This window comes from Amblyomma maculatum, chromosome 1, assembly GCF_055883805.1.
Source record: "Amblyomma maculatum isolate TAMU_Amacu chromosome 1, ASM5588380v1, whole genome shotgun sequence".
NCBI lineage: Eukaryota > Metazoa > Arthropoda > Arachnida > Ixodida > Ixodidae > Amblyomma > Amblyomma maculatum.
In genome coordinates, this window is record NC_139344.1 from 253,544,408 (window position 1) to 253,688,586 (window position 144,179).

Consider the following 144,179-nt stretch of genomic DNA (forward strand, 5'->3'; position numbering starts at 1 on the left):
CCTCTTCACTGGCTGTGATGCTGCATCGTGGGCGGAAGCCGGCAAAGCAGTGATAGGAATTGGTTAATATCCATGTTGAAAATTTATAACTTTTGCTACAAATATATTCTGCAATTTAGCTCAAAGGACGGGATTACTGCACATATATTGGCCATGTTAATGTAAATTGCTTACCCGCAGAGTGAACCGCATGCAGAGGTGACGACAAGACCTGTTTCCGCTCATAGATACATGCTTCATCTATGCCAATAAACAATGAACAAGAAGCAAATCAGCAATTGCCAAATAATTCTTCAGCTGGTAGCAACATTAGAATAATAAAACTATTGTGTAAGTTGTATTATTGTTTGTGTTACATAAGTAATTATCTGATCTTTTCAATGTTACAATTATTATGTTGTTATAAATTATCAAAGAATATCATTATGTTGTATTATAAACATTATTTAACATTACAAAGCAAAATCCCTCTGCTATAGTCTTCTCTACATTGTTATGCACTTTTTCAATAATGACTATAAAACAATATAATAAAAATATACTTGAAGCAGTGGGTTGCAGAATTTTCCCCCTGTCTCTTACCGCGAATACATTTTAAACTAACAGTACTTTGCAACTAAATCTCTTAAATTCTGCCTGCAACAAAGCGCATGCACAGATATAGTATTTTGTTAGAAAGGTTTGCTTACCACCCACTCATCACTACCCCATGGGGCACCCTTTTTTTTTCTATTTACATAAACAATAAAACAGAGGGCTCCGGCTACTCATTTTCACCCACTCATATGAATCACCTGGTCTGACATTAAGCAATTAGGTTAACATATCTACATAATATCGCACAAACACAATCAGTACAGTAGCATATAAAACCAAGTACTATACAGCACCTCTTAATTATGGCCTGGTTATTATATGCTTGGCTCCATGCATGGTGTCGACGCGAGTGCACCGAGTTGTATATGTTGTTTAGTGTTGTGCAGGATCATATATATGTCACTATATGACTTGTTGGAGTCACTCTAGCTAAAAAGTGTTTAGCTGTTTGACTGGAGATGTAAATTTTCCATCTGGCAACAAAGATACATTCCAGATGGATAGGTAGTTCAATAATCGAGCCTGAAAACTATGTCATTCTGGCAGGAATATGGTTTCTAGCTGGAAAGAAGTGATTTCCCGTTCAAAAGCCCAGCTGTAATTCAAATTATTTTAATTCAATTCATCTAATTTATGCTGAACATTTCATTTATGAACTCTCGGACAAAAAGCTGCAGAGACAGTTTAGGACGAGGTAAGGGAGGCTGCGGTGACAGAATTATCAAAAGTTCAAACAGGAAGTTTCTAACAAAGAAATTCAGCCTTTTCTGAGTGCATTGCATATAAATGAAAGATGAACCAAAGTACCGCCAATATGCAACATTACTATTCCTAAAATAACATAGCAAAATGCACACGAAATTCCCATTTATAGGTTCAGTGAACAAGGTACCATGCATTGCACAGTAAAATAGAAAACACAGGTCCCTCTAGAAATATTGAACACAAAACTTTGTCACTCACACGGTTGATATTGGAAAAATACAGTTTATTTAGTAGATCCAGGACTGTACAAGTTAAAAGACTAAAGGAGGTAATTAGTTTGGCAATGCCAAATCATCCCTTTTTCACAGGTACAAAATATTAAAACAATGTTGCCCCTGATTGGGTTAATAAATTGCTGACATTTTTCGTCATCAAAGTGCAAATGATAAAAAGATGGTAATAATAAATTATAAAGAAATAATATAGATAGACAATTTGATGCTGAATGATTAGCTCTGTTGAAGTTTCACAGTACATTGCTTATGAAACAAACGGCTTTTTTTTTTCTAGAGGCAGAAGTGCACTGATGTCTTTTTTTTTAGTAGTTGCCTTCCATACCAGCATGCAATAGTTAAGGTGGGAACAGAATATGACATGGTAAACTTGATACTGAGTCTGAAAGAGGGCATACCTACAACACAGGACAGTTTTTTGGATACCTGCTCAATATGACTATCCCATGTCAGCTGACTTGAGAATATACACCTAGGATTTTATGGTGTATCACAACGTTTATTTCATGACTTCTTAATTTTAAATTGAGGCTTGGGGAAACATGTTTGTTTTTAGGTGCAAATAAAATTTCTTTGATTTTAGTTTCATCAATTTTTAGGCTGTTTATTTGGTAGTTCAAGTAGTTTTACAGTGCACACTGTTAGCCATTTCAAACATATCAAGTTTATTAGTTGAGCTAAAAAACAAACTTAAGTTGATGCATGAGATCATTTATGTATAAATTAGATTTAAGAACAGCCCAAGAATGCTGCCTTGTGGAACATAGGTGCAAATCTATCTAACTGGCTTAAGGAACAAATTTCCAGTTCATCCCAGTTGGATAACAATGGATCCCCAACTGTAATTCAACTGCGATTAACTGGAAATTTGTTCCTTAAACCAGTTAGACCGGGTTTTCACCTGGCATAGCAAATTAGAATAATATATCCATTGATGTGAATGTACCGAGTTCAGCCGGTCAGATATGATTGCAAAAGAGCATGGGCACTATAACAATCTAATTTATTAAGAGTTACATGGCATAATAAATAAAACAAAAATGCCAAAAGTGAATATGTCATCCTTAATGTTGTAACCATAGAAGGGCGGATCGACCTGCCCTTTCGAAAGCCATGCCAAGATTTTGATAAAATATTGTGCTTGACTATGCCGAGGTGGCTTAGAATAACCTTTTCAAAGCCCTTGGGAAATATTCTTTCGTCTTTTATATATGACCAAAACTTTTCCTCATTTCATGTCATTTAGAAAACTTCCAGATGAAATAAGCAACTAGAGGTTGAAAATTCTGTCTGGTAAATTCTGTAAACATGTAGTGCTAACAAATGTCAACGTCGAACTAGTGTACCACAAGAAAGTATGATACACTTACGATTCATCTGTGCGATGGCAAAGAGGGAGTTAAAGTGGCCCCAGTAAAAAAAATCATTGGAACCCCCTGGAATGTCAATCGGTACTGACGCACTCAATTTTTTTCCAATTGGAATTTTCCTTTCAAGTGGGCAGCCCAATTGGGCTCAATGGGTTCCAGTTGGAATTCATAGGAACCCACTGGAAAGTCTATTTGGAACACTTGATTCCATTTGAAAATCTCATTCCAGTTGGTTCCAATTTGATAGGTCAATTGGATCCTGCAACTACTTGTGCAAAGTAGTCTATAGAGTGCCATCTGTGCATAACTATAGTATTAATCAGTTCATATATGTTCCAAATGATTACTCGGTTAGATGAATCTTTACCAACTGGTTAGCCCACTTTATCAAACCTATTACATACAGTGAGATAATTACCATCTGAGTACAATTGGTCTGGCCAACTGCACTGGGTGTATCCATGGGAACATTTCCATATTTCACAAAGAAAACAAACACAATATTCAAAATAACAACGATCAGCAGTAAACTTCTGGAAGACAGAAAACTGGACGAGTTGGTTTGGATATATGACTATCACTAGCTTAACCTGTAAAACACAATTGTTCCTCTTACTATCGCTGCGCCTACAAAATTAAATGAAATAACTAGACTCGAATGGCAAGACCGACCCCAGCATGAGAGTAGGAAGAAGTATGCTTGCTGGGTGTATGGAATCTTGTGTTATATGCATCTGTGAAACTGTACAGTATTGCATTTCTTATGCGAGACGTATGCTTGCCTGTACTCCTTGATATCCATCAAGCATGTTTCCATGCAAATTGTAAGTCAGTCTACCTTTTGTCCCATTCGGTATGTTCCGTTGGACCCATTGTATGCAATGAGTGTGACCCATTGTATATACATACCATTGGCACATCCCATTGGACCCACTGAGTGCAATTGGTCTCACCCATTGGCTGCAATGGGTTAAGTGTCGAAAAACACCATTGGTTCCTGTTGGAAAATTAAATGGCTACAGTTGAAAATAACCAATTGGTCTTTTTTGACTGAGCTCGTATAATGCAGGCCCTGAAAGCATTGATTCAGGTTGAATAAGTACTAGTACTAGAACCCCTTTATAGTAAAGTCACTCGGACCAGCAAATTTCTTTACTATATCTGCTTATCAGAGCTGCTGATCCTAGTGGTAAAGAGTTTAAAAAACTTTGCTTTTGCAATTCTATAGGTATATTTTATTCATGGGAAGTATGTCGGCACGGCCAGACGCACTTCAAATTTTTGTCAAAAATGTATTTACTATATAAAAGTGAAAAAATTACAGTCGTCTGCGGAAGACGAACTGGGACTTGAGTTTTCCTTAAATGTAGCCGTGAGCTGTTTGCTGTAGCAAGTTCTATGCTCAATTCAGTTCAATTGGCTAGCCATAATTGGTCTGTACATCAGATGTCAGTTTATTTTCAAGGTGAAGTTAGCAAGCAGGAGATATATATGGCTTGTTTCTCTTCATTGGTACTTGAAGCAACCACAGTACCAACAGTCTTATATTTTAATTAATATTTTCCAAGTGCTGTACTGGAAGCTTCACTTTCAGAAGACTGCAAATATAAATAAAGTAATTGCAGTACTCAAAAGCAGTAGATATTACTGCTTCATGTCTCCTTATCCATAAAATGAATGAATGAATGAATGAATGAATGAATGAATGAATGAATGAATGAATGAATGAATGAATGAATGAACATTATATATTTTACACTTGACCACAACAGCTTGCAGTTGGTAATGTTCACGCCATAAACATTTGCACCTGTCTCTCCTCCCCCTCCCCCCTTTTCACCCATGACGGCAAGTGTAGGCACCACTGTGCCTATAGCTGACACAACAGTGAGTGCTGCTGAGCACTTTCAACTAGTTTTGAATTTCAACCACCTTGCACCATCTGTCCCTTCGACGGACCCTCGAAGCCTCACATACCTTAAATTCTGCATGGACAATATATATGGTTGTGACTCAGCGACCGCAGACGAAAAAGCTACCACTCTGTAGCTTGAAAGTGAGTGACCCAGTGCAAAAGCAACATAAACAACAAAATGGCATACAAGGGAGCTTGCAAACAAAGCTAACAAATTACACGGCAATATGTATATATATATATATATATATATATATATATATATATATATATATATATATAATGGAATAATAATGTTGGTGTACATCAACCATACTCACGACAAAATGCAACTTTAGTGCCCTCAGAGATGGGGAAAAGAAACCATTTACCCTGGAAGTATATTTATTTACCAATTAAATGAGGCAATGAGAACTACTTTAGCGCCTGCAGTGTCTTGCATAATTTATTCTTAAGGGTGGCAGAACCAATTTATCAGTGCATCGGGTGAAGATATATTTCTCTTTGGTTTTAATTTAGAGAGGGACACAAGAAAAGCAGCTGCTGTGGGAGAAGAGAACCTCAGATAATATACCAGCTGGTATTTAGAGAGGACATTAATGCAAATAATCTTATATTTAAGAAAACAAATCTGCTGTTATGAGCTGTATAACTGTCCCCGACAATTAATCTAATTACTTTCTTTTGAAGCATTAGTAACTTATTAATGTTAGTGCTTGATGTGGTGGCCCAGACCAAATGGCAATAGTTAAGATAAGATTCGAATATTGTGTTGTAGATTATCAACTTTAGATTTGGAGAAAATTCTGAGACATCTGCAAAGGACGCCAACATACTGTGGCACTCTCTTTGCAATGTATGTAATCTGTTCTGTTCCTTCCGTATGTGCATCAAAAATGATGCCCAACGATTTAAAGCTGTAGATAATTTCTATTCTGTTATTAATTTTTAAGGTAAATAAAATGGGCATTGATGAAGTTACTTTAAAGTATAAAAGTCAAAAGAGATGTCTTACTATTGACAATTTCAACAAGTCCATTTGACCTTAACCGTGACTGAAGAACAATGTTTCCTCTTTTTAATAGGTTACTTATATATGGACGAATCAGTAAGAAAAAGCTTTTATCATCAGCATACAAAACATATTATAACGTCGAAAGCAAGTTTATATAACTATATCATTAAGCATTAAAAAGAAACAGACCCAGAAGGCTACCCTGGGAAGCTCCACATTGTATAGCTCTTAAACTAGGCAGAATACCATCAATACAGACAGCCTGTTTACATTGACTCAGAGACGATCGAAACAGAACAAGAAGGGAGCCGCGGATGCTGTATCTTTCAAGTTTATTAAGCAATATTTTATGATTGAGGAGATCAAGTGCTTTACTAAAGTCTAAAAACATACTTAGTGTTGTATTCTTACATTCAGTACCCTGAAAAATAATTTCTTTTTGCAGCAGCAGAGCAGATTCAGTGGACCGTCGTTTGCAAAAGCCGAACTGACTGTCATTAATAGTAAGAGTGTTTTTTGAAGAGTTCTCAGTTTTTTTAACTATAACTAGAGCTTTTGAAGAATCGGATAGAATGGATATTGGTCCATAGTTAGATATTTCTTTCTTATCTCCTCCCTTAAAGATTATTGAAACCTTGGCAGACAGGAATGAACAGCTCAGAAATGATGAAGACACAATTCGTGATTCCTTTTCTTAAAGGAATATGACCAGACAAATGAGTGCTCATCTTGTCGTTTGTTGCTATATGTGTCCCTATCCATTTTTGTGTGCTGTCATCCCTTCATGCAACACAAACATGTTCAATCTACTACATTAATGAGCTTCATTTCTTGTCATATGGAACACAAAATTTGTTCTCAAATTGCTTCATATCTTCACATTAACACATTCTGGCGGTTGAGCTGACTGCTGTGTGAGCCACTATAGCATCATGGTCTTTGCTATATCAGTTGTTGGTGATGGCATGGTCCTGAAGATGCTGTCTAGTAGCTGAATGGGCACTTAATGAACATGCCTTGTTGCTTAATGAAAAAAAAAAAAAAACACTCTGAAATAGCTTCCATCCCTCTCTTATCATGTCTTCATGCAGTTTTTTTCAGTTACAAAATTTTTCACATCTAGTGGAAGTACCTCAGAATGAGGATGTGGCTACGAATACAACCAAGTTTGATTTCAAGTGAAAATCAAAGCCTTGCATGAACATGGCGTCACATTTTGCTATTTCTGTCTTTTAAAAGGCAATAAATGATAAATGCGAGTGGCAGTCAAGTGCTGCAAAACTATACACGCTGCACCTTCACTTCTTGCCACCGCTGCCTCATGCTTTCTGCTGCACAGTGCTGGGAATGTTCGCCCGTTTCTTCCCCTTAACTATTTCTTGGTACACTTTTACTTTCCTTTACTCTCTGAACGGACCGCGCCGCTTCCTTTCCAATGTTTGTAGACAGCTTTTCCTTTTTTTATCCTACGCGCTGCGTGCTTTCCCTCACGGTGCCAAGGCCTTTGTAAAGTAGGCTTCTTCTGAATACTACTAAGTCTGGTGGTAAAGCCACTTAAAAGGACACTCGGTGTTATTTTTGTCGTGAAATATATATATATATATATATATATATATATATATATATATATATATCTTTTCCTCATGATTTTAGGTAGTACGCGGGTGGCGATGTCATATCTTGGGAGTCGTCGCCGCGGCTGCAGGCCCACTTTACTATAACCGATTTTTACCAAAATTATCTTTACATAGAGGGGGGAAAAAGTACAGCTGTCTATGGAAGATGAACTGGGACTTCAGTTTCACTTTACTATATCCGAGTTTATTACAACGGGGTTCTACTGTAGTTATATGCTGCATCAAGTGGTGAACAAAGCTCAGTGTTTCTAAATGCATCCATGAGTTACCAATTAATACTATCGATATTATCATATACATTCCGTCAGAATCAGTAAAACTGTATGCTGCAGAACATGTTTGGTACAGCTAGTGAAGTGAAACTGCAGTTCCATTTTGCCACCTATAGATAACTTCAGTTTTTTTTTTTTTTTTCATTTGATGTGCGTATGTCTATATACTATCCACATGGTAAGTATAAGTATTTAAATAGCGCTCCAACCTGATGGCTCAGTGATTGGGTGCTCGACTGCTCTATTGAAGAATATGGGATCGATTCACGGCTGTGGAGACTGCTTGGAGGTGCCCATGTGCTATGCGATGTCAGTGCACAAGTGGTAAAAATTTATGAAGCCCTCCACTACAGCATGTCGCATAGCTTGAGCCGCTCTAGGATGTTAAAGCTCATCCCAGACGAAAAAAAACACTCATTTCCTGCTGGATTATGGAACCGTGTACCGAAATTATCCAACTGGAAAACTGTGATTTCCAGCTGGGAAAAAACAATTCCAGCTGGAATGACATCTATTTCCTGCTAGATTATGGAACCAGAAATCATGCATGCCCAGCTGGAATTTTGAGATTTCCAGCTGGAAAATTTACACCTCCAGTCAAGCCTCTATCTGGAATATCATTTTTTTTCCAGCTGGAAAATATGGCCGTCCAGCTAGAAATTCAGCTGGAAATGTGCTTTTCCAGTTGAAATGGGTACGTTTGAACAAAGTCTACTAGGTGTCTATTTTCATGGGGGATAACCGACCTAAACCTAGTTACTAAGGGCAATTTCAGTACACTCAAATTAATGTGCTTGATATGTGCGCCATCTTAAATGTGTGTCAAATTCAGCAGCCTATGAAAACAGCTTGTATTAAATATATGTGGGTACAATGCAGATGTTTTAAACATTAAATATCTCAGTTTCTCGAAAATGTTCAACACAGCATGCCTCTTCAGGGCATGTAAGTTTCAAGTTACATATCATTAGCATAATCGCATTCACTATACAGCTAGGACAAAGGCATCTATAGTTTTTCTCCAACTAACCCTCTCCAGTGTAAACTGCCTTATCCCTACAAGCTATCTACTTCACCAGCCCACCTGGCTATCTGGGTCCCCTTGTTACATATATCTTTTCCTGGAATTCATTCCTTTACAACTAACTGTTGGATATCTTGCCTTTGAGCTCCTGCTGGTTCACTAATCCACTAGGCTCTCTTCCTACCTTTGCTGCTGTCTTAGATTCAATTTCAAGCCTTTTTGAAGTTTCTATCTCATTAATGGTCACAAGCAAGGTATCATATACTCGATCTTGGAGGCATATCGATTACCAGCTGCTAGCCCTGATTTCAGTGGGAATATACTTGCCAGATGCACTACACTAGTATTACAATAAAGGTGCAATTCACAATAGCCCACATTATTATTTTAGATACATGAAAAGATTATCACTTAAAGTCAGGGGGGTGTCATTGTGTCTGAGAACCCTCATCAGTTTTTACGAGAGGTCTGAGACCCCCCGCACTTGAATATATCCGGTGTCCAGCACTGCACGAATATGAAGCAGGTGCATTCGTTTGGCAAAGGCCTTTATTGCCTCATCGTTGTCGTCAGCCAAAGTATCACACTTTTGCGGCAGCTCTGATCGGTCGAGACAGGATGACGTCATGGAGGTCTCGACCAATCACAGAGCACCACCACAGTATGCGCGAATGCGTGGCTTATATGGCGATATGGCAATCAATGACTGTTTACTAATCAATTAATGGCTAACTGCAAATAAATGACTTATTTCATTACTAATTACATATTAATGCCTAATTCATTCATAATTACTAATTAATGCCACACACCTGGTAAAATCAACCACACAACAGTAAATGTAGAACAACTGCAAAGATACAAGGAGCGCGATCTTGTCACTGCGCTGCCAAGCAGAATGCACTGAATAAATGCACTTGCAGAATGTGAAAGAGTAGTCAGTCGCTTTACTTGTAGCAGCACTCATCGCTACATGCGCAACAGTCGCGTAGCAGAATGCAGCACTCAGGCTTTCGCCTTTCATCACTTTAGTCGCCAAAGTGTCCTCGAATTTTATTCTTTTCAGTGGCAATCAGAGAATGCTTATGATTGTTAGAAAATTTTGCAGCAAGTTTTTGTAAGAATTATTACTTAATTTTAGTAAGAATTAGAATTTTCTAAAACCTGTGATGAAGAAAACAAAAGTTAGTCACTTTACACAGAGGCTGGAACTAATTAAGGTATTTTCACATGCCATCTCTTCGGTTTTGCCGGTTCGCACTGTGTCTTGGTACTAGCTGAGCAAATTGTCAATATGCTCACGCAATATTATTCAGATGATGCACTTGTCACCAGACAAACCAAGCTGGTAGCTCTTACAATATTTTTTGCTAATTTTCATTGCGTTCACTTGAAGTGTAAAAATTATAGCATATATATTTTTTACTTAGTTGATTTTACATTTAACGTGCAATTAAGATTGTACTTTCTATATAAAGTGCTTTAAAGAAATATTGCATATGTTACAAGTGCTGACACTTTGTTGTTTCACTATAAGCTGCTTTACATCACAGATCATCGATCATGCTGGCAGAGTGCAGGGATCACTTTTTCAGGTGCATGTCATAAAATGATCACAAAAACCTCCTTAATATATATATATATATATATATATATATATATATATATATATAATTTCTCCCATTTAAATAGAAACATGTGCAAAGGCCGCCAGCCCTTTCTCTCACCCTCTTAGTTCCTCCTCAACAATTGCGCTCAAATTTCTAGAGTCTCTCTGATAGAGCCAGACTTTAAGCACTGAAAGTAATTCATTCATTTCAAAATTACTTTTACTAAAGTGACTCATTGCTGTTTCTATACTTCATACTATGTACACCCGGTACGATGCCAAGAAAACAGTAATGACATGCAGCAAGCCTGTCCCACAGTGATGGATAAGCAAAAAAAGACAGAATTGAGTAGAACTACATGTTCAAGGCCTCAGACCTGCCCTGTGTCTCCGGATCACAACCATTCTCTAAGCAGAAGGTATACATGTAAGGCGTTGAGGGTCCATCGAAGTGACAGATGGTGCAAAATGGTAGAAGGTCAAAACTAGTTGAAAGTGTGCAGTAGCACTCACTATTGCATACTGGCTATAGGCACAGTGGCGCCTGGTTACACTTGCCATCATGGGCAAATAAGGGGTTTGGGGGAAGAGACAGGCAGAAATGTTCACGGCGTGTTTGACCACGATTGTTTTTGTTGTCATTGTCTTATATTTTTAATAGCCTGTTCTGTAGGAAAAGGGGAGGGAATAGTCTTACTGGATAGAATTTGGCAGGAAGATGAAAGAATGTGCTCTAGTGTTTGGAGAGGTTTTGTTCACAAGCTTTACTTAGTTTATATACAGATGAAATCCAGACAGTAATTAATGAGAAGGAATTTGCTCTGCGGAAGTAATGGTAATGTCATTACTTTTTGGGAGCAGTATTTAGCAATTTCATTATATTTTTAAGGCTTAGCAAGTAATTGGTAACATAATTTAATTGCTTTTGAACAGTAACTTTGCCAAATGTGCTGCCAATTTACCCCAGGATAAAAGACACCAAGTGTCTATTAGGAATAAAATAGATTAAGTCATGCCAGCTGGACTTGTGAATGTAATCAGGTAGCTCAAATGGTTTCGCTACTTCTGATTGGCACTTACTTCGGAACATTCAGTTGGAAGGCCCTGTTGAACATTCAATAAAAAAATGTTACAACTTAAACTGCTGTGTAGTTTGCATAATTTCTATAACCACATAAGTTGTGATTAAACGAAGTAACTCTGACTCCTGAAGATCTGCCACTGAATGCAAGAGGAGGGTCCAATGTGCGAGGCTAAGCCCCAACAAAGAAAAGATTGTGTCAACTCTTCGGGTATACATAGTGTTCCTATGGTCTATGTGTCATATGAATGCATGCTTGCCTGTCGCCCGCTTGGAGCTGCCATTTCAGGTCAGTGCCAGCAAAATAAGCATTAAAACTGGAAGCTTTAGCTGAACTGCCTAATTGGAATGTTCAATTTATTCAAACTGGTGTTTCGATTCTGTGCCAAAAGCATATTTAGAAATTTTGCAACTGCAAACCTCAATTGAAAATCATTTTTTTTCTTGACTGGGCCAGTGTCTCGATGAAAAACATACCATACTGCCCATATCGCAACTTTCACATAATAACAAGTCAAATGACGATGCCACTGCACTGACTTGAACAAATCTCTGAAAGATGGAAACTATAGAAGTATGGGCGGGGAGGCTCCACGAAAACTGCTGAGTTAATTCAGATACAGGGCACACTCAGTACAACTGCACCTTCCAAAAACAGGAGTTTGCATTATGTACCGTTTTTTTCTGACACAGATTGATCAGCCACACTGCTGAGCCATAATGCAAACCCAGTTCGCGGTCATACATATATAGTTTCATATAAGTACCAAAGGCAACCAAAGCAACCTCGAATATTCACCAGCTGTTGCTGCCTGCAGTTTCTTTCTGACAAGCGATATTAACCGGCCATACAGCCTGTATTTCCTGTTTCTATCAGATACGTTAAACACTGAATTATTAATTGCGAACGCGTAGCCTAGCTGACCGCAAAAAGGAATTCGGAGGTAAATAAATGCAGTGCCATAACGTACAGCCTTAGAGCTATGGAACAGAACAGTGCACCAACTGCGTATTTGAAGGCGGAATACTTTCGGCAGAACAACGAGATAAGCAGCCCACGGGGAGCCTAATTCCCTTGCGTCGAATGAAGCGCACAATGCACAGCCGAACCCGAAGCCCAGTGCGAAGCTAGAAATTGCACTACACGAGAAAAACTTCGTCTGCAACTGTACGTCACAATCAAGCGCGTCCAAACTCCGTGCTTGATTGTAGCAACCAAGCGCGGATTTCTCAAATCCCAGGAGATTAGCAAGGAGATTAGCGAGAAGGATTTGATATATAAGTACGCGAAACGCTTCGACTGAAATAGGCATGGAAATAAGCCATGAGCACAAGTATTCTAGGCACTATAGTGACTATAGCACAAGTGCGCGACCAACGCCATGACCAACGCGCCAACGCCGCCGATACCTACATAAGTTAAAATTATTAAGAAAATGAACAATAACTTATTTTAAGCCACAATTCTAAGTTATAAATTAGTATCATAAATGTTTCACTTACTGTTGCGCACATTTTTTTCTTTTGCTTAGTTTATGATGACGTAGGGTGACGTATTTTGTGCGTGGCAGCAGCGTTTACTGCTGCCACAGTGCGTGTCACTATAAAGAAAGATTATTCGACAACTCACGAGGGAGCTGCTGTTTGAGGCTAGGTCAGGGCCCCTCAGAACAAAAACGTACAGGAAAAAATTTCAGGAAGTAGATATATTATGCGCGGCGTGCGGAACTGAGGCGGAAACAACGGAACATGTTCTAAGGTGCCAAAAACTTCGTCCTGCCCTTCCCGCGGGAAAAGCGGCAGATCTGGAGAGAGCGCTGGGATTTGCTGGGGAAGATGGACGAATGGATGAGGAACGCGTTTTGATAACAAAAGAGGGGTTAGAGGATTGGTGGAAAAAGTCAAGAGAATAAAGAGAAGAAAAAAAGGGAGGGGGGCAGATACGGGCGAATTAGAAGCTAAAAATAGGGAAGAGATAAATATATTTCTTTTAATTTTTTGGCTAGGCGGCGCAAGCTGCCGTCCGATACAAAGGGCAGAGGCTCAGAGCCACTATCATCCATCCATCCATCCACCCATCCATTAAAATTTAGACGTGGTTTGAACACAAAGGTCCAAGGAACTTTCCGTATATACGGCGAAAATGCCTAGGTTTCAAGTATCCGCTGGCTTCGAGAAGGACATGTACACATTATTAAAAAAATTCGAGGACGCAAAAACTGCCCGTTTCACGGACTTCTCGAAGATGTGGAGAGAGGTGAAGTTCTCACTGATTTTCTGGTAAGTTGACACATTTGGAGATTGAAAAGATTGCTGTAGAAGGTAGTTGTTTCAACTGCCTTTTCTTTTTATTTCAGTGGGAGGAAAGATTCTCGGGAAAGTCGGTTGGTGAGTTCTCGACATGCGGGCGTTCGCTCCAGTCGTAGCGCTCGCCGGCACTACCATTTCGGTTTCACGTGTCGCCTAGACGATGGCCCGAGGACGACCTTATCCCAAATCGAGTGTCTTTGTTACTTTTTTAGTTGGTCGTGATCAGAAGTTTTTGCAGCAGGCTGAATTATGCTACTTAGTAAATGAACATCTTGTAAACGCCAGAGCAGGCATGTTTAAGATGTGAAGCAACTCCTGAAACAAATATTCAAATCAGCAGTTGGAGTGTTATGTTATTTGGTAAAACTTGTTTCCAGAGAGTCGCGATTTAGTTTGACTTTAAGATTACACTAGTGGACCTGCATTGTGAGATTTCCATGCATACCATTCGCCTCCGGTCTCGGGCATTGCCCAGGAAGCTACAAAGTCACACTAGTCTAGAGTGGTCGAGCGATGCTGCGCAGAAGTAAAGTGAAATTCTAAGGCTGGTGCCGACTTCTGCTGGTAATACCTGTAACTGGTAGCGCAGCCAGACAGTCATGACAATCCCACAGACACAAACGCATTCCTCCTAACAAAGCAGCTGCGTTAAGAGTTTGCTTAATTTGCTTCGAGGCACGCTGCTTGAGTGCTGTATGCAGTCGCGACTCTACAGTTCAAAAGGTTTAGTTCTCTCGTTGGCAGGCACATCTCATTGGTGTAGTTTGTGCTACTAGATCATGACCGAGAAGCTCGGTAGTTAGTAGAGCAGTTCAAAAGGTTTAGTTCTCTCGTTTGGCAGCCGCATCTCGTTGGTGTAGTTTGTGTTACTAGATCGTGACCGAGAAGCTCGGTCATATTAAATTTAAGTGCTTGTTCCAAAGGACAAGAGCTTCGCAAAACAGTTAGTAGAGCACCAATTCACTTCGGCCACATCTGGACTTATGAAGCTTGCCGAGGTAGATCATTTGCATACGAATTCTGCCAGTGCACTGGTATGGCTGCATATTTACTAGGCTGCATTACCTACCCTACATTTCAAAGTATGCCTTCAAGTGTTCGTGTTAATCGCACTCTGTACATTGGCCTTATGGGGTAATGGTCTAAATGAACTAAAACAGAGGCTTCAGCATTTATGCAGGCATATGTATGAGGTGTAACCTAATGATAAAACTACTGAGGATGTAACCTTCGAAAATCTAAGCAAAGTGGAAAAAAAAACAAAAACACCTGTTTCGATAATGTGCAGAGAAAATTTCTTGGTAAGGCTGTAGATACTTGCTAATGCATCTTTTTCCAGTAATGTCCTGCGCATGCGCAATGCCTCCTTGGCTGCTATTTTTTCCGGTTGTGCTAGGTGAAACTTGGGGGTTGGAGATCGCTACACATGTCTTTCCATGAACTATGTCCCTTCAGTCATAAATGTGACGAGCTGCTGCATAATATTATATGCAGTGCAGCATATTCTATGTCCTCTTCTTCTTGTGTGAGTTGCCATGGAATTTTTACGCTCAGTTCAGCAGAGATCCTGTGAATGGTGCGTTGGTGTGTAGAGACAGTCTGAATTTGTCAAAAAGGTCTGATGTCACATGGGGAGCGGCAGAATGGAAAAGTAATTAAAACAAAATGTTGGCCACAATATTGCAGCGTGGCTGAAATGTTATTCATATGCAGTAAACTTGTTACCCTGTCCCTCAGAGGACGATAAAAACATTTGAATTATCGAATGGGCCTGAAAATAAGGTTCAGTAAAGCTGTTTCTTATGCTAGCGTGTAGATTTTGCACATTTTTGGCGAAGCGTGAAGCGCAAAGAAAAAAAGACAAGGACGTGAGAGACACACAGGACACACTTCGGCCAAAAACTGCTTGCTTCATAGTAAGCACCTGTGTGAAGGTTGCGTGAGATGAACAGTGTTGTTGCCCAGTTTCATCAAGTGCTTTGCGCACACTCTTGGGAACGTTAAGGAGCTCTAAAGTCCTGAAAGTTTCCGGTAACCTTTTCGCAGTACGACACAGTAACAGTGGTATCTCTTCGCTAAAAAGCCCCATCACGTTTTGAAGATGCTTCACCGTAGAGCCCATGCGGTGAGCATAGTACTGTGGAACTGTATGTCTAGCGGGTAGTTTCTGCGTATTGGAAGCAGCATGTGGATGCAAGTGAAGGGTATAGGCATTAGGATAGCGGGACGCAAGATAAAAATAAAACAATGCTAAAGTGTCAAGCAGCATCCGAAACAGCACGACTGGCAATGTGCGCGCCTTATTGCAGCCATGGTGTCATGGGAAGTTATGGAAAGTGATACCGAAACTATGCAACTAAGCCATATTTTGGAAATGGGGAACTTCAGCACTCAAGAAGTGTATGGGCACCACTGTTGCATGCAGGTAAGGCTTCGGAAGGTCTGTTTTGGCGATCGTTGCCTGCGTGAGTTATAATTCTGTATCCCATCGAAATTAATGGGTGTCCAACATTGTAAAACTTACTTGGGCATTGACTTGGATCACAGTTCTAGCTTGCATTGTCAGAATTTTGGAAATATCGGGGGCTGAGTAGGCACGATTTTACTGTAAGTATATAAAGCAAAAGAGATTTGCTGAAAAGTCAATTGGAATGAGATGGGAATCAAACCTGGGACTCTTGGACTCGCGCAGAATTTGCCCAGCATTTGAAACGGCTTAGTGTGACGAAGCTGTATACAGCGCAGAAATTGTGTTGTGAATATGCGGTTTTCTGAGATTAATGCCAGTGAGCCGCTTGGTTTGAGAACTTGCTTTGATGCCTCGCTTGCTCAGTTTTTTCCCAACGTATTGTTGTGCTGACCAAGTGTTCCTACATTCATAAGATGCTGGTATCCACGGTATATGTACAAGAGGAGACGATGCAGTAGGCCATTACAGCTTTTTGGGTACACAGGACAAGGATTGCTGCTCTTCCGTGGTTCTGGTGTCACAACACAGCTTGGTGCTCAGAACCAGGGTGTCGAACTGGAACCGAACCAGAATTTTCTCCGAACCGAACCAAACCTGAATTTTTTCCGCCATCTTGGAACTGAACCTGAACCAGAACAAAAAGGAAGAACTATTTCTAACCGGTTCGCGGTACAATTCCGACCCACTTTTGCTGGCAACATACTTACAATTTTTCTTTTATTGCTGCTTGTATAATGCCTTCTAATTTATTTCGAAAGCACCAGTGCACACCGCAAACATCACAACCGTACTGAAAAACTGGCCCTTGAAAAAAGGTGACAAGGACAAAGGAAAATATATTGCCACATGCATAGCACCAATCCGATGTTGGGCTAGCATTTCATCGAGAGCGCAGCTGGCCGCTACACTGCGAAATGGTGCAATGGCTGATGGAAAAAGTTGCTCCATTTGAGAGCCTTCCTAGGCACTGAAACAGTTAAATATAATTCATAAGTTAAATGACATGTTTAAAGAAATATATCTGTTAACGAAATGAATCTGTTAAAAAATGACCAAAATCATTTTATTTGCCCCTTGTTCCACGACATTGGAATGAGTCACATGACACGCGCAAGCAGCTGGATGCGATGGGACGCCAGCAGGTGCAATTTGGTTGAATGAGAATTCAGAATGATAAGCCAAAGCTGATGGTGGGAAATCCGCCTTGAGCAATAATTTACCGGTCTGTTCTTAAGGTGTATCTGAACTTAGCACAAACATAGATTTCATAAGTCAATTTCCTCTTTTTTCTTCTCTTCCTTTTGTCTTTAGTGGTGTCTGCTTGTTTTATTTCCCTTGGCAAGTTAAACTATGCCAGGAGTGAAGCTGTTGTGTTCAAATGTGAAGATTGGGTGGAGCAAAAAACTGAGTTGAATTATTGCTAGCAGTATCAATTCACAAGCTCTATTTGGTGTGCTATCGCTTTGTCTCATACAGCTACAGAGGGAGTGCCTAGCCGTCCTTGCGAGCAAAGCACACAGCATTACGTAAACTTTTTTTTCTTTTCTTAGCAGTGCGGAAAGGATGAAAGGAAGGGCGGGCAGGCCAGCCAACATAGACAGCACGGTTTCAAACAAGTCAGGGCTTGCAGCTTCTCTCGCCAATGCACACAGCAGCATGTGCGCCTGCGTCCTTTCATTTTTTTTCTAGCAGTGAGGTATGGGCTGCTTTGACCTGAGCGGTAGGAGCGCTAAAAATCTGACTGTTTCTCTGCGCGCCGCATTAGAGCACAAGGCTCAACAGTCTGCTTTTTTTAGCTTAAGTTATGCCTGTTATGTAAAACAGCTGGTGACGGTAAATTGTCTGTCCATAAGCTAAGCAGCATCATTTTGTATAATTTCGCAGCCTATAATTCTAAACATCAGCTTTTACGTGCGCATAGAAGATGATTTCAGTCTAAACAATTATTTCTTTTCCGGCAAATGGCAAACTGCATGTGTGTGAAATAGCTCATACACAGGTACTTAAAATATTTGCGGCCCTGTATACGGTTAATACTCTTGCACACTTTCATTACAATGAGGAAAGAAAATGCACATACCTGCAGCGCGCAGCGAAGAAGCAGACTCGCGACTACCTTGCCTTGATGGCACTCGACTGCTGTGCCCAAGGATGCGGGGATCGAATCCCGTCCTCGGCAGCTGCCTTCCAATGGGGACGAAAAGCTAGGTGCCCGTGTTCTGTGTGATGTCAGTACACTGTAAAGAATCCCAGCTGGTCGAAATTTCTAGAGCCCTGCACTGTGGCGTCTTTCATAGCATGAGTCGCTTTGGGACGTTAAAAGGACACTAAAGAGAAAAATGAAGTGGGCTTGCATCGATAGAAGGCCAGTTCCTGGTTACAAAAAAGCCACTCTTACTAAAAACAGAGCTGTTATAAGGCAGTAAAGAGGAAGAACAGGAATACAGGTGTCACCGCCACAGTTGAAACGGCCGAGACTCGCAACTACAAATCACGTGACGCGCAAGGGATCCCGGAGGCTGAAAAATGTGAATTACGTTGCCCGTTTGAATGCGGTAGTAGGTTTTATCTCGAATATGATAACATGCTTTTATTACACGTAAACGACTGCGAAAAGCCAACGTAAATGTTGCAAGGCAAATATAAAAATAAACTTGGCAGCGCACAGGCGTCCACTTCAGTTTCAATTATGTTCCGGCTTAGGCACTTCGTGCATGCTCGGATAATTTCGTTTTGGACCGGCGGTGCCTGAAATACCAGCTCAGAGGAGCAGATGCGTCTACCCTAAGTGCATATCGAATGAAGATCATGACTCGGCACGCACCTGCGAAGTATTCTCTACTCCCCGCTCGACAGCAATCAGGCAGCCTCCCCTTGCGTGATAGTGTGTGTCATCCTACCCTACTACGTAGTAGGAGAAAACAAATTTGAATTCGATCGGCGGGAACAACAAAAACCTCAACTTCTTATCGCAATATCTCAGCAATAATCCGATTTTTTGATGCCGGATATGTGGTGACGGTGTGACCAAATGCCGTTTATTAAAGTTTGATAGCATATTTGAGTGTCTTTAGTGTCCCTTTAAATGCCAAAACCAAACTAAACCAGACTCACGGCTTGAGTCCTCGCGTCGTTTCCAGCACCAGCCACCTCGCGAAACTACTGGAAGAAAAAGAATGAAAGCAAAAGATAGCGCACGCACAGAAATGGCGCTCACTCTTCATTCCCCTGCATCGCGCCTTTTGACTGAGCGGCACCCCTCTCTCAAACAACAACAAAAAATCTCCACGAGATAAATGTATGTTACGTACACGTATCCCATATTCTTTGTTTCTTTAGTATAGGCTACGTCACATATGTTTCACGTGATTGCGCACCAAGGACCTGGAAAGCCTTGAAAAGCTGGGAGAGGAATGAGGTCAAGTGAAACGAAGTAACCTGTGAAATAACCCTAAGAAAAAAAAAACAAGAGTAGGGGAATGGTAGTAATTGTGAAATAAGTGAACTGCAGCTTGAGACCCTCGATATCACAATACGTTGACCAGCCAGGAGAGGTGCTGGGCAAAACAGCATTTGGTCACTGTATGGAAGCAGCTGTGTAGAATTACTGGCGGCGATCAAGTACAGGCGGCAGCAGGATGTCCCCTTAGCTTACAAGCTGAGGATAAGCTTGAAACGTTTCTTATGGAAAGGGAAGAAGACTGCCTGCAAGAACTCTGAGATAGAGGCAGTTCTTTCAAAATTCAAAAAGTACAGAACCTGCTCTATGCCTTTGAAAAGGTGCCTAGAATGAGCAGAGTCGAGTGATATGAAATATTAGGAGGAGAAGCCGTTGCGGCGTCCAGAACTGTATTTAGTAGCTACAATACCTCTAGCTGTGATATCTACACAAGTCAGCGTCGAGACAGAATTTTCTGGAATAAAATATGTCGTCTCTTGTCATCGAACCCGGATGACGTCAGCAACCCTCGACAATGTCTTCTTCCTTCGGTATTTCTATGCTGGCAAATAGAACAGTTGACAGCATTTACTGAGCTCATAATGAAATATATGCGAGTAGCCATGATGTCATGCTTGTTGTAAATTATGGGACTAAACATTCAAGTCTGGCCTCAAAGTGCCAGAAGAAGGTTTTATATAGCACGCCTATGCAGGCAACCATGATGCGGAACAAGACGGTGGTCACATCGTGTCTCGGCCACAGGAGCGAGATAATTAATTCATCCGGTTCTCCGGCAAATACAATAATGACTCCAACCCTAATACAAGGCAGAGGGGACGTTTTCAGCGCTTTTCTGGCCGCAACACATGGGTGCCTTTGTGTTTCACCTTCATAGAAGCGCAAAGCCTTTCACGTGCTGTGTGATATGTATAGTCACTCATATGCTATATACGTGAAACGTGGAGGCTAACCAAGAGAGTTCTACTTAAGTTGAGGACAACCCAGAGGGCTATGGAACGAAAAATGGTAGGGGTAGCATTAAGAGATAGGAAGCGTGCAGAGTGGGTCAGAGAAATAACTCGTTACCGACATTCTAGTGGAAATTAAGAAGAAGAAATGGGCATGGACAAGACATGTAGTGTGAAGAGAGGATAACCGATGGTCGCTTAGGGTAACAAACTGGATTCCAAGAGAAGGAAAGCGTAGCAGGGGGCGGCAGAAAGTTAGGTGGGCGGATGAGGTTAAGAAGTTCGCGGGGGTCAAGGGGATGCAGCTAGCACAGAACCGGATTAAGTGGAGAAATATGGGAGGGGCCTTCGCCCTGCAGTGGGTATATATAGTCAGGCTGATGATGATGATGGTATATACATCTTTATTCTTGGGGGCTGTGTGCTTGGTTTGACCTTGAACTGGCTGCAGTTCTTTAGTGGGAGCCGGATGAAGCGTACATGCAGTAGCAGAGGTTTCACTCTAAAATAAAATTCATGTGAAATTCTGTCAGTTTGAAAAGCGCAGAAGAAAACATTATTTCTTTTTTAATTTTCTTTTGGTACATGACTGCTTTAGTTGGTTATGTGCCAATGAAAATCATTATTTTCCCCATCCTGCTCTAATCGCAGGTCACTCATAACATTTTGCTGAGGTCTGTATATTCACTGAAGCCTGTTATATCTGACGACAAAAACAATCGACGGACTACTTTGTGAATTTTCGGCTTTTATTGTGTACTAGAACAGTAAATAAAGGTCGTTAAAAGGTGAAGTAAGAAAAAAATCCAAAGTTTTTTTTTGTTAGCCCATTTGAACCGGTTTGAACCACTTCGAGGAGGGTTGAACCTGTTTGAACCAGAACAGAATCTGTTTCCAGAACTTAAACCGAACCTGAAGGGTGTGAACCTGAACCTGAACTGAACCCGAAAAAATGACGTTCGACACCGTGCTCAAAACTATGATCACTCAGTATAAATAATGCAATCATGAAATATTTACCATCCATATGCGAATCGCAGAGCGTGTATCACACGTACCACAGCAATATGCAACATTCAAAGCAAAGAAATCATATATCTGGTGTCTCCACTCCTTTAAGAGTTGATGGGTGGCTGTGGCTTTGAACTTTGAAGTTTCTTACCTGTACACCACCATAAAAAAATTTAGCTGCTATTTTTATTGTGAAACTATGCGGAAGTATATGAAGGTCTGTTACTCACAATGAGGGCATATTAAAGCTCACTTTGTGTTTGGAATGAAAATTTTAACATCTTGAAAATGTGCTACAAAAGCTCTCTGGCATACTAAGAGGACATGATGAGTCTGGAGATAAAGACTTGCTTAGGATTAATTGATCATGTGTAGTACGTAAAAGCCAGAGATTTGATGGGAAAGATTACTTCTATCATTGTCCCACAGGTGATGATTTCTGATTGCTTTGCTGTAAGGCTTGATGCATAATCACTCTTTTAATCATGCTACTGTGTCTTATTGTTTGCATGTCTCTTATGCAGTTCTTTGAAGAGATAACTGCGACCATACTGACATTGTGGCAGCCTTCCTGCAACTTCCAAGAGCAGGTGTTCGCTCTGTACATGCTGTATGCAGTGTACTCCATGCAACCGTTGATGCCGAAGCTGAAGGTTTGTTTCTATATTGTCTTTCTTTTTGGAATGCTAGCTCTTTGTTATGTATTTCACGGCCAAACACGCCTGTATGGTACAGGCTCATTTTTTTGTTCTTTTGTGCACATACGAGACATCACTCTCTCTTGTATTGAATCAGCTGTCTTGAGGCTGTGAAAGAAGAAAGTGAAAAAAATCTTGGATTTTTTTTTTTTTGAATAAATGAAATATTTGCATCATTGTTTTATAACACCTACTAAAATGTCGCTATTTGGATAGTCTTTCCAAGGTGTACAGTCGGCTTCTTTTCCAAAAGTATTTCGTGAGTGCCGACTGCCTGGCACAGCGATGCCGATGCAGAGTGGAAATCATAAGTGGAAATGCATATGTGCTGATCATGCGTCAGGAACCAGTGTACACTGCTTGGCTGTTGTGCTTCGTGAGAAGCAACCACTGCTAAGGAAGCTTAATGTCCGAGTTGTGAGCGTGTGTGTTTCATGTTCTGTGTGCTGCATGTTTTTTCGCTTTGATTTGGGAAAACATGTAGCATTTTAAACATGAGGCTAGGCCCGGGTCATGCTTGCGGGTGCCTTCTCAAGGGCATTTCTTGTCGATTAATACGCCTATATGAGGGTGCTCTGCAATTAGTTGTTCGTAAGTATGATCACAGCTGGTTTCTTGGGTACGCTGTGTTGTTTGCTGGAAATGTATGCACTTTCGGATATCATTCGCACTTGAAACGAATAAAGAAGACGGTTACAGCTTCTTTGGGCCGGACACATAGCAGCTAATTATGGGTAGGGGTGGCGTCACATTAATCAGGACTGCCTAGCAGATAACGCTCACTTCAGCAGAAGTAATTGTAGGCAAGCCCTTGTCCTCGCAAGCCTTCTTCTCTCCCTTGTCTTCCACTGCAGCATGGTGAAGCTGTCAACGCTTGTGTGATGCTTGTTAAAAGGTGGCAGACTGTGTATACAGTCAAACCTACCACAACAGTGCCGGTTAGAACATTATATCCCATACAGTTGAACCTGGATATATGGAACTCGAAGGGAATCGCGAAATAGTTCGATATATCGATAATTCGATATACAGAAATCGGCCTGGGACGGCACTTACGATACAAAAAAAAACGATACAGCATTTTTTCCATAATCAACCCACTCGCATAATGAATCCTTTTACACCCGAGAATTTGGAAAAAAAAAAAAAAAAAAGCGTTAAGGCTATCTTGCTCACATGCAAGTGATCTCGGCGACGAGCGGCAGCGACAGAGGAAAAAATTTTTAACTTGTTGGAACTGTGTCCCTCTCGCCGCTCGAACCACCGCTCGAACCACCGCGGCAGCTCAAAACAAGCTTTCTGTGTGACCACGGCAGAAAGCGCGAGCGTTCTCGCTTGCATGTCGATGGCCCGCACCACTCCGTTTTGGTCTCTCATCCACAGCTCATTTCTTAGCAGCGTGCCAAGATGCACGCAGCGATAACGTCATGGCGTGTTTATCTTTCGATAGCTCCTGCGATGGCGGGGAGCGAACTTGGCTAAGTGCCCGTGATGGCTTGATTGCACAAGCCTGGTTCGATTTATCACGTAGTCCACTGCACAAAATCATCGAAAAGCGTGATAGCTGCAAATTTTGTTTGAAGTGGAAAATGCTAAAAGCCAGTGTCATGGTCGCAGCTGACCGCGTGCTTTTTTTTTTATTCATACATGCAAAAATAAGACTCCCGCAAAAAAAAAACAAAAAAACAACTGCCGCTTCTTAACGTCTGCAGCCGCTATATCTTATGCTACGCCGCGCGTACAGCACAGCGATAAGAATGGACGACTCTCGCAAAAAAAAAAAAGGGAGAGAGAGAATCTGCCGCTTCTTAACGTCTGCGGCGCCAAAGCCACGTCAGCCGTCGCGTGCAGAGGGTTCGCAACACAAGCTGTTGTTGTTGTGGCTGTAGGGAGAAGGAAAAGAAAATGCACGGGCCTGCTACTGGCTCTGTAGCTGAGCCACCTCCGCTGTCTCGTGCGGACAGAAGAGAAAATATAGAAAAAAGGAAAAAGAAAAGGGAGAGAAAGACGCGCGCCGCAACAACAGCCCTCGTCCACCACCGAAGTATTGGCTGCTGCAAAGACGGCCTACAACAGATAAAATTTGGTAGCTGGCTAGCCCCCGCTGCAAGCGGCGTTGACCTACCGTCCCAGCCCCATAGGGCCAGGATCTGCCCCCCTTCACCACCTCCCCTCCCCCTTGCAACACACGCTGGAGATCTCTGAAAACGGGCTCAGCTGGCTTGGCGCATGCGTAGCGCGTGCTACTGCGAATGAAGGCGGGAGAGAGGAAGGAGAGATAGCTTGGCAAAAGAATGGGCAGACTCTTGCGCTTCGTTTTATCGCGTTTTTCCTCTCTCGTTCTCACCGGTTCTCTCTGGTTCATTCGCGCTTATGGCTTGCAAACGTTACATGCTGGCGTGCGGGAGACGATAACCGCAGATGCGCGTGCCTTTGGGGAATGGACGCGGCACTGCCCTAGCCAGCCGTCACCAAACTATCCCCTCTCATTCCTTCCGCGCATGGCTTGAAAACGTCACGCTGCAAACGGCCGAGGGTGATGCGATCGTCTTTGGGGAAGGCATACTTTCCAGTGCATGGTGCGGAGTTTGATATATCGAATGACTGGTGAAATTGAGTTCGATATATGACGCGGCTTTCCTATACTTTTACATGGAATTTTTGTAGGGGATATTCCGCGAGTTCGGTATAACCAAAATTCGATATATCCAGGTTCGACTGTAGACGACCGATTTTTCGGACACCCAATTTTTCGGACATGTTTGATTATTCGGACTTTTTCCCGGCCCCAGGATATACCTTATAAAGTCAATGTATTATGCTGCTCAAAATTTCAGACACTATAAGGAGGGCTATTCGATTTTTCGGACATTCCAAGCATCAGCCGGGCCAACTGCCACACATTTTGAGCAATGTCGCCGCCATCTTGTTTGTTTACTTTTTGTTTGATGGCCTCGAAACCGGTGCCAGCCTTGCGTGCCGCTCCTCAGCTAAACTGACGCTGGATCGAGGCTATATTATTTGCCTAGCAGCTTCCGTTTCCGGAACGTCGCTGCTCGTCGCTGCAGTGCATTATTTTTTTTTTCTTTTAGTGTGATCGCTTTGACCGCCTGTTCCTCTGTGTGTTTGCCGTGCGTTTCACGTTTGTTGCCGAGCGGAGCGAGTAGGCCTAGCTGTGGTCTAGCTGATGCGAGAACTATGTTGTGTCGCTACTGTGGCTCGCATTTAATCGAATCGGTTTCAGTTCTTCAAAAAGCTGTTTCCGGATTTTATACGGAGATTTTTTTTTTTTTTTTTTTTGCGTGCAAAGCGGTAGCAAGAAGGCACTCAACGGAGTCGGTGTTGTGATCTAGTGGTTGGTGGTTGCGGTGTGCCTCGACAGTGGGAAAACCTACTCTGTCGATTTGTTTGGAGCACTTAGTATGCTCACCGATGCGTGGAAATCTGTAGCACCCACAATGCTGCGCAATTGCTTTTGTCACGCGGGATCTGTGCTGAATGACGAGTCGGCTGCTTTGGACGATGAGAGCTTGGTCGAGCAGCTGTCTGGCAGTGAGCAGCTCATTCACGACCTTCGCACTGCTGGTGTCGAAATTCCATTGGCCGTCTCATTTTCAGAGTTCATAGACGTGGACTATGAGTTGGAACTGTCCGCTGGGCTCACAGATGCAGATATTATTCACCAAGTGCTTGTGGAGTCTGAAAGCGACGATGACTCACCTGTAGCAGCGCAGCCGACGCAACCTGAGCTGATGCAAGCGAAATTCAGGCGGACCTGTTAGCACGGAAGCGGAGCGGGGTGCAGAAAAGCATTCATGACTTCTTCCGGCCTCAAAGTCAATAATAGGCAATAAATTGAGCTTTTTTGGTGCACATTTGTTGTTTCGGACATTTTCGTGGTCCGTTGAGAGTCCGAAAAATTGGTCGTCGACTGTATTACAATAGATTACCGTGGCACCATGAGCTTTCTCATGTTTTCTATTGTAAAATAAACTGCTTATTATAGTGCTGTCATAGTGCATGAATAGATGTAATAGATAAATCTAGTAATTGAGAGTCAACCTTAAAAGAGACCTAAACATGGAAACTGTACAACCAAGCCAGCCAAACCACGCACGCAGTGTGAAAGCGCGCACATGAGGAGGTGGCAGAGCTGACTGACGGATCGACCTGATGCTGTAGAAATGGAAACAGCTCATGAACGCGCACAGAGTTGCCTTGTGCGTCAGGGATGCTTACATGCCACAGCAGCACTAGGAGACAGACTTTCCCCAGTTTTCTTTGGTGGAGCAGTCCATTACTAACGTTTCTCATGATTCGCCTCTCATAGAAAGCCCACCACGGTACTGGTACTTTTGCTTCGATGTATTAGCCACATGCCTCGTACTGAACGCCGTTAGTCGCTGAGGTGCGCTCACCTTGCGTGAGTACGGTTTAATTTTTCCTTTTCACCGTCGCTATTCCCTCTGATGCAAGGTGGACTTTGTTCGGGATGCCAATGATGGGAAACTTTGCAAAGCTTCCACTGTTGTAACGGTGACAGTGGCATGTCGAAACTGAGATAAGTCTTGCATATCGGCGATGCAGTTGTGAGAAATGGAGGTTTCACCAATGAGATGACATCTCAGCGTCGCCTCTGCTCACAGCAAGTGCAGACAGGAAGAGAGGCTTTACAAATGATAGAGTCCCTCCGCCGCTTAACTTCTGCTAAAGATCCTCAACTTGGATATATGCAGTTGTTAGGCACCCTGCAGAGAGATGGGAACAAAATAGCTGCAAACCAGTTAAAGCTAGGTGATGGGGATTTTCTCCTGCAAGAAAATCAGCACTATAAGCTACTTCCCTTTCATTAAACGCTTTTTAGTTTTTTACTTTTTTTTTGTGCATGATTCATTAATAATAATGATTGATTATAGCACTAATATTTTTTGGGCACTTCAATATTGTTTTTGATTGTACCCCTGCGGACAAAAGTAAACGAAGCACGCGATTTGCTTATAAACTTTTTCATGCGTTACATAATTGAAACTGGCAGTAATGTTATGTGCGAGCCGGTAGTAGATGCCAGTGCCCTTTTTCTATGACAAATATTGTTTTTTTATATTTAGTGCAGAAAACGTGATTTTAATTTCAACGAAAAAATGTGCTCCGTTTACTTATGTCCGCACCTGTACATGTCAACAAGTGGCATACATAGCATGAAAGAAAGACAGTGCGTTCTTGCTGAAAAAAAATTATAAGTTGAAAAAGGCATGGATGCAAAATAAAATCAAATTTATGGTGTATGAAATGCGCTACATTGCTTTTTTTTTTTCTTTTTATTTGTGAAAATTTGGAATGCCTATCTGTATGTTGCCTTCTTTGGTGCATTGTCCAAGTGTGCAACTTGCCAAAGCGGCAGCTGAGCTGTGAGGCAGCTTTTCGTCATGATCTGTGGCAGGTGGGCACCGCTGTAGAGATTGCCCACACTCTAGTACACTTTCAGTTGTGGTACCTTCACATTGCCTATGTGTTCGTCACTAGACTGGTGAATGGGACCATTTTACTAAAGGCGACTTGCTCCCAGGACCTGTCTGAATGAGCTTGAGTCTGCCAAAACGCAGGTCCACGCATGATTATTCGTGTTTGTGCATATAGTTTTGATGACCTGCACTGAGTAAAACAGAAGTAACAAGTCGGGGTTGACAGAATGTTTTAATCGTCTAGATTTTCACTCTGCACATGCTGGGCTCCCTTGGAGCCTTAACTCGATCCCCATCTGCATTGATGGCATTTATAAACCCCTCCGTAGGTTGTTGGAACCTTAATGAATAGAGGTGAAACAGCGAGAGCACACAGTGGCGATGCGTAACTTCCTAAGGGCAATTTAAAACGAAAAGAAGGCTCACCTTGGACCACCAGTTGAAGCTCCAGGCTGATCCTCTCCAGAATCGTGATTCGAGCTGAGCCGGAGGTGATGAAGTCATTTTCAGACTCTTCACTGCTGCATTCACAAAAACAATTCGCAGTAGAAGCAGCGGAAACTGTCCTGGTGCGATGTGGACATAATTTTTGTTGAGACCATAGCAGCATGTATCACCATTTTTGGCATTACAGCAAAAAATCGTTTATTCGAATTTCACGAAACCAGGAAAGCAGTTCGTATTATCCGATGTTCGAATTATCGAATGGCCTTGAAAAACCTTACAAGCACCATTTGCATTATGGTAAATGTATTACCGTATTTAGTCACATAAAAAACCCACTTCCCATAATGAACCCACACAGCCCCGATTTGTGCCTAGAATTTGAAAAAAAAAAAAATAAATAAAATAAAAGGAAAAAGAAGGCGCCAGTTATTAGCGCGTCCCTCCCCTTCGTTTTGCGCCATCACAGTCCACAACACATTTCTTGGCAGTGCGCCAAGATTCTGCGCAGTAGTGATAATGGTGTGTTTACCTTTTCATGTTCCAGCAGAGGGGGGGAATGTACAGTCGTGAGCAAAAGTGGACAGACCATGTGCTTTGAGAAAACTACCCGCCAGCTTTTTCTGACAGTGAAAGAGTTATTTCTGAGAAATGCATTAGGTACCATGCATAGTATACTTGCCTTCTTGCCCAAGCAATTTTCTCTAACACATCTTTTTATACATCAAAAAAGCAATCGTAGAAGTTAGCGTGGTCTCTCCACTTTTGCTCACGACTGTACTTGGCAAAGTGCCAGCGGTTTTCCGGTTATGCAAGTCTACTTTTCAGTACGTTTGCTTTAACATGCTATGAGCAATTGGGGAGGTTGGGATGGCGCTGGGGCGGTCATCGTCTAATGCCACTCAAATCATTGGAACGCACGATAGCAGCAAACGCCTTCTGATGGGAACGATGCTGAACCCTCGCGTCATGATCGCGTGCTTCCGTTGACTGCCTAATGGGTGGAAGGATGGATGGCTGTCGCGCAGAAAGAAAAAGTCAACCTGTAGTGTCCGTCCGAAATCATAGGCTTTCATGGAGGTTGGCTGGGACTGCACTGACACCACTTGTCTGTATTTACAAATTAACAGGGCTGGAATTAACGAATATTTAGTTGCGAGTTTCAGACGTTGTGCGGAAGAGATAGCAGGCAGCTGCTGTCGCGGCCGCCGTCCCCTTTCTCCAACACCGCTGGCCGCCGCGCTGGTCATGGCGCCATGTAGGTTTTACCTACTCTTCCATGGTTTTACCTGGTTCCATCTTCTGTCCCCGTTTTGGACGTGTGCAGCCTCTAACTATTCTGCTGTTTCGCAGAGGGTTTAATTTTTTTGGCTCGTAATGTGCGCCAAGCCGCCCAGACATGGCGGCACATAGTTCAAATTATTCATAGCGGAACTGACTCGCATTCTAATTAACGGACTTTATTTTGTACACAAATCTCTTGGAGCTTGGCTGGACCAAGTAGTGCAGTTCAAATTATCTAAATTTAAATTAACGAGCTTTCACTAAAATGAGCGGTGATTAACTCTGCTCCAAATAATTTTCTCTGATTAAACGAAAAATAGTGTGGAAATTTCAATTGCCAAACTTTCTCTTAAATGAGGATACATGTTCCTTCTTGTAGATGTTTAAGTTCGGCAGTGCATGCAAATGTGCTGCAGTTGGCCTTTGGGCTGGTTTTGCAATGAGGGGTGATACTTAGAGCCACAGTATCACGCTGGCATTTTGACTTCCTCTTACTTTGATGGCATTCTTACTATTAGGCACACCAGATTTTTTCCATTTGTGCTGCTCTATGAGTACATTAGAAATGCCATTTTCCTGAAAATGACACTGTCATATTTATTAAAGTTGTATTTACTTGGCTGTTTAGCCATTGTCACATAGAGTTTGGATGGTAACATTCTATAAATGGCTTCTATGGCTTTCAAACAGGGAACCCACATAGTATACCATATGTATCTTGAGTTGAAAAATATATACCTGATGCTATAAATCTGATACAGCACTAGAGTGAAGTAGCATGCACCAATGCCCTTGATATACATTTGTGGTGTTACGGTTAACGGCCTACCAGTGGGCTTAGGCTTTTTCAAGAATAGCATCCGGCGCTGTGTGTGTGCATAGGCAATGGAGCTAAAAGTATTTCATTGGTGATACTTTCACCATTCATTGTTAACTAAAGCAGGAATGCAAGTACCATCAATTTTTTGCACTTTCTATGTTGCGAGCATTTTTCTAAGCATGCTGCCAACATAGATCTCAAACCTACCTCGTCTCTGCTTTCTGCCGTCAGGAGGCCATTTACTAAGTGGTGTTCATCAGTAATTCAGATTGGCATCTATTACAGATTAGGTTTCAACACCTTTTTGAGGTGTTTTAGTGCTAAATGGGAACTTTGAAACCTGGTGAACTAGACCAATTAGGCGTGTCATCTTTTCTCTGGATTGCACTGCTTTCTTAGGAACTATAATTCAAGGGCAGGTGCATTCAAACCAGGGGCAGCTCTCATGGATGGAGCTCCTTCATTTTCCATCTATACACAACTTGGAGGGCCTTCTAAGAACAGGGTACCTGCCGCTTTTGGGCTATTCCTCTGCCCACGAGAGACACACAGATAGGCCAAGGCGGAGCATGAGGTCGGGGATTCCGGTCGTCAGCAGAGAGGCGGCACGCCAAGAACCGGCAGCAAGGGCAAAGCACAAAGACCCCAGCGCAGAATGTACCTACAAGGTGATAGGGTACCTCATTTTTATACCCTGTGTGGGGACCGGTTTTCCCGACCCACACGGGAGGATGAAGAGGTCTGTGGAGGCCGTGATAGGAAGTCCAGGAAGTGCACGCAGGATTTGAATGCACTTAGTGCGGGCCCAACACGCTTTTGTCATGATTTGTACTGTACTCTACGTACTATAATAAGATGCCTAGGGAATTGTCAGGAAAAAAAAAAAGATGTTAACATGGGGGTCTTCAGTGAGTGCATTGCTAGAGTACAGCAAGCCCTCCACACATAATCCGTGCTCAGTTGCATGACCATTTTGCTTCACGCAGTTACAGCGTTCACACCGTGGGCACTGAGCTGGATTTTGTCTCTTTGTTCTCATCCCTGAAGCGAGCACAGTGTTATACCAGTTTGTTTTGTACCAATTGCTACAGCTTTCACGAAGTTCCTTCTGGTGCTGATTAGGAACTAAGCTACATACAAAAGAACTTTCCATGCAAGAAGCTCAAATCGGTAACGAGCGAAATCAATATTCACTATTAAATCCTTAGTGTACACGTCATATGTTAAGCAGTAAAACAAGGCAGCTGCATTTATGAAAGGTGCGCAGAAGAGAAGTTCCATGCCATTTTTTTTTTTTTTTTCCCCAGTAAAAACTGGTTCTATGGCTCTTATTGGTTACGATGATTTTTCCGGCAGCAGCATAGATATTTATTCTGAGAAATTATATTTAAATTACCTTTTTGGGGGGGAGCAACACTACACTAGTCGTCGAGCTATTTCGCGTGGCACAGCATAGGCCAAACTGCGCATACACGAGGAGCCGCGTGACCTCAGATGCAGCAGTTGGTGCGATGGAGCTGCCATCGCAGCCGCACGCTCTACGGGTGTTGCAAAAATGACGTCATAACCAAAGCCGGCGCCAGCTGCGCATCACTCTTCATTGGTTGTGTGAAGAAGTGGTGTGTGTGGTGTATATATAGCTAGAAGCGCGCGGCCAAAATCGACCAGCTGTAGGGAAGGAGAGCTGGCCATTGCTCGGCGCATAGCCTAAGCTATGCTAAGCGTAGTCGCGCAGCTGTTGCTTTCGCAACTCAACTAGGTTGAACTGGAGCTAAACCATTGCCAATTTTGTTTTTATTGCTTGATTTAAACACTGGCTGGCAAGACTGAAAAAGTCTCTATTATAATCACTGTTTGAAAGGAAGTGGGAGGCTAGCCTAGGCTCGGGGATTGGCATGCTAAAAACTGTTATGCTGTACAGCTTGCTTGGCTGGTAACATTTTCTTTTTTTTGGTGGGGGGGGGGGGGGGGGGGTCATTTTCTAGCCTATAAAAAGCAGTGGTTGCTGTATAGTTAGGGTCATTGTAATGATAAGTAGCAATCTATCTATGCAGGTCAACTTCAATTCTCATATTTTCTTGTGCATGAGTTGTGTGTTTTTGCTCCTGAATTTTTGTTTGGTGCATCTTGTTACAGAGCTACTTATGTGGTGTAAAAGTTGCTACTGCAGGTCGTTTTGTGCTATACCTGTTAGCTTTGTTTGAAAGGTGAATTGGTGTCTAAACGAGGAAGAACTTGTTATTTTTCCAGTGGTATTTAATGGGTTAAACCACAATTGCAGGCACCATAACCAGACTGAATGTGGTAGCGGTTTCGCCATTGCATACAGTTGAACTGTATTTTGTGGTGTTCTAATTTTGATGTCACATCTTATTGGCTTCACGTGCACAATTCTATCTAACATGACATCATTTGTGAGGTCAAGGAACTATAATGCAAAATATAAGTTGCATGCTGCTGAATATGCGCTGCACGTATGTTGGTTTGAAGTGAGTGACAAAAAAGATGCCTGCAACTGGTGCAAATCAACAAAAGTCCTCTCAGTGAAGCCAACAAAAAAGACACCACCCTAATAAGGTACGCTAGTCAGAGCTAGAGAATTGTTTGTGCATGGCAGTTTCTGCAAGCATTTAGTTTTGTTACTCAACTGGAGAAGGGCTTCTCGGTATGTAATAGCTCTGTGTTGCAGAAAACCTCGCATCATCGGCATTGCCAACAAACCAAAAATTGGCAAGGCTATCCTTGTAACATAGACAAACAAGAATATTACAAATAAATTGGGTTAATTAGGGTAAGTATTGGAAATCGAACCAAAGCCCTTTGGTTGCTAGATGACCAAGCTTGTTTGTTGATTCAGGCACGTTTGTTTATTCAGGTTTGGTGATTCAGGCTTGTTAGGATGGGATGTAGAGAATGAGTAGTGGTCTTTGACTTTGTGGCATGTCTTGAAGGCAATTATTGATGCTAACAGTAATTAATGTAGGGTAATGAGAAGTTAGTATTTTAATGAAAAGTTGCTTTGCCATCCAAAGGAGGTGCCATTGTGAATAAAAAAAGAAGAAAAGGAATGCACACACCAAAGCAAATCATTGCCTCAAGTACGATAAGTAGGTGTAAGCGAACGACAAGCAGGAATAGGCTGAATGAAAGGTGATGAATGTTATCGCATTCCACTCTTGAGGTGGAGCTTAAGCGTCTCTCAAGTTTCTTTATGGAGACTGCTTAATGAACAGGTTGTCTTACACACCGATGCGAGTTATGCATAACTTTTTTTTTTTCTTTTTGAGAAACTACCATTTGGAGGAATATTTTACTTGTACATGTGTGCTACTTGTTAACTTGAAAATATGGTAGGCCTCACTGCCCCTTTAATTAACGGGCTGGAAGATGGTAGTGATTGCTTCATATGTCACAGCTTGAAGCTGGGCTTCGTCCAGGAAAAACAAGATAAGTTCCGTAAAACAGACTGAGCAAATCGGTTTTAGATGCAATATTTATAGCCTCAATACATGGTTTACAGTTTTGGTAAATAGCTTCCTGGATGTAAATAGTTTCTACTCTCCAAGCTTTTATGCCTCTGCTGTGATCTTGGAATTTGGTCTGAACTATTCAGGGGAGGATATGAAAAAGTAGCCTGTGAACACCCTAAATATAAAGCTGAAAAAAAAAAAAAAAAGTTTTCTTGCAAGCAGCATTGCATTGCTTACTTTTATTTTTTGCTTTTCTTTCTGTTGCATACTTGGTCACTTTATTTCGGCAATTCGGGGTGCCCATTTGTGCACATATATTTTTTGCTAGTTGTGTAGATTGCAAAGTACCTCTGGATTGGATTTTTTTTTTTTTTTTTTTTTTTGCATAGGGGCAGGTTTTGATCTCGTGGTAAACAGCTTATGCGTTGCATTGGTTTGCAGGCAAATGTGCTGTTGAATACAAAGGAAGTGTATAGCGTGAGTAACTATTGGGTGCAAAATGTGCTTCCAGATTCGGTTGCGGTTGGAACACTGGAATCAGTCTGAGGAGCTTCTGCATAGCGCCTACAAAGACCAGCACCTGGATGTGTGCTATGCCATCCACAGGATGCGCCTCGAGCACTGCTTTCATTTTGTTGCCAGTCTGACACAGGTTTGTAGAATTAGTTGTAGTTTTGATGGACATTCGGGTCTTCTCGGTATGAAAGGGGACAACCAGCTTGCACTGAATGGGAACTAGTTTTTGGCTATTTCTCTGCTAAAGTTGAAAGTGATGTTTGGATACCACATCCCTTAGAAAGAAAAAAAAAAAAAAGAAGTGTGCTTGTCATGTCTAATTGTGAAATTTCATTGATTAAATGTTCATACTTCCCATTGCAGTCTTAGTGGGGTTTTTGATATTCATGTGTATCACGGGGTCATTAACAATGTGTAACTGCTTTTTGGTACCATCTTTTAGTGATAGTCATGCCTTGGCATTTCAAAACACTGACCTGATGTGTGGTCCATTGTATCTTTGTGCAGAAAAGTAACAGTGGGGATAAATAGGCTTCTGTGACAGTAATTCATTAGAACTTTCTGTTGGGCGAGTTGGTAGTTCATTTAGATGTGGGGATTTTAAGTACAAACAAAGACAAGGACAAGAGAGGCAACACACACACACACAAGCGCTATCAACTTTATTGGCGGAAGGCAATAGTGTCCTTTTCAACGCGATTCACTTTTTCAACGCTACTACCTGTTGGTTCCCTAGCAAAGGTGTCTTTTCATGTGAAACACACGCCCACCCATGCATATACTTTGCTTTCTGGTTTTTACCTTTGATTCTTTTTTTTTTTTTCTTTTTCATTGTTATTCGTTTTGGTTTCATTCTCCTCCCACTATTCGGCCTATATATGGTGTTGCCTTCCACCAATGAAGTCAGTTAATAGGTAGCGCTTGTGTGTTTGTGTCGCCTCTCTTGTTCTTGTCTTTGTTGATGCTTAAAATTCCTACATCATGCTGTGAACTTTAAGTATAGTAGGTTAGAAGGTCACACGTAACCGATTCTCATGACCCTTAATGACTTACTCACTGACGCTTTCTCTCTGTAGCAGATGATGCAAAAGCTCTACCAGACGACGGATGCATGTGGTGATGCGTGAAGTAGTTGGCAAACTTGCTGGATATAATGTAGGTACTGGGACTCTAGTGCTGTATTCTTAGTCAGGCCGATTGCAGTGAATGGATGAATTGGATAGTAGGAGGATGAAATGCAGCTTATAGATATCATAGGTTTGGTACTGCGCTAAGGGTATTTGAAATTCCAGGATCACTTGCTATGCTGAATCACTGTGAAGCTATCGGGGGCACAAATGCATTTGATGGACAGGAAAACACACACAGTGAATGTTTTGGAATCGGGCAACCTGTTATCTTTCATGTGATGTTCTTATGTGGTCCTTGCTTGATTTGGTCAGAATTAATCAGAAGGTATGTTGGCTGTGCCTCTTCTGGCCAAAAACCAGTTTTTTGCAAAAGCAGTACTAGTAGTGCCATCTCTCATGTGAGACGGATCAGAGTATATGGTGCAAGACAACGAGGGGTCTATATTTGTGGGTGTTCATTCACTGTGCTGTGAAATATTGTGATTGGCTTTCATGTCATATTTCACAGTTCACAAACGTAATACATGCCCGCTTGGGGTGATTGCTGCGGACAGCAGTGAGCTGCCGAAGTACCACAACTAAAGGGCCCAAGTAGGGGCGAAACGCAAAGGCATCCGTGTTCTGTGAGATGACAGTGCAGGTTAAAGGTCTCCAGGTGATTGAAATTGCTCCGGAACCCTCCACTACACAACTGTGCTTTCGCTCCCCACCTTCCTCCCTTCCCTTAGGATGTGGTTCAGGTGTTCACAGAACGTGTGATAAGATACTGTGCCTTTCCTTTCCTATAAAGCAATTAATTACAGGGCCCAAGTAGTTTTGAGTAAATTCCGGCACTTGTTGGCAGAGGTCGGCGCACTCACAGGGAGTTCACTCATGTCACCTCGTTCACGCTCATACCCGTGAGTGCTAGTGTGAATGTGAGTGAGTGAGTGTGAGCGTGAGGGGATGCGAGATTGAGCGCTAGTGACTGGGCATGAGTGTGAGTGAGTATGAGTGCTAGTGAATGCATGCGAGGGTGTGAGCAGCCATGTATGTAATGAGGGTGAGCGAGTGGAGAGTGTCAGAGGAGTCAGTGAGTGTCTGAAAATAACAAGCATGGTTCATGTTATTTCAGAATTCACATGTTATTTGCAAATTACAATAAACTGGAATTGCACAGACGTGTATACCATACTGAAAAATCCAGTACAACTTTTACACAGCATTCCGTGTTCCAGCTTTTTGCATGGAAGCACCTGCGTGATACTGGGTGGAGCTGTCATATTGCTGCTGAATACAGTAAATTCTCAGTAATTGGGTTCTAGGGACAAGAAAAAAATGTCGGAATTAACTGAAAGCTCGAATTATCGAGTAGGCCTAAAAAGACTGCCGTAAACTGCTTGCATCACAGTAATTTTATCAGATAAACACTTCTTGGATGGATATCTGCATTTGGGATGAAAGAAAAGACATTTTTACCGGGTTTGGTCAACTGCTTCGCTTTGTGCATACTGCCGTTAAAGCCCGCTTTCCAAAAGGGAAGGTCCCTCTTCACAAAACGGCCCAGTCACGTTTTGAGGATGCTTCACTGCACAGCTCACGCGGTCAAGTGCACAGTGCTGGCCAGCTGAGGTGAACATGAAAATTTTCGGTGTATTCCAGAATTTTTTAATGTTTGGAAATTCCTAATATCTGTTTTTCTAATGCGAATAGAATAAGAAGCTTAGTCGATTCGTATTAGAAATGTTGGCACACCCCTACAAATAACACAAGGAACATTATTGTAATATCGAAAATCCGTGTCAGTCCTAGACAATCCTTGTCTTCGCTCTGCTCTATCACGAGCGTGTGCCTTCTCGAGGCGAGGAAACTGAAGTTGAGGTGCTGGCCCTACCTAGTTCGCTCCTGCTCTGTGGTCATCGGTGACTTTCATAGAGACTTTACCCCGTCAACATCAACCCGATTGGGTCAAAACGCTTCTTGTCCTCATCATACGGGAAGAGGAAATCGCCAACCCAGCTTTCTGAATGTGTCCTCAGGCAGCACAGTAAGCTTCCATATGCATCACATATTGCGTTGTGTGCTCTGTAAGCGGTGCAAACATGACATGTTTAGTTTGCCGTGTGCCCTTAAGTACAGTGGCACTGTTTAGTGACAAAAAGTCAAAGTTCATCAGCACTAGGTTGAAGAAGCTTTTATCCTCAAAATGTTGATGCTAATGGTCAGCACATTGCGAGTCTTTCTTTTTATTCTAAGAAGTGAAAGGTTACAGATATGGCATTTAAACCTGCAAATTGCAGCTACAGTACGTCAGGGGGAGTGTGAGTGGTTATGAGTGCGGGAGTGGTTGGGAGAGGGAATGAGAGGATGCAAGGGTGAATGGCCATGAGTGTGAGTTTATGTGAGTGGTTGTGAGTACATGTGAGTGCAAGCTGTCGTGAGCGAATGTGAATGGACATGAGTGGGAGAGAGCAGAGAGTAGTGTGTGTGTGAGTGTGAGTGGTTGGTTGTGGTAATGAGTGCAAGCAGACATGCGTGAGTGGTTGTGAGTGTATGCGAATGGGAATGAGTGATTGTGAATGTGAGTGGTGATGAGTATGATTGAGTGAGCGTGAGTAGTAGGAATGTGTTTAGTTTGCCATGCCGTAGTGTTCCTTGGAGTATAGTGACGCCATCTAGTGACAAGAAGTCAAGCACATCATTACTAGGTCGAATAAACATTTGCCTGTTATTGTTGACGACAAATTGACAATGGCGAGTACATTGCGAGCCTTTATTTTTGTTCCAAGAAAAACTAAGCAGGAAAAGACTGCAAATATGCCAATTGAACTTGCAACTGCAGGACATCAAGGGGGAGGGTGAGTGGATGAGTGCAGGAGTAGATGTGAATGGGTGGGAGTGGGAATGAAGGGGTGTGAGTGGCCATGAGTGAGTGTATGTGAGTGCAAATAGTTATGTGCGTGTGTATACATGAGTGCAAGGAGATAGTAGTGTGAGGGAGGTGAGTGTGAGTGGTCATGAGCGGATGTATGTGAGTGACTGTTGGTGGTAATCCAGGGTAGAATGATAGAAAGAGGATGACTACACAGTAGCTAAACGAGGCTCCCCCTTTACCCTTGTTCAGCGTTCCTTCATGTTGGTGGTAATAAGCGTCAGTGAACATGCGTGAGTGGCTGCAATTCTGTGTAAGTGGGAGTGTGAGAGGGCTTTATTGTGAGCGTGTGGATTGTAGGTGAGCAGGAATGAGTGTGAGCGAGTAGATGTGAGTGGGAATGTGGATGAATGTGAGTGAGCGGATATTAGTGTGAGTGCAATTAAATGGATGTGAGTTTCTGTGTGAGTGAGGGGAGGTGGGTGTCACTACTTGTGAGTGAGCCCCTCCTCATGACCTATGCTTGGTAGTGGCGGCCCTTTTTCCTGTTTCGGTTTGGTTTGGTTTGTGGGGTTTAACGTCCCAAAGCAACTCAGGCTATTAGAGACGCCATAGTGGAGGACTCCGGAAATTTCGACCACCTGGGGTTCTTTAACGTGCACCGGCATCGCACAGCACAGAGACGCCTTGCTCTTCGCCTACATCGAAAAGCTGCCGCCGAAGCCGGGATTCGATCTCGCGTCCTTGGGAACAGTAGTCGAGCGCCATAACCACTGCGCCAACAACGGGTTTTGCGAGCGATTCCTAGTTCATTCGCCTGTACAGTTAAACCTCGGTATAACAAATTTCAGTATAACAAAACCCTCGATGTAACGAAATTACAAGGAATAGATAACATAATGCCCATTGGAAACCATGTATATATTATATTGATATAACGAAGTAAATGTTTTAATTATTTTATTACAGCGAAATCTTCAGACAAATAAATTTTACCTCGAAGGACAAAAATTTCGCAGAGGCGACGACGACCATGGGGAAAGCGTTGCTAGCGCGCGAGACGGGCTTCCTGGGGTGCGCGGCATTCGCTCCCTCCAAGCAAGAGATAAGCGATAAGCCGCTAGAGTATCCGCGCCCTCGCCTCCTTTATTATTTTTCTCTCTCCCTCTGTCTTTTTGCTTTGTTGCAAAGGGAGGAGAGCGGCGGCTCCATATTTCCCCCTCCCTTGTTCTTGCTCTGCTCACTCCTTTGCTGCTATCCTAAGTACCTCTTCCCCGTGCGGCATGCCTGCAGAGGCTGATGCTTCAACGTGCATGTCCATCTGTCACTGGCCCTTCGCATGGCTCTCGTACGGCCGCTGCTTCCACAGTCATTATTCGTGCGCTGCTTGCCGCTCGTTCTGCCAATTCCGACTCTCCTCTGCTTCCGTTTCCTGCGTGCATTGCCGCAGTCGCTGTTTATATCCTGCTGTCTGCTCGGTTCGTCCAGTCTCCCCTACGACTCTCCTTCACTTTGATTTCCCGCGTGCGTTGCCGCCATGAGTGGTTATAAGCAGAAAGCGCTTTCACTCTAGCAGAAAGCAGCAATTCTGGAAGTTGTTTTGAAAGGCAAGAAAAAGAAATAGTCGCGGCTCGATTCGCCATATCTCAGAGTGTGCTTTCAACAATACTAAAGGCCAAGGACTCCATCCTCAGCTCTGCAAAGTGTGGCACGAGGGCTGAGCGTAAGTGATTGAGGACGGGTACCTACGTAGATGTGGACAAGGCTGTGTACTTGTGGTTTATGGATGCCAGAGCACAGAATGTGCCAGTGAGTGGGGCAATTTTGCAACAGAAAGCAAAGGACTTCGGTTGCCAGCTTGACAAGGACGCCTTCAAGGCTAGCAGTGGTTGTCTCCACCATTTCAAGTCCCGTCACGGGATTGTCGGACAGGTGCTCTACGAGGAGTCGACGTCGGCTGACGACCTGAAGCCGCTACTTGGCTGGATAAGGAAATGCCAAGAATACCGACAAGGTACTAGCCATCAGAGATGTACAATGTGGATGGAACTGGATTTTTTTATCAAATGCTACCAAATTGGACTCTAGCACTAAAAGGGGATCGCTGTCACGGCGGGAAGCAGAGCAAGCTGCACATCACAGCTCTTCTCTGCGTAAACATGGATGCCACCGACGAATGGGTGCCGCTTGTGATTGGCAAAAGTAAGAAGCCGCAATGTTTTAAGAACGCTCAGAAGCTGAAAGCTGAGTACACTTCAAACAACAAGACGTGGATGTCCCGCGACATCTTTCGTGACTGGCTCCAAGCATTTGACAAGGAAATGGAGCGTGACGGCCGCACTGTTTGCCTCTTGGTGGACTACTGTTCCGCCCATCACTTCGACAACATGGAGATGAAAAATGTCGAGCTACGGTTTTTCACGCCGAACTGTACTTCACTGATTCAGCCGCTCGACCAGGGGTTAATAAACAGTGTAAAGTGTGTGTATAGTCGTCGGTTGATCGACAAGCTGCTGCTCAATCTCTGCTTGAAAGGTTCACCAAGGTGGACATTTTTCAAGCTTTGGAAATGTTCGATGCATCCTGAAAGGCGATGTCGAAGGACCTGATTCAGAACTGTTTCCGGAAGGCCGGATTTGAGAATGTTGCGGCTGGAACGAGTGCCCCTGAAGAACGCGACAGGTCCGATGCCAATGAAAGAGCTCCGTTCGCTGCCCATGCACTTGGACACGGCGAGGGAGACGATCAGGCCAACCTTTAAGAAGCATGGAGATGCCTGGAAGGTGACGGGGCCGTTCCTGACTGTGTCGCTTTGGAAGACTTACTCTACGCCGACAATTCCATTGTTGCTACTGAGAAAGTGATGGACGACTCCATTGTGCAAGACATGCGGGGAAACACGCAGGAGGACCCAGGTAGTGACACTGATGCCGAAGATGGCGAAACCCCAGTAACCGTGAAGTGCTTAATGCAATTGACATTCTGTGGTGCTACACGGGTTTAACAGGACAGCAAGAAGAAATGCAATCCCTGTGGGCCTATGAGTGCAGTGTTAGGCCATCTCTGATATCTAAACGGACAAAAAAGAAGGGTACGGATTACTTTCAGAGGAAATAAAAACGAAGTCCTTACAACTGGCAAGTGCTTTGGTAATGTTTCTGCATGCTAGGCGCAGAATTTCGATACAACGAAATTTCATTATAACAAAGTAAACTGCTGATTTTAACGACCTTGTTGTATAGAGGTTTAACTGCGCTATCCTTTCCTTCTTTTTCGTTTTTGAACTCTGTTTTGACATACAAGAGATATGTTTTGGGGGGCCAAAAATTTTATTGCAGCTGCGTGGCAAAAACAGTGAAAAGCATGCTAACTCAATAATTTGTGCCTATGCATCCTAGTTGGAATAGTTTTCTTAGAGAGCATGTGGTCACCACACCTAATCTTGTTTTTGGAAGGCACATTTTACAAAGGTTAGAGTACAAAAATACCTGTATGCAGTACAATGTTAAAATTTTTCTTGACTCGTTATCGAGGCATTCTTTCTTACCTAAACCTTATTCGTAGCATAGTGTACCCAGTATGAACGAACAAATTATGTCTTTGAGGTACTTAAATGAATACTGTGTTAATAGCGGCTCAAAAGCTTGCCTGCTGCCTGCTGTTTTGATTACAATGTTCATAACTAATGTTTATGGTGTATAGGCTCCCAAAGCATCGCTGGGCGGCGCTGCGGCTCCTGATGGGCAACACCATCTGTGGCAGAAAAACACACACTGAGGCGCCGCCGGCTCGGCTTGCTGCCTTCGCAGCATGCGCCGCGTGCTTTCTCTCGCACGAGCACGCACCCCTGACGCTCCCCCGCAGGCGCATCGCGACATGCCGCCTGCATTCCGTCTTGATGATTGGACAACCTGCCGCGTATTTCTATGGAGGAAACGTAATTATAGGCGAGAAAATTTTTATTCATGTCTGCACTGTCGAGCAGACGACAGACTGCGATGAGTAAATATTGATTGTGAATGGGTTTCCCACGTTAGCGAAAACGTAGGAAGTGTATCTCGAGGTAAGGCTGCTATGTAATTATATTGTCGTATATAATATGTTTAAAAACTGTGAAAGTATTATCGGTACTCTGAAATAAAGCAGCTCGCTTATTGATCATCGTTTTGGCCTGTAGCATGAGATCTATATACGTTTTTGTTTTTATTATTATGATGTTACTAAAGCAAATCTTGCAGTAGAAGAATAAGTTATAGTCCGAAGGAGATGTTTCTTCAAAGGCATGAACGCTAGCAGTCTCAAAAGCACATGCGTGCTCCGCGCGCTGCACGCGACATAATCGGCTCGCTGGCTCGGAAGGAAGGTGAAATCCAAGCTTGTACTACAATCGTGCTTTATTTCGGTTCTTATTAAATGGTTGTGCTTCATTTATATTTGGTTTGCATTTACGAAACTTGTGACGCGAATAGGGTACTCCGTGTGAGTAGTGTCAATCGAGCCGTAACTAGGATCGTTTTCGTATTGTGCTTCCAACATATTTTCGTTATGAATAATAATATTGGTTCATTTATTGGCCAATTGGCAGAAATCTGTAAAAGCGTCTCAGCAAAGCATGTCCCCCTCCCCCCCCCCCCCCCCCCCCCCCCCCTCCTTCCAAGAAAAAAAAAAGGCCTCGTTCCTAGATATTTTCTTGGTCGTAGGACACATTCACACATCATTGTCGATCGCGGACGTCGCACGTTGGATATCTGTTGATTTGGTTGCTTTCAGAGCACTCGAAAATCAGGGAGAGAGCATAGAAAATTGGCAAAGCAAGAGACGCGGGGAGCGAAAAGCAGGATAATCCTCCACCCCGTTCACTTTGTATACATGGTGTTAAACCATTGTACTTTTGATGCCTCTCCAAGCCGTCTTTGTCGATTGTCGACATTTCTGAGTTTATGGAGAGGGGAAAATTGGCTCTTTTCGTTTCCACAACGAATGCAAGACTTCTCAGAACAGTGTCATGCAGTTGGAAAACAGGTCTTCTGGAAATGCTTCCAATGAAATCTGCAAAGTTTCACACGTGAGCCTCATCTTTTGGTGCTTCGCCTACTATTGTGGCTACCTATGACACAATGTTACTTAGTACCTTTGTTTCGCATCAGCGGAAGCGTTTTTGTGTCGTCAGATAACCGCTAGGCACAACTTGATCGCCGCACGTGCACAGGAACCTAGCGGAGTGTTTGCTCCGGCGACGTCTCATTGTTTCACATTTCGCCACCATGCCAGGAATGTGGCGCTGTCATTGCGCGGCGAAACTTGAGCTTGGGTTCCCTATTTCAGAGGACAATCGCTGCCATCAATAGAGAGGAAGATGACGCCGAGGCCAGTTTGAAGTCTGAATTGTTTTCAAAGTTGCAAGGGATGTGTAAAACTGGTTCAGTCAAGGTATGCAACAGAGTGTGAACATTTTTTTCTTTCTCACATTATGTGACAAATAGCTGAATGCTCTACTCGAGTTCTCTGTCTTAAAGCAGGAACCTGTGAGCAGCCTATGTTTGTGTTTAGTGTTTATGCTCATGTGTGCAGTTGTAGCCCTAGCTCAGTATTGCATCTTTGCGTGTGTGCGTGGGCACATATATATATATATATATGGCAACGTTTAACGTTAAAAGCTAGTGAAGCTAGTTTAGCAGTGCTCTTAGAGGAACTAGAGGGTATGAAATGAGATGTTATAGGACTTAGTGAGGTTAGGAGGCCGAATGAGGCATATACTGTACTGAAAGACGGGCATGTACTGTGTTATCGAGGTTTACCGGAGAGGCGAGAACTAGGAGTAGGGTTCCTTGTCAATAAATATATAGCTGGTAATATAGTTGAATTCTATAGAATTAATGAGAGGGCGGCAAGCATTGTAATTAGGTTTAAGATGTATAAACTGAAGATTGTACAGGCCTACGCACCTACATGTAGTTATCATGACCATGTAGATGAAAGCTTCTACGAAGATGTGGAATTGACAGTGGGGAAGTAAAGACTAAGTATACTGCACTAATGGCCGACTTCAATGCCAAGGTAGGGAAAAAGCAGGTAGGAGACCAGGCAGTGGGTGACTATGGCCTTGGTTCTAGGAATAGCAGGGGGGAGTTATAGTTGAGTTTGCTGAGCGCATTAACTTGAGCATCATGAATACCTTCTTCAACAAATGGAACAACCGAAAGTGGACATAGAGAAGTGCATGCAGAGAAGTGAATGCATATTCTGGGCAATCACAGGCGCAGTACGCTGATACGGCTGTTCAGGTGAAAAAGGCAGAATGAAAACTTTGCACCCCTTAATTTTCATGCATGTCACAGCTACTGCGTGATCGAGCTGAATGTATTCACCCATCGTCGGTGGGGACGGGTCAACAGCCATGCTGTTTTCCAGTGCCTGCAGAGGCATGTCTACATGAACAAGAGTACATTGTTGACATTGCAATGAATGAAGAGTTAGTTCCAAGTCTGCAGAATTAGTATTATACAAAGAAAATTCTAATGTTCAGTATTCATATCGCTCACTGGACACTAAAAGATCTCATATGCTGATACTGAATGCATGTTCTGTGCAGTCACAGGTGCAGCACACTGATACGGCTGTTCAGGTGAAGAAGGCAGAATGAAAACTTTGCACCTCATAATTTTCATGCACGTCACAGTTACTGCATGATCGAGCTGATTGTATTAACCTAACGTCAGTGGGGACAGCTCATCAGCCATGCCGTTTTCCAGTGCCTGCAAAGGCATGTCTGTATGAAAAAGAGTACATTGTTGACATTGCAATGAATGAAGAGTTAGTTCCAAGCCTGCAGAATTAGTATTATACAAAGAAAAACCTAATGTTCGGTATTCATATCGTGCACTGGACACTAAAAGATCTCATATGCTGATACTGAATGCATGTTCTGGGCAGTCACAGGCGCAGCACACTGACACAGCTATTCAGGTGAAAAAGGCAGATTGAAAAATGTGCACCTCACAATTTTCATGCACGGCACAGCTATTGCATGATCGAGCGGAATGCATTCACATAATGTCTGTGTGGACGGCGTAACAGCCATGCTGTTTTCCAGTGCCTGCAAAGGCGTGCCTGCATGAGCAAGAGTACACTATTGGTATTCCAATGAATGGAGAGTTAAGAGCAATGCAAGCTTGGAAATTCCAAATGGTTCGCTCACCAGAAAAGGTGGTAGGCACAACATCTGGCTTGAGTCGTTTCCTTCCTTTGAAGTAGGACCACTCAAACTGGTCTACTGTGAAATGATCCTGCATAGGAATATGTGCAGAAGAAAGCATGTACGAACACTGTTGACTGGATTTGTATTTAAAAAAGGTCCATGTGCAACAGGTGATGCACAGTGCAATCATGGTTCGTTTGTGGAGTTTAATGTCCCAAAGGGACTCAGGTTATTATGAGAGACTCGACAGTGCAATCATGAATTCATGACAATTTTTTATGACCCCTGCAATGGAAGTGTGCAAAAAATAGCAGTAATCATGCATTACCACATTCCGCGCAATTTTACACCGTTCCCGCTGGTGAATTTACGATCAGAATTTTAACCGCAGCTTCGCGGTGACATTAACTGTAGTACACAGTGGCGAATGAACGGCAACAACGACACGCAACTGAACCGCAAGTAAGAAAATCGAGACATTAAAATTACGGAAAAGGATGCAGTTTATACCTGTTAAAACCACAGTCCGCCAGAGAAAAAGCCAGCACAACAGATAGTTTTCGTGCAAGTTATGAATCGCGTTGTTTAGTTACTTTCAGGGGACGTGTCTAGGGATCGCCCAAAAGTTAATAAACAAAGCCATTTTACAGAAAATAAGCGCAAGGAATGCATTCAGATGAAATGAAAAGAACTTACCTCGCATATTGAGCTCCTTTCGGGGCTGTTTCACGCGGCCCATACTTAAAAGCCACTGCAGTCGCCTTCCTCAGGGCACTGAATAAAAAAACTTTGCCGCTTTCGGTGCGGTTTGTGCAGTTGGCGCACTGCACCCCGTCATATTTGAAGAGAACGTTCTGCACTGCACAGCCATGCCATTAGAGCGCAAAAGAAAAGGTGGGAACACACTGTAGAAACCGATGCGACGACATCTGACGGCACTGCAAGCGGCGAGAAAAATGTTTCTCCTGTAAGTTGGCTCCTCCTGTTGCGCTTGGCAAGTTGACTCCTCCTTCGAATGGAACGTTTGACGTCATCGCCATGAGCTGCGTAGGGATGTCAGTAGCGCAACTCTGCTCCCTAGGGAGCATATACAGGAACACTACAGAGACCAGCCCAGCAGGCCACCCCACCGGCCACTGCAGGCACTCCTCTCAAGGCTGCTGGCACTCTTCCAAGTTTGCACCCTCCCACCCCCTCCCCCCTTTTACACCAACACTAAAGCTAATGCCAAGAGACACACTGTGCTGTTCTCCCCTAAGCAGCACCCCTCCCCTGGGCAGCACCTTGGGCCGCTGCCAAAAAATACACTGGACAGTGGCGGCAGTGGGAAACGAAAGGACACGCTGACTTTTTTTTTTCCAAGTTCTCTTCTTGGTGGCAAAAGTGGGAGGTGGGGTGTTATGCAACTAAATATGGTATGCGTATGTGAAGCCTGAACAAAGATTGCCCCATCCGCGTGGGCGATGCAGACATACCACTAAATCTAGTTCACTGTAATACGATAGCATCCCTTTAAAGTCCAGTTTGCATCCATTTGTTGTCACTCATTATGTGCTCCTGATATACAAAATAACTTCCGGTGCCCTTGTTAGCGCTATTATTGCGAGAATGTCTTGCTTATTTCTTGAATTTGTAATTTACATGTTTTCAGCAGTGTTCCACAAACCTGTTACTTCATTTGGGCAGCGAAAACATAGCAACCTCGACGTAACGAAATTTTCGGCTGCACATAGGACTTCGTTATATCGAGGTTCGACTGTATGCGCTAAGGGACAAGGTGGGCAATGTCGTTGCGAATATAGATAAGGTAGGCAAGGTAGCCAAGGAGTTCTATACTGATCTCTACAGTAGCCAAAGTAATAGGGACAATAATGAGATTGGCAGTAGGGAAAAGCAGTCAGACGTTCCGCCAGTCACGAAGGACGAGGTTAAGGAAGCATTAGAAACTATAAAAAGTGGGGAAGCAGCTGGAGAGGATCAGGTAATTATAGATTTGTTGAAGGACGGGGAGGATATTGTGCTAGAAAAACTGGCCACCCTGTATACGCAGTGCCTGGTGTCATCGACGGTACCGGAACTATGGAAGAACGCAAACATTATCTTAATTCATAACAAAGGGGACGCTGAGGACCTGAAGCATTACAGACCCCTATTCTGAGCCGGAACATAACCGAAACTGAAGTGGACGCCGGTAGCGCCACCAAGTATACTTTTATATTTGCCTTGCGACATTTATGTTGTCTTTTTGCCGTTGTTTACGTGTGATAAAAGCGTGTTAACATATTCGAGACAAAACCTACCACCGCATTCAAACGGCAACGTCAACTCGCATTTGTCCGCCTCTGAGATCCCTTGCGCATCATGTGATTTTTAGTTGCGAGCCTCGGTCGTTTCGGCTGTAACGGCGATACACGTATTCCTGTTCTTCCTCTTTACTACCTTTTAATAGCTCTTGTTTTCAGTAAGAGTGGCTTTTTTGTAACCAGGAACAGGCATTCTATTGATGCAAGCCCACTTCATTTTTCTCTTTAGTGTCTCTTTAATGGCCGCGGGCGCCGCCACTATTATACACATAGGCATGGCCGGTCTTGAGGGAGAGCACGCTAAGAGAAGCGCGCTCTCCCTTGAGACCGGCCGTAAGCTTGGGTGCCTCGCATCGAGGTATCCTATATACACCCGAATTTTGACCAATCAAAACCGCCGTTTTTTGATACATGGGGCCTACAGAAAATTTCGCAACTGTTCGTATCAAAGAGCTCTGCTCAGGCTGGCATCAGCGTGCTTTAAATTTTCAGTAAACTTTCGACGTTTTTACCCGCCAATAACACTAATAACAGTCTTTTACTATCGTAAATTAGAGAATATGATTAATAAATAGTAAAAGCTCGTTAATTCGAACTTCACGGGACCGGGAAATAAGTTAGAATTATCCGATGTTCGAATTATCGAATGGCCTCGAAAAAACTGAGAAGAACCATTTGTATTACTGTAAACGGTCCACAACACATTTCTTGACAGTGGGCTAAGATACTGCGCTGAGCTGCGATAACAGCATGTTTATCTTTTGACTTTAGCTCCAGCAGGGTGGGGGGAAGCGAACTTGGCAAAGTGCCAGCGCTTGTCCGGTTGTGCAAGCCTCCTTTTCAGTACGTTCGCTTTATCATGCTATGAGCGACTGGGGCAGGCGCATCTACTGCCACTCCAATAATCGGAATGCGCGGTAGCAGCAAGCGGCTTTTGAAGCGAACAGTGCTAAAAGCGGCGTCGTGATTGCGGCTGACTCGCGTGCTTCCGTTGACAACTGATAGTTGGAAGGATGGATAGCTATCGCAAAAAAAAAAAAAAAAAAAGAATAATAATAAAGTATAACCCGTAGTGGCGTTGGCTGGGACCGCGCTGACAGTACTTATCCCTATTTCCAAATTAACAGGGTTGGAATTAACGAGTATTTAGTTCCGAGCTACGTTGCGCAGAAGAGAAAGCAGGCAGCCGCCGTGGCCATGCACTGACCTTGCCGCGGCCGCCGTCCCCTCCCACCAACGCCGCCGGCCGCCGCGCCGGTCATGGCGCCATTTAAGCTTTACCTACTTTTCTATGGTTTTACCTGGTTCCATCTTCTGTCCCTGTTTTGGACGTGCGCAGCCTTTAACTATGCCATCCGATCGCGGAGGTGTTTCTTTACTTTTTTTTATTTGGCCGCATGATGTGCACCAAGCCACCCAGACGCAGCGGTGCGTAGCTCGAATTATCCGTAGCGGAACCGACTCGCGTTCAAATCAACGGGCTTTTTTATACACAGATCTCTAGGGAGCTCTGCCGGACCAAGTAGTCTAGTTCGAATTATTTGAAAATTTGCATTATTGAGGTTTGAATTGACGAGCTTTCACTGTAGCCTTTTGTTGGGAATTATTCGTCTATGGTCATTATCATCAGCAGCTACATTTTTAAGCCTCTTCACTTGTCAGGGAATTAGACCTGAAATAATCAGGGAAAACCTGGAGAAGTCTGGGATTTTGAAAATAGCGGTGTGCTAGACACCCTGTGTCCATTCTGGTCTCCCGTTCCATTGTTAGCTTTGGTGGAGCTTTCAGTGTGATGAGTGTAGTCTGTGCCAGTACTGTGGAGCGCAAATGCTCATTAATTTGATTGCAAAACTACGTCTGAGTCCACTGGGAGTGCTCACTATGTACATGAAAAGCGTAGGAAGACTTAGAGGTTTTATAAAAGTTCATTGTCCTTAGCAAAATATTTTTTGAGGCGGTGCTGATTGCAGTGAGTTTACTGTAGCACTTGACAAGGTCAGGAAAAAAGTGTAAAACCAGGGAAAAATTGTAAATTTCTCTACTTGGCTGTTTATAGTTACTGCATTCTATTACTGTGTTCTTCCCCACAGCATGTGGCAGTTATGCATGAAGAATATATGGCACTGAAGGCTAAACTACCATCGTCTATCGTGAAAAAGGGTGACTTGGTCAAGGAAAACGTTGCTGATGGTCTCATCAGGTGAGTTTAATATTTTTTCATGTTGGAAAGTTATAGAAGAATCTGCATTATTCTTTAAGGTTGTGTACTCTTTTAAAAGTTTCAGGGGGCCCTGACAGTTAAAGCTATTTCCTTATTTATGCTTGGAATGTAATCAAATTTGGCATGGAACTTTTTACAATGATTTAAGAACTGCATTTTATTTTAAGGTAGGCTGTGTAGCTGGTGAGTAATTGCACTGATTTTCTTAAAGCAGTTGAAATAATTAAGGGCAATGCGCAAGTCTTTAAGGGGGGAGGCTACCCTTGAACACCAACTTTTTTATTTCTTGACATACTTGAACAAAATTTTCAGAGTAGGCTCATAGTACAAACATTTGAAAAACTACCAAGTTTCACGGAGCTGGGCTCATTGGTTCTCAAGTTAGAGGAGTATATCAAGATGGTTTACATAGGTCCCTTGGGGCAGGCCTGGAGAATTGACACAACGTGCTGACACTATGAAATTCGTTATGGTCATTCCTGGATAGTTGCCCCAGGGCAAGACAATTCCCTTTTTCCAAATTTCCTCGCTGAAAAATTTTAGCACAGTCCCAAAATCAGTGTTGTTAATCAGACCTACTATAACAAAATATTTATTGTTTGTCATTAATTCCAGACACAATATTTTGAAAAAAGAAAATTGCCTTGCCCGCAGAAATTTATTGAGGTATGGAATAAAAGAAACCTCATGAAAATCTGATAAGTGGTTCCTGAGATATGCCTATCCTAAGCGGCCGCACTAGGCAAAAAAGTGATTCTGATGAAACGGCCCTAGAAGGTTGAGAGAACTTTTTTGTTTGCCAACATATCTCAATGAAATTTTTAGGGCACACTCATAGCATGGACATCTGAATAACTAATAAGTTTCGTAAAGCTGTGTACGCTGGTTCTCAAGTTACAGAACTATATAATATAGGCCACATGGGTCCAGGCCTGCAGAATTTGCGGAATGTGTTGGCATTGTGAAATTCATTGAGGTAATTTCTGGATAGGTATCGCGGGGTAAGACTAGGGGCTTTTTTTTATTATTTTATGTTTTTTAAGTTCCACTGTAACAGATGCTAGGACGCTGCAGGCTATGATGCAGTCGTCGGCGGCGTGCCTCGCCATGAGGACTGCCTTCGCTTCCATGCACTTAACGCGTGTCGCATCTCGAGGCATCGTGAGCGACCACGCAACACTGCTTGAAATCGTTCAGAGGACACGAAAACAGATCTTAAATGTGACGATCGCAAAAATGGCGAAAAGCGAACAGAACGCACAAAGTATAAATATAAAGACAGCCAACAATGACAGCAACGAGCCAGAGCAGACGACGTGGGGAGGTAGCCAGCGGAGACCAACACGTCATCGGACGCAGCAGCCAATAGCAGTCGCCCGATCCCCCTCGTTCTCGCGGAGCGCGCGCTTTGCACAGTCACAGCCTTGAATTCGAGCGCGGGAAACTCGAAAGTCTCCACGAGGCTCCCAATCGGAAGCAAGCCACACCTCGACCGCGCCGCCACCGCTGAGAGGGGCAGAAGAAAGCGCAAGAATTCACAAACAAAACAAGACCAAGATGGCGGTGCTCAGTTCGGCAGGAGAGGAATGATGCACGCGCGAAGTTTGGGAATTTTCGGTGCTTGCTCGCTGTTGCGTGGCTACCGCCGCTTGTTATTAATTCTGAGTATTTCTACGGCGAGTTGGGCATTGATAATTACAGAAAGGGTAGTTTATCAGACATACCGTATTTACTCGCATAATGATCGCACTCGCGTAATGATCGCACCCCTGAATTTTGAGGTCAAAATTCCATTTTTTAAGTTCCCCGCGTAATGATCGCACCCCGAACATGGAGCCGCCTGGTGGTTGATCTGCAGTCATCCCGCAGCGAATGCATTCCGACGAGTTCCCAACCTAGTCTAGTAACGTTGGAGTTCCCATGATTCCATGCTTTGCGGCGTTCGCCATTTTGTAATTCGGCAGCGTCGTAGCGTGATTTGTGTTTTTGTGCGAGTTTACGTCATTTCACCATGGGGCGGTATGCCAGTTACACCGCCGCGTTCAAGCTCAAGGCTGTCGACTATGCACTGGAGCATGGCAACCGCGCTGCTGGTAGGCATTTCGGCGTGGACGAAATGAGGATACGCTATTGGAAGAAGCAGCGCGAAAAGCTGATTGCTACGAACAAGACACGGCGGGCTTTCCGTGGACCTAAAACGGGCAAGTTCCCTCGTGTTGAGGAGGCGGTCCTAGAATACGTGAGGGACCTGCGCAAGGATGGTTGTGCAGTGTCATTAGAAATGATACAGACGCAGGCGCGCACAACTGCCAGGAAGCTGGGAATCGCCGCAAAGGATTTCCGCGCTAGCTCTGGTTGGACGACTCGCTTTATGCGACGGAATGGACTTTCCCTGAGGCGGCGGACGTCGCTGTGCCAGCGGCTCCCAGCCGCGTATGAAAGCAAAGTGATAGACTTCCATCACTTCGCCACTAGGCTTCGCGAAAAATGCGGTTACCTCATGTCGCAAATTGGAAACGCCGATCAAACTCCACTGACGTTCGACATGCCCCGGAATACAACTGTGAACGAGAAGGGTGCTCGGAGCGTCCTCGTGAAGACGTCTGGCGCAGAAAAACAGCGATGCACAGTCATGCTTGCTGTGATGGCCGACGGGCGGAAGCTGCCACCATACGTGATCTTCAAACGGAAGACTATTCCGAAGGGAAACTTTCCCCGTGGCATCCATATACGTGCACAGATGAAAGGGTGGATGACTGCAGACCTGATGGTCGACTGGATCAAGACTGTTTGGGGAAGAAGACCAGGAGCATTTCTGCTTCCCTCGCTTCTGGTTTTGGACAGTTTTAGAGGTCACCTTGTGGACAGCGTGCGTGCCAAGCTGAAAGAGCTGCGCACGGACATTGCAGTCATTCCTGGCGGCCTGACTTCGCTGCTGCAGCCTCTCGACGTGTCTTTGAACAAACCGTTCAAGGACAACGTTCAACGACTTTATGCTGAGTGGATGGCGATGGGCCAGCATGATTTGACGCCGAGCGGAAAGATTAGAAGGCCATCCGTGGAGATGCTGTGCTCGTGGATCACAGAAGCGTGGAGCAGTATCCCCGACGAGGTAGTGGCTAAGAGTTTTAAGAAGACAGGCATATCTAACGCTTTGGATGGAACGGAAGATGACTTCCTATGGGATTGTGAAGATGCTCCCAGCGACGACACTGCCGTTTCCGATGAGTCGTGCTGCAGTGAAAGCGAGGATGGCGAGGATTCAGACTTTGATTAGAGTACTGACGAAAAAAAATAAATGGGCATTGTGCACTCCATGTGATGCTTAATGTGCGTGTTTATTGCGAAGGTAAGCCTTACTCAGCTTTTATTTTTGGTTGTAATCGAGATATATGTTCTAAGACGTCTGACCTGCAACTTGTTTGCGTTTTCGGGGCTCAAAAATTTTTTGTAGAAAATTTACCCCGCGTAATGATCGCACCCCGAAATTTGCGTCAGTATTTTAAAAAAAAAAGTGTGATCATTATGCGAGTAAATACGGTACTACCGGAATATACAGTCTGCCAAAAATTGACTGTTTCGCAGTTTTTCTCGTTTTCAAAGGTCGCGTCCCCCCTTAATGCCAGCATGTTCAAAATACCATGTTGTGTGCTGTAAAGCTGTTGGATTTTTTTGTAGGTGCACAGTTCACATGATAGTAAATGTTATGCTCTGACATGCATGTTTAAGGGGTCATGACACCAAATTTGTAATATAAACTGTTTACTCAGTGTTTCCACGCAAGATCAAACAAAGCATGGTCTGTCGGCTTTTTATATTTATTTTAAAATTTTGTATATTGTTACAACTTGAAAGACGGAATCTGTAATTGGTTGCTGCCAAAATTTTTTTAAAGGCGGAGGGAATTACAGTAAAACTTAGGTGATACGAATCTCACGGGGTCGTGAAAAAATTCGTATCATCAAAACGAACGAAAATAAGTAGACAGAAGCATAGGAAAGGCTGTTGCGCATACCTGTTTACGTCCGAGAATGCTGATTACGGTCGCGCGGTCACAGCTCTCCATTCGCGGCGCACTAAGCACAACAGGCAATCGCGACGTCGGCGACGCGCCATCTCTTGTTGTGCTGTACGCGCCGCGAGAAGTCCGCGTGCCTTCGCGGACTTCTTGTGGCGCGTACAGCAGGACAAAAGATGGCGACGTGCCAGCCGCACGGCGCCGCAGACTGCTCGCGATGCGTACAGCGCGACTGTTGCGAAGTCTACGATGTGCGGTCCACCTGCCTACGCGTACTTCTCCCGGCGCACAGCTTGACTGGAGATGGCAACGTGCGGGTCGCGCGGCACCGCAAACTGCTCGCGGATCGCGATTGCAGAGTCAGCGATGTCCGGTCAGTGCGCACTAGCCGCGTACGCCGCCGCCTGTTACAGCGATGGCGACATCTGCGGTTTGTGGGCCACACGCCGCAGAAAACTTTTCATGGCGTGAGGCCAATAAGAAATTGCAATGTCTGCGAGGTGCGAACCACGTGTCACCGCAAGCTGCTCATGATGCGTACATACAGCGCGGCTGGCAATCGCGGAGACAACGATGTGCGGGCAGTACGTAGTGTTCAAGGTTGCGGTCGCAGTTCGCTGGTTCGTATCATCCGTAGTGGCGCGTGAGAGTGTTCAGAACATCCTTAAATTTTCCTCATTGTACACAATGCACTCTGGCCATGGAATTTCGTGAATTCGTATCAACCGGGTTCGTATCACCAAGATATTACTGCAATAATGACGAAGAGGTGGAGTGCTGTACTTATCTTCTCTGCTGTTTTTGCCAACTTTGGTTATTAATTACTGAAAATATATTCAGGTTAGGTAGCTGAAAATTGTGTGACTAAATACAGTACAACCTCGTTAATTCGAAGTCATCGGGACCACGAGAAATCTTCGAATTAAGCGGGTTTTCGAATTAACCGAACACACCAAGAAATAAGACTTAGGCAAAAAAATCTGTTGCAGGAACGTGTTACCTTTATTCGGCATATTTTGAATTACTACTGAAAGTAATCAGAGATGCTGGTTTGCCGCGTCCGGTAGTTTGCGGCTCCTAAGGTCATGCTCTCGAGTTGGTCAAATAGACGAAACATCTCTGAACTTCCACCGCGGCACTCAACAAAACTGCGGATAACGTTCAGCGATCTGATAACTTCACCGAGAGCAGGTGCTCGGGGAGGCTCGTCGGTGTCGTCGTCGCTATGGTCGCTGTCATCGCGCATGTTCTTACCAGCAGTGATCTCATTCTCCAAGTCAGAGTAGCCAGTCTGCTCTTCGCTCTCAATGTTGATATACTCGGCGAAGCCGACTGCGTTGGACTCATCCTCTGCGCAGAGCGCATTGATGCGGTCGCAATACTCTGCTCCTTCTTCGTCGAGAGTAGTAGTACATGGGTGGTCTGCATCGGCATCAACAGTGCTTTCACTGGAAAAACCAGCGTGTTCAAAACACCGCCTGATCAATGTGGGCTCCACTTGTTTCCAAGCGTACACCATGAGGCATATGGCTCCGAGGAGGTCGATGGAGTACTCCTTGCCATTGTCGTAGCAAAGGAGCATGCGCTTGGGCAGGTGGTACCGATAAATCTTCCTAGTGTGGTGAATGACGCCTTGGTCCATCGGCTGTGAGATCGAAGTGGTGTTCGGAGGTAAAAATACCATCCTGATGGCCTGGAGATGTGGGATGTCGCCATGTGCCGGGCAGTTGTCGACGACAAATAGGACATTCCTGCCCGTGGCCGCGAACTTGCGGTCAAGTTGCCGCACATACTCTTCAAATATTGCACCTGTCATCCAGGCTTTCTTATTGTGCCTGTAGACGAGTTCATCCTTTGGTGGCAGCCGCGCATTTTTGAAGCAGCGAGGCTTCCCCGTCTTCCCGACGACCAGTAGCGGCAGCTTGTGTTTACCGCACATGTTTGCGCCGAACAGCACAGTAATCCTGTCCTTGGCCTGTTTCCTACCCTTGATGGCGGTGTTCTTCACTGCGAATGTTTTTGTTGGCAGCATCTTATAAAAAGTGCAGCCTCGTCAAGGTTGTAAACGTCGTCTGCACCGTACTCGCTAAGCAGCGGCGCCAATGTGTGGTTTCTCCAATCCTCGACAACGCTCTCGTTAGTGCTGCCGCTGTCACCACAGACGGTGAGAAAGGGTAAATTATTGCGTTCTTTAAAACTGCAAAACCATCCATTGCTGCACTTAAATTCCTCGTGCCCAAGTTGTAGAGCTAGGTCGTTGGCCTTCTCCCGCAGTAGCGTTCCATTGACGGGAAGGTGGGCAGCGTTTGCTTTCTGCAGCCAGCGAAGCAGAGCAGCTTCCACATCTTGATACGTGGGAGCCCGCACTCGTGACCGCTTCGAAGAATAGGTCTTGCCGTAAGCCTCTAGTATTTTTGACTTGTTGCTCAATATTGTGGACAACGTCGAGAGGGGCACGCCATGCCTTTTGGCCAACTCGGTCTTCGAACAAGCGCTCTTGCCTGCTTTCTGGATCAAGCAGAACTTCTGCTGCAGCGTTAAAGTCTTGTACTTTGGCATTTCTGCACTGCTACAGTCACAAAGCTAGCACTTCTGCACAGTCCCGCCTAAAAAAACGGCACAGTAGCCGACCCCTAACCACAGCGCACAACACAAAGAAATGGCGCAGGCGAGACCGGCGCGGCGGTGGTGGTGGCGTACTTGCAGCGTCGGAGGCACGGGGGAAGAGTGGGCGAAGCACACCAAGGGATGGAGTGGGGGCGAGGTCACGTGATAAAAACCGGTATGCCCGCCGTGTTGCAGTGAAGCACGTCTTCTCCTCTGCAGGCGCGTGTTTCGGCGGTGCGCGAGGCGCACTGTGGACCGATTTTTGTGCAGAGAGTGCTCCGGCTGGGGCGCTTCGCCTATAAATCATCACCATTACTATGTGGCTTTGCCTTGCGGCTCCGTAGGGCCGTCGTTTCTCCGGGTTTGCGGCGAAACATGGATCAGGCATTGCCGCATAGCAGTCCAAATTTTCGAATTAACCGGGCTGGCGCAGGCCGCCTGTTCGAATTATCCGGCCAAATTTACATTGGAAAATACGGGACCGCAGAAAACCTTCGAATTATCCGGGATTTCGAATTAACCGAGTTCGAATTATCGAGGTTGTACTGTATATGCACGTTTCTATTTGTGTTCAGATAACGTTTGCTTTTCTGGGTAGTGTAGATGTTCTCATAAAATTTCTCAAAATCGGCCCAGGAAATGAAAGTTTACCTACTTTGTAGACCTTTAATTCAAAATCAGCTTAAGGCAGAGCAGCAATAATTGCACACTATGTTCTCAGCATACTTATGTATCAAACTGCTAAAGCTTATGTAATGTTCCAATACAGAGATTCGATTGCACTAATTTCAAGAAAACAGTGAACAATGAGAACTTTTGAAGACAATTAAAAACCATTTTATATTTTTTAAACTTTGCCCACCTATTCTCTACTTCAGCTTTCAATGCCATTAAAAACATATTGCATAATTTTGTTGCATTAGTAATTGTGGCCACTTCAGTATGGCCCTTGCGCAAGGCACAGCACACCACGCGGGTCTGAAGATTCTACGACATTTGTGAATTGCGTGCGATTTCTAAATTTTGCAGTAATAATGTAACAGGGAGTAATATACTTTAAAAGAAGATTAAAGATATATACATTGAGAGACAGCCAAGGAGCCAGGCAATGAGGGCCCAGCGTTCAACGCACTTCTTTCTCTTCACCTTCCACGCACTAGCACGCCATTCGTCCTCATTGCTCTCCACTTCAACAATATTGTATTTAGTCATTTTTGGTCTCAATGTTGCAAATTAGCTCTGAGAGGCACCATAATTAATGATTCGGAATTAGTTTTGTACGCATGGAGTTCCTGAAGTGCTATGGCATCAGGCAGCACAGACGTTTTTCGCAGTTCACCTTCACCATTACGTGGTTTACACAAAAAGACTATGAAGTGCAGTGAGCAAGCAATGTATTCCAAGTAATTTTTATTGAAATGGAAAAATTGTGAAGGTCATGGAGAATTGCCTCATCAAAACACAGTGTTGGCAGTCGTTTATTAAAAGCATTCGACAGCGCACATTGCCTTCATTCCTGTCCAATTATAATGATACTGGATATAGCGATATATCTCATATAACGATCAAATTTTTGTGATTTATCATTTTTCCCATTGCCCCTATGTAAAAATAAACCAGATATAACGATCGATTATCGGTGGTACATCGGATACAACAATAGCTTTATCGCCACTTGGTAAGTGTTTGCCATGAAAATTTTACTGAATATTCAATAAAAGGTAAAATATTTAGAAGAAAATGACATGAAAACTCGACATATGCGGTGAAAACAGAATGAAATGAACACTATCATCAGCGCAATCACAGCCGCGCAAAAGGTGCTGCTGCGGCCGCATCGTCATCGTCATCGTCATCACCATCACCGATTCTGCGTCTGTGGAAGATGGCGGCGACCACATGACGGACGGCGTGATAACTCACGAGATGAAACAGCAGATGCAGGGCTTCAAGGTTGTAAGCCTCGTGAAAAAATACGGGCATTCGCACTTTACGATTTTTTACTATCCATCAAGGCTGGGGATGTCCTTCAGTTCACCCAGCCGCTAATCGGTGTCATGCACACAAAAAGGACTGCCGCCAGCGTACACGCTACTGGAAGCGATGCTCACAGCGATTGTCAAGCTTCAGCTGCTGCTTTAAAATGACTTAACATACTTCTTTAAGTACGCTTAAGTTATTTTATGGCTATTGATGTATACTGTAATAAAGTGTTTAGTGCTCTTTACGATGATTAGCGTTGTTGAACCCGATTTACTCATTGCTAGTAAGGGTAAGCCTACATGCATGGGAAAATATGTGGGTCTTTTTTTTTTTCACTTGTCCAGATATAACGATAATTGGTTATAACGATCGGATTATCAGGTTTTCAACATTCCTGCCTCACATAACTAACCTTAAAAAGAAAGCTTCTTAGTCCCTCAACATACTCAAAGTTCTCTCAAAGAAGCACTGGGGATCCGACCGAACATGCCTTTTACACATTTACCGCTCTGTTGTACGCTCCAGTTTAGATTACGGTTGTATTGTGTATGGCTCTGCGAGGTCATCTTATCTAAAGCGATTAGACCCAATACATAACCTCGGCTTACGTCTTTCTAGTGGTGCATACAGAACATCCCCCATTAAAAGCATCTATGTAGAAACAAATGAACCACCCCTTGCCGACAGGAGGAGCATGCTTACATGTGAATACATACTCAGGATAAGATCTTTACCAAAACATCTCTGTTTCCCCTTAGTTACAAAGTGCCCTTCCAGAACACTGTTCATAAACAAACCCCATGCTATCAGGCCTTTACTACTCCGCTTTGAAGAAATATGCCAAGATTTAGGAATACTGGATGCACTTCCAGCTGTAGCCCAGAGACAGTATCCATTTCCACCCTGGTACAGCCTTCCCTCTACATGTGACCTCACACTGACAGCCTTCCGAAAAAATCAAACAGCACATGAACACATATTACACGAATACCTAGCACTACGAGAAGATCAATTAAGGGGAAATGAGGGTGCTCGTTATAATACATGAAGGAAAGAAGCCAACAGTCGGCGAGGCCAAGGAAAGCGTAGGGGATGTTACTTTATGTCCTTTTCTTTTTTTTTTTAATGTTTACTTGGATAATCACAGAAATTAGTAATGTAATCTTGTTTAGGGGAAGATAATTAAACACAAAGTAGCAGAAAAAACAACGTGTTGATGGTGGGAATTGAACCCACGACCTCCGAATATCGCGTCCGGTGCTCTTCCAACTGAGCTACATCGGCCGCTGTCCCCCCTGCTACTTGCTTGGGTATTTATGTTGTCTGTATACGAACGTTGAGAGTGTTCACCAGCGCCACCCTCAACCATAGCGGCGGACGTAGAACGTCCTTTTGTTACCGCCAGCGTCACGTAGAACGTGATCAAGAGCGAGGGCGAAAGCTGTGCTAGAACCCTCTTACGCTACCTATGGCTTCAAGACTGCCAGAACCGAGACCCCCGTAAGCTACAAGCAGATCAATTAAGGGGAAATGAGGGTGCTCGTTATAATTTATGAAGGAAAGAAGCCAACAGTCGGCGAGGCCAAGGAAAGCGGAGGGGATGTTACTTTATGTCCTTTTTTTTTTTTTTTTTTAATGTTTACTTGGATAATCACAGAAATTAGTAATGTAATCTTGTTTAGGGGAAAGATAATTAAACACAAAGTAGCAGAAAAAACAACGTGCCGATGGTGGGAACCGAACCCACGACCTCCGAATAACGCTTCCGGTGCTCTTCCAACTGAGCTACATTACTAATTTCGGCACGTTGTTTTTCTTTCTACTTTGTGTTTATTTATCTTTCCCCTAAACACATTACATTACTAATTTACGTGATTATGAAGTAAAAAAATAAAAAAATAAAGACCAAGTACAATAACCCAATGCTTTCCTTGGCCTCGCCGACTGTTGGCTTCTCTCCTTCATGTATTATAACGAGTACCCTCATTTCCCCTTCATTTATCTGCTTGTAGCTTACGGGGGTCTCGGTTCTGGCAGTCTTGAAGCCATAGGTAGCGTAAGAGGGTTCTAGCACAGCTTTCGCCCTCACTCGTGATCACGTTCTACGTGACGCTGGCGGTTCGTTCCACACAGGACGTTCCACGTCCACCGCTATAGTTGAGGGTGGCGCTGGTGAACACTCTCAAGGTTCGTATACAGACAACATTAATACCCAAGAAAGTAGCAGGGGGGACAGCGGCCGATGTAGCTCAGTTGGAAGAGCACCGGACGCTGTTACGACCGTGCATCCGCATTGGCGCGCTCTATTGTTCGCCTGTGGGCATGAATAAGTGCTGTGGATATGTGGTGATGGTCCAATGGCTCTAAGTGAGCCTGTTTCCAGGAATCCTGTTTTGTAAGCCTGTTTTGCTTTGTGGACACCCTGCAAATGCCAAATTGACCCTGTCAAGAGAACGTCTGGAAAAACACAAAGAAACGTTCCCCTGCGGGAAATAGCCGGAAGTGCTTTCTTTCTTTTGTTCACCCTTCCCGTCGAGAAGCGCTATGGTCAAGTAAGGAATGCCTACTGTACAAAGGAGACGACAGAGTGACAAGTCCGCTGACGTGCAGGACAAGAAAGGAGCATGACGCATACGGCCATTAAATGATTTCCCGGGAATGCAGGAAAGATTTGCAATTGTCGAAAACGGACAATGCTGGGAGCGTATGCGGCGCCCACGTGCACTTGGGTTTCTGAGAAGTAAATCCACTTGCCGGAACCAGCTGCCTATCGATTCTTGGCTGAAGAATAGAAATGTACCTCCTCGCCGTTCCCAAGCTTTTCCCGCCAACAAGTGACCAGGCTCAACGAAACAATGCCGGGCCAGTCAGTGCTTCAGACCATCAGTGCAGTGATGTGTTCGATTGGATGCCGATATCTGAGGGGCGTGCCCTGGATTTGGTTGGTCAGCATCTTCAGAGAGGGGCTGGACATAGGGGGTTTTAAGGACGCTGCAGAGCACGAAATGTCGCTCTGAGCCCTGGGTAAACGGCTCATCCAGTCGCTTCTCGCTATGAACTCTTAACGCTTGCCATTTTGCTGATGTACCCTTCTTTTTCGTGTAAATAATCTTGTAAATAAGTTTCTCAAAGTGCCATTAAACCTGCTTGTACATATTTCACCAACTTCGAAGATTCAATCCTACTTCAACCCCGAGTCTCTGCACGCTACCAAGTGAAGGCCGGGTCAACTTAGTCCCAGCGTCACGACAACTGGTGGCAGCGGTGGGGTAAAGCCCCAAAACTGGTGACCAGCGTTGGGATCTGAATCTACAAGCCACAACATCTGATGACTGGAGGTGGGATCTGGATCTACAAGCTACAACATCTGGTGATTCGAGGTGGATCAGAATCTACAAGCCACAACATCTGGTGATCGGAGGTGGCATCTCAAGCAACAAGCAGGAGCAACAATCGGCCAACAAGAGGGCAGCTCGGAACATCGATCGCATGTGTGGGCGAGTGCTTGGCTTTTCTTCTGATGTGGACCAGGTTCTAGAACAGGGTTGGATTTTAGAACTGGTAAAAAGTGTTGAAACGCCTTTAGGTTTGGTAGTTTGCACTGTTGTTTTGGAAGTAGCCGACACTCGGAGCGATCATGGACCTGCAAAAGCTGCAGAAACCGGAACTGTTGCAATTGTGTGAGGAATTGGGAATTGATACAAGTGGTTTGGCACGAAAACCTTTGATTATAAAGGCAATCACAGATTTGGGAGCCGATGATGAGGAGCTCAGTGAAGCATGGAACCTCATCGCCCAAAAAAAGGAGGAGCAGCTCAGACAGCAGAAAGAGCGGGAAAAAGAGGAAAAGAGGCGTGAGCGTGAACTTGAGAGGGAAAAAGAGGAAAGGGAGCGCGAACGTCAGAGGGAAAAAGAGGAAAGGGAGCGTGAACTTGAGAGGGAAAAAGAGGAAAGGGAGCACGAACGTGAGAAGCTTGAAAGAGAAGCAAAAAAGCTGGACCAAGAAATTGAGCTCCGGAAATTAGAACTAGAGTTGAGCAAGAGGTCGGGCGATTGTCCCCAGCTAGCGGTACCTCGTCTCAACAAGGAGGCAGATTTCAAGATGTCAAAGTACATGCAGCCATATGTGATATCAGGGGATATCGGTCTGTATCTGGCTAACTTTGAGCGAACCTGCGAAAAACTGTCCTTCCAGCGAGACACTTGGTCTCAGAGATTATTGACGGTTCTGCCCTGCGAGGCAGCGGAGGTTGTCGCGCGGCTAAGCAAGGAGGACGCGGACAACTACGAGAAGGTCAAAGCTTGCCTTCTGAGAAAGTATAGGCTTAGCGCCGAGGCGTTCAGACAACGTTTTCGGAACGCTACTAAGTCCAGGGACGAGAGTTACCCTGAATTCCTGTACAATTTAAGAGTCAATTTGGGCGAGTGGCTAAAGAGCACTGATTCCTACAGTGATAGGGACGCTGTAGTCGAGCGAATTCTTTTGGAGCAGTTTTATATCTGCCTCCCAGAAAAAGAAAGAAATTGGTTACAGGACCGAGGCGACATTAAGTCTGCAACTGAAGCTGCCGAACTCATTGAGGAGTACGCTTCGCGCCGACAATTCAACAACCCAGCCGTGGATAGGCCCCGCAATCCCAAGTTGAGGGTGAATAACCGTCAGAAAAGGCACTTTGCTAGAGTTGGAAACGAAGAAATGAAGGTTTCTTCAGGCAAATTCCCTAGAAAGGACGGCAGTGAGAAAAGTGGGGAAGTGACCAACGTGCAGAACACAAAGAATAAGCTTGAGGCTAGGAAGCCTCACATGCTTTAGGTGTAATGAGCAGGGTCACATTGCCGTCAACTGCCGGAAAGAAAAGATTGCTTTCTCGTATGTAAGTGACTGCGATGAAAATATGCAGCTTTTGGAACCCTACCTGCATGACCTAGTAGTCAACGGGAAGCCTTGCAAGGTACTGCGCGATTCGGCCGCAACGATGGATGTTGTCCATCCGGCGTATGTGTCGCCTTCCGACTATACAGGACAGTGTGCGTGGATCCGCCAGGTAGTGGAGGAACAGAGTGTGTGCTTGCCAATCGCGAACGTGGTCATCGAGGGCCCTTTCGGCAAGTTAACAACCGAGGCTGCCGTTTCAGGAAAGCTTCCTAAGTGCTATCCGTATTTGTTCTCCAACAAATCGGACATGCTACTGCGAAAGAGGGGCATCCTTTTCGGAGACAGAGTTGTGCCAGCCTTAACACGTTCAAAGGCGCGAGAACTAGCTACACTGCTCATTCCAGAAAAATCCACAGCGGAAGAAACGGCAGTTAAAACAGTGGTCGATGTAGAAGATAGCGGGCCAGAAAACTTTGAGAGCGAGGCATCTCAGATATGTCAACTTGAAAGTGAGCTTGATGAGACGCGGAATGAGGACGTTCTTGAGAGTAACCTCTTGCCGCCAGTGTCTAGTAATCTCACGAGACTTTTAAGTGGAACCCGAGAGGACTTAGCTATGGAGCAAGCCAATGATCCCAAGAATAAGCTCGAAGTACAGTGGGAAGGACCTGCTAAAGTCGTTGCAGAGCTTTCTGACACTAACTACGCAGTGAAAATCCCCGATATGCGTAAAGCAGTGCGCATTTATCTTTGCAATCTTATGAAGCCTTATGAGCAGAGGGAAACCATGGTAAATCTAACGTTAAACCTTCCTGAGGAGATTGGGGATAACTTGATTTGCCTCAGCGGAAAAGGAAGCAACGCTCAGGAGCTTCTCAAAAAGACGGAGCAGAGAGGAGAACTAAAGAAATCCCAGCTGTCCGATCTGGGCGAAATAATAACAGAGTTTGAAGCCTGCTTCGTGGACAGGCCAGGCAGGACTGATTTGACTGAGCACGATATTGAGCTGACTTCAGACGTGCCAGTGCGATCAAGGTGCTACCGATTTTCTCCAAGGCAAAGAGAAATTCTGGATAGGGAAGTAACTCGCATGCTGGAATTAGGAGTAATAAAACCCTCGGAAAGCGATTATGCTTCGCCTATGATCTTAGTAGAAGCTCCAGGTAAAGACCCTAGGCCTGTGGTAGACTACCGAAAGCTAAATTCTCTCACCAGGGATCAAGTGTATCCTATTCCGAATATTGAGGAGAGAGTAGAACAGGTCAGTAGAGCGGCATATGTGACTACGCAGGACCTTACTCGAGGATACTGGCAAGTACCGCTCACTGAACGCGCCAGCAGATACGCGGCTTTCGTCACTCCGACGGGCAGCTACCAGCCAACAATGATGAGTTTCGGGCTCAAAAATGCTCCATTTTGTTTTTCCCGACTCATGGATAGGGTTTTAAAGAGGTGTGAAACATTCGCGGTGCCTTATTTAGACGACATTGCGGTTTTTTCCGACTCATGGGCGGACCATATTGTACATCTAAGAGCTGTACTGAGCCTTTTGCGTCAAGCTGGACTAACTGTAAAGGCCGAGAAATGTTGCCTGGCAAGGGCGACCGTGGACTACTTGGGTCACAATGTAGGTCAAGGTTTCAGGAAACCCAGCGAGATTAAGATTTCTGCGGTAGCAGACTACCCGCGGCCGAGCACGAAGACGGAAATTCGAGCATTCCTGGGTCTGACGGGATACTACAATCACTACATCCCTAACTATTCAGCTTTGGCTAGCCCTCTGACCGACGCTCTCCGCAAGACAGAACCGACAAATGTAGTCTGGGACGAACAAAAGGAAGCCTCCTTCGTAAACCTGAAGGCTGTGCTGATTAGCCGTCCGGTATTGCGAGCTCCAGACTATGACCGAGAATTCACGGTCCAGTGTGATGCAAGTGATCGAGGGCTAGGTGCTGTTCTCTGCCAGAGAGATGACGACGGTAATGAGCACCCCGTGCTCTACCTGAGCAGAAAACTGAGTTCTAGAGAGAGGGCTTATTGCGCGTCAGAGAAAGAGTGCGCTTGCATTGTATGGGCCATTCAAAAATTGCAGTGCTATCTTGGAGGGGCCAAATTCACCGTAGAGACGGACCATTGTCCCCTGGCTTGGCTGCAAACTGCGACATCGAAGAACAGTCGCCTTCTTAGGTGGAGCTTGATTTTACAGCAGTACAATTTTGAAATAAGATACAAAAAGGGGAAGTTAAATGGGAATGCGGACGCGCTTAGCCGCTCTTTCTAAGCGGTCCGAGATGTTCCTCACCATGTATCCAAATTGATAATCAGGTTTTTATTTTTTTCGTGCGCTTGAATATATGTGACTATGTAAAGCAGCACGTTTGGTTTTCGAGGCATACGTGGGTCCTGAACGTCTTGAGAGTGGGCTTTTCTCGAACAACAATGGCAGTTTTCTTTTAACCTGGTCTCTTCAGACGGGAGCCGAGTGCTTGTTTAGACATGTGGTTGAGTTTCAGACAGCTCGAGCAATTTGGCCTACAACAATCAAGACAACGCGACAAGCAACAGCGAGCTTCAAGCGTTCACGTGCAGGCCATTAAGTCGTCTCTTCATGCTGCAGCTGCGACTGCTGCCCTCCGAGACTCTTCTGGCGGGGGAGGAGGCTGTTACGACCGTGCATCCGCATTGGCGCGCTCTATTGTTCGCCTGTGGGCATGAATAAGTGCTGTGGATATGTGGTGATGGTCCAATGGCTCCAAGTGAGCCTGTTTCCAGGAATCCTGTTTTGTAAGCCTGTTTTGCTTTGTGGACACCCTGCAAATGCCAAATTGACCCTGTCAAGAGAACGTCTGGAAAAACACAAAGAAACGTTCCCCTGCGGGAAATAGCCGGAAGTGCTTTCTTTCTTTTGTTCACCCTTCCCGTCGAGAAGCGCTATGGTCAAGTAAGGAATGCCTACTGTACAAAGGAGACGACAGAGTGACAAGTCCGCTGACGTGCAGGACAAGAAAGGAGCATGACGCATACGGCCATTAAATGATTTCCCGGGAATGCAGGAAAGATTTGCAATTGTCGAAAACGGACAATGCTGGGAGCGTATGCGGCGCCCACGTGCACTTGGGTTTCTGAGAAGTAAATCCACTTGCCGGAACCAGCTGCCTATCGATTCTTGGCTGAAGAATAGAAATGTACCTCCTCGCCGTTCCCAAGCTTTTCCCGCCAACAAGTGACCAGGCTCAACGAAACAATGCCGGGCCAGTCAGTGCTTCAGACCATCAGTGCAGTGATGTGTTCGATTGGATGCCGATATCTGAGGGGCGTGCCCTGGATTTGGTTGGTCAGCATCTTCAGAGAGGGGCTGGACATAGGGGGTTTTAAGGACGCTGCAGAGCACGAAATGTCGCTCTGAGCCCTGGGTAAACAGCTCATCCAGTCGCTTCTCGCTATGAACTCTTAACGCTTGCCATTTTGCTGATGTACCCTTCTTTTTCGTGTAAATAATCTTGTAAATAAGTTTCTCAAAGTGCCATTAAACCTGCTTGTACATATTTCACCAACTTCGAAGATTCAATCCTACTTCAACCCCGAGTCTCTGCACGCTACCAAGTGAAGGCCGGGTCAACTTAGTCCCAGCGTCACGACAACGCGTTATTCGGAGGTCGTGGGTTCGGTTCCCACCATCGGCACGTTGTTTTTCTTTCTACTTTGTGTTTATTTATCTTTCCCCTAAACACATTACATTACTAATTTACGTGATTATGAAGTAAAAATTAAAAAAAAAATAAAGACCAAGTACAATAACCCAATGCTTTCCTTGGCCTCACCGACTGTTGGCTTCTTTCCTTAATGTTGAGCTATATAATATAACCTGTAATAAATAAATAATAAATATTATATTTTGTGTAATTGGTAACTAGAGTTGGTTAAAACAGCAGGGAAGATAAGCACGGAACACCACCTCTTCGTCATTTTTAATTCCCCGTGCCTCTAAAAAACTTTTTTGTCATCAAACCCAATTGCAAATTTCTTTTTTTCAGTCATCAGGCAACAATATATAAAAATTCAAAATAAATATAAAAGGTCAACCGACCATGCTTTGTTTGATCTTACGTGGAGACACCCTACTGTGTCTTTTTCCTTATGTTTCAAGCAACTAAACCTCAAATTTTGGGCTCCATCGGAGCTGCAGATATTTGTAAATCTATTTTTTTCATTTCTTTAGAAACAGCTTGCTGATCTGGCAACCGGCACGGCCATTGACGACATAGGCTGACGCCACTTCGTCTTTTGCATGTTTTATGCACGGTGTCAACCGTGACGCATTATGTTGCTCGAAGCCGATGTGGCGGACCAAACAGCATTCATGCCATCAACTGCATTTAGCGCAAACTGAGCTTTTCAATTTTTGTAGGATATGGCGGGTTGTGTGGGCAGGCGCCGGATTATACGCTGCTCTCAAAATCGCTCTCAAGTTTTGAGAGCGTGACGTCAAAATGACGAGGCCCAGACATGTGAAGAGTGACGACATCGCAGAACGACATCGTGGAATTATCCAATTACAAGTAACACTAGGGTGCTTAATAGCAGAACCCCGCCCCGGAAGTTTTTATTAGCACGATAAGGGGCCGTTTGCAAACATTTTTCGCGAGAACGCAGCAAATAAAATTAGAAACATTCTATTTACCTAAGCAACATTGTTTGAGGCTAAAAAACGGCAACTGAAAATAGAAGCATTTTTAGTATTACAAAATGGGCTCCTAGGTAACTATTTTCGCTGAGAGAGTCCACTGACCACCGCGAGGCATGAACATGGCGACTTACAAAAAGCTGATTTTCCGACTATTTGCTGCGTTTTACGCGTTGTCTAAAATTGAGATCCTGTGCGGATGTCGTTAGTAGCCGGAAAACTCTGACTGAAAGCAGTGAAGGCTACCAGCCTACAATGAACAGCTTGGTGAAAATGTTTGACGAAAATCGACTAAGTCGACTTGCTGAAGAGTGTTTTCCATCAGTGCTTACCAGCGATGACAAGAGCGATGAGCTGGAGCCATGTGATCTGCTGTGTTGTTTCTTTAGAAAATACAGAAGGAAAATGAAGGCTACAATATTACGTCTGCTGATAGATGGAAGCTGGCAGTATCAACAAAGCAGGTGGTAGCTTCTATGTAAGAGCTCGCGACTGCAGTGCGGGAAACGAGATATGACTCACGACCCTCCACCACTAACTTCTCGTGCAAGCCACGGGGACAGTCACTGCTGGGCTTTGGCTCAGTTTGCTGCTGCTTCGTTCCATTCGTGTTCAGTTGCTGATGTTGTTCAGTCTGTGCAAGATATAGAAACTGTGATGTTTATGCTCCGTTTGATTTGTTCAAGAGAAAGAAAACACTTTATTTAGAAATTTTTTACCGTCATTTCATTTATAAATTTTTTTACCGTCACCGAGGCAAAAACGAGTTTGTTCTACCAGGGGCCGTATTACAGGCCGCTCTATAATTAAGAACGCTCTAAAACGCCCGCTTCTATTGGTCGCCGTCGCCATCTTGAAAAGTTGCGTCGCGGGATGCTGCGATTGCGTCGCGGAGGCGAAAAAACAGATGACATCGCGCACCCCGTGGTTTTAGACTATTTTTATAGAGCGCGACGAGACGGTCTAAAACGTTTTACAGCATTTTTAGAGCGAAAGTGGCGGCGGCGTTCGCGGTGGAGTGGTGTGAGGGGTGGCTGCGGCGCTGAAGCGGCAACGCCGGCACGAGCAACGACGAAGGGCGGTGTGTGAGAATGCGTTCTACTTGTTCGGCGAGTTGTTCCGACGCCTATTTCGACTTGAAAATGTGAAAGCGGAATGGTGGTGTGACGAATGCGCCGATGAACTGTGATGAAGCTCGCAGTCGACTGCTTTGACGGTGCGGCTGTCATGCATGCTCCGATCTTTTTTTTTTTTTGCCTCCGGAGGATGTCTCCGCAGGTAGTCGGCCTCTCATGACTGACGGTGAGCAAGTGCGTGCGTCAAATGGCTGAACTCGACTGCTGCAAAGTTGGCGCTGAAGGGTGGTTGGGCTCCGCAGTGCGCCCAAAGCAAAAGGCGGAGGTGAAGGTGACATACAGTGCAAAGCGAATGAAAACGAGCGAGGGTGGTTGTGTACGCTCAACCGCGTTGCTTTTCCCCGTGTTCGTTCTAACTGAAGCATTTGTGTGTGAGATGTTCGTGTGGACAAAGTTTATTTTGCCTGTGCTCTGCAGTCGATCTTTCTTTTGTTTCTGTTCCTTAAAGAGAACTAAACAAAGCCCCGATTACACTGCTTTCTATATGATTTCTCCGCGCATTTAGGACCATCACACAGTACCTTGACTTCAGACGATGCGCAAAAGCCGGCATTAGCCGTGGAATCAGCTGTTTTACTGAAAAGCGCCATTTTCACGGTTTGCTTGCCTCTGCCAGCGCGCTCTCATGGCAAAAGAAGCTACCCACGAGAGCGTTTAATTGCAAAACTAGCTGCTTCATGATTTCCTTGATGACGTTGAACTTGAAATGCGGCTTCATGAAAAAAATGAAGCTTTAGTTAATTTATTCACATGCTATATCTATGAAAAAGTTAGCAAACAGCACCTTGACGTGCGAATAAATCTCTTGCCATGAAAATAAGTGGCCTGGGGCGGCACCCTGGTGATCATTGGTTGATTCCGATTTTCGTCACGCATTGACGTCTCGCCGAGGCGTCACGGCGTCGTCATTTTCACGTCGCGCTCTAAAACTTTAGAGCGAGTCCCGTAATTCGGCCCCAGACCTCAGTTTAGAGGGGATAAAAGTAGGCCTGAATAGGGATGTCTAGTATGTTGCATTTCGTGCAGCAGGAAGAGTGATGGTGTTGGTCGCACATTGTTGGAAGGCCTCTCTGACGGTGTCATAGTGCCTGTTCGTGTTGAATGGTATCCACTCTGTCGGCGGGAAAAGCAAGCGTATTATGCATGCTGGTGTGTGATGCTGCAGGCAAGCTGGTAAATTGGCTAAATTTCCGCGATCCCAATAATGTAAACGGCCCACCAGAGAGGTGTGGAGATATCTCGAAGGTGGAGAATGTGTACTAGTTTTCAAGGTCCTTTATATCCATCAAGGAGTCTCTGTAGTGTTTCAAAATATGTTCATTTTATACACATTCCTCATTCTCTTTCAATATTATGTGCATTATGTACATGCCATTTCTGTTAAAAGGTCAGTTTGAACAGAAGATGAATTTTTTGGTTATTTGTTGAGAAAGACTTGGAAAATAATGCCATGGACAAAAGTAGCTTTATAAAGGTGTACCTATCACACGTTATGGCGTAGTCATTTTTTGGATGCTTATAGTTTAGCTGCCTCTACTGTCTTAAGCTGTTCAGCATTCTCCTTGACAGTGTTGCATGTTTTATTAGTGTAAAATAACCTTTATTCACTTATCTAGCAATGCATTTGTTATGCTTACAGTTATTTTATTGTCACTGAGATTTTGTCATTCAGCAGTCATTCTAGGCACTGAAGCCTAGAAAAGTAAGCCATTCTCCTAGCAGCTGCTACAGCATACAGCAACACGTCTAATAGTATACCAATCAGCTGGCTTTGTTATATCTGATATATAAGCATTTTGTGTACTGCGCCATGCATACAGTACCTATTTGTATAGGTAGCCTCAATAATTTATTCTTGCGAGCCTAATAATTTATTCTCCAATGTACATGTTATTGTTGTATGGTCAATGTACATCAAGGTAAATTAAATGTGCTTCTCTATATGCGCCTCTGTTGCAGTAAAAACACTCAAGTGAAATGTTGCTGCCAAGAAATAAGCGTTTCTACCTAATATAAGTGGCAATAAAACAATCTTTTGTTGGTGGTATGCAGGAGACGGCAACTGCCCACTGAAGTCATGGCTGATTACACCAGTGTCAAGCCATCCCAGTCCCAGCTCACTGTCCCTTCTCTGCTATCGTCTTGCAGCCTGGTACAGTTGGCTGCGGTCACTGTGTTGTAAACATGCTTAAACTGAAACGTGCAGCATTACAGCAAGGCAGTAAATGTTCGTGATTTAAGCATGTTTACAGCACAGTTAGTGACCGCAGCCAACTGTACCAGGCTGCAAGACGATAGCAGAGAAGGGAAAGTGAGCTGGGACTGGGATGGCTTGACACTGGTGTAGTCAGCCATGACCAGTGGGCAGTTGCCGTCTCCTGCATAACCAAAATACGACATCCGCTTAGGCCCACCTTTTGCTAATCTCAACAGCTTTTGAGCATGCTTTAGTATACAATTGAAAATCCATACCAAGTAGCCCACAGCCAGAATTGTAAACATTCGCAGGAATGCTGACAACATATACCTTTGCTGATTAGGCGAGCATCATTGTAAGGACAGCCTTGTAGCTTTGTATTAATATAAATAACGTGCTATGATTACCTGCATAACACAGCCACCCCGGTTTCTTAGGCAGGAAGTAAATTTAAACACTAAATATTGTCTTCTGTTGCTACTGCCATGATAACAAAATTGCACTGCAATGTGCATTCTTTGGCATAACTAGCCAGTCTCATTCATGCAGCTTCAGCATATTCAGGATATGGATCATTTGCCGAAATCTTAAGTCAGCCTCTCTGCAAGACTAGCTTTCTAAAAAGAAAAGTCTTCTGACCAGAAAACACTCTCTATCTTTGCTGAAACAAAAAAGAAGTAGCCGTTTTTACGGCACATTCACTTTTGAGTCGCAAACGTGTCACAGGCAGAGAGCTTGACAAATGGCCCGAAACCAGTCATTGAGGAGCAAGGTGCACTGGACAATCCATAGTCCCTTCATCCTGTACTTGCTTTACATATAAAGGGGAGGTATACAGCTATTGATCCCTTTCGACAGCTCTTGCTAGGTCATCTTGAAGACTACTGAAAAAAAAAAAAAGAGAACTTGCCTCTGTGCGTTTCTTAAAATAATGCACGAGTGGTAATGAGACCTTTGGTTTGAAAACAAGCCTTGCAGAGAAGCCGACTTGCAATAAGTGGTGCATTGCACACATCGGTGCATATAATCAAAATCGATGATCAACACGGGTTTTTTTAGAGCTTACCCAAGAAAAAGACACAGGTGTTCAGCAGGCCTTCGTTCACCTTTTTGTGCACAGGAGTACCGCTAGACAAACACGTCGTGGAGGAGGTGTTGGTTCAGCGGGGCAGCGGGGGTCACGAAATGCGCATGTTTGCATCGCAGATCTGAGATAAAATAGGCACAATACAAGCTTACTGTGATCTTCCGAACTCATAGCCGAACACACGCAGTCAAAGACAAAATCTACTCACTATTGTGATGTTCACAACGTACGTAGAACCCCTTGCCTAGCGACTTGTTTTCATATCTCCCCGCGGCACCTTAACTGCAATCAGCGTTTTACACAATGGCTTTCACTACCGGTGCAGTATGCAATACAAACGCCCTTACATTTCCAACGTATGCTGTAAGCACGATGTAATCGTGGTTGGAAGCCTTCGGTAGCAAAAAAATGCGGTGCACTTGCCACCACAGTGACGACGCACTCACCCGCAAGGTTCCGTTCATCGATGTTCGTTGCTAATCGCCGCACAGTCACTCCGATTTCTGCTTGTGCTCGGGTCGAACAGAGTCGGAACAACTCTTCCAGCAACTCAAACGCATCTTCGTGCTTCATCCTTTGCCGCGGATCGCCGACACAACTGCCTCATAGCCGGCGTATCACAATGTATGTGGCTGCCATTTTCGCTCTCAAAAATGCTCTCAAACGATTGAGACTGCTTCTGTCGCTCTAAAAAAAACGGTCTCAATTCAATTGGCGGCCATATTTAGGTGCTCAACGTCATCGTCCACTGGTGACGCAGAAAACCAATGTGTTCACCGGTTAGAACTGACCAATAGGAGATGGGCCTTTGAGAGTGATTTTGAGAGCGGTGCGTAATCCGGCTCCAGGATTCAAATGCGTGTTGATTCCCAAGTATGAAAGGGGCACCAGCTAGCCTGCTTCAACAACATACACAATGTACACTGAAACACGTCTCGAAAGCAATGGAAATTAACACATAAAAGTGCAATGCATTGAGTTCTGTCCGATTGCTCTTTTGTACATACTGCGAGTACCACCCGATGACGCAGCAGCGTAGGGGTGCGGTGCGCTACTATGAGGCTACCACATCCTGTCTTAGCAGCATCGTTTGCACTGCTTGAACGTTGTCATGCCCAAGTCTGGCCCCCAGCTGCATAATGAAAGCAGAAGATAAGGTCATAAGGCTTACAGCACTGTGTACCGGTCCGCAAGCACAGTGGCACTCTGGACGTCTAGTTCACCCTAATCATCGCTAGGCCTAGATTGCTTCGCATCGAAGGCATAATGGACGGCACTTTGTAATTGATCAGCATCGCATTATAGTAACTGGGCTACTCGATCATGAAACTTCCTTAGTCTTGACCACACTTTTTCATAGTAAAAAAAAAATTGCTTTCGGCAATGCCTTAGCACCTTAGCTAGCATATACAAGAACATGGGCACTAAACCGGCAGAAGGTGCTATGCGACTGTGAGCAGAAACTCCCACCGTTTGGATCAGGATTGCTCAAGAAGCATACATTTTTAAAATCTTTTTCGTAGGGCCTACTATTATTTTTAAATTTCATTTTTTTTTTTTTTTTTTTCATTTATTGAAGCCTTAAAGGCCCGAGGGCATTACATAAGGTGGGGGCAACAACATTGTACAACAGCATACCAACACCAGTTCAAGAAACAAAAATTTAGCGTGCTTTTGTGACATCGGCGCAAAGCTCCGTCATATCTCAATTGAGGCATGGCCAGTGCGGGCATCGCGGCGGTATTTACGGCACGGGAGCGCTGCCATCGGACAGTTGGCAGCAGTCACACTGAAAGTGGGTCTGTGGGCAAAAACTAAACGAGTTTCACTGCAGTTTGTGTTCTTTTTTCAGAAACATGCTCACTGGGGTCATTGCGAGTAATACTGGTCTTGGAGCAGGCGCGAACATAGTACAGGTATGGGCAGCTTACCGGAGCCAGCACAGCAACAAGTGATGCGGTGGCCGGTGTCGGGCTGTGACGGCACCAAGCATTTCAGAAGGGCGATCGCTGTCGTTGGGAGGAGTTTTGCGGTATCAACTTCAGCCACTTATTTTGAAATGAAGAATGAGTCTAGTGAGCTCAAATTTCGGAAGTAAAATAATGAGGTCCAGTATTATATATACCAGACTACAAAACTGTATATATTAGATGACCATGGCATGACCCCTTTAACATGAAAATGTCTTACAGAAATAATTCTTAATATCTGGTACATGTGCATGTAGAAACATTGTGAGCTTTATTGCACTCCTAATTGTCCCAGAATTCATGCATGGAAGACAATGATTCTACTTTCATTCAGTATGAAATGCGAGAGGGATGATAGCAGTCTCAGAAAGAAGGGAATGCTTGGTCAATGTTCACGTGCTGGTCACTTGTATGCTTCTTTTTTTTGGTCAGCTTTGATTTTCTGATTTCTTGTGTCAGCTGTAATCTTTTTATCACTCGTCTTCATGGAGATGTTTTGCTGTAACATTTCGTTGCAGAGCAAATGAAGAACCAGGGGTTGCAAAAAAAAAAAATGAAGAGTAAAAAGTCTTGACCACATTGACCATTTTAAATGGCACATCCCTTCTTGTTCTTGATAAGCAGGCATACATACAAGGATTATTTAGAAGAGTGGGCAGGCCTGAAATGGGTATTGGTTTAGAGCAGTGTTTGGTGACTTGATAAGGATTAAAGTGCAGTCCATTGATCTATAGAGCATAATTTTTGTCATCATTTTAAATCTTGGGTGTTCAAAACACCGTCCCGCATCCCTGTGGACAATGGGAGCTGCAACTGCATCTGTACTGTCCTCACATCACCAACACTACGATTGCCAGTCAAGCAGTGCATATGGCAGGCACTCAGTGGTGGTGAGGGGCCATACATAAATATTATCAGCTGCAAATAAGTTTGTGTGAAGAGTCCTTCCCTACCAACTGGTCCAGACTTTGCACTTGAGCATCTATGATTTCTTGGCAAAAAAAAATAATTATTTCTTTTCGCACTTTGAAAAGCATTATCACAACTGACCTTTGGCACAGAAAAATGTGTCATCTCTTGGCAGCCATGTTCATATTTGCTAAAACCTAGGCTACCTCACTGTTCAATTGATGGCTGAACAAGTTGCATTTCAAATTGTTTTAATGTGTCCTCATCAAAAGCCCCATCATGAAAAAGAAAAGGCAGTGTCTGGTATTGTGTCGCATGACGCTTTCCACGGTAGGCAGGTGGCAAAATGGAGAGAGGGAAATCACCTCTCTGTTCCTAGGGGAGAAGCTAGAAAGTGAAAGCACTGTCTGTCATTGCACTTGCCATGGTTGGCAGTTGGCAAAATGAAGAAGGAAATTCCCTTCTGCATTTCTATGGGAGAGAAGGGAAACGCAGAAAGGTGGCTGCCGCAATAAGCCTCAAAAATGTGAATAAAGAAATGAGTGAAAATTTGATACCTAATAAGGAATAACAATGACTCAGAAAAAATGAAGACTACTGTTAATGACCCGACAAAAATGATAATAGCTGATAACCTAGCAAAGGTCAAAGCAAAGTCGCTCAGTAGTTTGCTCAGTGTAGTGAGATTGGTAAGATGGGAATTTTGCCCAGGACCCTTGCATCAAAAATCAGACACGCTACTATCCCATGCAAGCATGTTTATCAGAGGGGTTAAATCTATGTTGGGCACTCTATCATATAATGTAATAATTTATGACTGTATGCATTTAATGAGTATGTGTGAGATAATAAAGGCTCACATTAGTGGGTAATATAATAGAAAGTGCACATACACCAACGCAGATCCACTAGGGGAGCCATTAATGCTCTGCATCATACACTGAAAGGCAGAACTTAAGTGTCGTCCACATTTTAAGCTGTTATATAATAGGTGGCGTGCAAGGCGACAGCCACACCGCTAGTGGTGGAGTTGATAAGTACATCTAGGAGTGGAGCTGGCCGTATCATCTGCTTGCTGCGTGTTCCCGTGCACTCGTATCACTTGTGTTCCCACGGCATTTGCATCGTTGCATAAACAGGATCCGCTGCCAACGCGCTGTGACACAAACTTCGAAGCATCTCCAGTAATAATTTTTCCTTTGGTAAATGTTTAAACCCTGAAAAAAAAACAAAAACAAATGCACTGGAAATTGTACTTACCTGTTCTAGCTCGGCTAGCAACATGACTGAAATCGTGTGAAATCCCGTGTGAAAATAGAGTGAAATCACGTGAAAGTAGTGTGAAATTGAAAGCACACTGAACTCCTCGTTGAAATAATTCATCAGCCGGTGAAGCATACCCACAATGAAGCTGGGCTCTGCATTGCAGCTGACCTTTTGGCTCTGGTTTGTAGGAGGCACCTGGCGTAAGAAACATTATTTTCTCCCAGATGGCTGCAGCGTAAACTGTGCTGTCGATTCTACACAAAGGGGCGCCTTAAATTTTGTGCTTCAGGCCACCGTAGAAGCAATCGGCAAGAGCTGAACAAAAGATTGCCACCACAAACGTCGGCCATTCGTGCAATGATGGAGGAGCAGTGGCAACTTGTATCTCTGAAGGACCTTTGAAAAGGACAGCTAGGTGATTTCATTGGTTCCCCTATAGGCGGTGCACGGGACGTATAGGTGGCTTATTTTGCATTGCATTTAATATGGTCGTACGTTTTTCATCCTGAAATTTTAAGAAAGCATGGGGACAGAATTTTAGCCTACTTCTATAGTGTGCATTTGCAGATTGTGAGCCGAGGGAGGGCTTGAACCCCTCTCAGTCTTGCCTTTCGAGATGTTCATTGCTTTCAAGGCAGTGTGTTAGACACATGTATATTGCCAGTGTGTACAGCATCCCGTGGCGGCACGTCTAGTCTCCTTGCTCAGTTTTTGTTTGTTTTGTTGGACTTACATTTGGGTATTCATATATGCAGTTAATTTTAATTGACTCATTCTTGGTGCATGCAGTTTTTCTGTGTGCTCTTTGTGATTTGTTACTGCTTTCGAGGCACTTAAGTAATAGTATGCAATAACAAGAATTTTCTCTTGCAGGGATATAACCAAGCTTCAAGCCGAGTTCAAAGCTCTGCCACCAGAGGGGGTAATATACTTACATTCCTTATTTTCTTCCTTTCAATATGTCTTTCCCATGGTGCATGTGGTCGGAAGTCATGCAAGAAAAGTGCATCAGCGGTTGCATTTGTCATCTCATGCCAGACATGGTAGTGAGGAGCCTGCATGTCATGTGCATATAGAGTTGCAATATTGCCGATTGGATTCTCGATGTTATTCAAGAGATCAATCAAATCACAGTCAACTATATTGCTTCAATGGGAGCGACTGCCCATTTTCTGAAGGCACACTGCTGCGGGAGGTGCCGAACAATGTGATAGTGGGTAAATGCAGGGCATTGCCCTTCTGCATGAGTGCAAAGGCTAAGCTTCAACGTCAGTTTGAAATCATAAAATCTTATGCTGCTCTTACAGGTGCATGTGTGGCAAATGCCAGCAATCATTGTGAGAGCATGTCACATTGTTGTTAGGGCTCCCATCCCGGCTGCAGAAGGTGGCACTTCTTTCAGGGGTGTGCGCTTGGGAGAAGCTTTGTAAACGCTGCTGCTATAGGCCATTTTCTAATAACTCTCGCAACCTGCAAAGGGGGTTTGCCATCATGGGTCTCACATTGGACCTTCGATGCACGCCCAATGTCAGCAACATTAAAAAAAAAGAGGGGGGGGGGGGGGGGGGGCACATATAGGCTTCTGGGCTTCTGCAGCACGAAATGGACTTACGGTTGTCTGATGGCGGAAGGAACTACTGACCCATCAGCGGAACGGTTTGGTCGATGACCCTTTTTCCCAAGCATTTCACATCATATATTGATGATATATGGCTGTGTTCAGGCAAGAACGGTAATCGAGGTCTAATGACTATTTTTTGTTTTTAATGAAATATTTATATGTGGTGGGCAAATGTCTCGGCACGAAGGAATGAACCTTAGTTTTGCAAGATAAGGGGTATTTTCTCGAGAAAAAATTGTGTATCGTGAGAGGCAGGGCTGGGCAAGATACTTCAGAAAAGTATCTTCGATACCGATACTCGATACCTTGAAAAATAGTATTTCTGATACAGATACTCAATACTGTATCTTCAATAGTTCGATACATCCTTGAAATCCCAATGTGATAAAGGCGATAACATTATTAGCAAAGCTGGAAACTTTTACCATGCTTTCTAGAATTTGCAGTGGTACCTATATCGCAGTTTTTGCTTCTCTGAAAGGGCTTAAACAAATTCGACAGCACGGATTTATTGAAGCTCTGCTGTCTGGGCAGCTGGTCTTGCCAGAACTTTACATTGAATTGAAGCCATGGTTACAAAGCTTCCACAAGCAGACTAGCGAACAATTTCTTTAAGCTAGTGTTCTTCATACAAACTACCCTGTGAGTACTTGGCTACATACAATTATATCTGGAACTTCTTTTATGGCTTTTCATTTCATAAACTACACTTAATTACCCGATGGCCCCCTCCGTTCTCTCTTTGCTATAAGGCTCAGTGCTGTATGCGCTTGAGGAACTGAGCAGGTATTTTGATATTAGTGCTATAGCAGACTTTTGAAGCTCGCTTTCTGTGTTAAAAGATAGAGGATAACAAAAATGAAATGGCTGAATGTTTTTATTAGTTCCGAAATCCCGCGATGTGGACGTTCTGTAAGCGAGGCAAATAAGAAAAGCCTCTCTATATAATTAGGCGAGCACGCTGCACTGTTATGTTTCATGAAGGTGCCCTTTACCAGAAGATAAGACTGAAGCATAGCCGCGTCGACTCGAGGATCTTGAAGGTAGTTAACCCTTTCGCTCTCGGGCGTTTCTGGCCATGACACACCCCTAGTGTCGGCTTGGTTTCAAGGAACGAGCATATCAGAGAACAAGCATAGCTATTTATTTTTGATTACCATTGCTATACAATTAACATAGTCAACAGAATATGCACATTTCAGTGTTCTGCAGGTGTTTTTATTAACATCATCATCATTATCAGCCTGATTATAAATTAGATAAATGAGGATAATATAAGAAAACAACTGCTTGATACATCTTGAGAGACCGAATCCGAGCTCGACTGTTATTTATAATCAAAAGAGCCATCGCTCCAGTCCGCAGTCGAAGATCCCGCGCAGTCAGCCATCCGAAAGTAACCGCGCGCACGGAGGGTGCACTTTCGGTGGCCCGCACAATGGAGATAAATGGTATGTGAAATCAAGATGACAGAGGGAGATGGAAAGAGGCTAAAACAACCTCCTTTACTGCTGCTAGCTGCAAGCAAGGGCGCGGCAAGAGAGAGCGAAAGCACCAATCGAGTCATGTGTCGGCCTATTAGAGAGGCAACGGCGCGCGCCCCTGAACGTGACGCGTCGTAGCAGACACGCCAACAGAATAAAAATAAAAACCTGCAAAACCTGCTGCAGATGGCAGAATAACCCTTGAACCCATAACCGCACGCACGCGCACGCTGCATGATCACTTAGTGTGATAGAGTAGTGCACGCGGAGCGACCGTGCCCCCCAGCAAAGAAGGTGATGGGGGTGGGCACAGTTTCTTCATAATCTTTAGTATACAGTCGAACCCGGATATATCGAACTCGAAGGGGATCGCGAAATAGTTCGATATATCGATAATTCGATATACAAAAATCGGCTTGTGACGGCACTTACGATGCCAAAAAACGATACCGCATGTGTCGCGTAATCAACCCACTCGCATAATGAACCCACCCTCCACTTTTGCACCGAGAATTTAAAAAAAAAAATGCGTTAAGGCCAGCTCGCTCACATGCAAGCGATTGAGCGATCTCAGCGACGAGCGGCAGCGACAGAGCGAAAAATTTCAAACTTGTTGGAACTGCGTCCCTCTTGCCGCTCGAGCCACCACGACAGCTCAATACAAGGCTTCTGTGTCGCTGCGGCAGAAATCGCGAGCGTTTTCGCTTGCATGTGGATAGCGCGCGTCACTCCATTTCGGCCATCGCATCCACAGCTCATTTCTTGGCAGCGTGCCAAGATGCTGCTCAGCGATAACGTCAGGGAGCGTTTATCTTTTTATAGCTCCTCCGGTGGCGGGGAGCGAACTTGACAGAGTGCCCGTGATGGCTTGATTGCACGCCTGGTTCGATTTATCACGCCGCGCTTGGAGCGGGCGTCATGATCGCAGCAGCAGACCGAGTGCTTCCGTTGATTCATACATGCAAAGATAAACGGCTCCCGCCAAAAAAAAAAAAAAAAAGCCTGCCGCTTCTTAATGTCCGCAGCCGCCATATCTTACGCTACGTCGCACGTACAGCACAACGATAAAAAAGAATGACTCTCGCAAAAAAAAAAAAAAAAAAAAAACGGAGAGCTGCCGCTTCTTAACGTTCGCAGGCGCCATAGCCACGTCAGCCGCCACGGGCAGAGGGTTGCAACACACGCTGGAGAAAGCGTCTGACGTCTGTCTGAAAACGGGCTGAGCTGGCTTGGCGCATGCGTAGCGCGTGCTGAAGGAGAGAGATAGCTCGGCAAAAGAATGGACAGACCCACGCACATGGCTTGCAAACCTCATCTGTTGGCGCGTGGGAAACGATAACTGCAGATGCGAGCGCCTTTGGGGAATGGGCGCGGCACTGTCCAGAACTGTCCCCTCTCATTCCTTCCGCGCGTGGCTTGAAGACGTCACGCGGCAAACGGCCAAGGGTGATGCGATCGTCTTTGGGGAAGGCACACTTTCCAGTGCGTGGTGCGGAGTTCGATATATCGAACGACCGGTGAAATTGAGTTCGATATATGACGCAGCTTTCCTATACTTTTACATAAGATTTTCAAGGGGATATTCCGTGAGTTCGATATAACCAAAATTCGATATATCCGGGTTCGATATAACCGGGTTCGACTGTATACGTACCGACACAACACAGGGCGAAAATACGTACTTGTAGAAAGATTTGACAAATGGCGCAGCCTGTCCAAGCGCGCCAGCTTCATGCTCAGGCGCAAAGGTTTCAATGCGCGATAGAGAACCTACCGGTACGTTGGCGACACTGTGGGGGGGAAGTGCGAAAACATATTGGTACGTTCGTGACAGCGAAAGGGTTAACAAAGTCAAGATTCACTTGCGTCTCTTGATAACTTAGTCTGGTTTAGGTAAATGAAAGAATTGTTCTTTTTAAGAGAGAGCGGCTAATATGATGTCAATCAATTCGTGCATTGCGCGTGGTCCCTACTGCCTGTTTGTCTTCTTTGGTGGTTCTTTGTCGATTTTGTCCTTTGTTACTGCATGTCTGTTAACGGCTTAGCAGCTTCGTGGTACACACTCGGTGCTCACAAGTAAACAACCTCATGAGCACCTGCTTGCAATTGGCTCCTTCAGTTTTAAAGAAAGGGAATATGGATAGATGGAGGCTATGGAGACGGGGCGTTTGAAGGAGACTTCGAGCAGGGAGAAAACCAGGATGCACTGCAAGCAAAGATGCCTCTCGGCTTGTACTAGTGCCTGTGTGAGCGCCGTCAACCAAACGTCTGACACACAGTGGCTTCAATATTTTGAGGAGTATCGTGTATTATTAAAATACATGATACACCAAAAAAGTATTCTTGATACCGATATTCCGATACTTTAATTTTCAGCACTTGATACCTGATACCGATTCACAAAACATATTTAAAGACTTTTTGAGGTGGCAAAAACAGCATTTTCCACCTCTCATCAGTCATGGGTAGTATCAAAGATACATGAATCTTCGGTACTACCCATGACTGACGAGAGGTGGAAAATGTGGTTTTTGCCATTTCAAAAAGTTGCAATTTTGGAGACCTGCTGCTTCTGTACTAAAATATTGTCAATATTAAAGTTCCGTAAAGTACCGGCAAGAGTAATGTCAAGATTATGAATTTTCTCCGTTGTTTGATAAGGCGCGCAATTCAGCATCTATACCTTTTGTTATTCAAGATGGTCTACTCCTCAAAAAGAACTACTCAACGGATGGTGCCCGTCCTGTGCTTGTCCCGGCTTCTCTTCGTAATGCTGTCCTACATGCGATGCATGACGACATCACTTCAGGTCATCTTGGTTTTGCCCGCACTCACGCGAGGGTCCGACAACAATTTTATTGGCCAAGGTTATACACGACAACGAAACTCTTTGTAGCAAGTTGTATCCCTTGCCAACATCTCAAACGAAGCACCACGCCACCTGCCGGCCTTCTTCAACCTGTCAAGCCCCCTAGGTCGCCTTTCGAGAAAATTGGGGTTGATCTTATTGGTCCTCTTCCCAAATATTCTGACGGCCGTCGCTGGATCATCGTAGCTATCGACTATTTGACCCGGTATGTGGAGACGTCTGCACTCGTTTTTGCCAAAGCAACCGACGTGTCGAACTTTTTATTACACCAAATCGTCCTTCGCCCCGCCGCCCCCCGAATGATCATCAGTGATCGCGGTCGGCAGTTCACTGCAGATATCGTGGAAGAACTTTTACAGCTCTGTGGCTCCGAATACAGTCATTCTACTCCCTACCACCCTCAGACAAATGGCCTTACCGAGCGTCTAAACCGGACTATCATTAACATGATGCCAATGTACGTAACATCAAATCTCAAGAACTGGGACGCCGTCTTGCCATTTGTAACTCACGCTTATAACACAGCTAAGCATGAAGTGACCGGATATTCTCCTTTTTTCCTTCTTTACGCACGCTCGCCATCAACTTTTCTGGACACCATTCTTACATTCTCGGTGCACGATGACCCATCCGTGTCGCAACATCTTTGTCTTGATGAAGAAGCGCGTCGTCTTGCTCGTTTGCAAACTATTGCCTCCCAAGACCACGCGAAGGTTCGGTATGATGCGGCTCATGCTGCAGTAACTTATGAACCCGGAGGTTTGGTTTGGATGCCATTGCGACGCCGCGGACTGTACCAGAAGTTTTTGTGGCAATACACAGGACCCTTCGTTGTTGTAAGTTATTTAAATGAAGTAACTTACGTTATCGCTAAAGTAACATCGACAAATTGATGCTCGCAGACGACTCGGCTGGCTCATGTGGCACAACTGAAACGCTGCTATTCCCAATCTGCTTGACTCGCTCGAGGACGAGCTTCATCTGACCCGGGGGAAACTGTTACGTCAATTACACTGCGCCGCGCGGTGTTGCGCATGTGAAAGAGAAAGACGAAGTGGACGGTTGCGCATGTGAAAAAGGTAGACTCATTCGAGGACAAGCTTTACTGAGACTGTGCTTGAAACTTTGTGTGTAGCATTCCCCGTATGTTTTGTAAATATTAAACCCATTTCCTCGTAACAGTATCTTATTTTGTACTCACTAATTCTATGCAACTTTTACATTTATAAGAACTATTAGAAACCCGTTTTGTTGTTGCAGTTGATTCAGTAAAAATTCTCAAACTTTACTTCAGGAATGACACGCTGCAAAAATGTTCATTTTCAGCCTTATATACTGGCATAATGCCTTAAGTTGTTTGCACTAAAACTTTTTCTGTTTATTACGTGGTTATGCTCTCAATTTCACATAACTTGGAGCTCAAGATTTGTAGGTGTGTTCTCAACAAGGCATCAAATTCGTGCGAAATTTGAAAACAGCAAAAAGGGGTAACCTTGATTCCAGTTAAAATAAAGAACATCATCTTCGATTTTTATTAAAATACCTCTCAAGAATTCTCAGTACCTCAGAAATATTGCGGACTGAAAAAGTATTGCATTATATTGCCACGCATTTCCCGGGGTCCTGTGTGGAGGAAGATGAGGTGTGGCGGGAGACGCAGAAGAGGAAGCTGGGTCAGTCCGCTTGAAAGGCACATCTTTTTGTATAAGACAAGTAAGTGGATATGCTAGGTCAGAAAACTTCAGAACAAAACGCCGCCAGAAATAGGAGCAAAGCCCCCTAAAACTCCTAAGCTGAACGATTTCGACTGTTTAAAACAAGTGTCAGCTTCAATCTTTTTCGGATCAGGCCTGACCCCATCCTTGTCTACGACGTGTCCAAGAACCACTGTCTGGCATTCTGCAAAATGCCAGACGCAAATTGTAAAAACAAATATAAAATTGAGGGCTTATACTGAAAGTTGCCAATATTCAGCCCTACTACATTCTTGCATGACTCAATAAAATTTTGCCATTGAAACCTTTCTTCTGTATTATTACAGACCTTGTTCTTTATATCCAAAGAAATTTGAAGCTCTAGAGCTGTCCGTTCCTTCTCCATATTAATTTGAAATCTGCCAAAATTAAAATGTATCAGAAAATGGACAACTTTGATTAGAATTTTAAAGAACACCCAAACTTTGATTTTTATCGGAATCTCCTAAAAAGAATCCCAAGTACTTTCAGGCACTAAAAAGTATTGCAGTATGTAAAATAAAATATAAATATAAAACTGAACACACATTTTTAATCTATAGAAGTGCTCATGGCTTCCCCTTCGGGAGTAGGTGCCAAAATTTAGATTTATTACTTGCTTGATTTAGCTACATATTATATTATGCGATATTCAAAGCCTTCTCAATGCTTATAAATTCTTTTTATGCTTTTTGGCATGGTTGAAGATAGCTGAAAATGGAATAAATTGGCTATTTCTGGCAATTTTATGGGAGAACACAAGGGACGGTTTAACTTTTCACTCGACCATTCACTCGACTATGTGTGATGTTGGACACTTCGCTAGTAAAGGCGGACCAGATGACTTGCCAATTACTGGAAAACCATTGGAAATTGTCTAAGGACTGCGCTTACCCATTGTTGCAGCCTAAAAAGGGAGGAAAAACCAAAATTGGTTTGTCAAGAAAAACACTTGGCAAAATATCCCTAGCTCGTAGTCTCGGACTTAAAAAGGGGACTGTTATGCAAATACTGTTCGTTTTTGTGGTTGGGAGCGCCGGTGGTTACCAGCACAACGTGCCTGGTAAGAATCTCGTTACAAAACCTCTCACGTCTTTTGCCAAGCTTCTTGGAACAGATCGCACTTTAGAGCCGTATAACAGCAACAGACACCATCGTGACGCTGTGGAAACGGAAAAAGCATTTCTCCAGTGCTGTGCGCCCTCTGTCAAAAGATCTGGCCAATCAGCTGGATACTCAGAGACTGCAGAAAATCACTGAGAACCATGATCGCATAGGTTGTATTATTGACAGCATCATCTTCCTCGGCAGACAGAACATTCCACTTTGTGAACATTAAGATTTTGGCGTGCTTGAATTGGATGAGCACAACCAGGCATCTCGAAGTCCTATTAATTAAGGAAAAGTCCATGAGCTGCTGCTCTTTTTAGTTCAATTGGGAGACAAAACACTGCAGCACCACTTAGGAACATTGTCGTTGAGGGCTGCATATATCAGCAGTCGTGTTCAAAATGAATTAATCACATGCTGTGGCGAGGAGTTTTGGCACAAATTGAACATAATTTGACGGAAGCGGAGAACTATAGTTACGGGGTCGAATCGTAACTGGAGCCGAACCGGAACCGAACCCGGATTTTCACCCGGAATTGAACCGAACCCGAATTCTTTTCGCCATCTTGGTACTGAACCCGAACCAGAAAAAAAAGTAGGGACCATTCTGAACCGGTCTGTGGTACGGTTACAGCACACTTTCCTAGCAACTTGCGTTTATTTTTTTTTTCTTTTATCACTGCTTGTAAAACGCCTTCTCATTTATATCCAAAGTGCCACTTCACACCGCAGACATCACCGTACTGAAAAACTGGTCCTTGCAAAAAGATGGCAAGAACAATGTTAAATATATTGCCACATATATAGCACCAATCTGGTGCCGGGCTATTGTTTCATCTCGAACACGGGTGACTGCTGTGCTATGCAGTGGCTCATCGAGAAAGTTATTCCATTCAAGGGGCTTTCTAGGCAGTGAAACAATGGTATGTAATTCGTAAGTTGATTTAAACATTTAGATAAATATACAACCATGTAGAACTCGAAAACGAAACGAATCTGTTAAAAATGTCGGAAATCACTTTATTTTCCTATCGTTCCATGACATCGCAATGAGTCACATGGCATGTGCATAGCAGCCATTGCGTTGCGACGCCAGCAGATGCAGTTTGGTTGACTGAGACTTCATAATGATAAGTTGAAGCTGATGGTGAGGCGGCCACCTTGAGCAGCAATTTACCGGTCTGTTATCTGTATTTGAACTTAACACAAAGATGATTCCATAAGTCTATTCTCCTTTTGTTTGTTTTTTCTTTTGTCTCTAGCAATGTCTGCTTGTTTTATTTCCCTTGGCAAGTTCAACTATGCCAGGAGTGGAGCTTCGATGTTCAAATGTGAAGACTGGGTGGAGCAAGAAACTGAGTGGAATTACTGATAGGAGTATTAATTCACAAGCTCTATTTGGTTTCCTATCGTTTCGGCTCATACATCTATAGTGTTGAAACAAAATGCGTTTCATCGCTTTATCCACCATCAGTGATGCAAATACCTAAGAGTGAAGAATATTTTTGCAGGTCCTGGCCTTGCAATCACGTGGCACAACAGTGATGTAGGGTGGAGTCCTGCGTGTGCTGTCTGTTTTTTTTTTTCTTTCTTTCTTTCCTTCCTTTTTTTTTTTCCCCCATTCTACTGGAGGAAGTGAGAGGGTGTCCACAAGATATCTGTGAAGTCCAAGTGTGTGGGAAGGACGAAAGCAGGTGCTTGGCTGTCGGAGTGCGGCTTCGAGCTAGAGGAGAGGAAGTGTCTAGCTGTCCTGCGAGCAAAGCACACAGCATCACGTACATTTTTTTTTTTCTTAGCAGTGCAAAAGAAGGGGCGGGCAGGCTAGATAACGTAGGCAGCGCAGTTTCAAACCAGTCGTGTCTTGGGCTGCCCTCGGCAAAGCACAATGCAGTATGCACGCTTACTTCCTTTCTTTTTTTTCCTAGCAGTGAGGTATGGCCTGCTTTGGCCTGAGTGGCAGGAGCGCTAAGCATCTGACTGCTTCTGTGCGTGGCCAAGCATGTCGCTTAAAAATTGCAATGATAATATAAATGAAACAATGTTAGATATAGCATTCTCGTTTGTTTGGTTACAAGTTGTTGAAGGCTTCACTAGAATACAAGAAAGCGCGAAATCACTTCTAGCTTTTCTTTGTAAGTGGGACTATAAAATACAAGACAGACTGCCAGATATTTACCGGAATATCAGATCATCAGGCAATTTTACTTACTTTGAGTGGCGTCGCTGTAAACAAAAACAGAAAAAGCTGAGTTTTTTCAAATTTTGCTCGTACAGATCATACAGCAATTATTGATATGCTATCATTTTCTTTCGCTAGTTGTCATAGCAGCACCGCTGATGTGCCTAGCCTGTTGTCCTCTTTTACGGATCTTGCGAATTAATGTTTTGACCGCTTTGTACTGATGGTTTTAAAGAAAGCTCATGTCTATCCCTGAATCAGTCGGTCTACACCACAGCTCAAAAGGAAACTAAAACGGCTAACGAAAAAACACAATGGAAATAGTTCGAACATGATTGCAAGTAAAATATCTACGTTCATACTAGTTCTTAAAAACCAAATTGCACTAGATAAAGAAAAATATGGTGTCTCACTTCCCAGTTACATTGCATCATCACCAGAAAAATTTAGGCGAGTTATTTCTCCTACTACCACAGAGTATGATTCATTTGTCATTGATGGCAACCTAGTACCTGATGCCAAACAGGTACTTCTGATTTACTGCCGATATCAGACGTCGTAATTAGCGAAGAGGGAATTTTCAATATGCTTTAAGAAGTATGCAGAATGGACAACTAAATATATATGTGTTGTTTTCACTGCTCGATGGTCAAATTCCATGGGATTGAAGGTCTGCCAGAGTCAAGCCACTTCATAAAAATGGGATGGAAAACCTCATTGTTAATTACCTACCGATTTCATTAATGTCCACTGTGTGCAAAATGCTGGAGCATATTATACAAAAACACATTTCAGAACATTTACATAAGCATAATGTGCTGACTAAATTTCAACACAGATTTAGGAGAGGTTTCACAACATGCACACAATTAGTAGAAACCATGCACGATTTTGCCTCATCAATAAATAACGGTAACTAAACAGATGCTATTTTGATGGATTTCTCCAAAGCATTTGATAAGGTTTGTCACAAAAACACTATTGTGCACAAAGGATATCTGCCTACATTCATGATCACCATCAATTTGTTATATTCAGTAACGAACACTCTAATGCAGTTTCGGTTGATTCCGGTGTTCCCCGGGGCTCAGTTCCTGGACCCCTTTTATTTCTATTATATTGGGCGCGAGCGCCACCGCTGGAGAGAACGGCGCTAGTGTCGACCTAGGGGGGAAAGTGGGATCACGTCATTCCTCTTACTGCTGCTGAAGCAGACGCTCGATTGAATTTGTGCATTTTAAAAGCTAATAGTCGCGCTTATGTCTGTAGTTTGGGTTGATATAGAGTGCTTGCCTTGCACTTTTTGATCTTGCATCATTACTGAGGCTGCTGAAGTTTATTTTAGCTGTTGCTACAGTCCGTTACTGCTCTGTACCCGGACGTAAGCGAGGAAACCCGACGCAAGTTCCCATTGCTACCCACCACATAAGCTCACAGAATTCTCCTACCTTAATTAAAATTTGAATGGGCAAATCAGCGAGTGATCATTCTCATGATGTGCGCTGCAAACATTTCAGCGAGCGAGATTTTGTTCGTAGAGTTGGCGCTAAAAGTTCGGTGAGCGACTGAAGAAACGGTGCGCGCGTTTTAATTTGCGCTTGTCACTTGTGAATTCTAACGATACTATTTGCTGGAAGGATGGAAAAGATGCTGGCTTCTTCATGGAGAAGTACCCTCCCAAACAAAGGAGGGATTATGCGAAGGCCAGAAGGTTTCAAATTATTCTAAATGAACACGTTGTCACAGAAGTTTCACTGAAGTGAACTAGAAGATTCTGCCACCTCGAGCAGCGGTATGCATTTTGAGTTGGCTCAGGCAGCATCTCCAGTACTGTAGTAATTTCAAATGACAGTGTCCGCGAATAAACGAAAGATAGAGCATTGCATGCATGTTGTGATTTGCTGATCGAGATGTGCGTAAAAAAGAGAAAAAAAAAAACCCTACTGTACGCGGGAAAACCAAATATCCGCTTTAACCAAGAGTGCCAATGTCGGTAGTCAGTACGCAAGAATTACACACGTCTTCACACTTGTTAAAAAATTAATCCATGTCATCCCTTCAATCAAACTTGCTTGCTCTACTACGTTCAAGGGAGCAGGCGAACAGTGCCGCTTCCGCCGGCGCTATGCGAAGGCGCTCAACTTCTGTCAGGCTCCTGACAGTCCTCTGCTCTTGCACAGGAATCCCATTACCTATGCACTGACTGCTTACACCTGACTGGTTGTGTGGTAGCTTCAGTTGTTTTTTGTGTTTTTTCATAACAGCAGAAATACGGCAGCTGGCGCGCGTCGTCGCGTAGCAGTAAAGCTCGCCAATGTCGATAACTGATTCGATGAAGTGCTTTTTTGCCTAATGAGTGGGTCTCGTACCTCAAAATAAGCTTATACAGGCCCAGCCCGAGGTCTGTATTAAATAAATAAATGAACGTAATGCTAACGCGGAACTGAACTGTCTAGTAATGCATCCTGCAGCAGCCATTCAACGTGCATTATCCCACTTACTTCGTCATGCGAGCACTTTCGAGAGGTGGCGCCACGGTATGTCCTTGCGCCCAATATTAATGATATTATACAAGACATACCTATTAGAAATAAATGTCGATGACTGCGTTCTTTAGTCTGAAGTTAAAAGTGCTACTGACCATATAGTTTTAAATAATGCATTCAGTAAAGTAATTACTTGGTGTGACAGTTGGAAAATGCCTGTAAAGTTTGAGAAAGCTGTGTGTGTGAAACTAACTAAAAAAAAATTACTATCGTGCTCAGTACGAGATACATCGCGCGAGCGTGTGACTGAGCGCTCGGCATGGTTGTACAGTGGCGCCGATTGTGCCTTGTTTTTGAGCTATCTGGAGAGGATGTAGCTGTTTCAGCAAGCTCGCATCACCTCCGCTAGCTTGCTTTCACCTTCACCCTCGTTGAGTCTTGTTTTGGTATCAGTTTCGAAAATGATAACTGTAGCCGTTAGTTGACACCCAAACTTTATGTGCGCGGGCCTGTCTCGTCCGCACCTTAGGTGTTATCTAGTATGCCACTTTGTGCTTCATCATGTTACTGAACGGGGAAGGCTAGACGGGAGTGGCGCAGACTGATATATGCTCGTAGATGCTAACACAGTTGAAAATGCTACGTGGATAACGCCGTGGCTGCTTCTGATTTTGCACTGGGCACTAACGCGCTCAGTCAGTGCTGAAATCATGCCTAAACACACAGCCCTACTTGGGTGAAGTGCTGTCTTTGATAAGTTTCGCACGCCATGTCTTGTCGGAGGCAAACATACTGCATGATCTTGCAGTTTCTGCTTCAGCGAAAACAAAATGAGTAAGAAACAAATGAGGTGTCCTTCAGATAAAGGGGAACGAGGGGTTCCAGCACGCTTGCTGGAACAGCTGCACCCTCTCCAGATAACTCTGAAACACGGCGCAATCAGCGCTACTGTGCTACCTTGAAGAGCGCTTGGACATGTGCTCGCGTTGTGTAGGTCATACTGAGCTCCATAGTACCTCTAGAATTTCAGTACCACTACAAAGAGAACATATTGAAAGAAGTGTCCTAGTATCAGTTTTTGGGGCTTTGGATAACAAATACACCTAACTGAAATAAGGGTGTAGATTATGTCATAGCTAATGGTATCGCAAAATTATTTTTTCTTCGAAGGGGACTTAAATTTTCCACTCCTAGCGTTCAGCTGCTTGCATACAAGTCCATCATACTTCCAATACTAGATTATGCTGCCATCATTTAGGACCAGCACATGAAAACTAATATCAGTAAAATTGAAAGTGTGCATAAAGGGCTGTTTGCTTTATATATAATAGCTTCTGGAAAGTATTTGCAAGCGTAATACTAACGAAAAGGCTTAGTTTCATTGGAAACATTATTTCATTTTCATCGGTATGCTACAAGGCAGCGCCATAATCAGACAATAACCCCTTTTCGCACAAATAATATTTTTCAGTATTGATTTTTCCCAAGAACTGTCACTGACTGGAATTTACTGACCAGTAATCAAGTTCTTCAGCCATCCTTGAAATTATTTGAATGCCATCTGTAAGTCTTCAGTAGGTTCTTGTCAAGACGTGTTACTGGGCTTGATGCTATCTTGTTTTGCGCTCTTGAAACCGGTCATTTTTACATTTATCCCCCTCTCATACTCTCATGAATTGTATTTTTTGTTATGTATAGATCCCTCCAAGGGATTGTAGCATGTATAATAAAATAAACTGCTTGTGTGTGGGCGTGCGTACGTGCAATTAACTCATGCGCAGGTACTAGATATATTTGCGGCCTTGCATATGATCAGTAGTCTTGCAAGTTTTCATTATAATGAGGAAAGCAAACACACAATCTCTGCAGAGCTCTGCGAAGCAGCAGACCCACAACTCTAGTCCCTGCGCGAATATCAGCCACCCCGCTAAACCACCGGAAGAAAAGGAATGAAAGCAGAAGATTGCAAACGCACAGAATCGGTGCTCACTCTTCATTTCTCTGTATCGTGCCTTTTGACTAAGCGGTGCGCCTCTTTCAATGAAAAAAAAAATATATATATATATACTGTATTAGATACGTGTAAATGACGTATAGGCATCGCCCATGTGTCACGTGATTTCGTGAGGACCTGCAAAAATATTCTCCCTCCTAAGACAATTGAGAAAAGTGGTGCTGAAAGCTAGAAGTGCACTATTGAGAGAAAATGTAACTCATGAGTAACCTGTCTATGGGTTGCACCAGAGCCGTATATCCCCTTTGGGAGAGTTCGGCGATTCCTTGATCTCGCTGCCAGTCTCCTCTATGGTGGCTAGCTCCTAGCAGTGCTGTGCATGTATATGTACTTCGCCTCACAAGATATCTACAACACTGCAAAAGGCAGGGCACTACAATAGGCAATTGTGCTCCTACGCACCTCTCGCCCCTCAAATTGGTGGGGGTAACAGTAGGAGCACAATTCTCTATTATAGTGCGCAAGGGCGAGAGGCACTTAGGAGCACAATTGAAAGAGCTCCTCTGCCTTTCGCAGTGCTGCGGATATCTTGTGAGAGGAAGTATAGAGTTGCAGTCGGCAGTTGTGCTCTTCTTGTGACCGGCCTTTTGCAGCTTTGCTGCTATTTGTGCATGTTGGATATTGGTTTAATGTACATTGTTATATAACGTTAAATCTAAGTTAGATAATATTGTTAAGCCTTTTTGCAAGAGCAGATAAAAATTTGATAGATACAAATGACACCCAACACTGCTAACCGAATGCAGTATTGCCTGCAGTGTTCATATTAAAGGGGACAGACATATGAGCATTTCAGTTATTGTACACAGTTTTAACTCGAAACTGTGTGTGCTATCTTGTTGCTTCATTTTTTTTTTAGGTAGCGATCAAACAGCCTCATTTTTGTATCTTGCAATTAGTCCACTGCATTTGGTCGTCTATGGCAAGTCCCTTTAGGTTTACTGCATAAATGAATCTGCAAATAAACATGTCAGTCTCGTTTATGCATAAGCCATGAGTGCGACAAAAAAGCCAAGTGATAGACCGCAAAATGTAGCACAGTACCTTTTACAAACTACTAATTATACTTTTTACTCAGAACGGCAACAGTTATATAAATGTCCAACATAACAAAGCGACGTAGGTGCCCGTATCTCAGCGCCTGAGAGGCGATTTTATTTGATTTATGTGGCTAATGTGCAAATGTGATATCGCAGCAAGGTGCAGCGCACAGCGGCAGTTCTATTGCGAACCACCGCGCACAGTGCATTTCCACTCGCAAATGTGGGCCTGCCTTTGACTCATGTAAGAGTCTGTTTCTCTAAATGTGCCTTTCTGTGAACACGTTCAAATACGCACATTATTTGTGGTTATTAGGGAGATTTAGAATAGGGTGGACCCAACCTACTAGGGGGATCGCAGCACATGCGGAGTGCTGCGATGAATAGGCGAGGGGTGCGGCAATCACCCTGGGCATGTACCGTCTGTTGCAGAAGTTTGCAGCCCAACGCGCCGGGCGGAGGAGCAGTATCGTTCCCGAGAGGCGGCACTGCTCCCGTCGGCGCGGCTATAAAGAGTGAGGAGGCTTGTTCTCTTCCCCTCATCCCGCGGTTGATATCGCACATCTTTGCTCTCATCCGCGCGATGAGGGGAAGAGAACAAACCTCCTCACTCTTTATAGCTGCGTCACCAGGCAGCGCCGCCTCTCGGGAGCGATACTGCTCCTCCGCCCGGCGCGTTGGGCTGCAAACTTCTGCAACAGACGGTACACTAGTGCCCCGTTACTATCCTATTCCCCTAACCGGTAGTGTCCCCCTACCCTATAGTTCTCCATATTTTCTTGGAGAAAAGCTAGCCAGAGACGCAGCGCTAGCTTGTTTGTCAAGGCGAGCTTCGGGTGCCTTGGCACAAAATGGCGGACAGTGCCGCCGCTAAATTTGAGTGGTTGTTGGCTCCGCCCTTCCGCCAAACTCTCCTGAAGGGGATATATGGCTCTGGGTTGCACGGTGACGAGGGAGGTCGCGACAAAACCTTGAAACGCTGGAAAAGGGACAAGGTCAAGCGAAGCGAAGGAATGCGAGATTAGACCCTAAGGAGGAAAAACACGGAGGAGGGAATGGTAGTGATTGTTAAGTCGAACGGCAGTGTGAGTCACTCGGTATTACAGAACATAGGCCATCCAGGAAAGGTGCCGGGCGAAACAGTATTTGGTCACCATATGGAAGCGGATTCATAGGATCACTAGCGGCAGTGAAGTATCGCTATAGGTGGCAGCAGAATCTCCACCCCAAGACCTTACAAGCTGAGGATAAGCTTGAAACGTTTCTTATGAAAAGAGAAGACTGCCTGCAAGAACTTGGAAACAGCAGCAGTTCTTTCAAAATTGAAAAAGTACAGAACCTGCTCTGCGCTTTTGAAAATGTGCTCAGAATAAGCAGACTCGAGTGTTTTTAAATTTTTGAAGGCGCCCAGAACTGTATTCACTAGCTACAGTACCTCTTGGTGTGACATTTGCAGATGTTAGCGTCGACACAGCATTTTCTGGAATAAAGATGTTCTCTCGTCATCGAACCCGGATGATGTCAACAACCCTTGACAATGACCTCTTCCTTCGGTCTTTCTCTGTTGGCAAAAAAAAAGAAATGGCAGCCTTTACTGAGCTCATAATGAAAATATGTGAGCAGACATGATGTCATCTCATGCTTGTAAATTATGCGACTAAACATGCCAGTTTGGCCTCAAAGTTGTTCTAGAAGAACGTATATAGGGTGCCAGAGCAAGCAACCATGACGAGGAACAAGACGGTGGTTGCATCCTGTCGCGGGCACAGGAGCGAGACAATTACTCCAGTTCTCCGGCAAACATGATAATGGCTCCAACCCTAATACGTGGTAGAGGGATTGTCGTTTCGGGCCCCAGCACATGGGTGCTTTGCGAATCACTTTCATAGAAACTCGAAATGCAAAGGCACTGCGTACTGTGCGATGTATAGCCATACATATGGTATTTTATATCTTTAGTGTTAGGGGGTGTGCTTGGTTCGACCTTGATCTGATTTCAATCATTTAGTGGGAGCCGGATGAAACGTTCGTGTAGTAGTGGAGTATTCACTGTAATATAAAATTCATGTGGAAATCTGTGTACCTGAAAAGCGCAGCAGGAACATCATTTCCTTTTAACTTTCTTCGGCACATGACCGCTTTTGTTGGTTAAATTGAACGAAAATAATCATTATTTTTTCCCCATCCTGCTCTAATCGTCGGTGACTCATAAACATTTTGCTGAGGTCTGTACATCCAGTGAAGCCCGTCATATCGCACGACAAAAGCAATAGACAGACTACTGTGTGAATCTTCAGCTTTTATTATATACTAGAACAGGAAAGAAAATTCACTATTAAAAAAAAAGGTAAAAAAAAACACTCCCGAAGTGTTTTTCTTTGTTTTTTATTTATTTATTTATTTTTTTCTGAACCGGTTCAGGCAGGGTCGAACTGGAAAGAAATGTGTGTCCAGAGCCGAACCTGAAAGGCGTGAACCCAAACCGAATCTGAAAACATTCCGGTTCGCAACCCTCTCTACAGTATTATTTTCGACGAGGTGCCCGACATCTTCCATCTCTCTCGGAGGAGTTTTGTTTTTCGCTACGTGCTGAGGTCATGAAATGGAACTCGCGTAATAGAAGACCGCAAAATTTTTGGATTGTCACAATTCAGTTCTGAGGGGAAGTCCCAAAACGAAGATTAAGGCACTGTTTACGAGCTATCGTTGACAGGAGAGGTTCTTGGAAAAATCGTCAAGAGAGATATGAAAATAGGTAGGTTTGCTTCCTGCCAATTGCGTTGGCACCAGAACGGACAGATGCAGTCTTACGATCTCACAAACTTGTGGAGCGAAAACAAACAAAAAGCCATGAATGATGTGCGCTGTCCTTGCAGCTACTGTATCTTTCTTCAATTTGTCATCAAAACGAAATGCCGTCCTTCGAAGCGTGCTCTAATGCAAACTGCAAATTTCTTTTACATAACGATTATGAACAGGGCTTTGTAATCACTGTAGAAACCGCTGCAGTTTCTATGCGTATTAGTGAAATTGTCGATTGGTTTAGAAGAAAGGAAAGGCGCAGTATCTGTAGTACTTCTGAGTGAACACCTGAATCGCTCTGTGAGGAAAGGGAAGAAGGGATTGCAAGGAAAGAGAGAGAGCTGTCATAGTGGACGGCTCCAGAAAATGGCAGCGGCCCGCTCTATTTAGCGACTATTGTCCGTGCAGTGTTCAAGATCTCACTACAGAAGAGATATTCAGCTCTAACTGAGGATGGTGACATTACCCTAGAAGAAAGAATCAATAATTTCTGAGATATCATTGCTGAGTGCGCTGTAGAAGTAGGCTATCGGATAGTTGGAGAGGATACCGGTAAGCTGTCTAAGGAGACGAATGATTTGATTAAGAAACGCCACAGTATGAAAGCTTCCAATTCAACAGACCAATAGAATTGGCAGAGATATGAAAGCTAATCAATAAGTGCAAAGTGGCCGATATAACCCCTACATAAAAAGAGCCCACCGCATCGCCCGGTTCAGCCACAGTAAGGCAGTGTATCCCTTACAAGCCCATACTGTGACATTTCAGCAGTCATTTTTTCAGCGTACTGCACGAGACTGGAATGACCTGCCCACCGAAGTTGCCATTATCATCAACCCACTAGAATTCAAGCGGAGCGTCGCCAACCTTTCATCTTAACATTTTTTACCATTGTTTGCCAGATACCGTCCACTCCCTCATGTAATGTCTCAACCGAGACCTTTGAGGAAATAAATAAATAAATAAATAAATATAAGGAAGTATAACATGGAGAAAATTGAGCATGCTGTACAGAACGGGGGAAGCCTTAAAGCAGTGAAGAAGAAATTGGGCATAGGCAAAAATCAGATGTATGCACTAAGGGATAAGGCGGGCAACGTCATCACGAATATGGACAAGATAGTCAAAGTAGCTGAGGAGTTCTTTACTGATCTCTGCAGTAGCCAAAGCAGTCGGGACCGTAATAAGATTGGCGGTAGGGCAAAACAGTCAGATGTGTTCCACCAGTGACGAAAGCCGAGGTTAAGAAAACAATAGAAACAATGAAAAGGGGGAAAGCAGCTGCAGAGGACCAGATAACTATAGCTTTGTTGAAGGATGGGGGGTGGTATTGTGCTAGAACAACTGGCCACTCTATATACACAGTGCCTGGTGTCATCGACGGTACCGGAACCATGGAAGAACGCAAACATTATCCTCATTCATAAAAAAGGGGACGCTAAGACCTTAAAAATTACAGACCAATCAGCTTACTCTCTGTTACATATAAGGTATTTACTAAGGTAATCACTAATAGAATCAGGACAACCTTAGACTGCAATCAAGCAAAGGATCAAGCAGGTTTTCGGAAACGGTACTCTACTCTCGATCATATCCCCGCCATCAAGCAAGTGATAGAAAAATGCTCGGAATATAAGCAGCCCTTATACATAGTATTCATTGATTACGAAAAAACATTTCGCTCAGTAGAAACCTCGGCGGTGATGCAGGCATTGCGAAATCAGGGGGTAGACGAGCCGTACGTGAAAATGCTCGAAGATATATATAGTCACTGCATAGCAACCATAGTTCTGCATAAAGAAAATAACAAAATTCCTATAAAGAAAGGTGTCGGGCAAAGAGACACGATCTCCCGAGTACTATTCACAGCTTGCTTACAGGAAGTATTCAGAGACTTGGAATGGGAGCAGTTAGGGATAAGGGTAGATGGAGAATATCTCTGTAATCTGCGATTTGCAGATGACATGGCCTTGCTAAGTAACTCGGGGGATCAACTGCAAATAACGATAGATGACCTAGACAGGAAAAGTAGGAACTTGGCTTGAAGATCATTATGCAGAAGACTAAGGTAACGTTCAACAGCCTCGGGAAGGAACAGCAGTTTACGTTAGGTAGCGAAGCGCTGGAAGTAGTAGGCGAATATGTCTACTTAGGACAAGTAGTAACCGCAGATCTGGACCATGAAAAGGAAATAAGAAGAGTAAGATTGGGATGGAGTGCATTTGGCAAGCACTCGCAGATTATGACTAGCAGCTTACTGGTATCGCTCAAGAAGAAAGTATACAACAGTTGCATCTTACCTGTACTCACCTATGGGGCTGAAACGTGGAGGCTAACCAAGAGGGTTCTACTTAAGTTGAGGACAACACAGAGGGCTATGGAACGAAAAATGGTAGGGGTAACATTAAGAGAGAGGAAGTGTGCAGAGTGGGTCAGAGAAATAACTGAAGCTACTGACATTCTAGTGGAAATCAAGAAGAAGAAATAGGCATGGGTGACATATAGTGCTAAGAGAGGATAACCGATGGTCGCTTAGGGTAACAAACTGGACTCCAAGGGAAGGAAAGCGTAGCAGGGGGCGGCAGAAAATTATATAGCGGATGAGGTTAAGTTCACAGGAGTCAAGTGGATACAGCTAGCACAGAACCGGGTTAATTGGAGAAATATGGGAGAGGCCTTCGCCTTGCAGTGGGTATAGTCAGGCTGATGACGATGATGAGGATGTGCTGCTTATGAGGAAAACGAAGTGACTCTCCAAGAGCTATTGGCATATAAAAAACTGGTTCAGTGAAGTCTGTATTCTTGTGGGAACCGGGATAAGTACTCAATCCTCAATTTTTCTCATATGTTCCAATAGACAAAGGTGACAATGGCAGTAAAACTTCATAAAACTTCATAGGCAATTTTCTCATATCCTCTTTATTTTTGCAAAATGACTGCCTTACTCAAATGTTGATAATGTTTGCTGCCGACCCCTTGCTCAATAACCGGGGGACAGCTTATATTTCTTTTCATACTAAGGATGAGCACAAAGCGTAAGCTGCATGCAAAAGGCTATACAAGCAAAGCCACACCTATTCCTTGAACAAGCCACGCCCTGCAGGACCTTTGCATTGTTGCTGTCACCTGCTCCACACTACGTGCCAACCTTAAACATCGTGAAGTGCAGTGTTGTCTGGAAAAGTTTTCTGTTTGGCAGCGTGAGTTGCAAATGTGAGAGGCTGTCTTTAAAATTACTTTGCGTGAAAACTAAACAGTCTTCAACAGTGCTGTTTAGTGCACGAAATCTTGATGTTGATAAAAACTTCTGATACGAATTTTTTTTATATCTGTATGCATTGAAAGTTCACTGGAATCGCCCTTTAAGGCCAATCACACAAAGGGCTGCCAGTATGGGGCTGCACATCACGTGTTCACACGTAACTGCAAACTGATCTGCGGTCCGACGCTGTCAAGTGAACTCGGCAATCCAAAAAAAAATAAAATGACTCACTAGACGAACTGAAGTTGCCACTTAAAGTGATTGGCAATTCCAGGAAGCAGGAAAAGGGAGGAAAGAAGCTTTTGTCCGTGAACACTTCTGTCCTACTGACCGCGTCATGTCCAAATTCCCCCTTTCACCTCTACCTCGAACCATGAACGAACCATGGGGCACAAGTGCAAAGGCTTCTCTCCTTTTGTTGTCCCACGACTCTGTGAGTGAAGCTGCGCGCCTGCGGTGAGGGAGCCCTCTTCTGGGAGCCGAAACACAGAACAGGGATTTGGTTCCCACACCTAGCGTGCATAGCTTCGCTACCCGATGCTAAATCCTGCTGTAGAAACGGCATATGACATATCTCGCTTGACTGGCCTACGGGTTCACAGCATGCTTCGCATAGTTGTGACGTGTGCTCAGGTAGTGCATGTCCCACGGACCAACGGTCCCTTGTATGAATTGGCCTTTATGGATATGATAATAGTGTTAATGGTTCCCATCTACTGGCTCCAATTGTTGATTTTTGTTCCCATACATGCACTTCGCCACTCGCTTAGTAACTAATCCTTTAATCTGTGCCTCTGTTATCTGGCACGCACTCATCGGGATGCAGGCATAAGCTAGCACATTAAATGAAAGACCACCCGCCCACCCTAACCGAGCCGTACCAACGTGCTTATGTGGCCTAGAAGTAGCATGTCTGACACTAAGTGCAAGGCTCTGAAACATTGAATTCTAAGGGTGTGCCAATACTGAAATTTTTTAATATGAACCGAATATGAATATGACGGAAAACATGCCTTGGACTATCAAGTATTTGATGAAAAAACAACAACAGGAAAATGAAAATATCAAAGATTGTTTCTCTTGGTTATTTCAAAATTGCACATGGTATTTTCAAACAAAATTAAACTTAAATTGCACAGAATTGTATACCCTACTGAAATATCCAGGGATGGAAATGCTGCTCCAATTGCTACAAACTGCTTTCCCTGCTCCATCTTGCTCCAATATGCAATATTGCTCCAAAACTGCTACAAACTGGCTGCCTTGGAGCAGTTTTGGAGCAATCTTGCAACAGACTTAATACAAATGAAATTTTTGTAAGGGAAGGAAGCATGGAACGTAATAAATATTTGTTCGCAAGTAAATTTAGTATGAGCCAGCAGCGATGTAATTGCGAAAAAAAAAAAATGCACTGTGCATGTGATGTAGCACCTCCTCCCGGGCTTATGAATCTCTTGTGGAGAAAGAAGCAAGAGCAGCAAGCGAAGCAGGTAATGTAAACTACTGTAAGCCGTTGGGAAACTTGTCCGACTCCAAAACTGAGTCATTACGGCTCTGCTGTGAAAACAAGCAGGTACTTCACAATCTAGTCTCTTTATCAGTGACAAGTTTGCCAGGCCTATGGCAGACGAAATCATACTTGAAGCATTATGGGTTGGTGCGCTAAAGCTGTCAATCACTAGGAAGCTTCTCAAGAGGGTTGGAAAGGCATACAGGGCCTATTGCTAATATATTAAAAATGAGCCCCAGCATGGCTCAAGTAAAGAGTGGTGAACTATTGGCAGCAGGCACTGAAGTAAACAAGCTGAAGGATGGAAAGGCTACCCTTCAGTGCCATCTCTCTATATCTCAAAGCTGCTCTAAAATGCTCAAGCCTGCTTCCATCCCTGTAAGAGCTCCGCCATATTTATAGGCAGAGGAGGTGATCAAGATGACGCTGCAGTTGTCTGCGATCCCAAGGTAGGCAAAAAGCACGGGAGCGGCACTGGCGCCAAGCTTGTCAAGGCGCATTATTGTGGTCTGAAGGCACCTTTTTGGCAGACAAAATAACCAGTGCTCACAAGGCATAGGATTAATAAGGATCGTGATACCCCATATCTGGGGGCTTTGAGGTGTATTCTAAATAAATAAAATAGATATGCACAAGATAGGGAGCGGAGCTGTTGTGCCCATTAATCTGGACTTCAAATTAGTCTCGCTCTAGAGCGCACCAAAGTGGTAGATTTGACATTTGAATCTATCAAGTCAAAATAGGCAAACGCTTAGGTCAGACTAGGTGTTCAGTTACGAAGTGCACCAGCAAGCGTTATGTTTGCTGCTGGTCTGTTCCAAGTTGTTGCTAAGGTCAGCCTGTGTTCTATTATATGTGTATGTGTGTATAACTTTAATGAGATGCCAGTAAACAACCTTTTAATGTGTCATGATGCTGGCCGATATCTTTACGTGCTTTGGCCGTTTGTCTTGTCAGAGATGAATGCGAAGTTCGAAAGGCATTGAATTTGCATAAAAAAGAATCGGATTGGAGATTTTGTATTTCAGAAAAAGAAAACTGTAATTATCGAAGATGTTTGACCTAGAAACGTGCTCCAAAACACAGTTCAAATGCTTCAAAAGTCTTGTTCTGTTGCTCCGAAGCTGCTCTAAAATGGCTTTATTACTGCTCCTAAAGCTGCTTTAAAATCTTCGAGCCTGCTTCCACCCCTGAATATCTTGCATGAATTCCTGCAAGCAATGTTTGAAATAGCATGACTGGCTGATGTGTGCCCAGTCACAGCCACAAGATGGTATGAAGCGAATTTCTGATCGTTGTCGGGCCTTCTCTACTGCTCACAAAGTGTGCTGGCACCACTTCATACAATTCAAGTTTAAGGAGATTTATTTCGGTGATCTCTCGCTCTGCGGTTCATACCTCAATGGGATGATCCCTTATCCGAATTAACCGATTTGAGCCCACCCAAGTTCGATTATAACGAGTATCCGACACTACAGACTTATATCGGCGTTGGCTGGGACAGTGCACTTAGTTTAAATTTTCCAAATTAAAAAGATATTAGTGTATTTGAAGACTTTGCAATATTCGAGTGTTCAAATATTAGAAAATTCTTTCTATATTTGGAAAACTTCGAAGATCAGTTTTTCGAATTGAATATGAATCAAATGACAAACATATTCACAGTTCTCCTATTCTCATCTGAAAGGAGAAGCCTGAGTTGGCAGGCGCTGGCAACTCGACCATGTCATGCGGTATCGTTACATCACGGAACCTGCCGACCAATCAGTGCCTGCCAGGGATTTGGGGGATTGGTTTGCTCACAGTGGTAACGTCAGCAACATCGGATTTTTTGGATAACGGGGCCATTAATGCTGTCATGTGGATAACGTAATGTGACAGCTGGTAATTCCCATTTCATGGGACCAGAAAAATATTCCAAATTCGAAGGTCCTCTCCTCAGAAAAAAAATATGTAAGCACCAAAAATGCAGTGAATCCTTGAGATGTGAGAGCATTGAATGAGCTTCCTTGTTAATGGCCACAAGTAGCATTGTCGAATCTAGCCAGCTTTAGAGGGATTGTGTACCTAAGAATAACAGTGGGACCGTCGTTCTCAAATGCAAGAGCAGTATATAACAAAACTGTCAATGCAAATTGTGAAAATGAATTTGGCTTCATTGTGGTTTCAAGCATACCCGTAATCATCACTTTACACTGGAAGAGAGCGGTACTTTATGGGAAACTTCCAAAACTTACCTCACTTTTGCAAGCCTAAGCACCCCCCCTCGTTCTTCTCACAAAGAATTGTTACGAAAGCAACGCTATGCTAGGTCTGAGCGATTACGTGGAGCCCTGGAGAGCCCCAACTGCGCATGCGAGTGACGTCACACAGAGCACAGCTGGAGAGCCGCATCGGAGCCACCGCCGACTTTTCTGCTGCGCAGGTGACTCAGAGGTGCCGCCGCAGCACGAGTTGCGCATGAGCCAGGAGGGAGTGACTTCACACGATGCACAGCTGGCGCGCCAAGGCCACTGCCGACTCCTCCGCGGTGTCTCTTAAGAGGAGAATGGCGAAAGCCTACCCTTTCTTTCCTTTCTCATCGTTTGCCTCTTATCGGCATTCGTTGAAATGCTACATATTATTATGTAACATTATGGATTAATTAAGGAGAAAACCTTTCTAGGATCATGGAACAAAATCCCATGTGTCAGAGTTGTGCGCTAGATCTGTCATATTCTGTGAGACGTGTTCTTGTCTAGCATTCCTGCCATCTGCAATCCCACACTTGACACGCACCAAGGAACGCCATGTGACAAGAGCGATGCTGTACCATCCAAACTCACACTTGCCTGAGAAAGTGTGATAGATACTGCACCTTCCCTTTCCTGTAAACCAATTGTAATTAAAATTGAAGGCTCTCTTAGGTGTATTTAAGAGGAGAATGGCGAAAGCCTACCCTTCCTATCCTATAATTTGCCTCTCATTGTTTGCCTTTTATCAGCATTCGTTGCTACATATAACTACAATTGGTTGAGGACAACCCAGAGGGCTATGGAACGAAAAATGGTAGGGGTAACATTAAGAGATAGAAAGCGTGCAGAGTGAGTCAGAGAAATAACTCAAGTTACCGACATTCTAGTAGAAATTAAGAAGAAGAAATGGACATGGGCAGGACATGTAGTGCGAAGAGAGGATAACCGATGGTCGCTGAGGGTAACAAACTGGATTCCAAGGGAAGGAAAGCGTAGCAGGGGGCGGCAGAAAGTTAGGTGGGCGGATGAGATTAAGAAGTTCGCAGGGGTCAAGTGGATGCAGCTAGCACAGAACCGGGTTAAGTGGAGAAATATGGGAGAGGCCTTCGCCCTACAGTAGGTATAATCAGGCTGATGATGATGATGATGGTTTACAGGAAAGGAAAGGTGCAGTATCTATCACACTTTCTCCGGCAAGTGTGAGTTTGGACGGTACACCATAGCTCCTGTTGTGTGGCGTTCCTTGGCACGCGTTTAAGTGTGGCATTGCAGATGGCATGGACGCATTCCGCCTCGGCCAACACAACGCCGCAAAAGTGAGACACACTTTGTCCACGACAGCATGAGCCATTAAAGGTTTTCGCCTTAATATGTAGCACTGCAATGAACATCCTTAAGAAGCAAGCAATGAGAGGGAAATTATAGGAGAGGAAGGGTAGGCTTTCGCCATTCTCCTCTTAAGGCACATCTAAGAGACCCCTTAACTTTTTTTTAACCTAGTGAAACCTGATCCTTAACCACTGAAAGGTTTCCTTGTAGCTGGAAACATTATTGAAGATAAGCTCTATCTTTATGATTAGTATTTATTCACTTTAATTTGAAAAAGTTACACTTATGTACCAATATTTGTTTTGTAATATTTGCACATTTTCTGGAGTTTTCTTGTGTCCACTAAATTTTATATATATATATATATATTTTTCTTGTATTGTAATTTTGTATTTACTATTTATATGTCTAGCAGTCAGAGGCACTTTCCAACATATTTCCAGTTAAGACAAAAAAAAAAAAACACCTTTGTAACAGCTCTCAAAAACGGCTTTGTTCCATTAAGCAGCAAGATTTATTTTATAGTTTAAAGTTTTATGAAATATGAGCATTGAAATTCCCAGGTTGCTTTTTAACTAAAACCAAACCACTCTTTGTATGGTTCAGAACATTTAAGATATTTTTGGGATTGTGTGACAAATATTTACCACTGTTACCATTGAAGTTTCTATTAGAGAATTCACTAACATTTCACATTAGCACTTAATATTTCTATTTCAGTTAGTTAAACTGTCGTGCATTTACATTTTCATGTGCTGCATGCTGTTGGAAAATGCATGCCGTAATATTTATCCAGTAATAAGTAGAATCTGCCAGCCTGCCGCAGTGGCTCAATGTCATTGGCATTTGGCTACTTATCCTAAGGTCGTGGGTTTGGTCCCTATCGCAATTACCATATCTCAATACCGGCGCAATACGAAAACTCCCCTGTGCTGTGGGATGTCAGGGCACATTAAAATGCCTCAGGTGGTCTAATTAATCCAAAACCTCACACTACAACATCCCTCATAGCTTGAGTCTTTTCAGGGCATTAAAACCCCACATTTCACAAATTAAATAAAATAAGAAAACAAGAAAAATGCTGACTTCTTATTGTTGACTTTTCCACGGTGGCCAGCTGATTTTTATCATGCCATTACATCATCTGAGGAAAGTGAAAATGATATGTTGATGATATAAAAAAAGCCAAGGCTGTGATCTAGAGGCTTTTTTTTTTTTTTTTTTTATGATGCAAGGATTTTTTCAGCCTTTCATCGGTTGTGAATTATAAGTGCGATGTCATGGAATGTGACAAATGATTTGGCCACTCTGAACATGGCAGCAGCTTCTTTGTGGTTCACAAAAGTTATTTACAGGCCTTTCTAAGCATTTTGCAGTCATCTTTGTTAACTGAAAGCAAGATGTTGCATAAAAGTTTACAACTTGCAGTTGGTTTATGAACTTTCCAGGAGTATCTTATACAGCCTACAAAATGTGCATTTTAATTTTTTCTTTATACTCATTACCTAAAGGTTTACTCTCAGAGCTCTTATGCGCTTTCAAAAACTGAAATTTCAGATGCACAGTTTTTTTTCTTTTTTTTTTTTTTTTTTAAGGCAATTTTTTGTAACTGGTGCACTCAGCTCTGCACCTGTGTTCTTTACCCAGGTTCCAGGTGAGAGGGATGGCAGCAGCGAGGAGAGTTCGAGCTCTGAAGCTGAAACAGACATAGCCTCGAGGCGGAAGGCACTGCGGAAGAAGATATTTAGCTCCACATCTGCAACGCAGAAGGAAAGGCGATGTGAGCAACTCTTGGAAGATGCAAGCATGGCAGATTCTTGAAAAGACCCCTGCACCAACTGTAACAAGACAGAAGTTTGCAAAGCAGGAGCCTTAAGCAAGCCTTACTAGTTTTATGATGAAATGGTAATGGCAGAGCTAAGTTCTTGAAATCTGGTGCAAGATTTAAGCTGTTTGAAAACAGAAGAACCGGTAAAGAAAAAGAGAATATGACTTCAGCATACTATTGATTTTGCCTTCACCTTAAATTTAAAGGGGTCATGACAGCTAACAGTTGAGCATACACTGATAAATGCATTTCACTCCTCGCACATTAAATTATAAATCATCAAAATTTGAGCTCATTCCATGCTGTAGATAGTTTTAAAATTAATTTTTAATATAAATATCGAAATCAGCTTTCTGGTCTGGCAACCATTGGCCACTGACGTCACAACGTCAACCGTGACGTCTCCATGTCGTCTGCTATTCGCTGTGCTGGCTGCACTCTAGCATGCACATCGTGGATGGTGGTCTCTGAATTTTTTTTTTTTTTTTGCCTCACTAAAAATTTTTTATTCACATATTCTCTTTTCTTTGAGCAGCCTTTACTATAATATGTGACCTTAGAGATCCTCGGGCTTGTTTCGGGCTTTGTCCAGAGATTGCTGAAAAGGCCGAAATTGACAGGCTCATGCTGTATAATTTAGGCATGCAATCAGAAGTGTATTATTCCTACGTTGTGAGAGTTAGCTTCTTTTACCTTCTTCATTGCACCTCTATTTGTTCACGAACTACAACTGCGCTGCAAGATGCGCCGTGGATGCTACGTCCCCCGCCTTCGCCGGGTATACACACATGCGGCGCCAACAGCTGCCAGCTGCACTTGCTAGATAGGGTCACATATGTCGACGCTTCCCAGTGCCCTCGCGTTGTGATGTAAGCAGTCGTCGATTTGGGTTCGCTACTGCCAGAACTACACTCGATGACCACATGCGACCACTAAAGCTTGTGAATACGAAACTCTGCACCTGGACACGCGTACTCGAGCTAGGCCTACTCATCGCTGAATGAGCCGGCAGTTCGGCGCCGGCTAACATTTCTGGTCAAGGTCATTGCTGATGACAAGGGGGAACATATGAAGTGTAGCTTCTTGTTTTCCTTTTTCTAACTCGGTTAAGCTACAGACAAGCGCAGCTATTCAGGCTGTTCACTTGAGTATCGTGTGTCAAGTTCTCGCTGGCCTCCATTCCGACTAAAACAGATCGAATGACCGTCCGCAGATCAATTCCGTCGGCGTTGCGGGACCGAAAACCTCACGATAGCCTCCTTTATAGGATGTTATGACCTGACATTACGGTGATCGGCGACCGTTGGCCGTGCTGGCGTCGTCGCCGGTGTAATGCGAAAGATCAGTGCGTCGATAAGCTAAGGAACCGTGCAGCCCACTAACTGTGAGCGTGCTTTATGCTGAAATATGTTTACTCTATATCGCTTTCGTGCGCTAACACCTTCTTCAAGCACTACTACATGAGGGACGACCACCATGTCAATCGTCACAAGAAAAAAAAAAGATGTGTCCTTTGATATTGCAGCCTGCCTTGCAGACGACGCTCCACCGTGTATCGATGGCTTGCACTTGACGTCACCTTCGCGGGTTGTCTGCTGCTGCTGCCATGCTTGCGAACCGCTTGCCGGCTGTCTGACGTGCGCGCGGGCTGAATCCGCGAAGCAGTCATTTTCTCCGCGTTGTGGCTGGCTCTTTTTCTCCTTCTGCTTCGAAATGCCCGCATTTTCGAGTGCGCAGTCATTTCAAGAGGGCTTCTTCTCGTAGTTGTATGGCTTTCGTCAGCGTCCGTCTTTTCAAATGGGCGTGGCGACAAGGGCTCATCGGCACACGGCTCGATCGCTGTTACCGCCGCGTCGGCCTCTGCACGCCCCTTTTGGGCTTCGGCTTCCCGTTTTTCGGCGTCGGCTTGCCGCTTCTCGGTGCGTCGTTTCTCGTTGCGCTGATGTCGTGCCGAATCTGTATGTTTCGCATTGTAACCCAGGAGAAGCGACAGTGCCCAGTCGGGGCCAGTCTAAATAGTCAGTCTGTTGTGCTGCCCCCGTCCATGTCGGAGTTCAGAAGTCCTGCGTAGGCCACGAGTGTGGGGATTTCAGTCGGGGGTGTGCTCTGAAATGTGTGTACTACTCGGGTGAGGTTCTTGTGGGATGCTGTTTTCGAATGATTCGTATCAAGGAGATGTTTAAGTAGAAATCATGAGTTTTTACAGTGTACCTGTAAGTTTAGCCGGTCGCATGTTGGATGCCATTGTTCGCGGCTAAGCTTGTTCGCGTAAGTTTCGATTTCTCGCTCAATGCGTGCGAGACAAAGCGTGAGAGAGCAGTTGGGCTTGCGTCGGTGCTAGCGAACGTGAAGGCGGCGCTGTGCTTCCTGCAGGATGAGTGACTAAGAACACATGTGGCTCTTTAGAGGTTATTATTTACTATTTATTATTTATCGAAAGTGTAGTGTGGTAAACACACCCCCTACTAAAGTTATTATTTACCTCTAATGAAGTGCACGCCGCTGACTCGCAGGTTACGGTTCTCACTGTCGAAATTTACACGGTTAATGCGCGCCAGCCACAACGCGCGTCGCTTCGTGTTCAGCTCCTTCGTGTGCTCGCACTGATGCTCCACGACCTTAAGTACTGAAAAGAAGTGTTTATTCGTTGGTTGTTTCCGCCCACGGGTATCACTGCGTTTAGAGCAACCAAATATGGCACACATGACCATGGTGACAACACGCCTTGCAACTACAGCGCGAGAGCGGGCGATGGCGTTGGCTCATAAGCATGGCAGACGCATATCCCTGAACCCCCTTCCACTGACGTCAGTGCAAGCTATCTATACGATGTGACGTCACACGACCATTTCAAAATGTCAGTCACTCTCAGTGGGAGAAGCTTCCGAATTCCGATTTATATCGCGTTTTTTTTGTAATATGCACTGCACGCTTGGCACTAAAACTTTGCGAGTAGAATCACAGAGCTGTATATTATTCACAGAAGTATAAAACGGCAATATGTCGAACGACCCTGTCAATGCTCCTTTAAGGTTGGGAAAAGGCGTGCCGTATTCTTTCATACAATCCAAGCAGTACTTCATCTAGTCAGTTCTGAGACTATGTCACATGTATTCATCTGTGTTGCTCAGTGAAAGGGGTAAGGGGTGCTGAGTTGTATGTAATGATATGTTGCAGTTAAGATAAACGTATATTGAGCGCAGTAAACAGCCTTTTTAACAACCAGAACTCTGTCTTCTTGATGGCTGGTTACCAGTTACCAGAGAAAAGTTGCTTGCCATAATCCAGAGAAGCGATGGAAGCTGAAAACTTGACCGCACCACAATAAGGAGTATGTTCTCTTATCGTTGATGAGATGCTAATCAAAAAAAAGTTGCACTACCATAAACAGCGGCACTGCTTTGTTGGGCACTCTGAAATTGGCACAGGCTATGGTAGCCAAGATGTTGTTTTGACCAACTGTTTGTTTTGTTTTGTCATCAGTGGGTTGTTCACATTGTACAGAATTTCAGCCGGTTACTGCACCAGGGTCTCAGTGGTGCGCAACTTCATGGCCTCAGTCTATTCATTATAAAGAATGTGGAAACCTGCAGCTTCCACGTTGTAAGATTCATCACCGACAACTGATGATACTTGGCAGCGGTACGTTTACATATAAAACAACATCCAAGTGACCCTGGAAGGCCTCTGCCTAAGTTTCGACCCCTCCCATCAGCTCAAAAATGTGCGCTCCCAGTTTCTGGCGCATGATATTGGTCCAAAAACAGAAATTTCATCAAGTTACCTCAATGGTGTACATGAATTACAAAAACAAAACGACAGTGAAACTAGCGGGCTCTCCAAGTCGAAAGCATGTATACTTGTAAAACATAGGAAAAGTGAATATGGCAAAAGCCACTCAAGTACTGCCCCCAGCTGCCTTGCAACGCCTAAAAGAACAAGTTGGTCACACTCGCAGTACATAATTTACAACAACTGGCCCAGCCATCATATTTATAAAGGACGTTTTATTGCTGGCTTGTCCTTGATACAAGCAACACAATGCAGCCCCCTTTGGAAAGACCATCATACCTGAAGAAACTTGACCCAGTACATAATACAGGGCTTCGTCTTTCATGCGGAGCCTACAGAACTTCTCCTATACCTAGCCTGCTTGTAGAAACTAAAGAATCCTTTCTTGAAAATAGAACTACTACACTTACACTTGCATATATCCTTAAAATCAGATCCCTTCTGAAACACATCTGCTATTCAGTTGTAATGCAGTATCAGTCTAGAAATATTTTCACCAATAAACCTCGCGCGACCAGGCTACTCCTCTTACGATTTGAAAAAATGTGTAGAGATCGAAACATACTAGACTGACATTGCCAAAAGAGATAACCCATTACCTCCATGGTGTATGATTTTTCCAGCAGTCTGTGACATCACCCTTCCACAATTCTGTAAAGCACAAACTCCAAGAATTCTGTGAAATCAGACAAATACAGCATCTTCATAGACTTCTATACTGGTGGTTCAAAAACAGGTGATTATGCTGGAAGCGCAGTGGTGCAAGGAAGATGGGAGAAAATATTACGACTTCCAGGTGCACATCGATCTTCACCGCTGATTACTACGCCATCTCTGTCACTGTAGAGAAAATAGTTCGAGTACAGTTAAACCTCGTTACAAGAGACACTTAAGGGAACCCAAAACGGTTTCCCTTGTAACCAAGGTCTCTTGTAACCAAAAATTCCTATCAACTCGTATGTGCTACAGTTTAGAATCCCTTATCTAAATTCTCTTCCGTATCAGTGTCTTGTTTTGTTGCAATATGTCAGGAACCAAGGAGTGTCTCCTTTTGACTGGGAAGTCAAAGTGTCTTTATTGTTTCAGCCACTGTCATCACATTCCTGTGTGACTGAAACAGGGACATCTTGACTCCTCAGTAAAGAGGAGGCACTCCTTGGTTCCTGACATATTGCAACAAAACAGGACACTGAAATGGAACAGAATTTAATTAAGGGAATCTAAACTGTCGCACATACGAGTTGGTACGAGTCAGCTGCATTGCATGAGTGTACCTGGGTTAATTGTGTCTTTTATAAATCGTAAAAATATTACTTTAGGGACCTGGAAAAGTTGTCCTTAGTAACAGAGTGTCTCTTGTAACCATGTCTCTTGTATGCAATGTTGTTAAAATGGCAAACCTAGGAAAACCAACCAAACCATTTTCAAGTGTCTCTTATAACCGTGTGTCTCTTGTAGCCATGTCTCTTGTAACAGATTTTACTGTAATAGTTAAGAGAGAGTAAATAGGTAAAGAGAGTAGTATCATCAACCAGGCAATATAAAAATGCTCGGAATATAGCCAGTCCTTATACATAGTATTCATTGATTGCTAAAAAGCATTTGACACGGTAGAAACCTCGGTAGTCATGCAGGTATTGCGAAATCAGGGTGTAGAAAAGCCGTACCTAAAAGTCATCATCAGCCTGACTATACCTACTGCAGGGCAAAGGCCTCTCCCATATTTCACCAATTAGCCCGGTTCTGTGCTAGCTGCATCCACTTGACCCCTGCGAACTTCTTAACCTCATCTGCCCACCTAACGTTCTGCCGCCCCCTGCTACCCTTTCCTTCCCTTGGAATCCAGTTTGTTACCCTAAACGACTATTGGTTATCCTCTCTTCACGCTACATGTCCTGCCCATGCCCATTTCTTTTTCTTGATTTCCACTAGAACCTCAGTAACCTAAATTATTTCTCTGACCCACTCTGCACGCTTCCTATCTCTTAATGTTACCCCTACCATTTTTCGTTCCATAGCCCTCTGCAATGTCCTCAACTTAAGTAGAACCCTCTTGGTTAGCCTTCACATTTCAGCCCCGTAGGTGAGTACAGGTAAGATGCAACTGTTGTATACCTTCCTCTTGAGCAATACCGGTAAGCTGCTAGTCATAATCTGGGAGTGCTTGCCAAATGCACTCCATCCCAGTCTTATTCTCCTTGTTATTTCCTTTTCATGGTCCGGATCTGCGGTTACTAACTGTCCTAAGCAGACATTATTGCCTACTACTTCCAGTGCTTCGCTACCTAACGTAAACTGCTGTTCCTTCCTGAGGCTGTTGTACATTACCTTAGTCTTCTGCATATTGATTTTCAAGCCTACCTTTCTACTTTTCCTGTCTAGGTCATCAATCGTTCTTTGCAGTTAATCCCCCGAGTTAGCACAGCAATGTCATCAGCAAATTGCAGACTACTGAAGTATTCTCCGTCTACCCTTATCCCTAACTGGTCCCATTCCAAGTCTCTGAATGCTTTCTCTAAGCAAACTGTGAGTAGCACTGGGGAGATAGTGTCTCCTTGCCTAGCACCTTTTTTTTATAGGAATTTTGTTACTTTCTTTATGCAGGACTATTGTTGCTGTGCTGTCACTATATATATCTTCCAGCACTTTCACGTACGGCTTGTCTACCCCCTGATTTCGCAATGCTTGCATCACCGCCGAGGTTTCTACTGAGTCAAATGCTTTTTCGTAATCAATGAATGCTATGTATAAGGGCTGGTTATATTCTGAGCATTTTTCTATCACCTGGTTGATGGTATAGACATGATCAATAGTGTAGTACCGTTTTCGAAAACCTGCTTGATCCTTTGCTTGATTGTAGTCTAAGGATGTCCTGATTCTATTAACGATTACCTTAATAAATACCTTATACATAACAGGCAGTAAGCTGATTGGTCTGTAATTTTTAAGGTCCTTAGCGTCCCCTTTCTTATGAATGAGGATAATGTTTGCATTCTTCCATGGTTCCAGTACTGTCGATGACGCTAAGCATTGCGTATACAGGGTGGCCAGTTTTTCTAGTATGTTATCCCCCCGTCCTTCAACAAATCTAGTTATCTGATCCTGTCTAGCTGCTTTCCCCCTTAACGTAGTTTCTATCGCTCTCTTTACCTATCTTTCATCGCTGGTGGAACGTCTGACTGTTTTTTCCTACTGCCAATCTCATTACGGTCCTGACTACTTTGGCTGTAGAGATCAGTATAGAACTCCTCGGCTACTTTGACTATCTTGTCCATATTCGTGATGATGTTGCCTGCCTTGTTCCTTAGTGCATACATCTGGTTTTTGCCTATGCCCAATTTCTTCTTCACCGCTTTAAGGCTTCCCCCGTTCTTTACAGCATGCTCAATTTTCTCCATGTTATACTTCCTTATATCGGCCACTTTGTGCTTATTGATTAGCTTTGATATCTCGGCCAATTCTATCTGGTCTATTGGATTGGAAGCTTTCATACTCTGGCTTTTCTTAATAAAATCTTTCGTCTCCTTAGACAGCTTACCAGTATCCTCTCTAACTATCCTACCGCCTACTTCTACAGCGCACTCAGTAACGATATCTCTGAAATTATTGTTCACTGCTTCTAGGGCAATGTCGCCATCCTCGGTTAGAGCTGAATATCTATTCTGTAGCGAGATCCTGAACTCTTCTGCCCTCCCCCTCACCGCTAATTCGTTGATGGATTTCTTTCTTACTAATCCGTTGCATTCCTTCTTCAGATTTAGGCTAATTCGAAACCTCACCATCCTGTGGTCACTGCATCACACTTTCCCGATTACCTCTACATCTTGCATAATGGCAAGGGTTGAGCACAGTATGAAGTCAGTTTCAGTTTTAGTCTTCTCGTTAGGACTTTTCCATGTCCATTTCCGGTTTTTCCATTTGCTGAAGAAGGTATTTATGATTCTTAAGTTATTACGCTCTGCAAACCGCTGGTGACTGAGGGCTTGGGTTTTATGGGACTAATCATGGGAGGTTGCTGCCAATTACTGCACCAGGGTGGCCAACTCCTGTTCTGGTGAGGGAGTGCACTGCCAGAGGTGTTCACCGGCATCAGGTCACACCCCAAACCTGTTTATGCAATTCCATTAACAGGCGGATTTTTTATTATTTTTTTAATCATCCGGTAGGGAATTGCGCAGCACCGGGATTCAAGCCCCGGTCCTCTTGCATGCGAGGCAGATGTTCTGCCGCTGTGCCACCGCTGCATCCCCATCAGTACATCAAAGTACTGGGACATATATAGAGTGGCTGTACAGCCGCCATAGTTCTCCATAAAGAAAGTAACAAAATTCCTATAAAGAAAGGTGTTAAGCAAGGAGACATGATCTCCCCAGTACTATTCACAGCTTGCTTAGAGGAAGTATTCAGAGACTTGGAATGGGGGCAGTTAGGGATAAGGATAGATGGAGAATACCTCAGTAATCTGCGATTTGCTGATGACATTGCCTTGCTAAGTAACTCGGAACCAATTGCAACTAATGGTTAATGATCTAGACAGGAAAAGTAGAAAGGTAGGCTTAAAAATCAGTATGCAGAAGACTAAGGTAATGTTCAACAGCTTCTGGAAGGAACAGCAGTTTACATCTGGTAGCGAAGCACTGGAAGTAGTAGGCGAATATGTCCACTTAAGACAGGTAGTAACCGCATATCCGGACCATGAAAGGGAAATAACAAGGAGAGTAAGAGAGAGAGACTCTTTAATGGAAAAACATAATTTTGCCAGCGTTTAGATTTCGCTGGCATGCTACTCTGTGTAAGAAGGGGAATTCGGGAGGGAAAGATTGAGATTGGGATGGAGCACATTTGGCAAGCACTCGCAGATTATGACTAGCAGCTTACCGGTATTGCTCAAGAGGAAAGCGTACAACAGTTTCATCTTACCTGTACTCAACTATAAGGCTGAAACGTGGAGGCTAACAAAGAGGGTTTTACTTAAGTTGAGGACAACGCAGATGGAATGAAAAATGGTAGGGGTAACATAGAGGAAGCATGCAGAGTGGGCCAGAGAAATAACCGAAGTTACTGAAATTCTAGTGGAAATCAAGAAGAAGAAATAGGCATGGGCAGGACATGTAGTGTGAAGAGAAGATAACCGATGGTCTCTTAGGGTAACAAATTGGATTCCAAGGGAAGGAAAGGGTAGCAGGGGACGGCAGAAAGTTAGGTGGGTGAATGAGGTTAAGAAGTTCGCAGGGGCATGTGGATGCAGCTTACACAGGACCGGGTTATTGGAGGAGTATGGGAGAGGCCTTTGCCCTGCAGGGGGTATAGTCAGGCTGATGATGATGATGACTGTACAGGGACTAAACATCAAGTTCTGTTGGTTCCCAAGTCACTTTGGAATCAAAGGAAATGAGATAGCAGATATATGTGCGGCTCAAGCTCGAGAAGAAGAAAGAAAATAAATGTACTATTTAAAGATTGCATGAAACTGGCACACTGTAAACAGAGAGATAAATGGCAATCCACTTGGAATAATGCAATAAATAATAAACTTCATTTGATAAAGCCTGTGTTGGGAGAATGCAAATCAAGTACCCACCAAGAACGTTTTAAAGAAGTGATTGTATGCCACCTTTGCATAGGGCACACAAAAGACGAACCCATATGTTATATATGCTGTGATGACCTCACTGTAAACCAGATCTTGTACTCGTGTAAAAAATTTGAAACACATTCCTTTACACCAGACATTGGTTTTAAGTGAAAATGCTCTTGTTGACATATCCTGCATTCTTAGTATTTTTAAATAAGCAATAACATCATTCACAAACTATTACTGTCTATAAATACACCAAACCGGCATTTAAACCTGTGGTTGGCGCATTATAGCTTCTGTTGCTTGTGCGCCACTAAACTCAACACTACAACAGTGCAGCCTCTGCGCCAGAAATACCGAGATGCTTGGCATTGTGACGACATCATTGATGATCAGCTGTATCGGATCGAGGTGGCAATGCCAATGTACTTGAAGGCCTAAAAAGAGGTGCGCATCCACGTGAATTCCCAACAAACGTGACTTATGAAGTATTTTTATCTGCATGTACTCCTTGCCAGTTTGAGGTATCTCTTAAAAACTGAGACCTAATCATTCATGTTTACTCACAAGTTCATCTGCTCCGATGTAATCGCTTTCAGGGCTTTGCGGATCTGCTCGAGATATAAGGACACCTAACTTGGATGTTCATACTGCGTTTTAGGGGCTTCAAAAAGCTGCCTCCAGACCAATGTCAAATGTCCACACTGAAAAAGCAATAATGTGTCCATACAGCCTATTGAATCATTCCCTGTGCAAGCCGATCTAGATATAAATCTCTCAAAAACTGCTCATGTTGCTTAAAAGGCTGAATACAAATACATTGCACTTATTCATGCCTTCACTACAGATTTCAGCAACTGTACGTGTTAGGGGTTGGGGGTTGCATTGCGAGGGTCATCGGCATGCAAATGAACTGCGACGGCTGAGGTATGCCTTTGAGACCAGAGAGAGACCGACCGCTCTTGACATTCACACACAGCCAAGACTGGGGTGGCCCCTTCATCCCTTACAACAGTTGCTGTTGGTCCTCAACATCGCAAGTGAACAGATCTGTAATCCGACAATGTAAACCTGCCGCATTTCGGCCTCTCGCAACGGGCAACATCGCATGCAAATACAAACCACGCTTCACCAGCAGACGACACAAAAAAGCCCACGACGAGCAACCGTGAACCCTTTTGCGTCTCAGCGCCTCGTATTAGCGCCGATGGTGGCGCTGTGTTTGTATTTTTATTGACCTTGCTAGCTCTGCTGTCATGGGTGTCTGCTGCTTCTGTTCGTTGTTTTCGTAACAAACGCGGAAGCGAGGAAGCACGCGACGTGTTTATTAATGGCCGGAAGACGCGCTGCAAACGAGTCGCGCGCGCGTTTTTTGATTGCAGACGATTTGACGTTCCTGCTAGAAGTAAACTTGCAACCTGTGTGCTATTCCATCGCAGTGGATGCGAACCTCAAACCTCGTGCAATATTCGACTCAAGCTGTTTTCCAGAACTTTGCGGCTAGCTCGTTGCCCGCGAGCATCGCGCAAACATCGTGAAGTAAGTACGATGTTTCTCATATGTTTGAAGCTCTAATTAAAATAGGTTTGCCTTTGAGTTACGGGCGTAAATGAGGTGCCAGAGCCGTTTGCTTCTATTACTATTGACTTGCATCGCTCAGAATCTTTGTTTTGCACTGATTTTGGATGGGGCATGGCTGATTCCGTCGGTTTATACAAAAAACCGTTTTCTAACGAAATAGAGGATTTGAAGGGTCAGTGGTCGACATTATTTCAACGCCGGTGGCTGTTGCTGCCGCCTTGATGACCCAGTTGGTGAGCTTGCGCAGACCTTCCGGATGCTGAACAGTAGCTCGAACGATGCGTGTGGCGTTTTTAGGCTTGGTGGTTTACCACCACATACCCATATGATGTGGAAGAGTGTTCGGCAATAACCGGACCAGGGGCGTGTGGGAAAAGTAAACTTTATGTGTACGTTTGGGACAGTTGGGATATGAGCGTATTTTGACCTGTCGCCAAGATATGGTACGTTTCGTCCGTGGGGAAGTCTTTACGTGGTGAGGTGTGTATTATGTTTATTGTGAGCTTAAATTTCTAGCTTCCGTAGGTTGGGGGAACGGCTGCGAGGCGGTGAAGGTTTCGTTTGGTTTGGTTTGGTAAAACTTTATTTCCCACAGTAGGGGACCTGAAGGACACTCGGCTAGGCGCCAGATGTAGAGGGCAGCTCCCACGTCGGCACAGAGAGCCCGAAGCTCTCCGCCGTCGCGCGGGCCTCCTGGACAGCCCGAAGCTGATCATGTAGTGAAGCACTTTTTAACACTTTGGCCCAATGTTCCTTGTTCTTGGCGTAGGCGTCGCTCGATGCACAACCACACAGCATATGGTTTAAGTCTACACGGTCACTGCACCGTTCACACACATGTCCGTCGTAGTCTGGGTCGACGTGCTTCATGCGCCAGGGGTTGGGGTATGAGTTCGTTTGGAGCAAGCGTAACGTGACTAATTGGCTGCGGGTTAATTTCATATCCGGGAGAGGAAATGCTCGTCTGCCTAGATGAGTGCTTAGTGAGCTCGTTGTACGTGAATAATTGATCTCTGTACTCGATATGTGGAGTAGCAGGGGAAACCGGAGGGACGCGGTCGACGAGTCCTCGCGCCGCCTCGTGCGCGATCTCATTGAGATTCCGTAGGCCGCCCCCTAAGCTGCCCATGTGTGCCGGGAACCATACGTTGGAGTGATCGGTGATGTTACTTCCGCCTAAGATCCGTAGCGTCGTCTTGTCTATCCCGCCCTTGGCGAAAGCTCGAGTGGCTGCTCTAGAATCGCTGTATACAGTTGTGAAGTTCGAGTCGTTTAGAGCTAGTGCTATCGCTGCCTGTTCAGCTACCTCTGACCTCTTGGTGTAAAGTGTGAGTTGCGCGTACGCCCGTGTCCGTCGACTACTGCTACCGAGTAGGCATGCTTTCCCGGTATGTACGCTGCATCCACGAAAGCTGTCTGGTCGGGAAACTGTGCCGCGTCCGCAGCGAGGGCTTTGGCGCAGGCGAGCCTTCTTCCTTGATTGTGGATCGGGTGTACGTTTCTTGGGAAGGGTTACACTTTGCTTCTCGCACGACTTTAGGTAACTGCAGGACGTTGTCCCTTTCTATTAACGAGAATCTCTCTGCCCGCTTTGGTGCTTGATAAGCGTGCAGTCTGTGCCGTGTGCTGTGCCTCGATGATTTCGGCAAGGGTATTGTGCACTCCTAGCTGTAAGAGTAGTTCTGTGGAGGCATTATCGGAGAGCTCCAACGCTGTCTTGAAAGCTCGGCGTATGTGTACTTCAAGCCTTCTCTGATGTTCCTTTTTCCAGTTGAGCATTGCAGCCCCGTATGTGATGTGACAGAGTACAAAAGCATGGGCCATTTGAATAGCGTTGTCCTCGCTCAGTCCCCTGTTCCTATTCATGATGCGCCGAAACATCCGGATCGCGTTTGCAATCTTGATCGTGATGCTGTCAAACATCGCCCAGTTGAACCCGTTGCTTTGGATGATTAATCCTAGAATTCGTATTTTGTCGACCGTAGGTATGCGATTTCCATCCCTGTCGTGTAACTCTATGCATGGTGTGTGGTATCGGCGCCAGTCGTTGGACGGGCGCCCTGGTCTTGGGGGGTGGTAGATGTTTTATATGCAGCTCTCTTTCACCTACATACGCAGCTAATGTACCATTGTACATTGTAAAGGCTTAATATTTGGTAGTACTGGCTAGTGAGGTGTAAACCATGGGCGGAAGATGTAGTAAATGCGTTTTATATACTTCTCAGGTCATTCTTTCAATTTCGAACAGTGTTCCAGGTGTTGCGATCGACCATTTTAGATCTAGATGAAATAAAATCAAAGTTTTGTTGGCTGCCAAAATTTGAAGCTTTTCGCTGAACTCAACATAAAAACAAATGCTGTGAAAATTGAAGGGTTTCCTCCACAGCTGCAGTTAGTTTTGTATATTGTGCACATATTGTACCGCAATGCACTTTGAAGCACGGAACGATTTTCTAGAAGAGCAGCGAAGTCCCATTGGGGCAAGATGGGCCTCGGTAACCGTGATGGCTTCTTGCATGCGCGCTTCCTATTCCGCATCGCTGCCACCCGTGCTCCAGATGGTAACATCGTCTGCGTATATGGTGTGCTCCACATCAGCAATTTCACCCAGTGCGCGAGAAAGCTTTGTCATCGCCAAGTTAAATAAGAATGGTGAAAGTACTGAGCCTTGTGGTGTTCCCTTATCGCCCAGATTAAAGCTCTCCGAGACGTGCTCGCCTATCCGGAGAGTGGCCGTTCGATCCTCCAGAAACGCGCCTTGACGTGTAGAAGCCTGTTCCGAGATTGTGGTCAGATATGGCTTTGAGAATGGCTCGATGTTGGATTTTGTCAAAAGCTTGCTCCACGTCGAGTCCCAGTAGCGCCTTGGTGTCTCGTGTGGGGCGATCCAACAGACTTTTCTTGATTCGTAGCATAGCGTCTTGCGTTGAGTGACCTGGACTGTAGCCAATCATATTGTAAGGGAAGTACTCCTTTTCTTCTACGTATTCCGATAGTCTGTTCAGGATGACGTGTTCGGCTCGCTTTCCTAGGCAGGACGTCGGTGAGATCGGCCTTAGGTTGGGTATAGGAGAGAAAACCTGGGCCAGGGGGCGCTGCGCCGCTCTGTGCGTCAGCGCCCTCCATGGAGATCCCGTCAAAACCTACGCGCAGTGCGGCCGCGTCGTCTGCTCCCCGCCGCATAGAAAAGCATGCTGCCGTCTGCTCCGCGCTGCTCTCCAGCACGTGTTTGCGCGCGCGCGCTCGGTTGTTTCCTCCTCCGGCCGCATTCTGGCCGCCGTCGCGCTCCAACAAAGGGGGCAAGAAAAAAAAAAAAAAAAAACGAATGAAAAAGTGACGGCGCGCTTTTTCGCAAAACTCGTGAAAGTGTTTTTCTCTCTTCTCTCTTTCGTGTTGAAACGATGGTTGTCGTTTTTTTTAGGTATCTCGTACCTCTCGTATCTCGCACCTCTGTTTGTAACTGGCGGTGCCGCAGCAGCCATCGCAGAACCAAGTCGGCCTCAAGAAACAGATATGTGTCATTAATGCCATCACTCGGCGCTTATAAAGGGAAAACATACGTTAATCGTCCTATCCTCATACGCGATCCTGCTTCGGGAGCTCAAAACTGCGCATTCGCTAGAGGAGATAACTGAACTAGGGATTGCACAGCGTAGCTGTGGAATTAAGAAGACAAAGGTTTACTTGGAGAGATGTCCCCGCCTGCATGAAAAGTCGTCGGGCATTTCCTCGCTCTTCGTCTCACGGAGAGAGGAAACTGCCGAAAGAATGGCATGCCTCGGCTTCTCGTCAGTGATCCAGGTCGTTAAGAAACCTCTCATCGTTAAAGGTAGATAAGTCATTGATTTCGGATGGTAGCGCCACAGCAGCGAACTCCCCCTGACCGCTGTCAGCAGGAACCAAAGGGTAAGGCGGCATGCTTTGTGCCTTTGTAGGGAACGCATCCTAAACGCGCCGAAAGCAGGCTCCACGGCGCCGGCAGCATCGCCTAAAACGTCTGTCCCCAAAGAGTTGAATAGGCCCCTTTTAAGTGAGCAGTCACAAATGGAAAGGAAGCTCCCCAACCAGCGCCCAGAGCACTCGTCGCTGTGTACACGCGTATCAATTCTCAACGAGAAGGCTGGACCCTTCATTCTCTGAACAACATGGAAGAGACATCAAGAGGTGCCGCCTCAAGTCCTTCAAAATACCTGTCGCTTGCCTCTGCCTTGGAGTACCGAATTCGCGTTCATGTTTTTTTTTTTTGTCTGAGCCTGCCAACAAGCGCTCTTTGAAAACAATGTCCGCGGCGATCAATTAATCATAATTTCTCACTTTCGAAAGCACCGATAAAAAGCGTGCCTCCAGCCAGCCTCTATGTCAGCCGGGGCACAGAAAAAAAGCAAAAATAAGAAACGCCACTGGCAAAGAGCGCCGGCTTTGCGCGCACAGACGCACGACGTCCTCACTCTCCTTCTCCCGCTCCGCTTGCACGTGCGGCTGCCTGTAGCACGCGCTCCCGAGCGAGCGGGCTGCGCAGGCTCCGAAGACAGCCGCGCGCAGCGCGGGCGCGGATGCGCGTAGGTTTTGTAGTTCCGCTCCGCTGGAAACCGAGCGCTGGCGTCGCGGAGCAAACTCCAGCTTTGGTTCCCTATAGGCTTGCCCGGTTTTGGAATGAGGACCGTATTGGCATATTTCCACTCTGCAGGTAGTTGGCCAGTTTTCCAGACTTTTGTTGCGTTAGGAACGTGACCGAGTCGTCCTCTAAGTTTCGGAGAGCCCGATTTGTGATACCATCGGGGCCGGCTGCAGAGTTACTGTTGAGTTCGTGAATTGCGAAGCGTACTTCGCTTTCTGTGAAGTCCGTATCTAGCTCTGAGTTTGGGGCACCGTCATAGCTTTTCCTTTGTAAGGTACTGGGTAGCCCCAATTTAAGCGGTAAGTACCGTTTGGCAAGGTCATTCAGAAGGGCTTCGGCGGTACTGGTTTGCTTCTCGCGATGTACTAATTTACTTAGCCTGATCCGTTGCATAGTTTTGGACATTGTTCCGTGTTCGTCGAGAAGGTGTTTTATGAGTCCCCACCCACTTACTCTGCGTATTTTCCCGTTGAGGGAGTTACAGATTTCGTCCCATTGTTGTCGGGAGAGAACCATGCAGTATTCTTGTTGAGTTCGGCAAGTTTCCTTCGTAGTCTTCTGTTAAAACGTTGACCCTTCCACCTGGCTAGAATGGAATGTTTGGAAGCTGCTCGGTCCAGCTCGGTATCTTGTGCTTTGTGGTTACTCCTGATGAGTTGGATGGCTGCGCCCGTATTGCACGAAATTTGTCCCAATCGATAAGTTTGTACTCCCTTTGCCTCTTTCCCGGTATCTCTGCATCAATTCGGAAAATATAGTGGTTACTGCCAAGATCTATTCCCGAGTTGTGCCAGGCACATTTTTCTAGGCCCCGGACAAAAGTAAGGTCCGGTGTGGTGTCTCGACATGTGGAAGTGCCACATCTGGTTGGGGTCTCCGGGTCTGTGATCAGCGTGAAGTCGAGATCGGAGGCTGTCGTGAGAAGACGATTTTCCTTGCGAGAGGGATACGCACGTAGCCGCAAGCCTGGTGTGGGGCGTTAAAATCTCCACCTGTAATCAGCGGACTGTCTTTGGCGATGTGTGCAGTCTTGGCCAGAATGCCTCTAAACCCTTGCCTCGTATCCTTAGGGCTGCTGTATAGATTGGTGAGGAAGATGCTTTGTTTGCTTGTTCCCTACGTGGTCGTTCGGTATGATCTCAATCGTGAGGTGTTCTAGATAGCAGGCTGTGTGGCGGATCTCATGCCGAATGTACGGGATCTTCTTTCCAATCAGTAAAGCTACGCCTCTGCCTTGCTCGTTTCTGTGGGCTTCGGCCGTATATCCCGTAATGGCCAGTTTGGTTGTGAGTGTTTCTTGTAGCATGATGACGTGTGGTTTCTCGGTTTCTGATTTGACCATCTGCAGGAGGACCGCCTTTTTTGAGGCGATCCCCCTGCAGTTCCATTGCCAGACGCGGAGACTGCGTGTCTTATTCGGCACTGTCATGTTGGCCGTTGTAGCCTCCTTCGCTTGCAGTGAGACCATCGCGAAGTGGGCCTTGCGCACCGATGTGTTGTGAACTCATCCTTGCCATTGCCGGTACTACCGTATTGTTTAGATACATTTCCATTTTCTGTACTAGTAGGTGGCGCCCCAGGTTGGTTAGTAAGCCGTTGTGTCCAGGAGTACTGATGACTGTTATTGGGAAAGCAGAGGGCAGGACTCTATTCTGCGTAGAGCAGGGTTACTGCCATTTTCGGAAATCTAGCTGCCTTTTGTGAAATCTCAGCAGGGTTGTGTTGAGCCCAATAGCTAGGGATCTTCCTCACGTTTCTGCATGGGCGGGGGCGATAGCTGCCGTTTCTGCCATGTGAGTGATACAGCTAGCTAGGGATGCGCAGGCTATCGATGGGTTAGATGATCGGAAACCACCAGCACTTCCTAGTCGTGTTCAGAGTAGAAAGAGGCATTCACGTGGACCACCTCCAGGTCGTTTTTAAGGCGCATTGCTTCATTGAACTTCCTTGTGCATGCACGTGTTTGGAGAATGCGGCCACGAATGATAAAAGTCCTCTCAGACAGTAGTTTGTGGTCAACAGGTTCGCTTAGGATATGGTGCGCCCTGTTTTGTTATTTGTTTTGGAATCGGGCCTTCTGACTCGAGGAAGACTTCCTTACTTTGGAATTGAATCTAGCGCAGCGCACTTAGGATTACCACAGAGCAAAAGACGACAATGCATATCCTAGCACCAAGTATTATCCAAGGGCTTCCCTTATCGATCGAACGCGCTGACTTCCAAAGGCCCGTTCACACTTGCAGTGGATGATGTGCGTGCGTGCGTGGTTATGTCCCGCCAGGGGTCCCGCTGGGCGCCTGACGACGACGACGAAGAGTACGCGTGCGAAGAACGTTCTGTGCGCTCGCTCGCCCAGGTCAGGCTACGGGCAGCATCTCTGTTCTTGAAATAAATTCTTTATCGGCCCCATTGCCGCCGATACAACAATTGTGCGATGAGTAAAAGAGAAAATGCATGTGTCGTGACGCTGGGACTAAGTCGACCCGGCCTTCACTTGGTAGCGTGCAGAGACTCGGGGTTGATGAAGGATTGAATCTTCGAAGTTGGTACAATACATACAAGCAGGTTTAATGGCACTTTGGGAAAACTTATTTACAGGATTATTTACATGAAAAAGAAGGTATATTAACAAAATGGCAAGCGTTAAGAGTTCATAGCGAGAAGCATCTGGATGAGCCGTTTACCCAGGGCTCAGAGCCCTTTTTTCGGCTCTGCACTGTCCTTAAAACCCCCTATGTCCAGCCCCCCTCTGAAGATGCTGACCAATCAGTTCCAGGGCACGCCCCTCAGATATCGGCATCCAATCGAACACATCACTGCACTGATGATCTGATGTACCGACTGGTCCGGCATTGTTTCGTTGGGCGTGGTCACTTGTTGGCGGGTAGAGCTTGGGAACGGCGATGAAGTACATTTCTATTCTTCAGCAAAGAATCGATAGGCTCGTTCCGGCAAGTGGATTTCCTTCTCAGAAACCCAAGTGCACGTGCGCGCCGCATACTGCTCCCAGCATTGTCCCTTTCCAGCAATTGCAAATCTTTCCTGCATTCCCGGGAAATCCTCTGATGGCCGTAATCACCTTGCTCCTTTCTTGTCCTGTACGTCAGCGGACGTGTCACTCTGTCGTCTCCTTTGGACAGTAGGCATTCCTCACTGGACGATAGGGCTTCTCGATGGGAAGGGTGAACAAAAGAAAGAAAGCACTTCCCGCTTTTTCCCTCAGGACGACATTCCTTTGTATTTTTCTAGACATTCTCTTGACAGGGTCAATTTGGCATTTGCAGGGTTTTCACAAGGCAAAACAGGCTTACACAAAGGATTTATGGAAACAGGCTCACTTAGAGCCTTTGTACCAACAGCACATATCCACAGCACTTATCCATGCCCACAGGCGAACAAATGAGCGCGCAAATGCGGATGCACGGTCGTAACAGCCTCCTCCCCCGCCAGAAGAGTCTCGGAGGGCAGCAGTCGCAGCTGCTGCATGAAGAGACGACTTAATGGCCTGCACGTGAACGCTTGAAGCTCGCTGTTGCTTGTCGCGTTGTCTCGTTGTCTCGATTGTCGTAGGCCAAATTGCTTGAGCTATCTGAAACTCAACCACATGTCCAAGCAAGCACTCGGCACCCGTCTGAAGAGACCAGGTTAAAAGAAAACTGCCATTGTTGTTCGAGAAAAGCTCACTCTCAAGACGTTCAGGACCCACGTATTCCTAGAAAACCAAATGTGCTGCTTTACATAGTCACACATGTACAAGTGCACGAAAAAAAAAAAACCTGATTATCAATTTGGATACATGGTGAGGAACATCTCGGACCGCTTAGAAAGAGCGGCTAAGCGCGTCCGCATTCCCATTTAACTTCCCCTTTTTGTATCTTATTTCAAAATTGTACTGCTGTAAAATCAAGCTCCACCTAAGAAGGCGACTGTTCTTCGATGTCGCAGTTTGCAGCCAAGCCAGGGGACAATGGTCCGTCTCTATGGTGAATTTGGCCCCTCCAAGATAGCACTGCAATTTTTGAATGGCCCATACAATGCAAGCGCACTCTTTTTCTGACGCGCAATAAGCCATCTCTCTAGAACTCAGTTTTCTGCTCAGGTAGAGCACCGGGTGCTCATTACCGTCGTCATCTCTCTGGCAGAGAACAGCACCTAGCCCTCGATCACTGGCATCACACTGGACCGTGAATTCTCGGTCATAGTCTGGAGCTCGCAATACCGGACGGCTAATCAGCACAGCCTTCAGGTTTACGAAGGAGGCTTCCTTTTGTTCGTCCCAGACTACATTTGTCGGTTCTGTCTTGCGGAGAGCGTCGGTCAGAGGGCTAGCCAAAGATGAATAGTGAGGGATGTAGTGGTTGTAGTATCCCGTCAGCCCTAAGAATGCCCGAATTTCAGTCTTCGTGCTCGGCCGCGGGTAGTCTGCTACCGCAGAAATCTTAATCTCGCTGGGTTTCCTGAAACCTTGACCTACATTGTGACCCAAGTAGTCCACGGTCGCCCTTGCCAGGCAACATTTCTCGGCCTTTACGGTTAGTCCAGCTTGACGCAAAAGGCTCAGTACAGCTCTTAGATGTACCATATGGTCCGCCCATGAGTCGGAAAAAACCGCAATGTCATCTAAATAAGGCACCGTGAATGTTTCACACCCCTTTAAAACCCTATCCATGAGTCGAGAAAAACAAAATGGAGCATTTTTGAGCCCGAAACTCATCATTGTTGGCTGGTAGCTGCCCGTCGGAGTGACGAAAGCCGCGTATCTGCTGGCGCGTTCAGTGAGCGGTACTTGCCAGTATCCTCGAGTAAGGTCCAGCGTAGTCACATATGCCGCTCTACTGACCTGTTCTACTCTCTCCTCAATATTCGGAATAGGATACACTTGATCCCTGGTGAGAGAATTTAGCTTTCGGTAGTCTACCACAGGCCTAGGGTCTTTACCTGGAGCTTCTACTAAGATCATAGGCGAAGCATAATCGCTTTCCGAGGGTTTTATTACTCCCAATTCCAGCATGCGAGTTACTTCCCTATCCAGAATTTCTCTTTGCCTTGGAGAGAATCGGTAGCACCTTGATCGCACTGGCACGTCTGAAGTCAGCTCAATATGGTGCTCAGTCAAATCAGTCCTGCCTGGCCTGTCCACGAAGCAGGCCTCAAACTCTGTTATTATCTCGCCCAGATCGGACAGCTGGGATTTCTTTAGTTCTCCTCTCTGCTCCGTCCTTTTGAGAAGCTCCTGAGCGTTGCTTCCTTTTCCGCTGAGGCAAATCAAGTTGTCCCCCATCTCCTCGGGAAGGTTTAACATTAGATTTACCACGGCTTCCCTCTGCACATAAGGCTTCATAAGATTGCAATGATAAATGCGCACTTCTTTACGCCTACCGGGAATTTTCACTGCGTAGTTAGTGTTAGAAAGCTTTGCAACGACTTCAGCCGGTCCTTCCCACTGTACTTCGAGCTTATTCTGCCTTGAACTTCTCAGCAACATCACCTGGTCCCCGATACAAAACGTCCTTTGACGGGCTGACTTATCATAGTACACTTTGGAACGAGCCTGGGCTGACTTCATGCTGGCCTCAACGAGTTCCTTAGTGTTATGTAAGCGATTCAAGAGGTTCAGAATGAATTCTACTACTGTTGGGTCTTCTCCGCGCCCCTCCCAGGCTTCGCGCACCATTCGCAAAGGTGAGCGCAGTGACCTTCCGTACACCAACTCGGCTGGGCTAAATCCAGTGGATTCGTGCGGCACTGACCGCAAAGCGAAAAGCGCTGCAGGCAGGCAGGTATCCCATTCGCGCTTGTTTTCATAGCACAGTCCCCTCAGGACTCGTTTGAGAACAGAGTGCCATCTTTCTACGCTGTTGCTCTGCGGATGATGGATCGAGCTATGCACTACCTTAATGCCGCATCGCTCGAGAAATGAGGTGGTGAGGACACTCGTGAAAACGCTACCCTGATCACTTTGGACCTCGGAAGGGAATCCAACTCGTGCAAACACTGACAGCAGCGAATCCACTACACTCTCGGACGTCACCTCGCGCAGCGGAACAGCCTCTGGAAACTTTGTCGCTGGGCATAACATAGTGAGGATATAACGGTACCCTGACTCTGTCACAGGAAGTGGCCCAACTACATCTATTACTAACCGGTGAAACGGCTCGGTAATGATTGGTACTTACACCATCGGAGCTTTCCACTTATCTTGCGCCTTTCCAACCCGCTGGCACGTGTCGCATGACCGTACAAAATTTTCCGTGTCCTTAAAACATCCAGGCCAATAGTATTCTTGCAACAGCCTCTGCTTTGTTTTCTTTATTCCAAGGTGACATGACCACGAGCTGCCATGGGAAAGTCGCAGTAAGTCTCCGCGGTACTTTTGGGGAACGACTAATTGGTCCCGCTCTACTCCGCGCTTATCCTTGAATAAGCGATACAGCACTCCCTTTCTCATCTCAAAAGAAATATTCTTTGCTGTCTTAGTGGCGCAGTGGCTCTCCCTTATCTCCTGTATCTTGGGATCATTGGCTTGCTCCATAGCTAAGTCCTCTCGGGTTCCACTCAAAAATCTCGTGAGATTTCTAGACACTGGCGGCAAGAGGTTACTCTCAAGAACGTCCTCATTCCGCGTCTCATCAAGCTCACTTTCAAGTTGACTTATCTGAGGTGCCTCGCTCTCAAAGTTTTCTGACCCGCTATCTTCCGCATCGACCGCTGTTTTAACTGCCGTTTCCTCCGCTGTGGATTCTTCTGGAATGAGCAGTGTAGCTAGTTCTCGCGCCTTTGAACGTGTTAAGGCTTGCACAACTCTGTCTCCGAAAAGGATGCCCCTCTTTCGCAGTAGCATGTCCGATTTGTTGGAGAACAAATACGGATAGCACTTAGGAAGCTTTCCTGAAACGGCAGCCTCGGTTGTCAACTTGCCGAAAGGGCCCTCGGTGACCACGTTCGCGACTGGCAAGCACACACTCTGTTCCTCCACTACCTGGCGGATCCACGCACACTGTCCTGTATAGTCGGAAGGCGACACATACGCCGGATGGACAACATCCATCGTTGCGGCCGAATCGCGCAGTACCTTGCAAGGCTTCCCGTTGACTACTAGGTCATGCAGGTAGGGTTCTAAAAGCTGCATATTTTCATTGCAGTCACTGACATACGAGAAAGCAAACTTTTCTTTCCGGCAGTTGACGGCAATGTGACCCTGCTCATTACACCTAAAGCATGTGAGCGGCTTCCTAGCCTCAAGCTTATTCTTTGTGTTCTGCGCGTTGGTCACTTCCCCACTTTTCTCACTGCCGTCCTTTCTAGGGAATTTGCCTGAAGAAACCTTCATTTCTTCGTTTCTAACTCTAGCAAAGTGCCTTTCCTGACGGTTTTTCACACTGAACTTGGGATTGCGGGGCCTATCCACTGCTGGGTTGCTGAATTGTCGGCGCGAAGCATACTCCTCAATAAGTTCGGCAGCTTCAGTTGCCGACTTAATTTCGCCTCGGTCCTGTAACCAATTTCTTTCTTTTTCTGGGAGGCAGCTATAAAACTGCTCCAAAAGAATTCGCTCGACAACAGCGTCCCTATTACTGTAGGAATCAGTGCTCTTTAGCCACTCGCCCAAATTAACTCTTAAATTGTACAGGAATTCAGGGTAACTCTCGTCCCTGGACTTAGTAGCGTTCCGAAAACGTTGTCTGAACGCCTCGGAGCTAAGCCTATACTTTCTCAGAAGGCAAGCTTTGACCTTCTCGTAGTTGTCCGCGTCCTCCTTGCTTAGCCGCGCGACAACCTCCGCTGCCTCGCAGGGCAGAACCGTCAATAATCTCTGAGACCACGTGTCTCGCTGGAAGGACAGTTTTTCGCAAGTTCGCTCAAAGTTAGCCAGATACAGACCGATATCCCCTGATATCACATATGGCTGCATGTACTTTGACATCTTGAAATCTGCCTCCTTGTTGAGACGAGGTACCGCTAGCTGGGGACAATCGCCCGACCTCTTGCTCAACTCTAGTTCTAATTTCCGGAGCTCAATTTCTAGCTTCTTTTCCTCTTTTTCCCTCTCACGTTCGCGCTCCTTTTCCTCTTTTTCCCGCTCCCTTTCCTCTTTTTCCCGCTCTTTCTGCTGTCTGAGCTGCTCCTTTTTTTGACCGATGAGGTTCCATGCTTCACTGAGCTCCTCATCATCGGTTCCCAGATCAGTGATTGCCTTTATAATCAAGGGTTTTCGTGCCAAACCACTTGTATCAATTCCCAATTCTTCACACAATAGCAACAATTCCGGTTTCTGCAGCTTTTGTAGGTCCATGATCGCTCCGAGTGTCGGCTACTTCCAAAACAACAGTGCAAACTACCAAACCTAAAGGCGTTTCAACACTTTTTACCAGTTCTAAAATCTAACCCTGTTCTAGAACCTGGTCCACATCAGAAGAAAAGCCAAGCACTCACCCACACATGCGATCGATGTTCCGAGCTGCCCTCTTGTTGGCCGATTGTTGCTCCTGCTTGTTGCTTGAGATGCCACCTCCGATCACAAGATGTTGTGGCTTGTAGCTTCAGATCCACCTCCAATCACCAGATGTTGTGGCTTGTAGATTCAGATCCCAACGCTGGTCACCAGTTGTCGTGACGCTGGGACTAAGTCGACCCGGCCTTCACTTGGTAGCGTGCAGAGACTCGGGGTTGATGAAGGATTGAATCTTCGAAGTTGGTACAATACATACAAGCAGGTTTAATGGCACTTTGGGAAAACTTATTTACAGGATTATTTACATGAAAAAGAAGGGTATATTAACAAAATGGCAAGCGTTAAGAGTTCATAGCGAGAAGCATCTGGATGAGCCGTTTACCCAGGGCTCAGAGCCCTTTTTTCGGCTCTGCACTGTCCTTAAAACCCCCTATGTCCAGCCCCCCTCTGAAGATGCTGACCAATCAGTTCCAGGGCACGCCCCTCAGATATCGGCATCCAATCGAACACATCACTGCACTGATGGTCTGAGGCACTGACTGGTCCGGCATTAATTCGTTGGGCGTGATCACTTGTTGGCGGGAAAAGCTTGGGAAAGGCGAGGAGAGGAGGTACGTTTCTATTCTTCAGCAAAGAAACCATAGGCTGGTTCTGACATGTGGGTTTCCTTCTCAGAAACCCAAGCGCACGTGCGCGCCACATAATGATCCCAGCATTGTCCCTTTCCGACAATTGCAAATCTTTCCCGCATTCCTGGGAAATCACTTAATGGCCGTATGCGTCATGCTCCTTTCTTGTCCTGCAAGTCAGCGGACATGTCACTCTGTCGCCTTCTTTTGGACAGTAGGCATTCCTCACTGGACGATAGGGCTTCTCGATGGGAAGGGTGAACAAAAGAAAGAAAGCACTTCCGGCTTTTTCCCGCAGGACGACATTCCTTTGTATTTTTCTAGATGTTCTCTTGACAGGGTCAATTTGGCATTTGCAGGGTTTTCACAAGGCAAAACAGGCTTACACAAAGGATTTATGGAAACAGGCTCACTTAGAGCCTTTGTACCAACAGCACATATCCACAGCACTTATCCATGCCCACAGGCGAACAATAGAGCGCGCAAATGCGGATGCACGGTCGTAACACATGGTACTGGGCCTGACGGTTATTGATGCGTCACCACCACTGCCAGCATGCAGCCGTCACCCTTGAGTAAGACGTCCAGGGTCATAGGCGCAGACTGCGGGAGGGCAGCAGGGCTCGCCCCCCCCCCCTTTCCGAATTTTTTCCGGGGAGGGGGGGGGGGACATAGCTGCCCTATATCGTCTTTCGTGCGGTTTTGGACAAATCGACTAAAGAGCTACGGTTTCCGAAAAGCTGGAAGAATAACCTAAAATTGCCGCGGGTCTTGGACAGTGTTGCCACCTCTGTTGTCTATTCTCAAAATCCGCTAAATATCTTTAAAAAAAAAACACCAAAATAACCGGTAATATGTACTGCGGTGCTGGATGTAAAAATACATGCACTGCAACCAGGGGTGTGAAACTCCCTATATCTCCCAGCGGCCACGAATTACAGACGCTAGCGCCAAACTCCCCATTATAGGATTATAGCGGGCGGGGGCGCGTAAACAATGGACTTGACGGGGGAGGCCGTATAGCGGACTGGTCCAAAAAAACGGTGCGCTGAAGGGGGTGTCGGTAGGCTGCTTCAAGCAGCGCGGGTCGCGCGCTCGCGTGCGCCCGCGCCCGGGAAAACGCTCTGCCCGTGGATTTTCTACCGCATCATCGTTCTGCCGCGGCGCGACCATGCGACCGGCTCGCGGCAGGAACAGTGTGATGGAAAGAAAAACCACAAACATAGCGCTCTCGAGGGCGCAGGCGCTCGCGAGCAAGCGTACCTGACCGCAGCAAGAAATAGCACAGAGAACAGCAGATATCGTTTCTCTTTTTTATTAGCTGCACGTGAAACAGAAAATGAAAAGATGCGACAAGGTATCCCTCACACACGCGCACTTTACATAGTTAACAGTTTACAGTAGTGTTATGTGTTCTGCGCTAACATTGTAATCTTGCATGCTTGCTTTATCACTACAAAGGAACCCAGTTTGCCGGCACTGCTTCTGTCAGCATGTGTACAGTTGATATGAAATTAAATAAATGATGCACATATTCATTCTACGCATTCCATACCATCAAAGCAATGTAGAAACATGAGCAAATACCTGCGTTCTAGTTACCTAGTGGTTGGTATTTGATGCAAGTAATCACATGTCACTGCGCTATACATAACCAAAATGCATGATTAAAAATTTACACTACCCTTCCTGGAAGAACCGTCTTCTTCGAAACGCACGTCTCTCCACAGTACATGAAGGTAACAAGTTCAACACGAAACACAGCGGATATCGCCGACTGTAATGGCCAGCACAATGAGCAGACGAGATGGGTCCACGGAACTGGAGGTGCACGCAGACAAGTCTCTCGTCTCACGAAGGGGCGAAGAGCCAGCAGGAATGAGATGCACAGAGTAAAAGAACCGCGACGAAAAATCGCGACTTTGGCCGATAAGCCAACACGCAGAGAATTCACAGCGCTAGGCTACGCAGACGACCGACGCAGACGACAGTTCTAATTCAAAACGAGCGGAGTCGTAACGGTTGCAGCGGTTCACGCGACGGAGCAAGCCACGCAGCGCAGTCGGCGGTGCCGTCAGTGCGAGGGGAAAATTTAGGCGCGAGGGAGAAGTCCTCCTCTCAGCTTTTTCTTTCCTCCTTTCGCCCCCGCTTGGGAGAATTAGACGGGACGGAAGTGCCCCTGACTTTCCGCGGCCTGCTGCAACCTCTGCATGGCTTAAAAATGGAAGGAAAGTTATCATTCGGTGTCGCAGCTTTCAGCGGAAGAGGTTAAGAAAAAAATGAATGAATTCCGAGCGCCGTCGGAAGTATAGCTAGCCTCTGCTCGTGGGTGCTTCATAAGCAGCCCCGAACAGAAAAGCTGGCAAATTGTGTACCATATATCTGTGGCTGATAGAAAAGAACGGTTTCTTCGGGTGTTCATTCGCACTATTTTAGCACATCATTCACTGCCAGCATCCAGGGCAGTCCACACTACGCAGTACTGTTCATGCCTTTAAACAAGCGTCCTTCCATGTAATTTAGTTCTCATTCAAGGAAAACTGACACAAATAGGCCGTGAGGCAATTCTGCCGTTCTTAAGTGTTCAGTTCAGTTCAGTCGTGTCCGACTCTTCGTGACCCTATGGACCATGTCACGCCACGCTTTCCGGTCTCCCACTATCTTCCTAACATCACATAACTGTTCTTAAGTGTAGTGCAGAATAAATTGTTTAAAAGGGCAATGTGCAATATTTTACAGATTTTTTTATTTAAGCATTTGGAAATAACAAGGACAAGGATACCAATCACGCTGATAGGTAACTGCAGCAAGTTCAGCTGACCAAACAATCTTTCAACTTCCGCGCTGTGGCGCAGTCACCTACCGCCGCACGCCTCGTATGTTTGACGGACGGGTCAATGGATGGGATTATTTGACACCCTAAAGCAGCCCCGTGCAGAAACACTAGCTGCGAAGACCACCGTGGTCACTACCTCAAAGCGTATCATATAAATGTCCACACGAACGCCAACGGAATTAACCGCATCACAGACGACCAGACAGCTGTCGCTGTTTGAGATCACCCCCACAATTTTTCGCACATAACCTGCAGGCATCGTTTAAGCAGAGAAAAAAAACCTGAAATCCACCAAAACAACGGGACGCTCCAAATAAAGATTCGTAATCCGCTAAAAAAACTGCCAGCCGCTAGATGCAATATTTTCCTTCCAAGAAACAAACAAAAAAGCGCTAAATTTAGTGGGAAATTTGCTAAAGTGGCAACACTGGTCTTATACCCGTGTCACACGGGCACTTGCAAGGCCTTGAAAATTAAGGTTCTTCGCTCCAAATGCGGTTGACGCGCAGCTACACGGGAAAGTCGTGGGCCCTTTGCGATAAAGGCCCGTAGCGAGAAAGGCGGTCGTTAGCGGCCTTCAGCTACGTAAAGGAGCAGCCCGAACATGAACGCCACGGAGCGGACTACAAAAAAAAAGGAAAAAACAAGTTTACACAAATATAATTTTTAACATTATATTTAAGCCTAATTGACGCTACTTAATACCCCTGTCACACGGGCACTTGTAAGGCCTTGAAAATTAAGGTTCTTTGCTCCAAAGGCGGTTGACGCGCAGCTACACGGGAAAGTCGTGGGCCCTTTGCGATAAAGGCCCGTAGCGGGAAAGGCGGTCGTTAGCGGCCTTCAGCTTCGTAATGGAGTAGCCCGAACATGAACGCCACGGAGCGGACTAAAAAAAGAACAAAAAAAAGTTTACACAAATATAATTTTTAACATTATATTTAAACCTAATTGACGCTATACTTTTGTCTCCCACCAATAAAGAGGACGGTGGCCAAGGCCTTGAGAATTAAGGTTCTTTGTTCCAAAGGAGTTCGACGCGCAGCTACACGGCAAAGTCGTGAGCCCTTCGCGTAAAGGCCCGTAGCGGGAAAGGCGGTCGTCAGCGGCCTTCAGCTTCGTAAAGGAGCAGCCCGAACCTGAACACCACGGAGCGGGCTAAAAAAAAAAGAAAACAGGGAAAGAAAAAAAGTTGACACAAATATAATTTTAACGTTATATTTAAGCCTAATTGACGCTACTTAAGATGGAGCGATTTTCCCGCGGCAAATCTTGCGAACAGCTAGCCGCCCGACGGCCGTTCGCCGGTGATCTATTCGGCTGCTGCTTGGAGTCGTGCGTGCTGGCGATACGAAAAAAACTAAGAAAAAGTGTGCTAAATTTTGTTGTTCCCGTGAATAATGAGCCGAATATCAAAACTGAATCCTTCTTGACGATCGCTGAGCCGTACCGGGTCCAGCTGCATTGCAAGCAAGTTTCTGCTCACAGCTGGCTGCCGCCGTTGCGGCGCGGCTGCTCCGGTCCGCTTCCACGCCACCTCCGCTGAAAAGTGAAGCCGAAATTAATCATATTTTGCTTACTAGAGAATGGGACTGAGAGTTTGGCAGTTCTATGAGTAAACCATTTACTATATAGCACGAAGGAATTTCATGCCGTCGATGCGAAACAAAACAGGCCTAGCGACGACTAGGGAGCTGCAGCGCACGGCCAGAGCACTGTTGTCCGCCGCACTAGCGAGCGGCACTGCTTTGGTAAGGTCGCGTAATACGGTACTGTAAGCGTTGCGATTTTGCCTACTTTGATGATGCAGCCGAAGCGGGACCTTTTTCGACGTTTCGCTCAACAACACTCGCTCAAACCCTGCTGCAAATCGACGCGCCTGCAGTACGCTGTTGCTGGCGGCGTCGGGCGTACTCGAAGGCTGTATGCAAGCGCTGTCCGGCGCCATTTTAGACGCTGCCTATTTTATGTGCTGCTCTTGAAATGTCATAGTGTGAAAAGTGCGTTGTTGAAGCGGACCCAGCTCGTGCGTTTTCTCACTCAGGCGCCGACGCAGCCGACGCCGTCAGTTTTTCGCTGCATGTGGTACTACGGCACGGCGACGGTGCGTCAGCGTTCCACCGCGCCACATGAAGTTCGCAGAGAAAGTTCGCTCCATGCGGGTGGCCCTCTAGGCGTTAGCTTTGCAATTAAATGAACTTTAAGAATCTAGAACGTTTCAGCAGCCGCATCGACATACTGTGTCTCCTTGTTATGATTTCGCACTTTGCTTTCACGTCCTGGGTCTCGTCGCTCATGGTTGTAACACGCACGTTCATCAAACACACCCTATAAATATTTCTTCAAAATTCGTACAAGCAAAGTATGCTTCGCACGCGAGCACGCGAAACCAGGCCGAACTGGCCGAACGACGAGTGCGCGTCTACCGTGGTCAAAATGGAAAGGAAAAAAGAAAAAACTTTTGTTACAAAACATATGCTTCAAACCTTCAGAATCTGGCTATATTAACGAATTGGTTACTTTTCCTAACATAAACAAGGCCAGTCTTGTTCACTTATCATTCAAGCTGAAAGATATCGTCTACTTCAATTTTGGTAGCTTTTAATTACTAGCGCCATTTCAAGCGCAGCGGTTGACAGCCGTTGGGATTGTCGCTCGACAGATAGCGCTCACGGAGAAGGCCTATCATCATCCTCATTCATCTCCTTTGCACTTGCCGTGTAGCTGCGCCGCTTCTCCTTTCTAGTTTTGCACATTTAATGCAATAAAGCTCCTTTGCAGTAAACACCTTGGAGAAGTACCGTATGACTGGGGTATTAACCGATTTAGCCTATGAGGTATTAAAACACGCACCATACATCACATATCTTTTTGCGCCTTAATTTCTTATCAAAAACTTTGTTGAACCTGTAAACAGTATGTGGTGAAGATACTGGTCTGGGCGGAATCCTGTATCTGTTCCTTGCATTTTCGCTTTCACATTCTCATTTGCAACGCGCGATGTCTTTCATAAGCATGTGAACATCTATGAAAATAGAAATATGTGCGTTGCAAAATAAATTGGAATGAAACTAAAGAAAGCCACTACAAGATCGTTCTCGACCGGGAGCGCGTTTCGTACACCGGGGCCCATCCCACATTCGTGTCTTTTTGTGACGAAGCATGTAGCCCCCGCTGCATGTTATAGCTTCGTTGCAGTAAAGAAGGAGGCCAGCCGGCTTGAGGGTTAACATTAATTTAGATTGTTTTACTGGCGATAAGGACGAATCATAATTTAATATATTATTGTGAAAGCAATGCTACTCTAGGTTTTGATCCTTCAGCGTAGCGCGGCCACGTCTTACCCACGTGACGCTGTGACGTCACACCCCACGTGACACTAGGATGAGAGCTGGGCTACCAACTCAAGCGGTCGGCAGGAGCTGCCAACTTGGGTCTCTCATTTCACATGGAACGGTTATGTCAGAATCAGCCTGCCAGGACCCTGGCATTCACGTTACCCCTATAGGCCACTAAGGCACGTTCATATGGCTTGGTTAAAACGGGACTTTATATGTGGGCTGAGGAAGAAAAAAAAAGAGAAGAACGCTCGGTCACCCGCAGCTAATGCTTTAGCTCAATATTTGGTTCAGCAGCGTTGAACCCTTGTAATTTTTAATATAAAATAGCAAAACAGACAAGGCTCAGTAATACAAAAGGTTGCGCAATGTGTTCGGAGCGGAGCTGAAAGACTGAATCCTGGTCGTTGCTCTCTCGGGTTCCGAGTCCGACACTGACCCCTTTGGCACTTCTGCAGACACTCGCTGGAACCAATTTCAAAGGGCAGCACCATGGCAATAAACACACAAGACACTATTTCCAGCAGCAAAGGAAGTCCGCTGACCGTCTCCGACGAACACGACCGCTTTTACGTGCGCTCGGCCTGCGAGTACTCCAGCCTTCACCATGATTTTAATTAGAAGCCCATCTAACAATGGACGCGCAATGCCCGGGCTCGTCTAGGAAGGGGGGGGGGGGGGGGGGGGGGGTCCTCGGCAGCACCCCACTCTGCCGGTTCAACGTTTTACTGTACGGCCGATTACAAGCCTCAATGCAAGCCTTCCGTCCTCTTGATGTATTTTGCCTAGATGGCGCACAAGCAACAGTTGCAGGGGGAAGGAGGGGGGGGGGGGCAACAAGGGGCAGAGCGCGGAAACGCGCGACGTCTGCGAGGCCGGCTAGTTACGGGACAATAGGTCCCCCCCCCCCCTTCCTCTGCCCCTTCTCCTATTCTGGCTAGCTGTAAATGGGGCTGCGTTGGAAAAACAAAAGAAGAAAACTCGGCGGACAGTCCACGCACTCCTAGTAACCCTGGTTGTATATCAGATATCAGAGGATCTCCCTTGGGTCCTTGAGCGCGGGGCGCCAGACATGGGTACAAGTGGCAGTACTGCTCTGAGAGTTCCGCCGGAATCCGCCAGCAGTGCCCATCACCGACGCAGTTTTCTTTTCCGCTCCCTCGCCTTCCGAAGGGTCGCGATTCACCGCAGTCTCTGGGCACACATGGCTGGGCGAATTCTTCAGTGCATGTGCTGTTAGGTGGCTTTCGGACCACAGAAAATGTTGACACGACGTATTTTGAAATAGAAAGTTTGTTGCGTGGCCGTCAGGCACTCCAGGGGAATTTGCCAGAACCTATTGTTATTTTTATTTTATTTTGAATTTATTATTTTATCTTAATTTTTAAATATAATGTAACCCCAAATTTATACTTTGTGAAATTATTTTTACGCAATATTTAAAACATGTTTTACGTACCCATATAAAGGAATAAGACCGTGAATAGTTTACAAATACGCCCTTCTAAAAAACTATCGCATTCCATGCTTCTAAAATACTCATTGCAGTACTCAGTCGATATTACCAACATGGTGAAAGTTCAAGCAGTCGGAAAATTGGTTTGAGAGTTTATAGTTCACAGACCAAAAGAACAGATATACAAATAGGAAACTGCCGGGAGTAATGAAAGGTTGTTTAAGGGTCCCAACGACTTGCCTTCAGATTCTTTGCGAGAAGAAATTATTGTTGGCTCAAGGGTGCCTTATTCTTACAATCTGTCAATTTTCACCTCCACTGAAGATGCCAGGGCAAAGGGTATTGGCCTTGTTTTGAAGAAATGCTTATACCATCATTTAGCAAGTCCAGGTAGACAAGACATAGTGTCCTGGAACATCGTCCAAGAAGACGGTTTTATATTTTTCTTTGTTCCACAGTCTTGTCGCTGTCACGGTCAACGTGGTCACGATCCCGAGTGTGCCAAACCACCTTCTTCCCAAAGCCTGGATTCGCTGCCTATAACAGCTAAAAGTGACACGTCACCCCTTTGTTGGGAACGTCAACGCCGGTGCTGCTCATAAGTGAGGATCGATCTGTCCTGACCACGACATAGCAGGTACGTGTCGTCGTTTTATTCTAGGTGGTTGTTCCGGCCACGTTATGCGAAAGGTGTCCTCGCTGATGAGGGTGCACACCGTTCCGGTCCGGAATACATCTTGAACTGCATCAAATTAATTGTGGTTCATGATTAATAAAGCTGTTAAAGTTAGGCCGTATGCAGGGGTTAGAAATGGTGTCAAGGTCATACAGCACTGACGAAGGTGACTGACGTTGTTATATGTCCCAAATTGTGTAATTGTGAAGCATCTGCTAAAATAGCTGCTTTATCTTGCTTCTATAGAGTGATGCAAGCCTTCTCCAGGTGTCCACGCGGGTAGAAATTAAAATTTTCACGTAACATCTTGAAACAGCGGCATGTCTGTATTTTGTTCGTCACAGCTAGTGCCAACATCGGTGAACTTTGTAAGCTTTTTTTCAAACTTACCTTTGTGTTGTGGCTCTGGTTGTGCGAGTCTGGTGTACTGTCTCGATGGGTCGCCACATGGTTTTCTAGGACGTGTGGGCGACTCCTCTGCCTGAGGGAGACACAAGACACACACGCACTTAGGACAGTGAAACAAACATCTTTATCTCACAGAAAGCAGGCAGGTCCGTCCATGCAGATGTAGGGGGTCAGGGGGTCATAGCCCGTAGAGCAGCCAGGGAGCGGGCCTCAGCCTGAAACCGAAGAGCGAAGAGGAGTTGCCCACAAAATGGCGCCCAACGTGGGGCGCCATTTTGTGGGCGATTCCTCTACCCGAGGGAGACTCAAGACACACGCAACGAGCCGCGAAACAAACATTTTTATCTCACTCAGGGGCAGGCAGGTCCGTCAGGCAGATCGGGGGGTCAAGGGGTCGTGCCGTTGTCAGGTCGGGAGAGCAGACAGGGAGCGGTCAGCAAGCGGCAGCAGGAGAGCGAAGAGGAAGCGAGACGCCCGCGCGCCTCGTTTTATTGGGTCCGAGCAGGGACCAATCAAGGACCGGTTTCCCCGTCAGCGGGAGAGGAGAGGGGCAGTGCACAGGGAGTGCCGGGAAGTGACGCGCCCTTCAAATTTGGCTGGCGCGTGCGTGGAGCAGGGCCCCACGAACGCAAGGTCCGTTCCAGCGAACCGGCGCTCTTGTAAGGCTTTGTTACGAAGCATGACCTCCAATCGGAACATAGTCGGGTTAATAAGCGATATTTATATATTTATTTATTTACAATACCCTTAAAAACCCGCAGAGGGCTATTACGTACGGGGTGGGATAAGACCTTTTTAGTTTCGATGCCTAGGTGCATCCATCTTAGTTTGATGGTGGCGCGCCGTATGAGCCAAATTGGGACCGCCCGCTCTGTCTCCTCTTGGCGCCATCTTGGGCTGTGCTGTGCGTGTTGATGCTGCGGTGCGGCAGTGTAAAAGTGTTGTTTCGCGGTGCCCGTGAAAGCTATCCGACACATTGGTGCTATTTGTGCTTTGTTTGAACGCGCCAGCAAACCGTATACCATCCTTTTGACATAGCGGCAGCTGTTGGAAACAGCACTAGCGGATGGGGTGACTGCGAAAGACTGCACTCCACTTCCGCAGTGAGGATGTATGTGTTATGTCTTTCACGATATATGTATTTTCAATTATATTTTATAATCGCAATGGTAACTGCACACAAACACACAGCGAATGAATCGTACGGGCAGCTACCGAACGCGGAATGCAGATACTGCGAAAGATGCTTTCCAGTTATCGTCGCATTGATTTAACATGAAGTGCGACCCATTTCGATATACGATTGAGCTGTCCTACTTCAACAATGTATACTTTCAAGGTAAACCACGGTTTAAGACCAGCACATGTGTCTAAAGTACCATCCGTCAACGTGTGTCCGTCCTATATACGGCGCAACATCGTGTACCCCCGTCGTAGCAGCATCGTTTGCACGGCATATTGTTGAGCAAAATGTCGAAAAACGTGCGCTCTCAGCGGCACAATGAAAGAAGACAAATTCGCAGCACATACAGCAGCGCTTACGAAAGCGGCGCCGCCCGCTGGCGCGGCGGGCTATATACGGCACTCTAGTCAAGCGCTACTCCCTAGTCTTCGCTAGGCCTAAATTGCTTCGCATCGAAGGCACATCCGACGACGCTTTGTAATTGCTCAGCACTAGAATAAATGGTCTCTCATGGACTGCATTACTGCCGATCCCATAGTATCAGTAAAAGAAAAATGTAAATTTCGGTGACGCCAGCAGCGGAGCCAGCGTGCAGACGATGAGTCGCGCGCCACACCAGCGGCGATGTGTTGCGTAACTTCTTTGTATTGCAGCAGCGGCAGTGTGTTGCGTAACTTATTTGTATTGCAATTATTAATAACACGGTATGAGTCAGAAATCCGCAAGATTTATTTATTTATTTATTTATTTATTTATTTTTTATTTTTTTTTTTGCTGTCGGCTTATTGTTTAAGTGAAGAACAGATTTTAGCACGCTCTTGCGTTGACGGAAGAGATCCACCATATCGTTGGCGCGGAGGGCTTGCGGGAGGCACGGCCTGCCCAGCGTGTGGGGCTACTATGGCGGAGGAAGTGAAATGGGCGCCATATTCATGATTCGGTCCTTGATACTAATTCTATCTGGTTTACATAAAACGTTCATAGGCGAATTAAATAAGAATAAACTGGAAAACGGTGGAGCAGAAACATATCACAGCCGAACTCGGACTGTCGATGCATGCTTCCCGCATACGCTCTCGGCAATAATCTTGCGATTTCTTTGATTCTTTGTGCAGTCCATGATCACGCATTGCTGTCCCGATGACATTACCACTAAAAGAGGCGCTAATAAAGATATTTAAGTCTCTCAAACGGCAATATACCGAAGTGCTAGGCCGCTCTGCTATGCATGAAGAGTGCGAATGCACAGCCCACTCGGTACTGGCAACAATGGGCCTGCGCAAGGAATCTGGTTAGAGAATATTTTCCCCCTCTGCTGTCAGTAAAACGGTCTATACCTTGAAGGGAGGGTCGGTGCGATGAGAGACGCAGGGCGAATATGTTTAAGTCGAAAAATGGAAGTGCTGTGATAGAGTTTGAAGAAATATAAAAGTAAAAAAGTGCGTCTTCGCTGCTGAAGTTTTGTATATTTAAGGAGGTGCGGAGCTAATACTGTCGTGTGTGTAGTTTCTTGTTATAAAACGAATCGCACGATTCCAGAGACTGTTAAAATCTGATGCGGATTCCAAATAATAGAGGCGTATTCAAGCTGAGGTCTGACTAGAATGTCTTATACCAGAAGTGTCAGGTGTAACCATGTAGAGGGTTTTTCGAATTAATCCTAGTGCTTTACTTGCTTTGCTAGTGATGTACTGAACGTGCTGATCCGAGGTATTTGCTCTGATTGACCCGCTCAACCGGAGCATTATTTATATGAAAATGATAAGATAGAGTGACGTGTAGTGAATGTCATTACTCTGGTTTTGTTAACGTTAATCTGCATTAGCCACGCGTCACACTATGGTGATAATGTAGCCAAATCCTCTTGCAAAAGAAGTGTGTCGTTAGGCACTAATCTGACACATTCATCCGCATAAAGGCGAATATGTGACGAGATATTATTGGGTAGATCGTTTATGTATAAAATGAATAAAAGTAGGCCTGAGACGGTTCCCTGGGGCACTCCAGATTTATCAGCAGTAGGCGATGAAATAATATTATCTAGTACGACAGCCTGTGATATATCTTGTAAAAAGTTTTCAATCTAGTTTAAAATGCTCTCATTAAGATTAAAATTCTCATGTTTTACGAGTAAGCGGTGATGAGGAACCCTGTCAAAAGCTTTCGAAAAATCTATGAACACAGCGTTGATCAGGCCTAATGAATGAATGACAGAGTGAATGTCAGTGACAAATTCGAAAAGCTGAATTTCGCAGGATTTCCCTCGCTGAAAGCCGTGTTTGTTTGGAAAAAGCAGGTTATTATTTACTAAGTGCTGCATAATATTGCTGTCCAAAATGTGCTCTAGAATTTGACATGGGACTGACGACTCTGTTTCGGCTAACTGTTCAGTGGCTGCTATGTTCACATAGGCAGTGTTCCAAAGTTGCAGGCGGCAGCCAGTTTACAGTTCTCCCTCCAACTTCCTCTCCCCCACGTCCCCAGTGTGTAGTAGCAGGCCATGGTCTCTTTACCGCCGGCCAACCTTTCCACCTTTCTTCTCATTAAATTACTCTCTCTCTCTCTCTCTCTTTCTCTCTCTAACTAGTCTCGTCACTGGAAGCGAGCCGGCTGCTGACTTCGGATGGCCGCGGACTGAAATGCTTCTTCGGTGTACCTACGATGCTCTAGCAGTCTAGCAGACCACGGCAGCTGGCATGCTTGGCTAGACCACGACGCATACGGTGTCGTTCGTCTCCTCCCCGCACAGCTTGAGAAAGTGCACGGGTTCTTTTCTGGGCGCTCTCCGTGACACCGAAGCCGAAGCAAAACCGTCGGAGTTACGCAGCAGCGGTTTATCGGACGCCAGAAAACTATTCATTTACACTCATCTCGACGGCACATGTTTTCTGCAGGGTGTGCACGAAACAAGAATGTGCCGAAACCCAGGTCGCTGCTCCGTGCGGTATTGCAAAGGCTCCATGGAGCCCTACGAGGTGACACCGCTGGCGACCGGAGGCGGTCATTTTTGATAAAAGTCCGCGAGACTGTGAGCGCGGTAGAACATGATTTTTTTTTTTTTTTTTTTGTTCCCTTGTGTGCCGCGAGGTCTCACATTTGAAGCGATGTCACTGGCTAGAGGGGGGTCCTTTGAGGGCTGTTTGCCGCTTTTTTCTTGACTTTTTTTCCGACTATATATAGTAACGTTGCGAGATAAGGTGCCCTAAGGAGTTGTACTGAGAGAAAAAATCACACTGGTAGAAGCAGATTCACCGAAGAAGATTTACTGATATTACAAAACAG

At 44.9% G+C, this 144,179-nt stretch overlaps 1 protein-coding gene across 3 annotated transcripts; it reads left to right on the plus strand.

Moving 5' to 3' along the window:
* Positions 1 to 13,573: 13,573 nt before the first annotated feature.
* Positions 13,574 to 109,578, plus strand: LOC146206254 (snRNA-activating protein complex subunit 1-like). Of its 3 annotated transcripts, none has more exons than XM_084590872.1 (8): positions 13,574 to 13,798; positions 13,876 to 13,906; positions 22,244 to 22,372; positions 34,409 to 34,549; positions 43,720 to 43,824; positions 49,986 to 50,095; positions 77,723 to 77,771; positions 83,726 to 83,993. In XM_084590872.1, the coding sequence occupies exons 1-8, from the start codon at positions 13,662 to 13,664 to the stop codon at positions 83,780 to 83,782; spliced, it is 759 nt and encodes a 252-aa protein (XP_084446998.1). In that variant the 5' UTR covers positions 13,574 to 13,661; the 3' UTR covers positions 83,783 to 83,993. The 3 variants fall into 3 exon arrangements, with proteins under 3 accessions (XP_084446998.1, XP_084446997.1, XP_084446996.1); XM_084590870.1 differs by lacking the exon at positions 83,726 to 83,993 and adding an exon at positions 106,170 to 109,578 and having other exon boundaries at positions 13,575 to 13,798; XM_084590871.1 differs by lacking the exons at positions 43,720 to 43,824; positions 83,726 to 83,993 and adding an exon at positions 106,170 to 109,578.
* Positions 109,579 to 144,179: the final 34,601 nt, after the last annotated feature.

Bases quoted from the DNA above. Each gene is read 5' to 3' on its own strand.
- LOC146206254 (XM_084590870.1), top strand. From the start codon at position 13,662: ATGCCTAGGTTTCAAGTATCCGCTGGCTTCGAGAAGGACATGTACACA. The intron at 13,907-22,243 runs GTGAGTTCTCGA...TCTCTTATGCAG, and splicing joins ATTCTCGGGAAAGTCGGTTG to TTCTTTGAAGAGATAACTGC. The intron at 34,550-43,719 runs GTTTGTAGAATT...TCCCTATTTCAG, and splicing joins TTGTTGCCAGTCTGACACAG to AGGACAATCGCTGCCATCAA.